The 144,179-nt window shown below is 44.8% G+C and overlaps 2 protein-coding genes and 1 long non-coding RNA gene across 4 annotated transcripts in view; 2 read left to right on the forward strand and 1 right to left on the reverse strand.

Moving 5' to 3' along the window:
- DNER (delta/notch like EGF repeat containing) overlaps nucleotides 1–5,682 on the forward strand; it is an 88,464-nt gene extending 82,782 nt beyond the window's left edge. The window contains exons 12-13 of the mRNA XM_054166800.1: nucleotides 300–546; nucleotides 4,585–5,682. Coding sequence (XP_054022775.1) covers nucleotides 300–546; nucleotides 4,585–4,696 — 359 coding nt within the window. The 3' untranslated portion in view covers nucleotides 4,697–5,682. The remainder of the gene's footprint in view (nucleotides 1–299; nucleotides 547–4,584) is intronic.
- Nucleotides 5,683–18,449: 12,767 nt separating this feature from the next.
- PID1 (phosphotyrosine interaction domain containing 1) lies at nucleotides 18,450–99,228 on the forward strand. Of its 2 annotated transcripts, XM_054166831.1 has the most exons (3): nucleotides 18,461–18,556; nucleotides 49,862–50,008; nucleotides 97,664–99,228. In XM_054166831.1, the coding sequence occupies exons 1-3, from the start codon at nucleotides 18,527–18,529 to the stop codon at nucleotides 98,138–98,140; spliced, it is 654 nt and encodes a 217-aa protein (XP_054022806.1). In that variant the 5' UTR covers nucleotides 18,461–18,526; the 3' UTR covers nucleotides 98,141–99,228. The 2 variants fall into 2 exon arrangements, with proteins under 2 accessions (XP_054022807.1, XP_054022806.1); XM_054166832.1 differs by lacking the exon at nucleotides 49,862–50,008 and having other exon boundaries at nucleotides 18,450–18,556.
- Nucleotides 99,229–109,907: 10,679 nt separating this feature from the next.
- LOC128897699 (uncharacterized) lies at nucleotides 109,908–111,765 on the reverse strand. The gene is made up of 3 exons (XR_008462529.1): nucleotides 111,649–111,765; nucleotides 111,334–111,526; nucleotides 109,908–109,951 (listed from the first exon to the last, which is right to left on the reverse strand). It is a non-coding gene; the product is annotated as an uncharacterized LOC128897699 (long non-coding RNA).
- Nucleotides 111,766–144,179: the final 32,414 nt, after the last annotated feature.

Genomic DNA, 144,179 nt, shown 5'->3' on the forward strand with positions numbered 1-144,179 from the left:
TCATGCCAGGGGAGATTTAGGTTGGATATTAGGCAAAACCTTTTTCCTGCAAGAGTGGCATTGAAACAGGCTGCCCAGGGAGGTGATGGTGTCACCATCCCTGGAGGTGTTCAAGAAATGTGTGGACATGGCACTTTGGGACATGGTTTAATGGTCACGGTGGTGTTGGGTTGAAGGTTGCACTTGATGATCTTGGAGGTCTTTTCCAACCAAAACAGTTCTATGATCTTAAAAGAATTCTGTTCAGCAGGAGGGATATAAATCACGAATTGACGATAACCTTTCCTATCGTATCACAGATCTGCAGTGGAAGTCTGGGCGTATGGCAGAGAGTCTGACAAATATGCCTCGTCACTCCCTCTACATCATCATTGGGGCTCTCTGCGTCGCCTTTGTCCTGATGCTGATCATCCTCATCGTGGGAATATGTCGCATCAGCCGGATTGAATATCAAGGCTCTTCCAGGCCAGCTTATGAGGAATTCTACAACTGCAGAAGCATTGACAGTGAATTCAGTAGTGCAATTGCTTCCATCCGACATGCCAGGTTTGTTCTGGGGATGGTAATTTAAGAGAAATCTGTTATGAAATGTAATTGCAGTCCGTGAGTACTGCATCTAACTGCTGCTGGCAGAGAATGGGCTGCTTCACTGGGGAAAGACAGAAGCACTGGCATTGCTCCTTGTTCTTTTTTCCTTTGATCCCTATTCTGTTCTTATCTGAGGCACAGTAATCCAGCACAGCTCCTTGAAAACAGAGGGAGTTTTTCTGAATGTATTTGGTGTAACAGATGTGGAGTTCTTAGCCTGTAAGATCTTCTCTTTGGGATGTAAATGCTCTTTAACTGATATACACAAGTAATTTGCTTAGATAGGAAAGGCATGTTGATTTTGTGACTTGTTTACCAGATGATTTGATGATGCTTTCTTGAAATCCTTCATTTATGTGCTCCTGTTTTCCTCAAAAGTAGAATCTTTCCTACTTGTTTTCCTAGAGATAGTAATTTTTTTAACTTTAAATTTAATGGAGCATTTTCAATTCAGAACATTTGGTATCAGAATAATACAAAAGTAGGACTGGAAGGGACTCAAGAGCTGGAAGGGAGCTCAAGGCTTACTGTAAAAGTGTAAGCCACTGCACTGATACAGCACCAGTTATGCCTAGCTCCCTGCTAACAATTGTTGAAAAACCTCCAAAAGAGTTGAACAGAGTTAGTAAGAGCTTTCTTTGCTTTGAATTAAGCTGTTCTTCAGGATGCCATGAAGAATAATTTATCATTGTTCCTTTTAATGATGTACATCAGGTGTTGTGGCCTCCCACATTGCCACCCCCCCATCCCCTGGCCTTTTTAGAAAATACTAAAACCAGACAAACCCTAGACTAAACTTCTTCATTCTTTCATTGTCATCTCCTGGATCATGTCAGCTTCTTTATTGAATCCCTGGGACAGGCTCCAAATAGTCTTTCTTTGGTTGTCAAAGGTGGTCCCTAAAGCTGTAATTAGTTCTCTGGCTGAAGCTTTAACCTGTAGCAAAAGAACTGAGTAATCACAGAATGAGTCCAGTTGGAAGGGACCCTCAAAGATCCTCTTGTCCAACCCCACCAACAGTCTGCAGGGACATACCCAACTAGATCAGGTTGCTCAGGGCCTCATCCAGTCTGACACTGAATGTCTTCAGAGATAGGGCCTTAACCACATTTCTGGCCAACCTGTTCCAGTATTTCACCACTCATTGTAAAGAACCTCCTCCTAATGTCCAGCCTAAGTCTGCTCTGCTCCAGTTTGAAACCACTGGTCCTTGTGCTGTCACTACAAGCTCTTCTAAACAGTCCCTCCTGAGCCTTCCTGTAGGTTTCCTTCAGATACCAAAATGCACTTACAAGGTCTTCTTGGAGCCTTCTCCTCTCCAGGCTGAACAGTACCAACTCTCTCAAACCTGTCCTTGTAGGAGAGGTATTTTAGCCCTCTGATCAATCTTTGTGGCCCTCCTCTGGACCCATTCCACCAGGTCCATCCCCATCTTGTGTTGGGAGCACAGAGCTGGACACGGCACACCAGGTGAGGTCTCACCAGAGAAGAACAAAGTGACAGAATCACCTCTCTTGACCTGCTGACCATACTTCTTTTGATGCAGCCCAGGATGTGATTTGCCATCCGAGTTGCAAGTGCACATTGCTGGCTCCTGTCCAGCTTCTCATCCACCAGTAACCCCAAGTCCTTTTTTGTAGGGCTGCTCTCAACCTCACGATCCCCAGCCTGTACTCATAGCACCTCTTGCGTCTTAATTCTGGCATTTCTGATCATACATCTCAAATTGAAGCCTTTTTGCTTTTTATTGATGTTGTTGTTAATTTTGCATTACATTAGTGTCTGAAGATCCTCTGTGCCATTTTGCTTCCTAGCCAGTATTGCTTCTTCTGTATCTGGCATCCCTCCTAATGAGGTGTATGCTACCCAGAGAGACCTGGACAGGCTGGAGAGGTGGGCTGAGGATAAGCTCATGAAGTTCAATAAGGCAAAGTGAAAGGTCCTGCACCTAGGTCAGGGAAATCCTTGATATTTGGCTTTGCTGACAGCTGAAGTACTTTGAAAAAAATGCAATTTCTACCACAGCTCAAGAAATACATGGACAGGGCACTTCAGGACATGGTGTTCTCATGCTGATGGTTGGATTCGATGATCTTGGAGGTTTTTAAAAACAAAACCAATTCTGTTATCCCATTATAATAGCTAAGTTATTTTAATTTTGTCAGCAATTCTAGATCATTGGAAATAGCCAAGAATTAAATAGGAACAGTCAGGAAGTAGCATAAAAATCTTTGGCCTAAATATTATCCTCAAAACCGGAATTTTCTAAATCTCACCTTTCAGTGTACACAAACTGATGTACACACACTCACATCAGGTTAGAGGGGACCCTCAAAGATCATCTTCTCCAACTGCCCTGTAGTGAGCAGGGACATTGCCAACTAGATCAGGTCGATGTAATACGGTATGTAAGAAGGGGATTGAAAAGACTCCTTAATGTGGGTCACTTTTCTGTGTTAATATTTTCTCTGCATCAGGTCCATAAAGAAAGCAGACCTGACCCTTTTTAGCCTCATTTTCCTGTGATCTTTTTTATTATTTAAAGCTCTTTAGTGATTTTCCCACTTTCAGGTTGCACTTTAAGCACCATTTTTGTGTCTTAATAAATTATAAGAAGGGTGGTAGACTGTCCATGCAGTCTAAAGATATCTAACAGAGTTCTGGATGTGCCAGTCCTGGGGCTGTGATGCCACAGCTGCAGTGGCTCTCTGTACAGGCAGACACAGCCTGCTTCAGATCAGCCATGACTGCCCAGGAGGAGCAGGCTGCTGATGTGATCCTATTGTTTGTGAACCTTTGCTGATGTGCTCCTGTGGCATTGCACTATCCTAACTGCAGTTACATTTTGCCAGTGTTTCAAACAGTGTGCAGCCTGTTGATAATTTAAACATGCTTCCCTAGTGAATGTCAAGTGAGCAGAGACTTCATCTTTTAAATACTTTTTCTTTAGCTTATCACAGAATCTTAGGGGTTGGAAGTGAACTCTGTAGCTCATCGATCGAGTCCAAACTCCTGCCAAAGCAGGATCACCTAGAGAAGGTCACATAGGAGCACATCCAGGAGGGTTTCGAATGTCTCCAGAGAAGGAGACTCTGGAGCCTGTTCCATTGTTCTTTCACCCTTAAATTAAAGAAGTTCCTCCTCATGTTTAGATGGAACTTCTTATGTTCAAGTTCGTGCCTGTTACCCTTTGTCCTGTTACAGGGCACCACTGAAGAAAGACTGGTTCCATCCTCCTGACACCCACCCTGGAAGTATTTATAAGCATTTAAGAGATGCCCCTCAGTCGTCTTTTATCCAGACTAAAAAGCCCCAATTCTCTCAGTCTTTCCTCCTAAGGCAGATGTTCCATTCCCCTCATCATCTTTGTAGCCATTTCTGGTACCCTCTCCAGCAAGTCCCTGTCCTTTTTAACTGGGGACCCCAGAACTGTACACAGTATTCCAGATGTGGCCTCACCATGACAGAGTAGAGAGGGCGGACAACCTCCCTAGACCTGGTTGCCACACTCTTCTTGATGCACCCCATGAGCCTTCTTGGCCACAAGGGCACACTGTTGACTCATGGTCATCCTTATAACTTAATTCAGTGCACAACTATTGCATTTCCAGATGCAAATATTACACAGATGTCTATTATTTACTCTTTGTAATTATATGTGACCTGACCTTAATATTGCTTGTTAGAGCATGCTCTGAAATGAAATTCTGGCCTGGCTGAAATGGTATCAGTTTCACTCTCACCTTCTGCAGTCTCCCTGTGTTCTGATCCTGCTGAATTCCAGTGAAATTTCTGTTGTCTTTGATGTGGGATCCGCTTCTCATTTGCAAGCTGTGATGTTTTTTCATTTGATACAGAGTTTTGTACTTCAGGCAGCCTGCAATACAATTTACCTAGACTCTCTGGGTTTGTTTCTACTGCATGCCATACCTCAGTGAGTTGTTGCGGTGAACTCTTTCATGCTGTTTGTCACCAAAAGCTTTCTTTTGTTTCCAGGTTTGGCAAGAAATCCCGGCCTGCAATGTATGATGCAACCCCCATTGCCTATGAAGATTACAGCCCAGATGACAAACCTCTGGTTACACTGATTAAGACAAAAGATTTGTAATCTAGTGTTATCTCTTTTTTTGGATTATTTTTCAAAAGGATGGGCTACTAACCTAATTTAAATATTTTTAAGAAGAAAGCATAAGTAATTTAAACCATTAGATGCTTTAGACTATTTAAGAACCAATTTTCTGCAGCTTTTAGTTTGGAAAAAATATTTTGAAACAGAATTTGTGAACTTCATTAACTACATTTTAATGTACCTTGAGCTCTAAAACCTATAAGCTTATGATAGTGTGTGCTTTTCTCTTGGTAGACACTATTATTAAACCCAGAAGAGTTTCTTGTGGTTGTTACAGAACAGAAAATGATACTTAATGAGGAGTTCTTTATGACATGTCAGTGCCAGCTTTCTCAGTAGAGGTAGGAAAAATGTGAAGTATAATATGATATATAATATATCCATTAATTACAAAAAAAGTCTAAAATGTCTGTGTTGTGAAAACGAAACTAGTAAAAATTATTACTCCTAATCTGAATGAATTAGCTTTTGCCTTATTCCATGCATGGATAGATAACCTGTTTCTCCATTATTTCCTGAAAGTTGCTGAAACATACTCCTGAGTTCATGTTTGGCATTTTTGTAAAGGTATTCAGACTAGGCCTTGTCAAATAATTGAAGTGCCTCTTGAGGCAAAGTAAGGCCACAATCCTTTCAACACTGAAACCAATGGAGGAACTTCCATTGGCTTCAGTGCTCACAGGATTATATCCCACAATTGGACTGAATCTCTATTTTTCTTTAAAGGTTAAAGTTTTTTATATTGTGAGTAAACTAAGCATATGGTTTGAGTTGTTTGTTTCCTGAAGGTTGTTGACGTACAGTATCGTTCCATGACCTATTGTGTATTTCTCATAGTGCTTCTTATTTAGGATCAGTATTGGGGGGTTTGTGGCTGTATTTGATTGCTCACAGGCTTCATCAAATTCTTGCTTATTTCAGAAAATATTGAATAAATGTTATCAAGTGAAGATTGCAGCTGTTTCTTTGCTTTTCTTACTTAGATTGAAAGTGCAGTGCTTTGTCTCGGGCAGTCCTTCCCTTTACTTGAAGCCACTGACATCTCCACACCTCAGATCAGCCACTGAAGACAAACCTAATTAGGAACTGTAAAAATTAAAAAGCTGCCACAGATTTTGCCATCTTGTTTAGGTGGGCAGAGTCCATCTGGCTGTTACTTCTAGGTTTGAATTTCATTATTATGATGGCTTCTAGTTACAGTCACAGCAATTGAATTGTTTGCCACATATTGCACAATTAGTGCTGACAAGAGTTAGACAAATTACTGTAAATGAGGCTGTTAGCGTTGATAAAATGTAATGTTTATTTGAGGTTACATTCTAGAGGAGCACCAAAACCCAATCAACTAACCAAACCAACCCAGCAGATACAGCAAAATCTGAAAAGCTGTAAGAAAAGCAAATGAAAATCTATTTCAGTGGAACCTTTAACTGTTAAAGGGAAGCACTGCTCAGATGATCCTCTAGTCCTTTGGAATGGCATGGGCTTGGATGGTCGGTATGCAGGTTAGTAACACCATGCTGTGCTGGAATGATGGAAATGCCAAATGCATCTGAGAAATCCAGACTACCTTTTCTGGCAACCCGTATCTGCTACCATGGGCTTTCAGTGATGTTGGCCCAAGACAATCATTACTAGTAAGAGACCTAAAGAAACTAGTTTCAAGCCCCTCTTTTATTCTTCAGGCACAAGTTTCTATGACAAAGGCTGGGCATTTGTATCTGGTGGCTGTCGACTTCTGGAATATGTCAAGAACTCCTTTGAAAGAAGGGTCAAGAACAGCTGTACCCTATGCCATTATTTGTAGCTTATGTGAAATGGGGAAATGCCTTGTTATCATTGATTTGTTAATTCTATTAGAAAGGAAATACTCATTCTTCAGCATTTTTGGCCTTTTCATAGAATCATAGAATGGTTTGGGTTGGAAGGAAACTTCAAAGTTAATCTAGCTACAACCCCTACCCCCATGCTGTGGGCAGGGACACCTTCCACTAGACCAGGTTGCTCAAGGCCCTGTCCAGCTTGGCCTTGAGCACCTCCAGGAAGCAGGCAACCACAACTTCCCTGAGCAAACTGTTGCACTCTCTCTCTCAGCACTGTAAAGAATTTCATCCTAATCTCCAGTCTAAATCTCCCCTCCTCCAGCTCAAAGCCATTGTCCCTCTTCCTGTCACTTACAAGCCCTTGTAAAAAGTCACTCCTCAGCTTTCTTGTTGGCTCCCTTCAGATACTGGAAGGCTGCTGTAAGGTTTCCCCAGAGCTTTCTCTTCTCCAGGCTAAAGTAGTTGTAAATAGTCATAAAATAACAGTTTATCTTTGAAGATGTCCAAGTCTAAACAAAGCAGGAAGACAAGCCACTCAGTTGTTCTAGGGAATATACATATTAATAGTCCATATTTTACAAGAGAGATGTTGCAATGAGCAGCAGCTCTTCTGCACACAAATCACATCTTGATAGTGACTCTTGACCATCCTGTATTTCTCTCAAGTGACTGACTTGAAAGATAAAGAATTTGTGATGAGCTATTTTCTTGTCAGCTTGCAGCCTCTAGGTTCTGTAAATCATCCTGTGCTTCCCATGAATTGTGCTGTGAAAATTACTTTTGCCCCTTCCAATTTATTTTATTGAACTCCACTGGCATGTTATGCATGCACTGTGCCTGAATCACTGCATTTCTGAGTTATTTGTGAGGCACAGCACTGCCTGCCAGATGGAGCAGCCCTCAGACCTGGAGGGGACAAACTCATCCTGAGTTTTCATCCCAGCTCTGAAACTGCTAGAACAAGTTGGTTACTGTTTGAGATTGGAACTAGGTGATCTTTACAGTCCCTTCCAGTCTAAACCATTCTGTGGTTCTTAATGTAGCGTGTCTCTCTGAGGATATACCTGACTGCAAAGGACACTGGTTATTCTATATCCTTTTCCCAAATTGGAGGAGGTTTGTTCTGTATAGGGAGCAAATCATAAAATGGTTTGGGTTGGAAGGAACCTTAAAGATCATGTCATTACAACCCCACCACCACCATGGGCAGGGACACCTCCCACTAGACCAGGCTGCTCAAGGTCCTTCCCCTCCTGGTCTTGCTCACCTTCAGAGAAGGGGTACCCACAATCTCCCTGGGCAACCTGTTCCAGTGTCTGACCACCTCCACTGTAAAGAACTGCTTTCTAATCTCCAGTCTAAATGTCCCCATTTCCAGCTCAAAGCCATTGCCCCTTGTCCTTCTCCAGCTTTCTTGTAGGCCCCCTTCAGGTACTGAAAGGCCACTATATAAGGTCTCCCCACAGCCTTCTTTTCTCCAGGGATGCACACCTCCAACTCTGTCTGCCTGTCCCATAGGGGAGGTGTTCCAGCCCTCTGAGGATCTTTGTGGCCTCCTCTGAACCTGCTCCAACAATTCCACATCCTTCTTGTGTTGGGGGCACGAGATGTATAGATATAGATGTGTAGCAAATACCACCTACTATTAATGTACCACATGTTGATTTTGCTGTAAATCATTCAGATACAGAAAAGGGTGATTGTATGTGCCCTTCCCTCTGGCAGCAGGCTGACATCCTTCAGCTCCTCCTGCAGATGGGGACAAGTCTCCAGACTTGTCATTAACCTCCTGTACTTGTGTGCTCCCAAGTTTACCTCCTTTTTTCTTTCCTCTTCCCTCTGAAAAGAGAGCATCCCTGAATGTATTTTTCCCCTGCAGCATGGATGTCTATTCTTCTTGTTGAAGTTTCCTTCAATCACAGTATTGATGTTTTTATCCTATCGTAGCTTAATTTCTGTAAACAGCTTGACTTTCCTCCAGCAGGGCTTTCTTGAGAAACATCTGAAGAGATGTGACATTCCTGAAGATACATAATTTCTCTTTTGATAATAATAGACACCTCATAAGGAATAAATTCAACACCTCTGAACGTTATTCTCTGTGTGGATGGCTGAGAGGAATTAAACTGCCTCTCCTCACTCATCTTGCCTACAGGCCACCTCATATGGGTAAATCCCTTTTTGTCCAAAATTTCTCTGAGTTTCCCTTCTCATTCTGCTAACAGCTGCTTAGTTTAGTTTAGTTTCTCAGGCATTCCCTGCTATGAATAGTTTATCAAGAGCTAATGAGTTCTGACACATTCCTAACTTAGAAATGGAAATGTCCAGGCAGCCCAGTGTGTGCCCAAACCCTCTCTTCAAAGCTGTTGGCTACCGAGAGAGATGTTCTGCATTATGGATTTCAAGCACCTTTTGTTTAGTAACAAAAAAGTCACTCTGAAGGATTGTTTGTTTAGAATACTTTTTATCCCTCAGAGTGTATTCCCCCTGTGAAATGCTCTGCTCAAGCAGATGAACTTAGCCAGTGCCAAATGAGAGGTATGGAGCTGATCTGCTTTATCTCCTCTTTGCCGTTTTGTCTTTTATTTTCTGAAGCGTTGGCTGAGCTTCTGCCTAACACTGTAGTTGTGGGGGGGTCAGGAGGGATGGCATAAGGCAAATTTGACTCTGAGCCACCTTTATGTCTGTCTTAAACATCTAATCAAGGAGATGGGACCAGCTCTGACATCACAGCAATTGGAACACTGCCACTGCCTGAAATAGCTGAAGATTGTTCCAAAGATGGGCAGAGTGCAGTGTGCTGCAAAGGACCCTCTGGGACCCAGCATCTGAATCCTTCATACCCTTCATTTTTTTGGAAGATCTCCAATTAGGTGGAGGTGACTCATGTAGATGGGCATGTGGTCAACCAGTGAAAACAATCAAAACTTCAAAGTGGTCAGGCCACATCCAACCTCATCTGGGCTCACTTGGCTTCATTTCTTCTATGGTGGAAAATGGATAACAAAAATGACCTCTGTGGAAAAGTCAGATTTCTCTCCTATTATGAATTCCTGTTCATAATCCTCCTTTCAAGACACTGATAAGACAATCCTTGTAGATAAGTTTTCTCTTTAGCAGAGAATAAATCATTGACTACTCTTTGTTTGGTGAGATCTTCAGCAAAGGAATGTAAATAAACAAACTTACCAAATAAAGTTCCCTAATTGATGTGCCAAGTATAAAAAGGCAGCAAAGTTAATAATTTAGGACAATAAGACAGTCTGCTTTGCTTCCTAAGGCTCTAAAGGAAACAATCTGCTCTAGTTCACTGACCCCAAACTTTTTGCTAGAGTCCCATAGACCAGGAGAGATCATGTTTATCCCTCTTGTTGTCTCCTCAAGGAGATACCCTTCAGTCTGGATTTTTATTTGTTTCTTTTCCTGTGCACAAGTCTACTTCTCTTCAGAGGCAGCTGTGATGTGCTGTCTGTAATGCCTTATTTGTGGTCTGTTATGACACCAGTACCTCTTATTAATTTAACTTGAGCATCTGTTTCAGTGGTATGGCTTGAGCTGCCTGTCAAAACAAACCTGGCAACGTCATGTAAATAAGAAAGGATCTGCTTTTCACAGGTGCCTGTTGAGCCATTCTGCTTTTATCATGCTATGAATTTGAAGCGGAGATGGTTCTACATATCAAAGATGATGACCAGTTACTCCCCAGTACTCAGCATGCGTTCCCTGTGCTCTGTGTTGGTCCCTCATGCAGTAAGGACAAAGCCTGCAGTAGATTTTTGGAGCACTGAATTAGGTGCAGAGCTTATCAGTTTTCATCCATCTTTCAGTCCAGAAGAAAATGTTTCACCAGGAGAACAGTTAGACATTGGAATCACCTCCCAAGGGAAGTAGTGGATTCCACTACATTGGACAGTTCTAAGACTCAGCTTGACAGGGTGCCAGGCCATCCTATTTCAACCAGACTGTAACCTAGAAAGGTTGGACCAGATGATCCTTGGGGTCCCTTCACAGAATTGTCAGGGTTGGAAGGGACCCCATGGATCATCTAGTCCCAAACCCTCTGCCATGGACCGGGACACCCTCTGCTAGATCAGGTGGCATTCAGTGATTTACCCATTTAATTTCAACAGAGAGGATATTTTATAGATTTATGGAGATCCCTTCTTTTCTGATAGCTTTAAAGGTTTATTTTAATACATTCAAGATGTAAAACAGGATAGTAAGCTAGCAGTATTGACATGTTTAAATCAAAATGTCTCACAGCTGTGATTTACTTAGTGATATATGTTGCTGAATTTGGACAGATTTAATTTGTAATAGATTATCAAATGGTGAATATGGTGATATTTTGATGGCATTATAATGTTTCTTGCAGTGCACTACAAAATTGCTGCAGAAAACCCCCAAAATCTCCCAACAAACCCACTGGCCTACCCTGGCAGTAGGGCTGGCACTGCCCATGTTTTTTCTATTGTTTTTTCAGAAGCCCTAATTTTGCATGGGCAATACAGTCATGTGCTCTTTTCCCATCTGCCAACACCTCTCAAGAAGGGCAAGAACTGCGGGCAGAGGGAAAATATCAGACTACAAATTAACAGTCAAATGTGCTCTTCATTCAAAAGTAACTCAGCCTTGAGATTTCTGAGAGCTCATTGTCTCCTTTATATGTTTGTGTCGCCTCTGATTTACATCCCTCTTCATCAAACTTCAGTGTCGAGGCGATTTATGGGAGCAATTTTCTTTGTAATATTCTGCAGCAATACTTGGCAAATCCACTCCCTCAGCATGGAGATGCATTCTTCTTTGTTCCACACTACAGAGGCACAGAACCCTTGCACTTCTTTTATATGGCAAAGCTGAATAATACAAATCTTATCTCATAATTGCATGTAGATACGGTGCTTAGACAAAACCTTCTTCTGGTGTTGTGATGGATCCATACAGAGCCCTTCTATCTGCCATGCGTTGGTCTGTTTAACCCATCTCTCTACAGCTGCCTGAAAGGAGGTTGTAGTGAGGCCAGTTCTTGACCTCTTCTCCCAGGTAACCGACAGGACAAAAGGTAATGGCCTCAAGCTGTGCCAGGGGTGGCTTAGGTTGGATATTAGGAAGAATTTTGTTCCTGTAGGAGAGGTCAGGCATTGGAACAGGCTGCCCTGGAAGGTGGTGGAGACACCATCCCTGGAGGTATAAAAAAATAAATCAATAGATGAGTACTGGGCATGGTCAATTCCCTGGTCCTGCTGGCCACACTATTCCTGATCCAGGCCAGGATGCTGTTGGCCTTCTTGGCCACCTGGGAAAATTGCTGTCCTATGTTCATTTAGCTGTCAACCAGCACCTCCAGGTCCTTTTCTGCTGGGCAACTTTCTAGCCACTCTGCCCCAAACCTCTAGCATTGCCCGAGGTTGTTGTGACCTTGTCCTACGCCACTTTGATTTTCTGCCCCTTACATGCTTTGACATGCTCTGACATCAGTGTTTTATCTGTACGAGGTGCTGATTGTGGAGGATGGTGAGCAGTTTAAACAAATGACAGTGAAACTGGAATACAGCCTCTGCTGTGAATGTCTCAGCAGTGTAATGTGACAGTGACCTGGGTTTAGTTGTGAAACAAGCAGCAGGAGGATTTGGGTGGTTATAACAGTGGCTCTTTACATCCTTGTGCTCAAGTGGGGTCAGTTTCTACATCTCCCAGCTTGCCACATAGCTGCCCAGTCCCTGTATGCCTATGAATAGCTAGTGGGTATGTGTCACTGACATAGGAAGTGTGGCTTCTACTAAACTTCCTGTTTTCAGGGATAAACTTGGGTTGTTGGAAATTGTGAAATCTACACCACAGATTGCCAAACCTTTTTCTTGCTATACTGATACTCTGCCAACCAAAATTTTGAGACTGTTAAAAGTCTCTTTTCTTGGTATTTTTTTTCTTCTTCTGTGGGAATATCCACTGCATAGAAAATTACCCAAGTATTTATTTATCACCTGTGATTCTTCATTCCTTTTTGTAATTCCATTGTCTTCACTGCTCTCTCTAAAAACATCCTGTCTTTACAGACATTATTCTCTTCTCACTTACAGAATTAAAACTCAGAAATAAATTAAGTTCACAGAATGTCAGAAGAGTCATGGACAGGAGCTGTGAAGATGCTCTGGATTTAGCTTGGTATAAAACTGATGCGGGTTGACTGCGACCTCTGTACAGATTTGTGGAGGTCCATATATCTGTTTATCACAAACAAATCAGTATTTTATAATCACCAGAGGTAATTCACAAATAAAGACAATACAGCCAAAGGTGCACACAAGTGACAGGGGTCTGTCTTTACGGAGCTCGTTTCAAGTTCTTCTAGATCTAGGAGAGAATGAAGATGTCAGTAGCTGGCATGTGTCAACCTGAAGATTTTTATGATGATTGTTTTCTGCTGCTTCAAAATTAATTGATGCAGTAAGAATCACAGAATTCTAGGCCTTGAAAGGAATCTCCAGAGATCAAGTCCAACCCCCCCTGCAAAGCAAGACCACTTAGGGCAGGACACACAAGAACGTGTCCAGGAAGGTTTTGAACCTCTCTGGAGGAGACTCACACACCGGGCAGCCTGTTCCAGAGCTCTGACACCCTCATAGTAAAAAACCTTGTTCTCATGTTGAGATGGAATTTCCTATAACTGAGTTTACATCCATTGCCCTCCATCCTATCACGGGATGTCACTGAAAAGAGACTGGCTCCATCCTCCTGACAGCCACCCTTCAGATACCTTCTCTTCTCCTGACTAAATAGCCCCAGTTCTCAGTCTTTCCTTCTAAGAGAGGTACTCCAGTTCATTAATCATCCTCAAGCTGCTCACTGAACTCTCTCCAGTAGTTCTCTGTCCCTCTTGAACTGGGGAGCCCAGAACTGTACACAATACTTCAGATGTACTCTAACTAGGTCTGAGTAGAAGGGGAGGAGAACCTCCCTCGACCTGCCAGACACACTCTTCTTAATGCACCCAATGGAGTTGAGCTTCTTTGGGTATGTTAACACAAGATTTACTGCTTGAGGTTGTCTGGGAAGTATCACTGTCCCTGCAAGGAGGTGTCTGCCCACCAGCTGTATCACTGCCACCTTGGTGGAAGCACTCCCTGCAGAGGGAAGGACTTTTCCTCCTGTCCTGTCTCTCTGGCCTTTCCTCTGCCGCTGCATGTCACCACCACATCCAAATGTCTCTGTCTTTGGCCTTTGTGGGGCTCTAACCCTTGAGTTTTTCCCCCTTCTCATCCTCCCTGCCCCTACGGTATCAGTACCACTTTCTCTGCAGAAATATCCTGCTCATCCAGCCCCTGTGCCCTAGGTAGCTCTGCCTTCCCCTGCATTGCAGCTGAAGCCTGGTGACAGTGACAGGCCTGCCCTGCGTCTCCCCATCCCTATCCCAGTGTGGCCCCCTGCCCGAAGGGGCTGGTGCCCAGCCTGCATCCCCTTAGCAACGTCCATCTGCACCTCCAACTTTCCATAGGCAGGCCCTGCTTTGTAGGAGTTGGCCTGGATTTCCCCCCCCAGAGCTCCCATAGGTGGTATGACAGTGTGCTGCCTTCGACTGGGAGCTGATGTGGCCACAGCCACAGGGCTGCTGCCAAGACCCACAGGCTCGGCCCTTTGCTGATGCTGCTAGGAAAAAGGGGCACGGTCAGCACTGTTCTCAGGGAGTTGGCACCCCAAAAGTGTGACTCTGTGTGCCCTGGGAGTCTGACGCTCCTGCTTTGCTCACTCACCACAGGCTTCCACCAGCCACCACGGAGGTGCTACATGGCAGAGGTGATAGGAACGAAAAGAATAAAACCACCTTTGCCCTTTATTATCATATATTTTTGTCCTGCAGAGAGCTAATGTGGCCTATTCAATCCATGCAGCAGCTTCCCTTCTGTGCTTGTTGACCTCCTATGGCTTTGGTGGCTTATTTTCACTGCTGCTGTGAGTAGTACAGTACGATGCAATGTGATGGAGAAGTGACAGCACACACCCGACTTTCTAAAGATGGGGCAAAATGGTGAAAAGGAAAAAGGGATACCACATAAATATGGCCAAGTGGGACACTATCTGTGCACTGCATGCATTTATTTAGTCCTGGGCATCTTCAGAATCATCCTCCAAGTTATTTTTGGTAGAGGTGTTGGATGATAGGTTGGACATGATGATCTCGAAGGTCTCTTCCAACCTGGTTTATTCTATTTGGAAATCTATTCTATTTGAAATATTTGGAAGAGAAGTAGCTGTCCTGGTATGTGGGGTAGGCAGTAGGGGAGCTGCAGCTGAAGAAGAAATCAGAAACACAATCTCTTTGGCACCAACAGAGGTCATTAAGGACACCTGGTTGCCATGGGAACCCCAGCAAGAACTTCTCAAACAAGTTGGAAATCAGGATGTTGTGGTGAATGTTAAAATACGATGGTTGTTAAAGAGAACAGTTTGAGTTTTGGGTTACTAAACATTTTCTCAGAAAGATGTCAGAAAACCCATACAATGCACCTGGTGGCCTTCCTCTGTGCAAGGATGCTGCATTTGCTTGGAGCAAGTTCACAATGTGTTTATGAGTAACAAGTGTATTTAGATTTTGGAATATTATGTTTGCTAATTAGGCAAACCCTGACTCTGCAAAGACAAAGCTAAGGTAAGCTGAATTCTTAAGGAATAAAAAGACATGCTTAATGAGCTGTGTCTGCTTTCACAATTGTGTCATCAAAAAGAGGATCTTGGAGACAGGATTTGTGAAATCTGCACGGCATTTGGGGAAGCAGCGTTTAAAGAACTCAATGACTCTTCCAGTCACGTTTCAGGGAGTGCTCCTAAAGCTAAATGGAACTTCTGAAGTAGAGTAATTCATTTGGAACAGCAATTAGAAAATTGTAGTTAATTAAAAAGGCAACATCTACAGTTAAAAAACAAAAAGCAACTATTTTTTTATTTGCAAGTGCAGAGAAGCTGTGTTGCAATAAACACCTTACATTAGGGTGTGATATGGTGCAAAAGGAAGGCGAATTAAATAACTAGGAGACATTAAGGGAGAAAAAATACCCTGGAGTCACTGGAAAGGCTTCAAATTTACTGTGTGAATAAAAGTGAAATTGGTCCTGTTGCATCAAATACTCACTTTCAAAATGCAAGAACTCCCTTGGCTCCAGTATTTTTGTCCTGTGAGCACAGTAGTGAGGAACACTGAGAGAAGTGGGACTAATCTGTGTGGTGTATTGCAGTCTTCAGAAATAATTGTCGTAATATTCACTCATTACAGGAGGAGAAATGCCACAATTTGGCACAGGAAAAGGAAAATGAACTAAAAAAGATATCTATCTTCTTACAGGCACATTCTGGCACGTGGTACATCCTGGAAAGATGAATTCCAAGTATTTTATCTAAGCAAAAGATCTCCAACTGTCTGCAAGCAGGACTTGCCTAATACAGAACAGCTTAGAGACCCAATAAAAAACGACGTTTGGATTAAAGTATTAGAAAGTCTAGGTAAAAATTACCTCATCTCAGTGAAACTGTGACATGAAGTCACCCAAGTTTAACTGATCATTTCCTTAGCTGCGCTCTGGCTGGTGCCTGGCCAGCCCAGCAGCACCAGGTCCAGCCAGGAAATCGACCTTCCTGCAGAGGTGTTTCAGGGATGAATTTCCTAGCAGGGCTGTAACCCATGTGGTGCTCCTGGAGACCAAAAAACCCGAGCAGGGTGACTCTGTGGCTGTGATGTCCCCCCAGTGCTGCTTGCTGTCTTGGTGAAGGGAAGGGCTTTGGGAGGGTACACACAGATTGCTTTTTCATCAGGTAGCTTGGTTTCCAAAATTTGCAGCTAAGGTGCTCCTGGCCACCAGTAAGCACGCTCCTACCGTCCTCTCATACAACTCAGCCTTTTTCTGCTTTTACATCCTTTTGGAAATGGAGTAAGTGACCTTTCTTGCTTGACTGTTCTAGGTGCATGTCACCCATCTCCCAGCACACACAGACTTTCTTCAAAGACTTTTAGTTTGTTTGATAGTTGTATAAAGAGAGACGCAGCCATCAGCCCTAAAGTTGGTCTCCTTCTAATAATTGCAGATCCTAATCATCCCTTGTGCACCGTGGCTGCTGACAGCCCAGTTGTGCCCGTGCCCAGCAGTGATGGTGGATGGATTTATCTGTGCGGGAAGGAGTGACACTGCTCCAGAGGTCACTTCAGGAAGAGCAAGACTCTTGCAAAATGCCTTCATGCAAGAGTGCAAGCATCAGGTGGAAGAAACAAGAGGGTGGAAGTTACACAGGACAACTGGAGAAAGCTCTGGTGGGTGCCTCTTAAAATAACAATATTGTTTAGGTACTTTGGGAGGTTTTGTCTTTAACTTCCTGGAGAGTAAAAGAGGGCTCAGGCCTGTTATTTTCCCTTTTACTGCTCCAAGGGATGTCTTGTGGTGGTGTAGGGTGCTGTTAGGCAACAGCTTGTTTGGGGCCAGGGACAACATTGCCCACCTACCAAGCAGGTGCTGTGGAGTGGGTCCATCTAAGGAGATAGAAGCATCAGATCAGGTAATTGTGAGGGTGATGTGAATGTTGCAATTCCTATCTTAGTTTCATAACAGTGGTATTTTTCCATACACATGTGTATGGCGGTGGGAACTGAGAGTGGTGCTGTAACTGTGGTGTGGCTCAGGAAGGCTGCGGTGTGGGTCTTATCTTGGCAGGTCCAGGGTGTGAGGTTTGTATGTGTGCGTGCTGTGGAGCCAGAGAAGATGAGCTTTTGCACCAGGATGTTTGAAAAGAACCTGGTCAGCTGCAAGTGCTGTGTCAGTCTACAGTTCCTTATGCTGCTGGGATTTGGGGCTGGAAATGGTAGTATTTTGGGCACTGCTGCAGCCCAGGCCTTGCACAGGGCAGGGAGATGAAGGAGCTCAAAGCTTTGGTGTGATGTGAAGATGAACACCATGACGCTTGCTGTAGCTTCAGCTGGGCTGGGGCAGATCCTTATAGCACTGTGACCCTGCTCCTTCATCTGCATTCCAACATAGCATGAGAAGTTAAGACTTCTTTTGGGGAAAGGTGGTTGAAAATTTGGTTCCCTCTACAGCTACCTGAAAGAAGGGTATAGGGAGGTGGGGGGTGGTCTCTTCTCCCTAGGTGATAGAACAAGAGGAAATGGCCTGAAATTATGCCAGTGGAGGTTTAGGTTGGGTATTAGGGAAAAAAATATTTCCTCCAAGAGTGGCCAAGCACTGGAACAGGCTGCCCAGGGAGGTGGTGGTGTCACCATTGCTGGAGTTGTTCAAGAACCATGCGGTCATGGCACTTCGGGACCTGGTTTAATGACAATGGTGGTGTTAGGTCAACTTGATGATCTTTGAGGTCTCTTCCAAGGGGTATGGAGGAAGAGGCAGATCCCAAAGTCTGTCCTTTCCCTGCCAGAGCTGCCAGCTGAGCATGGCCTTATCTCTAGTGATGTGAGGAACCTTCAGTCACCCCGGAGGTCCAAGAAGGCAGGAGGGACCCTGCCCCTGCCGGTGGCTCCCTGTGCACCGTGCCCTTTCAGTGCCATCAGCAGCCTGGGCAGCGACACGGCCTTAAGGAGTTAGTGCAGCGTCCTGCCGCCTTGGCAGCAGCCTGGCAGAACGGGGAGAAGTTTCAACTGCTGTGAGGGATGCGGCCTCTGGAGACGGTTCACTGGAGAAACTCTCTGTTCTCCGAGGGGCGAAGGATGTCGGCGACGGGCGGGCTGGGTCGGAAGCCAGGGATTTTATGCGCCCCTCCGCTTCCCTCACTCCCCGAGGCGCGGCTGCAGGTGGAAGCCACGGCGCGAAGCTGGCAACGCCGAGGCGGGGGGATGCCGCGCCAGGAGGTGCCGTGCCGAAGGGTGTCCCCATGCAGCCCCCGCCCCGCGGCGGCGGCCACGGGTGGGCGGGGCGCCGGCGGGGCGCGCGCCCGGCAGAGAGCAATTCGCGCACGGAGGCCGCTCGGCAGCGCCTCCCGCCGCTGCGGCACCATGTGGCAGCCGGCCACGGAGCGGCTGCAGGTAATGGGCGCGGGGCGGGGGCGGCGGACCCTGGCGAGCGGCCCGGGGAGGGCTGGGGAGAGGGGAGCTGTGGTGGCGAGAACGTGGTCGGTCAGGTACCGGGAGTTTGTTGCAACTTCTTCCCCGCCTTGCCTCCGCAGCTGGGTGTGTGGGACAGACACGGGACACACACACAGTACCGGGGGAAAGGGGACCCTGCCCTGGCGGCGTCCCGGCTGCCGCTGGCTGGTGGCTCTGTCGCTCCCAGCGGGGCTTGGGTTCCAGCCGGCGAGGGCGGCTGCGGCCACCTCGGCCCGGGGAGGCGTCGCGGCTCGGTCCAGCGGAGGACACCCTGTTCAGGGGCTCCTCGCCGCGCACCCCTCAGGTGAGGGGAGCCCCGCCGGTCCGGCCGCCGCCTGGGCCGCGTGCGGGAGGGTGCGCGCGGGATGTGTGGGGTCATAACATCCCTGCTGGAGCCCTTTCCCACCCCCAAATCCAAGGGTCCGGGTGATCGATGGGAGCTTGCCCCTCCCTCCCCCCTGCGCCGCCTCTCCGCACCCTGCGGGCGGTGAGTCGGGCTCCGTTAGCCCCGGCTCCATCCTTCTTTGGTGTGTGCTGCTTGGCGTGTTTCGTATTCCGGGAGAAACCGAGACAGGCGGAGAACACAGCGAAATCAAACTCGCTTTGTAGTTTGGCAAGAAAAGGTTATTCTTGTGTTTGCGAGTCAAATCGAGGATTTGCTTTGCTCTCATCAAGCAGAAAATGTGGTGCTTTGATCTGAGTTGATAGTAGAGCCAAGCTGAGCAGATCAGAGAATTAGAGTGGTAGGGGTTGGAAGTGACTTCCAGATCATCAACTCCAATCCCCCCTTGCCAAGGCAGAATCACCTAGGGCAGGCCAGGCCTGAATGCATCCAGATGGGTGTTGAAAGCCGTTGGAGAAGAAGGCACCACAACCTTTCTGGGCACCCTGTTTCAGGGCTCCGTCACCCTTTTAGTAAAGAAGTTTTTCTTCACGTTGAAGAAAACGTGTTCCAGTTTGTATCCATTGCCCCTTGTCCTATCAGCAGACACAGGTCCAAAAGCACGAGCCAGCAACAGGAGTAATTACTTCTCTTAACAAGGCCCGCTTTTTTTTCCTGCATTGAGAGACTGGATTCTGAGCGGATAGGAAGGATGTGCCACATCCATAGCTGGTGGATTCCAGGGTGACAACTGTGTGAGTATGTTGTTACTTGTTTCCCAGTGTTAGCTGGAAAACTCTTCAAACCACAAGTGCCAAGGACCAGCTGGTTTCCTTAGGGGATATTACTGCAGGGGAAGGATCTGAAGTGAGGCTGCACCCGATAATTAGGAGGAAAAGGAGGAGGTGAGAGAAGGCAAGGAGAAGGGAGAGAGCTGAGATTCACAGTGTTGTGCTGATCTGAATTGTAAGGGCCCCCTTGGTGTAATTTTGAGGTGTTAAAGTAACAAGATGCAGCTGTCACAAATACTTGATAATGCTTGCAAGAGCATGCAAGGCTGAAGAGAACCAAGCACTTGTGTTTTGCAGGATAAGCTTGGGAGTGTACCATTATTTAGGTGTCTCATGTACCACTTGCGTTGGTGGGGTCTGGACTGAGAAGGTTGTGTGCTGTAGGGAGCTTGAGATGCTTGGAGGAGGTATGCTCCTGGGTCCTCACCTTCTGTGGCAAAGCACAGCCACAGGATCCCCTGCTCTCTGTCCTGCTGGAGGGCAGCCACAAGCACCAAAGTTTTCAGCAGTGACCACTGACTTTATTCATCCTACTACTGGCTGCCTTTACCTGGAGGCTCCAGGCCTCCTCAGCCTTTCAAAATTCTGAGTGCCTGTAAATGCAATTGTTGCCATGTACTGTGGAAGCACATGAAGAACTGTAGGTGCTCTGAAAAAAAAATCACCAAAAAACCCCCCACCAACAAAAAACAAGCCAGAGGGATCCAAAATTGCTGAATGAAATTGCACCAGCTCCTAAAATGGGGAGAAGGGGAAAGCCTTGGGAAAGTCACAAGAAGCCTGTAATAATTCTGCACATAACAGCATAGTGAACAGTGGGCAAAACAAATGCAGTGAGTGGAAGGGTGCTGAGAAGTGTTCACATCACAAGGATGTGATCCCAGAATTGAAAGCTGGATCCTCCTCATCCATATATGTGAGCCAGAGTTGCATGGGCAGCAGGCTACTTAATATCCCCAACTGCTTTGTTTGGGGTTTTTTTATTTATTTATTTTTTTTTTTGGCAAAAACCCCTTTGAATCCTTGTCACTTCAAGAGCCATTTGTCTTCCCTTCTGTCTCCCAAGAGCCACATGTTGTGCATTGCCATCTGGGCCAGAGCTGCTGGTAGTGCTGCCCAACCTCCCCTGAGGAGAGCTTGGGCAGGCAACAAATGCATGTTTTTTTCCCATGTTTCTCCTCCTCAACATCTTAGTTCCATTTCAGGTGTCCCATGTTGCTATCTTTGTCCCACGCTCCCTCTCTCCTGGCACCCAGCTGCTGTGAAAGAAATCTTGGTGCCACTAGGGTGTTGAAGGGTGGCACTCTGCTTGTCTCTGGCACCACAAGTGTCACCATGGCTGGCAAGCATGTGTTGGGAGGGAGCTGAACATGGGATTTGGAATGTAGCAGGGTAGTATTTGGTCACTGGATAGAGTAGATGATGTCTTATGGCCTCTATTTGTGTATTCTGCGATTGCGGCCTATGCCAGGTGACTGGAGTCTCCATCTCCGGAGACATTCAGAGTTCCTGTGTGACCTTCTGGGTGAAGCTGCCTTGGCAGGGAGGTTGGGCTTGATGATCTCCAGGCGTCCCTTCCAACCCCTACCATTCTGTGATTCAGGGTTGTATAATGGCTGGTCTGGTCCTGTCTGCTGTAGGTTGGCCTTTGAGATGATGGGTGGGTGCAGAAGTTGTGGAGCTGGCACAACTGTCTTGGTGTTCTAACGTGCGAGCTGGATGTGGCATCATTTTTTCCTGATCATATCTTGCCCTGACTCCAGCTGTGGCAAAGTGCAGGTCTGTTGGTAGTCCATGCTATACCTCTGTGCTAAGGAAAATGGCAGAGAAAATATTTTAATCTTTCAGGTGTGGGCCTGACCTGGTTCAGCAAAGGAAAGTATAAGCTGACTTTTGGAAGTGGATGCCTGTTGGTAAGGGTCAGTCCTGCCCACATTGCTAAGGCAAGCTCTGCGTGTTTAACTCAAATGGCAGCAAGCATTGTGGTGTAAAGGCTCCTGTCATGTTCTGACCGAGTGTGCAGCAGTTGTCTATTGCTCACAGGTCTCCTTTCCTAGCCCCATTCAGTGTATGACCAGCCTGCACGTACCTGGTCTGTGGCCGCTGGTGTAAACCCCACTTTTGTTCCCAATGTGCTCAGTCCTGTCAGGTTTCACAGTTTGTGCTGAAATTTTTGGCGTTGACCAGGCAGTACAATTCCAGTGGTGAGGTCAGCAGCAGAGCTCATGCATACGCAACAGGAATCAGGTGTCAGCTGCTTGGTTATGAAACTGCAGTGAGCTGGGCCATAAGCTGACTTGTCCCTACTGCTGTTGAAGGGCAATGACTTTGAACTGGAGAAGGGGAGATCTAGGCTGGGGATTAGGAGGCAATTCTTTACAGTGAGGGTGGTGAGATGCTGCAACAGGTTGCCCAGGGAGGTTGTGGGTGCCCCTTCCCTGAAAGTGATCGAGGTCGGGTTGGACAGGGCCTTGAGCATCTTGGTCCAGTGGGAGGTGTCCCTGCCCATGGCAGAGGGTTGTAACTAGATGATCTCTAAAGTTCCTTCCATACTTAACAGTTCTATGATTCTGTAATCCGAGACTGTGTCTCATTTGAAGAGTTTTTCCTCTCTGGTTTCTGTGGCAGTGTTCCTGGCTCATGTTCAGTAAGATGTGGGTTCAGATACTGAACATGCATGTGCCTCTCTGTCTCCTCTGCTGGAGCATTGGCCTGGGGAGCTCCTGGGATTTCAGGGTGGTTCTCCCTGTGGCAGGGCTCACTTTACCTTATGGGTGTGGTTTGTGTTGCTGTGCTTGCAGCAGGATCTTCTTGATGGTTGTAAGCAGAGTGTTCAGACTTTTGGCTTGGCATCGGTGGCAGCAGCACTGATTGAAATGGTGCTGAAAATATTCTGAAGTCTTTCTTTAAAATTATTTCTAAATGTACCCCCTGTGCCTGGAAGTGCAGCTGGGACTTCAGAGCTGCCAGCCTTGGCAATGCTCGCGTGAGGACTTTGAGGTGTTTTTTGAAAACAGCTGGGTCTTCATGCAGTTCTGTGTGCCTGCCTGAGATGTGACTGCTATTTGCTTTGAAACCCAAGCTTTCCTGAAGCTTGATGATAGACATTGTTTCTAGATAATGAATCCCAGTGGGTGCATAGTTTGCAAAGTCATGCCATTTATAAGTTTTCCTGCCTTTCTTAACATGTGTGGCTAACAGGGATCACTGTCTCCAAATATGTTTCCCCCGGGAGTGGGACACAGAGTGGTGCTGCCAGGCCTTGTGCTGGTGCTGCCAGGCCTTGTGCTGCATTGCTGTGCATCCCAGACTGAGGCACGCCCATGAGCCCTCCTTCTGGAGAAGCTCACATTGTTCTTCTGCGGGTGGTACAGTTGGTGAGCTCCCAATGAGAAAGGAGCAGATGAGGGTGCTCTGTCGTGGAGCTGACTCTGTCCCTGTCTGTGGGCCTGGGCCAGACCATGCAGTTGCTTCAGATGCTTTTCTTGGGCACCCAGTTGTCTCTGGCTGAGCCTCTTTGGCTGGAATGTGTTTCTGTGCTCTGTAACTGCATCTTGACTCTGCTGATACTTTCAGACTTTGGGATGAGAGATACTGTTGCTAAACGGCATCCTGGCCTGGATCAGGAATAGTGTGGCCAGCAGGAGAAGGGAAGTGATTGTGCCCCTTGTACTTGGCACTGGTTAAGCCACACCTCAAGTACCGGGTTCAGTTTTGGACACTGAGGTGCTGGAGCAGGTTCAGAGAAGGACAACGATGCTGGTGAAGGGTCTGGAGAACAGGAACAGCAGAGAGAACAGGGGTTGTTTAGACTGGAGAAGAAGAAGCTGAGGGGAGACCTCATTGCCCTGAAAGGAAGTTGTAGGGAGGTGAAGATTGGACTCTTCTCCCTACAATCAGGAAATGACCTGAAACTGTGCCAGGGGAGGTTTAATTTGGATACTAGGAAGAATTTATTTGCTGCAAGAGTAGTCAGGCATTGGAACAGGCTGTCCAGGGATGCGGTGGTGTCCCCATCACTGGAGGTGTTCACAAAACGTGTGGAGATGGCACTGTGAGACATGGTTTAATGACCATGGTGTTAGGTTGAAGGCTGGACTTGATGATCTTCGAGGTCTTTTCCAACCAAAACAGTTCTCTGGTTCTGTGATATTATGTGCATCCACTACCACCTAGTACACACAACAAACGTGTTTTCTGTGACAGGAACAGCGAAAGTCTTCGCTGAAGAAAGCCAGGTCTGGGCCGATCTCCATGTGTGCTGGCTTTGAAGTAATTACGGGCGCAGTGTGTGTGCAGATGCAATGTGAATTTAGGTGCTATTGGTGCTTTCAAAATCAACAGCTTCTCTTTCTGTTATGCCCAGCGTTCAGATGCGTGTGTGTGTTTAAAAAATGCAGCATACAGCCAGTTAAAGGAATAGTTTTCTAGCTTTTAAAAGCATATGGAAAACCTCCTTTGTAAACCACACACAAGTGTTGTCAGCGTAAAGCGTACAAATGGCTGTCTAGGCAGAAACTGCTGCAAGATGTGCATAGCAGGACTGATACTCTGGTTTCATTAAATACTGTGTCAGAAGGGAAAAGTGAAAAGTATTTGAAATTTAAGCTTAAGTCATGTGGATGCAAATGTCCGGGAAGCCTTACAGCCCAGAGTTTTGGCACTGTGTAGCTTCAAGGATCTTTCAAGGCATTGAAGTTCTTGCCCAGGTTTGCTGCTATGACTTTACAGCAGTCAATGATCTTTAAAACAAAGCTCTGTGATTCCAGCAAGCTCATCTGGCACTACTTAGCTTGGGCAGTTCCTTTTTTTCTGTGTTATTTATTCTTTATACAAAGTGAATGGCTGAAAAAATGGTAACTTTGGGAAGCATTCTATGACCAAAAGAAAATCAAAATCAGTGACTGCCTTGTGGAAAGTCCCCTGGGAAATGATCCTAAGGGTTCATTTGTAGTGTACTATGGCAGCCTGTTTGACCAAGAAAAATAAAACAAAGAGAATAAAGCAATGATTTCCTTGAAGGAAAACAAACTGAAGTGTTGAGTCTGAGTAGTCCAGCATTTTAACTGCCTGTTTCTCATTCTTTCTCTGTCACTGGTGGCAGCCAGCAGGACAGTCAGCAGTGCTGTGCCCAGCGCTTTGCATTTCCTTCCCAGCACAACTGTGTTTACAGCAGAGACCTTCAGCACAGGGATGAGAGATGTGCTGTGCTGGACAGGCTTTGGGCCAGTATCCCCACAGGCCCAGACAGTGGCACGGTTGTGTCTTTCTTTGTGATTTGGCCTTTATGTAAGCAAGGTGAGAGTAAATGTTTAAATGTGTCACTGAAAAGTTCTTTTAAGCAGGTCTCTTCCCAGCGCCCCCACCCCCCATTATCTTTGTTTGTTTGTTTGTTTTGTTATTGTTGTTTTGTTTTGTGTTTCCATCCCACCCCCTCCCCACCCCAGTGCTTTCATGTGTAGTAATTGAACTTATTTGCACTTCAAATAATAGCTGGAAAAATTGCAGGTGACAGTGGGTGTTAGTCTTCTGGGCTGTTTCTGAATAAGTACATCAAAGCTCTTTGACTGAAGATTTTAAATGTGGATGGTTGTAAATGTGACCTGAGAAGACCAAATATGGCTTTTCATGGTTCAGTTTTCCTGCTGGAATCTTGAAAATGAAGTGATGAATGCAAATCTTTGATGCATAGAATCTTAAGGAAAAAAACAACACCAAACAAACCCCAAAACCCCACAACGGTTTGTGTTGCTAGAGTTTGCTCTTTTGGTGATGGCACTTGAACAAAATTCTACACAGCCTCAGAATGATTGTTGATGTTGCTGCACTGACCTTATCTCAGCAGTTCAGTGATGGCTTCTGAAGAACTTCCACACATGTTTTTGTTGGGAGCATTTAAACAGTAACAGCTTTTCTGAGAAAATGATTATGGCTGCTAGTAATCCCAGTGTTGGTTTAGACATGTAAAAATGTTGCCATTCCAGCTGTTTGCCTCTGTTCCCTCGCACTCTTTTCTTGCTGTGTTGTGCTGGGTGCTGTGAATGAGTGGGTGGGACTTCAGAGGCAGGTTGATGGCCTTTTTTGGACTCTTTCACTCTTCTCTCAGCTTAATGTCTGGTTGTACTTTGAGGCGATACTAACAGCTACATTTCTGACCTGAGTTACTGGGAGTGAACTTCACTGACTGAGCTGTTCCACGAGTGTGGTGCTGTGGGATCTGGGGTCTCTTGTGTCATATCCCTTCATGGTCTTGATTCTGTGCCATGCTGGATAATTTCTAAAAGTCTTTTCATGTGAAAACATTTTCTGCAGATATGTTTGATGAGAACTGCCAAGAACACTGAAAGCAAATAGAAAGTTTATTTAGTGTCCTGAAGTTTAGATTTGTGGCCACCTCTTGCTTCCTATACCAGGCTCCCTGAGGGTTATTCCATAGTCTTTTTGTGAAGCTTTCACAATGACCCTGGAGTAAATTTCCAAGTATTTTCAAACCCTCCATTTAAGGTATTAGGCTTTTCCAGAGGGTGTTTTGCCTGGTGGACTGATCTTTTCCAAAAACCTGCCCATTCATTCAGTGCCCAGAGAGGATAAATGATGTTTGGAGTGTGGTTCCACCAGTGGAATAGCTGCCCTGAAGATCTTGCTGTGGCATCTGGGCCCAGCTCCACTGGGGTCAGCACCAGCCTCGCGCCTTCCTGGATTGTAGAACAGGGCAGCAGTCCTGCCTCTTGAGATGTTAGAGAACATCTAGAAAGTTTGTATACTCTCACTTAAAACATTTCTCCATGGTACTGGGCTTCTTTCTGAGAGTGTCTGGTGGCTGCAAGCCAGGACCAAGGAGTTTGACACCAGGGCACCAAGGACCTAGGACCTCTATGGCGGTGCTGGTGGCAATGTCAAATTAATCATCTGAACCTGAACCAGAGAGCTCTAGCTCTCTATTTCCTCCCTGAGCCTGAATTTTGACAGAAAGAACGGTTGGACACAATATTCCCTCTCCAGAATGGCCGCAGGAGGGAACCTCTCCAGAATCTCAGCTGCTCTGCAGCTTTCCTGTATCTGAGGATGAGCCTTGTTGCTGTCAGAATTAATCTGTGGCAGTCCAAATTAACGTGCTGAACTGGTTTTCTAGTGGTAAGAAATGTTGCCCTTAGTTTGCTAGTATTTCCTTCTGCTGGGGTGAGGAACAGCACGAGAAGAGTTGTGTCGTGGTGTGCTGGTCTTCCGTCTCCAGCCTGGAGTTGGCAAGCATGAAGACAAACCACAAAATTCTTAGGAAAAAAAAAGTCCCCCAAAATTGTCAAAACAAAGGTTTTAGCCTTTCTTTGTCTGGTTGGAGACTATTTATTTAACAGAACCTTTTGTTCATTTTAATCTTTGCCTAATGTAATTTTTTTCCCTGTTTGTTTGTTTGTGGTTTTTTTTGACCATAAAAATGCTTTTTGGAACTTAGGCAAACAATAAACTGCAGCTTCTCAGGCCGCCTGGGTCTTGGGGCATCATGAATACCTCTGCTCCAGCTCACTGCACAGTACATCAGCAGATGGCAGTGAATTTCTCACCTTTTAGAAAATTGTCAGCTTGAGCATCATTTTGTTTTCCCCTGGTCCATGGGAATTTTGCATGCCTGACTATAAATTTGAATCGGAACGTGTAGAAGCTTCAATCTTGTCCCAGTGCTTCTAGGAAGAAGCATGGATCTGCACAGGTTTTAGTTTTCACAGCTGTGTTCTGTTGTTTGGATTAGAATCAGGAGGAAGGATATTTTGAAAATGTTGTGTAGTTCCTCTTCATGGTTTGAGCTTGGTGCTGCCTGTTTGAGATCATCCCAATAGAAGAGACAGTTCTGGTTCTCCTGCTAAAACGAGCTGCTGGAAGGATGTGCAGAGCTGTACAGTCACGAGCGGAAAATTTTTTGGTAGGCAACTAAGGGCAAACCCAGCTGTGATTCCTGAGACCCCCAAAGCCTGGTGATCCTCCAGCTGAGGATAAGGCTCTGAACTTTGACTTGTTGCCTGCCAGGCTGCCCCTGGGAACTGTGGATTTGTGGCTTGGCTCCTTCCAGGCTGTGCCACATGGCCACCAGGACAGCTGCCTGTTGGGAAATGTGGTGGGATAACTGCAGAAGCGGAGTCCTTTTTGTCGCCTTCTTGACAGAGCATCAGCAGCAGTGTCTGTAGAAAGGATGTGTTTTCTAGGATTTGGACAGTGTGCTTTGATAAATGTGTGTTAAATCACTCAGATTTAAGAATGCAGTCTTATCTCTGTGCCTTTGAACCCATTAACTTTTGTCTTGCCATTCATGATGGGAATGTAACTGCTCGGTGATTTATAAGGAATGTTCGGAAGTGTTTCTTCATGGCTGCTTTGTTTTGGTGTTTAGAGGCTTTCTTTTTCATCCAAGCACCTGAATCTTTGTGCTAGAATGTGTAATTCCTTTCAAAAGGCAATGTTTTAATCTTCTACCACTAAAATACGGAGTTGCTGTAGAATGAAGAGTTTGAAAGGCTGCAGGAGCTGAGGTGGGTCCTGCTGTTGCCTTTTCCTGCAGATCAATGGTGTCCGGTAGTGGGCACAAATTTGAACATCAGAAGTTCCACCGAAATGTGAGGAGGAGCTTGTGTAACTTAAGGGTGATGGAGTCTTGCAGCAGCCTGTCCAGAGAGGTGGTGGAGTCTCCCATCTCTTGAGTCATTCAAAACTCCTTTCTGTCCTTTTTAAAAATGGAGGTAACGTTTTCCTTTCTTCCAGTCACCAGGGTCTTCACCTGACTGCCAGGACTTTTCAAATATGATGGAGAGTGTCTTGGCAACTACCTCAGTTAATTTCCTCAGGGCTCTGGGATGCATCATATCGGGTCCCATGGAATTGTGTATCTTCAGATTCCTCCGATGGTCACGCACCTTGTCTTCACATATGGTGGGAGGGACTTTGTCTCCTTGGTCTCCATCTTGTGGGCCATCAACATGAGAGCCATGAGGAGAGGGGTCGCCGAGACAAAAAAGTTGTTGAGCCTCTCAGCCTTCTCATCTGTTGTGACCAGTTCACCACTGTTTCATCTGCAGGCTGCAGATGTGTTGCCAGTCCTCTGCCTTTCTTCATTTAAAAATCAGACTCTTTTGTTTCTGTTGACTGCTTACCAGAGGAAAGATGTTATTTAAACAATGTGTGGGGATTATCTGTGTACTGGACTACCACAGTAAACAAGCAATTAATTCTCTTCAAAATGTACACTGTGCTCTGTCTGTTGATTTTAAGGAGTTTTCTGGCAAACAAAGTATTTTTCTGTCTAAGAAACATTTCCTACCCAGTGACTAGTTGTAACAGAAGCGACAGTATTTCCTGTCTAAGGGAACGGATTGTATGTACATACTTTCAGTTTGCCACTGTGGTTAACATCACTATGTGTTTTTGTAGCACTATTTAATTTTTTTTTCTCAGTTTTATGTACTTAGTGTCAATAAACATAGGTACAGAAATAACAGTCTGTCTGAGCCAACCAGTTGGTGCTTTTCTTTCATTTTGCTAACACCAGTGCTGGGATTTTGCGGAGGATAATCTGAGGATTCAGCTTTGGCTTTCCTCCTGCTCAAAACAAAATCATAGAATAGTTTGGGTTGGAAGGGATCTTAAAGATCATCTCGTTCCAGCCTCACTGTCATGGGCTCAATGATCTTGGAGGTCTTTTCCAGACAAAGCAATTCTGTCATTCTGTGATGTGCAGCTGTTGGTTTCTGGAGCTTAGAAGATGTTTTTTATACTGTCAGAGGCCAGCAAAGGGTATCCCAGTTTGGCAATACTGGTGTTTCTAGAAAATGAGAAATCAAAGGTGGGCAAACACGTGTCCTCAGGATTTCTGCTGAGCCTCCCTGTCAGTACAGGGGTTTTTCTGTTGTCCCCTGTCTTTGCCAGTTGCAGTTCTCCATGGGTGAGTGTAGGGTCTTCTGACATTGCTACCCTGCAAGCCCCCCAGCTGCTTGTAACTCGGGAGGATGAAATTATTCTGGGTTGCAAGTGGGCTTTTTCTGTCTGACTTTCCCAGGGTTCCTTGGCTGTTTCCACTCCTGCCCTCTCCTGGCCAGGGCTTAGCAAAGCTGAGCAGAGCTGTGTGGGGTGTATTTCCTATCTCTGTGCTTCCTGGACGGCTCTGCAGCATGTCTGTGTCCTGATGCTGAGCTTTTGATGTCATTTTGTTGTCGTACTGTAAATGACTGCTAAACTCCTCGTCCAGCTTCCTTGCTGATTCCTCGCAGAGCTGTTCACTTTATTCTGAGCCATGTATCATTTTAGCCTGGTCTTCATAGTCTGGGTTTTCTGTAGTGGCTCATTTTTTATAGGTGTGTAATTATGTGCGATTAAACTGCTGTTCCTTTTTTAGTTAGCTTTTATCTGTCACTGTCACAGACAGCGTCTAAAACGATGATTTTGAGATGCTTATAAACATGGAAGCAAATAAGAAGATTCCTAAATTTATTCATCCCTTTAACTCCTTCAAGTTTCTGTCCTAACAGATGTGTTACAACATTGGGAGACTCAGGTGAAAGCAGGAACCATTAGGGGTGGTGACCTCTGTGATACCAAAAGCCAAGCTGGACAATCACAGTGGTTCTTTGATAGCTGCATTCTTTGGCAAAAAGAAGGTTTGAAACGTTTTTGAAGGCCACAAACAGAGTGAGATCCACAAACATGTCCTGTAAACTTGCTCTCCTGAGTTGCAAGACACGTCGAGCTGTTTGTGTTGTATGTAGTCATACGTTATCATACTGCAGTGAAATAGTCTCAAAACTGGAACTAAAGCAAGCTGTGAATGGAAAAACACTGCCAATCAAAACACTGAAAAGAGGGGACATGCCCCTAATAAAATCTATGAAGCCTTCATGTATTTACAATAACCAAATCGTCATCTCTGCAACACTTCAGCTGTATATGTCCTGCGAGCAGACCCCAGCACCCAGAAGCCTGTGCATGGCGTGGTGAGGGAGGCTGTGATTCCCTGCAAGACTGAGGCCTTGCTGAGTGCTCAGTGTTCCAATGCACATGGGTTTTCTCCGGAATTGAAAACATCTTTTATTCCCTGGGCTGAGTTGGCAGCCAGCACAGAAGGCAGTCTGCTTTCTGTTCATCGATCAAGGGACAAGTCTGGCTTTCCTGAGCCAAGCGCATCAGTAGAAAGTTGAGCTATTTTCCACTCTCTGGTTTTTAATTAAATATGGCCATTCATGGGGGTGGCTAATTCTTGAAATATGATGAGAAACGTGATAGTGAATTAAGGGTCGAGGCTTTCATCCCTCGATTTCCAAGGCTTTGCTGGCAGTTGCTGCAGTTGGTGGCTGCCTGTGTTGAATTGCAGAATCATAGAATTGTTTAGGTTGGAAGAGACCTTTAAGATAGAGTCCAACCTTCAACCTAAGACCACCATGGCCATTAAACCATCTCCCAAAGTGGCATATCCACGTGTTTCTTGAACACCTTCAGGAAAGGTGACTCTGCCCTCTGGGCAGCCTGCTCCAGTGCCTGACCACCACCACCACTCTTGTAGGAAAGAAATTTTTTCCCAATATCCAATCTAAACCTCCTCTGGCACAATTTCAGGCTATTTCCGCTTGTTCTACTACCACCATCCCTGGAGGCATTCAAGAAATGTGTAGACATGGCAATTTGGGACATGGTTTAATTGCCATGGTGGTCTTACATTGGCAGTTGGACTTGATGGTTTTGCAGGTCTTTTTCAGCCAAAACAATTCTTTGATTCTATGGTTCTGTTTGAGGCTTGGCTGAAACCCAGTGATACAGGGCTGTAAATAAACCCCTGGCAGTGAGCAAATGGCAGTGGGTCTTTCCAGATGATCCTTGTGCCCATGTTTGGAGGAACAGGAATATGTGAAAGGTTTCTCTTTTAGCTGAGGACATTTTACACGTTTGTAAGGACTTACTTTACTATCAGGGTTTCTTAATGATTAGAGTTCTAGCAGGAAAATTTCTCTCATAAATTGTGGCAGCCCATTTCACTCTCATCACAGCAGGTTTATCACTATATGAACTTTGATAATTAGTTTGTCATCCAGGCACAGGCATTTCATCCTGGCAGTTTTCTCAGTGAGAATAATTTGCCTTTTATTTGTTGAGGGTGGGGGTGTTTGTTTTTTTAAAACAGAACTTCCATTCATGATGGGCACAGCAAATGTAGTAAAACACTATCATAGCTGGGATTTGTTGTACGCTATGGATTTATGTCAAGAATGTTAATGATTTGTTTATGAATAAGTAGGCCTGTAGTATTGTGAAACAGGATCTGGCAGGGCTGCTGAATGGACATTTCGAAAGCAGAGGACTCTTGAACTGAATAAACTGTGGATATTTGTATGTCTCAAACTAGTCAGAAGCAGGGTTTTAAAGAGAAGCATTTATTTAATGTATTACCATCCTCACAGCACTCATCTGGCACATGCATGGGCCACTCGATAAGAAGCAAAGAGGTTGTTAAGGATTTTTTTAAGGGCAGTTAATCTCTTTCTGATGGGCTCTAGTTTAAAAATAAGGTGTTCTTTGAGAAAGCAGCACACAGCCTGAGGCAGAGCAGTGTGATGTTTGCGGAGTCGGTGTGGACCTGGAAGGTACTGTGAATCTGCAGTGTCTTGTCTCATCCCAAGTAAAGGATTCCTTGCTTTGCTTGTTACAATTAGCATGGTCAAGGTGTGGGGATCTAATCCCTGGGCTATCAAATCAATAGACCAACAACCAATGTCCAGCTGCACAAACTATGAGCTCTGTCACTGTTCCGGACTCAACTCCTCAATCCAGCTAATGTGTGACTTTTTGTACATCGTAAAGTTTCAAAGAAATCATTGCAATGTTTACCTTCTCTTCCACCGTCCTTCCTGTAATGAGCTTTTCAGCTGGTTAAATGGGTGATAATTCTTAACCTGAAGAAGAGGTTGTCACCCAAAAGGGATTCATACATTTTTAAACCCTTTAGAGGCTGCAGGTAGAAGATGATTCATTTATCACTCTGGCAGAAAGCCTTGCCGTGTAACTTCATGCACCACAGGCAGCAGAGCCCAAACCTGAGGGACTTCAGAGGTGGATTCAGGAAACGTCAGAAGCAGTTGTTGCTATGCATCCAGGCTGTCGTGTGGAGCGTGACCAAACTCTGCCTGATAAGTTACAGCATTTCTTGAAATAGTGCCTTGTACCTTTTAATGAGTTCCACATCAGTGGATGGTTAAAATGAAGTAAGAATTGCTTCAGCATTAAAACTGTGCCTGGAGGACTTCACTGAGAAATTGCTTGTGATTATTAGGTGAATTTAATACACTACCTTACTGCTTTGCTGTGCCTTTTTTTTTTGAATGCTGATTGCCCTTTTGAAAGTTGAAGCATGTGCAGATGGAAAGTAATGTTCAAATGGGAATGGTTTTGGAAGCCGTGCTGTGCTCTCTTCCTTTGAACATGGATAGGGAAGAGAGGTAAACACAATTTATTGAGATGCAACTTTTATAGCAGAATTGGATTTCCTCTAAACACGTTTTGATTGTGTGCCAAATGGGAAAGAGGCTGAAGCCAAAGTACTTCATGTGCCAAACTGGAGAAGAATCTTTTCCAAAGCGAATGAGCTGGGGGAAAGTGAGGCTTATATTGCTTGTTTCTTCTCTGGTGTATGCTCATGTGGAGTGAAACACTGAGAGATAGCCACCCTCTGTGACAGCTGATGATGTAGCAGCCATGGGGAGCAATCAGACTAATGACAGTCTAACCTACTATGGGCCAGCGACACCCTGGGAGTGTTTTGTGCAACTGAAGACAGGTGACATGGGTTGCTGTACGTATGTCTGTCCAGTTGCCTCTCAGATTTACCTCTGATCATGTGCTGTTTTTTCAGTGGTGTATTTGTTGCTTACCATGTTTTTGTAGAATCATAGATTTGTTTTGGTTGGAAAAGAACCTCTAGGGTCATCGAGTCCAATGGCCTAATGGCCGTTAAGCAATTTCCCAAGGTGTCATGTTTACATGTTTATTGAACACCTCCAGGGACAATGACTCCACCACCTCCACGGGCAACCTATGCCAGTGCCAGACAAGGCATTTTCTCCTGTTTCTTCCCCAGAATTGTTTCCTCTAAGGTGATGTTACAGCAATTTAACAGGCCACAAGCTGCAAGATACTGCCCTTCTCCAGTACAGCAGCACGTGTTTGGGGGGGAGACTGTACTGCAGCTGATGAAGCAATTTGTTCAGTAGATGGATGCTTGCATCCTTTCCCCACTCAGAAAGATACTGCACCACTGAACACTATTAAATATTGTTGACTTCATAGGGAGCTGTGTTTGTGATTTGTCGACTGTGTAAGCAGAACAGGCAATCCCAGATCTGCTTCAGGAATGGATTTACTTTGCCAGGTTGGCAATATCAGTGATGGCCACCAGTGTGGTAATTTCTGACTGTAATGGTGGTAAAACATGAAAGTGGAAGTGCTCATGTCATAAGGCAGGAGCTGGAACTAATCACTTTTCTACAGATGCTACATGCAAAACATTATAACCACAGCCTTGTTTCATGTGCTGGTTGAAGCTGGCTCCCTTTTAATCGTTATACTAATGATGGAGCACTGCATGGAATATCACTGTTTTCAAACAATTTCTAACTTTTCTTTCTGAAATTTGTTAAACATCAGTGTTTAAGCAGATTCCAAGTGCAGGTGTGTTTTCCATTGTGCCACAGTTAAAACTCACGGTCTTTCTTCGTGGATAAATACTGCACACACTTGCCTGGCTGAGCTACAGGAAATGTTGGGAGCTTGGGTTTCTGTATCTGTGGGGAGATGCTGTAGTACTTCAGCTTCTGATTTTTCTCTGTTGTGCTTGTGGTGTGGATGACACTGTGACATGCACATGATAGCAACTTGTGCTTCAAGACAAAACAAAGCAAAACTTGGAAAACTTTGCTTACGGTGGTTGCTGGATTGTACCCGGGAGGGAACAGTCTTTGTTGAACTGAATGATCAATTGTATGAGGTTTAGCAAGGCCAAGTGCTGAGGCCTGCACTTGGGTCGTAACAACCCCAGGCAATGCTACAGACTTGGGATGTAGTGTCTGGACAGTTGCCCAGCAGAAAAGGACCTGGGGGTGCTGGTTGACAGCCAGCTGAACATGAGCCAGCAGTGTGCTCAGGTGGCCAAGAAGGCCAACAGCATCCTGGACTGGGTCAGGAACAGTGCGGCCAGCAGGCCCAGGGAAGTAATTGTGCCCTTGTACTCAGCACTGGTGAGGCTGCACCTCAAATACCGAGTACAGTTTTGGATCCCTCACTACAGGTAAGACATTGAGGTGCTGAAACATGTCTAGAGAAGGGCAGCAAAGCTGGGAAGAGACTAGAGAGCAAGTCTTACAAGGAGTGGCTCAGGGAACTGAGATTGTTTAGGCTAGAGAACAGGAGGCTGAGGGGAGACTTCATTGCTCTCTGCAACTCCCTGAAAGGAGGTTGGAGTAAGGTGGGGGTCGTTGTCCTTTCCCTACTATCAGGTGATGGAATGAGAGGAAATGACCTGAAATTGCACCAGTGGAGGTTTAGGTTGGTTATTAGGAAAAATGTCTTTCCTCCAAGAGCAGTCAGGCATTGGAACAGGCTGCCCAGGGAGGTGGTGGAGTCGCTGTCCCTGAAGGCGTTCAAGAAATCTGTGGACATGATACTTCGAGACATGATCTAATGGCTGTGGTGGTGTTAGGTTGACAGTTGGACTTGATGATCTTCAAGGTCTCTTCCATCTGAAGCAATTATATGATTCTTTGTGCAAATAACTTACATAAGCATAGCTGAGAAGCCGTTGGGAGGGCTGCAGCATGATCAATTTCAAGTATTAGAAAAAAATAAGATTTATAACTTAGTGGTCAGAAAGCAAATAACAAAAGCTGCAGATCTGGGCAGGAAGACATGCAATAAAAAGTGTTATTGCAAGAGTAAGATGTAGAAGACACATGTTTGCATGGTAGTCTCCTGGATTTATTGTGACATTTATTTGTGGTGGTTGTGAAAGTGGAACTTTTAGCAGTCTTGGTATAATTAGAGAAGGCTGAATTTCTAAAGCTCCTCAAACTTTTCGCATCACAGTTGTGTGGGGCTTTTTCCAGACAAATACTTGCCTTTTTGATTAAAAGAAATCATAGAATCATTAAAGCTGGAAAAGACCTCCAAGATCATCAAGTCCAACCTTCATCCCAGCACCTCCATTACCACTAGGCCATGTCCCAACGTGCCACATCTACTTGTTTCTTGAACACCTCCAGGGATAGTGACTCCACCACGCCCCTGAGCAGCCTGTTCCAATGCCTGACCACTATTTCAGTAAAGAATTTCTTCCTGATGTCCAACCTTAACCTCACCTGGGATAATTTCAGGCCATTTCCTCTTGTCCTGTTGTTAGTTACTTGGAAGAAGAGGCCAACCCCAGCCTTAGTTTTTGTCTTGGAACTATTTCCCCGGAGCATTGATTAATTGATATTTGCAATATTCAGTGCTTTACTATTTTATCAGAGGCTTCTAAATTCTTTACCCCTTCCTTTTCAGGGTAAATAATTTAGATTTCAGATGCATCACATTTGATATAAGCCACCTTGTTAACATCTCCCATAGAAGTAAAGTTCTGTGTGCTTTGAGGGATGCTGGAATAACTACATCATGAATGCTTCTAAGTTAACTTGAACAGGTTGAAGAAAGAAGAGTTCCCAGTACAGAGGCATAACAATCGATGTAGTTTACACCAAAGAATATTCAATAATTAAAAACCAAGCAAACAAACAACAAAACCAAACAAAAAACCCCACCCCCCCAAAAAAAACCCCACCCAAACCCAAAAATATCTCATTTGCATTCCTTCCACAACTTTATTTCTCAAAGCTGAAATAGAACTTGCAGATTCAAACTTGACTGACTTTTATCAATGCAAGAATTACTGAAGTGGTTTAAGTGGCTGAGAAGGGATGGTGTTTAAGGTGGTCACCAATCAGTGGAGCTGAGAAGAAAACAGAGGCTGTACTGAGAATGAGGATGTTCTTATTTGCAGGATGTTCTTATTCTGCCTCTGTTTTCTGTGTGGAAAACTTGTAAATCATTGCTGTGAACAAAGTTTGGAGCACGCTGGAGAAAAGTGAAAGTATAATTACTGGAAGATGAGGCTTTCACAGTGCAAAGAGAATCCTTGCACAGACCTGATGTTTTGTTGGTCTTGCTGGAAGGAAACATATGGCTAGATTTTTAGCTCTTCTGGTATTTTCAGTTGAACAGTATTTCCATTGTTCAGTGCTCTTCATTTCATTGCCAATGTAGAATTACAAAACTGAACTAGCAATTTATTTAGTACACTAGAAAGTAGTACTAATTATTCATGTAGGTGTGTAGCAGGTCATGTAAAGCAGCAGTAAAGATGTGGGTAGTTTTGTCCAGTGCAGCTTCAGATTATTTTGTGGAAGCAGGGAGGGTTTTTTTCATGGTGTATGACATTCCTAAAGATTGGTTTTCAATGAGCAGGTGTCTCCAGAATGGAATTGCTTGAGTTTGTTTATCAATTTTGGATTCCTCAAGAGTGATGCTGCAGTGCTTGTGTGAGGAGGTAATGTTTTTAATTGGTCCCATATGTACTGGCAGACAACATATGAACCATGCCTTGGGGGGATGTGGGCATCTGGTTGACTCTTCTAATACATTTTATTTCTTCTCTGGAGGGATTTGCTTTTTTCATTGTTTCCCCTGCCTTTGTTCTAACAGCAGTAGATATGTCTAGTCACCAGCATTTTAAAACTCAATACTCAGCCAAGGGATTAGTTCAGCTTCTGCAAAATTATCTGAACTTTGACAAAAAGAAGAAACTGAAGTCTTACAGAGAATCTGGAGTTTCTGAGAATCTTTGGATTTGAGCAGTTAAATTGCAAGGATCTGAAACTTCATCTTCTGTCTCGAAAAGCACCAATAGATTGTCCTTTGAAAGTCAGGTTAAAAAACAAAAAAGAATCATCAGGAAAGACTAATCACTTTTGAAAGCCTTGAAAACACCATGCAGATTTAGCCTTCATATCTGGAGGACATGGATACAAGAGGGTTGTTCTGTCCTTGGGTGATGTAGGCTAGTCCCAGGAAAGGGAAGTGCCATGCTCAGCCACTTCATTTGACTCCTGCACTGAAAGAGCAGAGTCATTTTGCATCTGGCTGTTTTGGCTCAGCTTAATCTGTGAAGTAGCTGCAGGAGAAACAAGAAGATAAATGAGTTGGTTTAATTTTCTTTTGTAAAGATTTGGTGCAAATCCTGTCAATTATTAACTCTATAGCTTTGCTGAATTAATGAGACACTTTGTAGAAAGGTATTTTTTAGCACTTTCTGTGGACTCCCTTATTCCTGACGTGGGCTCTTGGTGTACTACACATATTTGTGGTTTTAAGAAATGGGAAGACCTACTGTGGGAAATCCCTGTGGAGACAGGGGTTATTGACTTGCACTACAGCACAAGCCACATGTTGTCTGTATTCTGCATCATCTGCTCTAAGGTTTGTATAGTCAAAAATCCTGGCAGAGTTCCCCCATGGTGAAGTTGGAGGCAAGAAAGGAGGCAAAATGCCTGTGAGTGTAGTTTGGGCCTGGGAAGTCTCCTTGGGAACATGCATTTGATGGGACAGTAGTGCTGGCCAGACTTGGTTCCTCTGGGAATGCTCTGGGGTGTGTACTGATGGTGCTTATGGGGAGAAGGAGAGAAGGAAGGCTAAAGGCATCAGGCTTCTTTCTTTTGCCTTCTGCAAGTCTGATGCACCCTGATGAAAGCTTTCCAAAAAGGCTGGCTCGCTGCAGAAGCCTATCTGCTCACTTGGAAATGGATTGTGTCCATGGGACAATGCCCCCTCTCAGACTCAGGAGTGCCAGGTTCATATCCTGGTCTTGTTTCAGACCTGGAGAAGTCAGTGCCAAAAACCATTATCAAAGGAGTCAGTGATAAAATGCATGGTTTTAGAGTTAAAAAATGGATTCTCATTATCTTGTAGCTGTAAATACAAGAATTCATTAGACCAGAACTTTATTTGGTTTGTATTTAAGCAATGCATAAACTTTTTTGGCAAGAATGTATACCCTTTGTTCTTGCACAGTATTAAGCACAATGTTACCTCTGGCAAACAATCTGGTCACATTCCCTGCTTGTAACAGGTGCCTGTGTCATCTAGATCATATCCCTGTCTTGGACAACAAGCCTTAGAAAGGGAGGAAAGAGTTCACCAAGCTGCATAGCTGCTTAACAAGTTATTGATTTGTTGCAAAAAAAATGAAGATTGAGGAAGTGAACTGCTGGGTTGGAGTGGGTTGTGCTGGGGAACACACTGCTTGTCTGGCAGGTATTGTATGAGATGGGCTTGCTCTGCCAGGCACAGAGTGAGGAAAAACCCCCACTTTTTAAAGCATCCTCTGACACAGAAATTGCTGGAAACACTCCAAGAGCAAATTGAAAAAGCAATGTCTGCCTTCATGCTGCAGGATTCCATTGTTTTAATACTGGGCCAACCACACCAAATAATACATCTACTGGAAACTCATGTTAGGGACAAAACATGCTGGAGAGCAGCTAAGGGATCAGCTCAAAATCAGTGAATGAACTTGACATATCTATGCTGCTGCAATGAGCTCAGCATATCTGCGTTGCTGCATGTCCTGTTTTGTTCTTTCTCTTCTTGTCAGCTCCTCTTTTATTTATTTCCAGTCTTCCTTTATTTTTTGTCTTTTTTTCCCCCCTCCCCTTCCCTATTTGTTTGGGTTTGGGGTTTGGTGGGTTTTGGGTTTAGGGTGTTTTTTTTTGTTTGGTTGGTTTACTTCTGTTTTGTGGTTGGTTGGTGGTTGTTGCTGTTAAACTTTTGTGGTTCTGTTTGGGTTGGGTTTTTTTTGGTGGTGTTTTTTTGTCTGCCATTTGTCTGGAAAAAATACTGAGACTAATAAATACCTCTGCTTGCACAGAGGAATTCTAGCATACTGGTATTTTTGAAACTGTAATTGGTTTAAAATTCCAGACTTGCACACAGAGATGGTGCTTTTGGGGAGGTACAGTGGCTCTGTTGATGAGCAGATGAACAGCAGATAAGATGGGTGACTTTTATTTTCCTTCAGTGCTGTGTAATAGAGCAGTGCTTCCTGGGTGGTTCGGTTCTCTGGACTTCTAAACATAGTTTGAAGACCAGCATCAGGGATAGGATGGAAGAAGAAGACAGTTGTTACTGCAAGTGTAAATGTTATTTACAATGACTGCTTTTTAATAAATACCCAACACAGCAGTCTGTTAATTTGGTTTTGGTGGCATGAGAGCCAGTTCATTTGTGAGGGAGTTTGAGAGTTAACTTTTGGCCCCAGAAATCACTGTTTGGGAAGCAGTTATTTGAAAGCAGCTCAGCTGATATGTTAGTGAAAGTCACTATGTTTTATTTCCATCGATGTTAAAAATATGTTGCTCTTGTGTTAAAATATATGCCATGACCACCAGGCATTGGAAACTACAACTCGGTTCAAAATGTGTTTAACTGTCATCAGTACATAATGGACTGGAAAAAATGAAATACAAGCAGACATATTTAGATGTTCATCTTTCATCCCTGTGCCTAATTTCCACTGAAAGAATGAACTGGGAATTAAGGTGCTGTAATCATAGAACTGTTTTGGTTGGAAGAGATCTCCAAGATCGTAGAGTCCACCATCATCCTATGACCACCATGGCCCTTAAACCATATCCCGAAGTGCCATGACCACATGTTTCTTCAACACCTCCAGGGACAAATACAGAGACTGATGAAAGAATTTTTTTACTCTAGTGCTGTGGCTTCTTTTACCTACTTCACTGAAATTTTAGGGAAGTATTTTCACGAGTGTCCTGAAGTAGTGACTCCTTCCTTCTCTGCTATGGAACTCCACAGTGGACCTAAAGTTTTGAACAATTATGGTTGAACTGGGAACATAGTCTCTGAATATCCTGTATCTTTAGATTTGCTTAGGTCTAGTGGTTTAGTTTGGCTGAGTGTGGAGAGATGTTAGAGGATCAGTCATGAAATTCTCATCTGGCTCTGAAGTTCCCTGTAGTTTGGAGGGTGTTTGTATCTGGGATTGTGTTTTGTTTGGGCAGCAATCCTGCTGATTGGAATAGCATAAGCTTGGCAATGGAATAGAGGCATCTGGCCAGAGCAAACTCCAAGTACACAGGGTCTGAGAACAAAACGTTTCACATGAATTAGATTATGAGGAAACAGCAATTCTTTAAACTTGTAAGAAAACAAGGCAGTGTGAGTATCACACAGGCTGTCTGTGACCAGGGCTGTCGATGGGGAGCGCAAATTTCAGGTATGAAATTTTGGCAGTTGTGTGTTTATAAGAGACATGTCTTGCCACCCCAGCAAGAAGGATATTCCCTAAGAAACTGGTGTGAGAGTGAGATGGAATAACTGTTGGTGCTCACATGCAAAGATCTAGTAGGATCTTTCTGAAAGGCTTTTTGACACTTGATTGGTTTTGGTTTCCTCTGGAGCATACACTGCAGCTGGGCTTGCCATCCTAAAAAGGCTCCCTGCGTCCTCGTCCTGCTTTTGTATCTGCAGTCCTGAGTCCCCTCTTTCCTGTCCTCTCTCCATTTTTTCTGTGTATTAGAGGTTTATCTGTCTTCCCATGTTATGCTCAGGAGTGGCAGGAGGAGTCCAGGAGGGCCCTTGTGCCTGGCAGCACTGCTTGCAGCTTGCTGGGTCCAGGCACTTCCCTTTCTCCATTCTCAGGCCTTGCTTGCTTTGATGCCACCTACTTGGCATCTGGTGACACAGAATAGAGTTTATCCTGGCAAATGCAGGTTACATTTTTTATGTGCCAAATCGGTCCCTGCTACCCCTGCCTCTCCTCTGTGTTACCTGATGGGAAGTGGTAGAAACAACGGGACCTGAGGAGGGGAGTCATAGAATCCTGGAATGGTTTTGGTTGGAAGGGACCTTGAAGATCTAGTTCCACCCAGCCCTGCCATGGGCAGAGACACCTTCCACTAGACCAGGTTGCTCAAGCCCCCACCCAGCCTGGCTCCCCCTCCAGGGAGGGGGCATCCACAACCTGGATGGCTGTGGTTGGTTCTGTGGCACTGGTTCAGTTTTTAATGTTCAGCCATGCAGGGTGGTGTTGAGCACGTGGAGGGGTGACAGAAGTTTGGGGATTTAGTTGTTTGGGTTCATGTGGGGTGTGGGGTTTTTTTGGTTTGGTTTGTTGTCTTGGTACACTTCCAAGATACTTTGCCCCCAGATCCTTGGGAGTGCCATGTCCCCAGTACACTGAGTCACACCAGGTTGTGCCGTAGGCCTGCCCAAGCTCCTCCGCTCTCAGAATGAGTCACAGAGTGCCCACAGGCAAGTCAGTCTCACCCAGGTACCTGCTGCTATTCCTTTGTGAATGAGAGGTGTAAATTCAGACATAATTATCTGCTTTCTCATCTAAATAGCATCTGTTACCTGAAATGGATTGAATTAACTTGGTTTGATAGGCTGGCAAAATAGAGCTCTTGCCATGCTAGATGAGATAGGCTTTTAATAACAGGTTTCAAAAAGATTGCTTGGGCCGGATCTGCTGGAGTATAAAGAGTCATGACATGATCTTGGATTCTTGCGTGCCAGTCAGTTCTGTGTTACAGAGCAGGCTGCTTATGGGATGAATCTGACTTTGATAAATGCTTCTATCCCCTCTGTACAAGGCTTTATTTTAGTGTCTAGTACAATGTTTATATGAACTGCTAGTGAAGGATAAATAAATATGACACAGTAAACTTTTATATGGGAGGAGGGAAGGTATTTAAACTGTGTTAGCAATATTTGTTAAATAAGAAATGCATCAGATGTGACATTTATCTGTACTGGACAGTATTTGCTTTGAACAAAAGCCTTGAAATGGGTCAGCTTTCACATGTATCGATTCTTTGCTTGCCGAAAAGCTAGAGGCTTGGAGTGGAGTAGTCCTTGGGTCACAGTTCTGCTCATGTCACTGGTGACTGCTAAAGCACCACTGTGTTGTCCTCTCATTTGACTGTGAGTAAGAGAATCACAGTATCACAGTATCACAGTAACTAAGGTTGGAAGAGACCCCAAGGATCATCAAGTCCAACCTGTTCCAACAGAATGTAGTCTTGTATCTACAGATTGGATATGTTGGTAGTCAGATTTCACTGTCAATAGATGAAAAGGGACATGTAAGCTTTCTAAAACTCTCTCACAGTTCGTAGCGCTTGGTTGTGCCTTTCTCCTCCTAGGCTGCTGTGCCTGTTGAAAAAAATGAATTTCATTCCAGAACTCAATGGACCTCAAAGGGAGTGGAAGTACTTGCACTGAAGAAAGAAGTTACAAAGATTATTTTTAATTTCTCAGGGACTAATCCTTTGCTGATCATCTGGGAATTCCATTTACGGGCTGTAGAAAGACTGGAGGGTTGCTTCTCATTCTGGACATCTCCTCTTTTAGAGCCTTCAAGCTTTTAGAATAACTCTTTCACAAGTTAACATCTTGCCATTTGGGGGTTTGCACTCAATGCATGTCTCTGGCAAAATCTGACCACATACAGGTTACCTGGAAACATGGTGCTGGTTGGTGCAGTCGTGTGTTGGTTGCAATGCTGATATTAAGAGATAATTTGGGCTGAAGGCTTCATTACGCTCACCACGTCTCAAAACAATTAGCCTGCAGACTGTGTTCATTTTGCTCATCCCTGGCTGCAGGATTACAGATTGCAACAAGTTACAGTCCCTTCTTCCTTGATGTATTTTTATAATCACATCCAATGTACCACCCTTTCTTAGATTTATTGCTTCATAAGTTTTTGTTTTATTTATGATAGCATGAAAATGAAGAGATTCACTAACCCAAGGTTGCCTGCTGAGTAGTCAGCATTAAGAGCAATGTCTGCTTTGTTAAAACCTGATGATGAAGAGCTGTGCAGAAGTGTTAAGCATTATTATTGTAAATTGCCAGTAAGTACTTTCCACAGAATCACAGAATGCCAGGTTGGAAGGGACCCCAAGGGTTACCTGGTCAAACCTTAAACTTTTCTCCTCCAAGGCCTGTTTGATTGTATAGAGTCACAGAGGTTTTCTCCAAAACATTTAGCCTGAGTTCTGAAATTGGCTGTATCTGTGCTGACTAACTGAAAACCAAACCCCAAATGCTGTTAATTTTTGGTTTTAAAAAGCATCAGGAATTGTGCTTGGACTAAATACAGAGCACCAAAATCTGCAGATTGAGTCTTGTGAAATAGTGAATCTAGAGATACTATGAGATTATTGAGCTGATAACAAAACATGTGTTGGAACCCATTAGGAAGTTCTTGATTCTTGTATTCAATTAACCTGTAGCTAAGAGGGTTAGTGATGACAGAGTTCCTACGTTGACATGGGTAGCACTTTGAAGATCACCAAGGAGGCAAGTATATATTGTACCTTTGTAGTGACAATCTTCACAGTATCACAGTAACTAAGGTTGGAAGAGACCCCAAGGATCATCAAGTCCAACCTGCTCCAACAGACCTCACAACTAGACCATGGCACCAAGTGCCACATCCAATCTCCCCTTGAACACCTCCAGGGACAGCGACTCCACCACCTCCCTGGGCAGCCCATTCCAATGACGAACAACTCGCTCAGTGAAGAACTTTTTCCTCACCTCGAGTCTAAACCTCCCCTGGCACAGCTTGAGACTGTGTCCCCTTGTTCTGGTGCTGGTTGCCTGGGAGAAGAGACCAACCCCCTCCTGTCTACAACCACCTTTCAGGTAGTTGTAGAGGGCAATGAGGTCACCCCTGAGCCTTCTCTTCTCCAGGCTAAACAATCCCAGCTCCCTCAGCCTCTCCTCATAGGGCTTGTACTCAAGGCCTCTCACCAGCCTTGTTGCCCTTCTCTGGACACCTTCAAGTGTCTCAATGTCCTTCCTAAACTGAGGGGCCCAGAACTGGACACAGGACTCAAGGTGTGGCCTAACCAAAGCAGAGTACAGGGGCACAATGACCTCCCTGCTCCTGCTGGCCACACTATTCCTAATACAGGCCAGGATGCCATTGGCCCTCCTGGCCACCTGGGATCTTGAGGATCTTGGGATCTGGGATCTGGGATCTTGGCCTGCTGTGGGTTTGGGCTACCTTCAATTTTCTTCTCTAGGGATGCCAGTAAGACTGGTAAATTAAGCAAAAGAAATTCATGGAACTTGAATCCTTGAATAAGCAAAGTTATGGTTTTGTGTTAGGATAATTTTCCAGTGTTATTAAAGGTTTTACTTAAACTATACTCTGAATTATTTAATTTTCAGTGACAAAGAAAATACAATGCTAATTATAGCTCTGTTCCTGTCTTTGGCAATTGATGTATTTTGTTTGCTCTAGGAATTTTAAGTTTCTTACTGGTGTGTTGCTACTTGCTTTTCTTTCAGGCATAAAGTCTGTATCAGCAGCACCATCAAAACTGATGAAGGATGAATGATGTGCCCTTTTGAGCAGTGGTTACAGTCATGCCAGTGAAGAATACATTCCTGGGAAAATTTTCAGTTATAGAGCTTCCAGATGAACCTAGTGGTTCTGGCACATGGAATGTGAAGGGTATAATGTTCCCTGAACCTTTAGTCACTGCATTGCCAAAGTTATGCTTTTCAAGAACTTTGTGAATTTAAAGCACTTTAAAGAAATATTCTGGATTCATAGAAGTGGAGAACTAATCCCTCTTCTCAAAAAAATGTTGGCTACTGTTACAGGTCAGCATTTGCCGACAGTTTCTGCAGGAGATGCCAGCTTGGAGTGCAAACTAAGAAATGGGTTCAGTGAAGCACGTTATCCCATTCTTGGCTTGAGGCACATGAATAATCCCATTGACTACCCACGTGTGCTTTACTGGGACTGCTCACATAGTGAAAGTTAAGCATGTGTTTAAATAACTTGCTTATTTGGGGGCTTGCTGCATGATGTCTCCTGGCAGAGACTTGGTTTTCTTATGGCAGCCATCATAGGAGCCGTGTGTGTGTGCAGGAAGCACAGCGGTGTCTGCGTGGGCTGTGCAGTCCAGAGCAAAAGGCTATTTCTGTGTCCACCCCTAAGCTGTCTTGCACTTCTCTGGCAACTAATTACCTGTTTGCTGCCAGCTCTGCTCTGGTGTTTTTGGCACCTAACCACTCCATCTTGCTGCTCATGCAAGTGTTGAATTGCCTTTGTAAGGCAGAGAGTAGTCTTTTCTGTGTTTAAGACTCTGTATGTGGTTGTTACAACATGAAAAGAAAGGAAATCGTTGTCATAGTTTTCCTCATTTTGGTCAAATTGTGCTCTCTGTCAGCAGTCCCACTGATATCAATAGAGATGCTAGCAGAGAAGCACCATTTCAGAGGTACCAGCACAGTACTCAGAGGGGCTAAATGGAGTTTTTCATCTATTGAGTATCTAGAGGAACCACAGTTATGTGAGACCCTCTGTAAATGACTCATCTGTGGAAATGGAGCTCTTTCAGCACACCAGAAGGGAGAAGTTAAATGCTAGGATAAGATCTTCTCCAACCTGGTATTTCACAACCATTATCTCTGGTTGGATCTAAAATTGACCCACCAGCAAAATAGGGCAACTTCAGGTTGAAAAATCATTTGGGTAAAATTTCCTCTCTTCCCTGCACACACAAGGCAGCAGATGAAATTGGAGACCATGTTTCCCTGTGCTTGAAAAGGAATCAGTCACAGGTGGGGAATTGCCATGACTTGCTCATGGCAGGTATCCATCACCCTCTCCCTTCTTCATGTAGTAAGTCAGCAGACCTAAGCTCTATATAAAAACAAGTCAAGCTAATAGAATGAGAGTTGTGGTGGACAGTAGGTAATTAATGGGACCAGCAAGCCCAGCTCTGCAGTTGGTAGTCAGTGCTCCTTCAAACCCGGTATCTCCAGCTTTGAGTTGCTGGTTTTTGGTTGTTTAGACTTCAGAAGAGATGTCTAGGAAACCCCAATCAAAAGCTGTTAATAGCAACTTAAGGGTAAAATAAAATAGTTTTTCTCAATAAGTTTAATAATTATCATAGAATCACAGAATCAATAAGGTTGGAAAAGACCTCAGAGATCATCAAGTCCAACCCAACGCCTCATGACTGACTAAACCATGGCTTCAAGTGCCACATCCAATCCCTTTTAGAACACCACCAGGGACGGTGACCACCACCTCCCTGGGCAGCACATTCCAATGAGCAATTACTCTTTCTGTGAAGAACTTTCTCCTCACCTTGAGCCTAAACTTCCCCTGATGCAGCTTGAGACTGTGTCCTCTTGTTCTGGTGCTGGTTGCCTGGGAGAAGAGACCAGCCCCCACCTGGCTACAACCTCCTTTCAGGTACTTGTAGAGAGCAGTAAGGTCTCCTCTGAGCCTCCTCTTCTCCAGGCTAAGCAACCGCAGCTCCCTCATCCTCTCCTCATGGGGTTTGTGCTTGAGGCCTCTCCCCAGCCTTGTTGCCCTTCTCTGGACATGTTCAAGTGTCTCAATATCCTTCTTAAACTGAGGGCCCAGAACTGGACACAGGACTCAAGGTGTGGCCTAACCAGTGCAGAGTCCAGGGGCACAATGACTTCCCTGCTCCTGCTGGCCACACTATTTCTTATACAGGCCTGGATGCCATTGGCCTTCTTGGCCACCTGGGCACACTGCTGGCTCATGTTCAGCCAGCTGTCAACCAGTACCCCCAGGGTCCCTTTCTGCCTGGCTGCTCTCCAGCCACTCTGACCCCAGCCTGTAGCACTGCATGGGGTTGTTGTGACCAAAGTGCAGCACCCGGCACTTGGGCTTGTTAAATGACATCGTGTTGGACTCTGCCCATCTGTCCAGCTTGTTAAGGTCCCTCTGCAGAGCCCTTCTACCCTCTAACAGATGAACATCTGCTCCCAGCTTGGTGTTGTCTGCAAACTTACTAATGGCGGACTCAATCCCCTTGTCCCGATCATCAGTAAAGATATTGAACAGTATTGGGCCCAACACTGGTCCCTGGAGGACATCACTAGTGACTAGCTGCCAGCTGGATGTGGCACCATTCATCACCAGTCTGTGGGCTCAGCCCTCCAGCCAGGTCCTAACCCAGCACAGAGTGCTGCTGTCCAAGCCACGAGCTGACAGCTTGGCCAGGAGTTTGCTGTGGGGGATGGTGTCAAAGGCCTTGCTGAAGTCCAGGTAGACTACATCCACAGCCTTCCTCACAACTACCAGGTGGGTCACCTGATCATGGAAGGAGATCAGGTTGGTCAGGCAGGACCTGCCCTTCCTGAAACCATGCTGGCTGGGCCTGATCCCTTGGCCATCCTGTAAGTGCTGTGTGATTGCCCCAAAGACGACGTGTTCCATAATCTTGCCTGGCACTGAGGTCAGGCTGACAGGCCTGTAGTTTGCAGGTTCCTCCATCCAGCCCTGCTTTTGGATGGCCATCACATTGGCCAGTTTCCAGTCACCTGGGACCTCTCCAGTGAGCCAGGACTGGTGCTAAATGATGGAGAGAGGCTTGACAAGCTCATCTGACAGCTCTCTCAGCACCCTAGCTTGTGAGGTGCTGTACGTCAAGTATCATCATGATGATTAGACTTAAATGCTGATAAGCTAAGATTTAAGCTGGTTTAGAAGTGTATTGACAGGCTTTCAGTTAGCTAATGGTGAGGTATTTATGAATTAAGTAGGAAGTTTACTTTTATTCTCATGCATTTTCAATAGAACACTGGAATCAACAAAAACCTGTATGAAGATAGCATAGTAGTTGGTTCATCCCCTGTGTCTAAATACAATGATTAACCAGCTCTTTCCTCAGCTGAGGCACAGGACTGAAAAGCAAGGACCCGAGTTGATTTTCTAGGTCTGACGGGACAGACTCTTTAACCATCCCTCTGCCTGCAGGCTTCACCCCAGAGTGTTTGTCTGCCTCAAAGAGGTGAGGGAAGGTTGAGGGGAAAGGGTGACTGCGAAACAACTGAAGAATCTCCTATCACAATTCAGAACAAATAGTTTGGTTTTGATGAAAGTAATCTGGAATCATTGCACATGCATCTAATAAGTGCTGATTTATGAGTTAGCTATGAAGCTTTAATAAACTCACATTTCTTTAGACAGTGCTGCAGTACATTACTAGCTGGAAGTACTACACTTACTTGCTTCATGTCTGCATATTTCCACCCTTAGATATGCAGTAGCAAATGAAAATGTCCCAATTTCTCAGATGAAGGTCAGTTCAAAGAAGCATCTAAATATTGAAAAATGTCTATAACTCCACTGATTCCATAAAATTGATTTGGAAGTCTTTCAAGTGTTGGTTTTCTTCACTCCAAGTAACTGCTGAGAAACTTCCTCCAACGATGTTACTGTCCAGTTGGATAGTTCTTCACCCAAGCGTGGGGAGTTATTTCCTGTCTGTTACAGCAAGTGACAAGTTTTGAATTGTGTCTATTTGTTAGTACAGGAGTGGCATTTACACTGGAGTCTGGAGGAGCTGTTGCTTAGACAAGGAGACAATTTAGCTTTCGCACGCTAAAAGCAAACCAATGAGGCGTTCAGCTCAGTGGGAACAGTAACATCTGCAAAGGCTGAAGGGATAAGAATTAAATACAGAAGAAAGTAAACAAGAATGGATGAATCTGTAGTTCTTTGGGCTCCGATTCCTTGTTCTGTTGATGATCTCAAAGGTCTTTTCCAACCTGGCCCATTCCATTCCATTCCATTTTTAGTGGAGAAATGGTGTCTAGGACCAGTTTTATAATATGCCTGGGAGTGATCAGAGGTTGAAGTTTGACCCTCCTTGGGACACATGGGTTGTAATGAATCCTCTCATTTTCTGTGTGTTTGTCTGTGGTTGTTTTGTTTTGTTTTGTTAGTTTGTTTTAATTAAAAGCAGCCTCCACATTGCTAATAGTAATAATGAGTGTTTGCTATCTTACATTCTAAAACCAGTTAACTCTCCCCATGGAAACTTCCAAGGCAGTGGACAGCATGTGAAACATGCAGGCACGTCCAGCTGTTACCTCTCATTTTTCTGCACTGCAACTGGAGATAATTGCTTTTCTCTCTCTGTGTAGCACTTTCAGACCATGTTAAAGACGAAGTTGAATGTCCTAACTCTGCGGAAAGAGCCTCTCCCGACAGTGATCTTCCACGAGCCTGAAGCTATTGAGCTGTGCACCACAACGCCGCACTTGAAGACCCGGACTCACACTGGATGCAAGGTACTTGGGAGTATGACTATAAGAAATGAGACTACTGAGGAGGTGTCTTGTGTGTGTATGAGGTGGGGGTTGGTCTCCCAGGCAACCACCAACAGAACAAGAGGACACAGTCTCAAGCTGCGCTAGGGAAGGTTTAGGCTGGATGTTAGGAAGAAGTTCTTCACAGAAAGAGTGATTGACCATTGGGATGGGCTGCCCAGGGAGGTGGTGCAGTTACCATCACTGGTGTTTAAGAAGAGGCTGGATGAGGCACTTGGTGCCATGGTTTAGTTGATTAGATGGTGTTGAATGATAGGTTGGACTTGATGATCTCAAAGGTCTTTTCCAACCTGGTTAATTCTGTTCTATTCTGTGACTCTAAAGAGCCCAAAGTAACCAACAAGGATATTGTTGTCCTTGAAAATCCCAGTAACCGCTATGATTACTATACATTTTCTTAATAAAATAAATAATAACACAAAAGGGTGTTTCTGACCAGAAATTTTGAACTTGAGGAGGGAAAAAAAAATTGGGTAATATACAATGCAAATTGTGGAGGATTTCTAACAGCTTACAGTGAAGATGGCTGGTTGGAAACACTGCTGTTGAGGGCTAGTGCTGAGATGGGAGGTGAAGGGCACTTGTGCATTTGCATTTATCAGTCTGTACTACCAGAATAGAATAGAATAAACCAGGTTGGAAGAGACCTTCGAGATCATTGCATCCAATTCATCATCCAACCCACCTAATCAACTAAACCATGGCACCAAACACCCCATCAAGTCTCCTTCTAAACACCTCCAGTGATGGCGTCTCCACCACCTCCCCGGGCAGCCCATTCCAATGGCCAATCACTCTCTCTGTGAAGTACATAGCTATTGAAATAGGGCTGCAGTGTAAAACCTGAAGTTAGGGGGGTTTGGTTATCCTTTGTTTTGTTGGGGTTTTTGTATGTTTTTCTTTAAAGAGACAAAAAAATCCCACAAAACCAAGCACACAGGAAGGAGACTTAGACCTTGATTTGGTTAAGCAACAAGATGAATTTGCCTGGTTGCATCAAAGCACAGCTTCTGAGAAAGCTCTTTTTCTTTAAAGTTTAATGGCTTAAGAGCTTTGAGTGTGTTCTTCTGTGAAACCCATATAAAACAGCAAACAAATCTGTTTGGTTTGCATCTTCTGCTGCAGCACTTTTTCTTGGTCGCAGAGCCACAGGCAGCCTTGCAGACTGAGCTGGGTACTGGTTTGGCCTATGCTGCCAATGGGGGCTTTGCAGCCAAGTCTCCTTCACCCAGCCCAACAGGCAGTTTTGGGGGGAATATCCACCCACCCTCGAGGGTCTTGGTGACAATGCAAAGCACTAGACTTTAGCCTCCACTGCTCTGTAAAGTGTGTGTTCTAGAAGAGACATTGCCTGATGCTACATGTTCTGGATAAGGTCCAAAGTGCAATTACATGTATTAACTGCCTTCTGGGCCAGGAGTGTGTGCACACACATGTGCGTGGATGCTCTTGCTTCCTGGAGGATCTGATGTGAGACACATGAGGTAGGAAGAAAGTGCTTCCTAGTGTGTTCTTCAGCTTCTCTTGGCATACTGTGTGTGGACTGCATGGGCTTTGGGCATGCTGTGAAGGGCTTTACTGGGACACCTCCAGACCTGGCAGTTCTTCAGCAAAGTGTCTTATTGGGCAGTGTAATTTTTGTTTGACTTTTGACTGTCAAAATAGCCAAGAAACAAGAGAGCTACTGGGTGCTGAAGCAGTGCTGCCCTGTGCTGATGCAGAAGACTGCAGGGCAAGTGACCCCAATAAGCTTTGTATTGGTAGGTTGTAGTATCTGCTTTTCCACAGTGATGCCTTTTGTTCTTTATGGTGATATCTCATTGTTTCTTGAGAATATTAGCTATCATGAAAATGGTTCACAAAGTGTCTTTCACCCCAGCAAGAAAAAGTTTAGACATAATGCTTTTTGAAATCAGTTTTTTTTTCTGAATCTGTGATAAATTTAAATGACCCTTTTTACTTAACTTACAATCCTCCAACTGGAGAAATGCTGAACCCCTCAGTGAGGACAATCTTGTTCTATATGTAGACATCACTATATGTAGCCATCACTGTGTTCTTTTGTGTGTGTGCAATGAAACATAGTAGTGGTGACTTGGGAACGTCTGCCACAATGCTCCCCTTTGGCTGCTGGCGCTGTATCTCCTTCCCTGTTTCCCCTTGTATCTAGTTCATCCCTGCCAGTGCTGAAATCTTACAGTCATTGTTTTGGGGTGGTGGCCAAGCCTCTCTTCAGGTGACACAGCAGTTGTAATTTCACAGAATCACAGAGTGTATTGGGTTGGAAGGGATCCTCAAAGGTCCTCTTGGCTATCCTCCCTGCAGTCAGCAGGGACATATCCAACTAGATCAAGTTGCTCAGGGCCACATCAAGCCTGACCTTGAATGTCTTCAGGGATGGAGCCTCCACCACATCGCAGGGCAACTTGTTCCAGTATGTCACCACTCTCACTGTAAAGAGCCTCCTCCTAATGCCCAGCCTAGATCTATCCTGTTCCAATTTAAAACCATTGCCCCTTGTCCTGTCAGTACAAGCTCTTCTAAATAGTTCCTCCCCAGCCTTCCTGTAGGTCCCCTTCAGATATTGAAATGCAGCTGTTATTTCCACTACCCTCCTTGGGAAGATTCTACACATACATTGTTCCAGCCATTAACTGAAATGCTCTGATTTTACCCAGTCTCTCCAGTCACAGTCACTTCCCCCCACCCCCTCTCTTTTTTTATGACTAAATGCATTCTTTTATGGAGCTGGTATCCTCCTTCTGTTCATAAGTAATTAGCCTTCCTCTTCTTTTTCACCTCTGTTTATTAGTTTCTTGATGAGTGACACCATGATAGTGTTGGCATAACAAAGCCAGTATTTGATAACAGAGGTTTTCATTCTGTGGGGTCAAATCCATCACTGTTGTTCCAGTTGTAAGGGGAAGATGCTGTGGTGTGGCTGGTACCACTGAACCTCTCCAGTTCTGGTACCACTGAGCCTCTCCAGGTGTGGGCTTTTCTAGCAGGAGCACGCTATCCAGTTTTGACTCTGTTTCATGGGTCACACGCTTTTGATCCTTAATTTTTTTTCCTCTTGACTGAAATCCCTCCAGTTTTTCACTGTAATCCCATTAATGAGATGGCATCGTTCTGCTGACATTTTATTGTGCAGTTTTAACTTATGCCTTGACTGGCACCATCTTGGTAGGGCAAATTGGCACGTGGAATCGCTTAGCTTATGTTTTGTTACACAGTTGCTCTTTTAGCCTTGTCCTTTGATTGCAAGACAGACCTTTCTCTTTCACATGGCGCTGGCTGCTGAATCCTGAAGGAATGAAACTTTTCTGCTGGGATGCAGTCTCATTTGGTAATTGAATGGGATGGTTTTAAGAGCAACAGAGAAATGCCTTATTTGAAGTAAAGTAGGGGGAACCCTTCCAAAATTGGGAAGTTAAATAATTGAACCAATTCAGAGAGCTGCCTAATCCTAGATCTGATGCAGCTTTGTTTCCATTGTATTTCCTAAAATACTTTTTTTCACTTGCAGCAGAAGGCTTAAGACTCATTCCTTCTGCTACTGCACGTCCGCACTTGCCTGCTTGGGCTGGCTGTGCTGTCGCCTGCTTCCACCCTTCACAGCTGTGGACGTGATTTCCCCAAACAGGAGAAACAGAGCATTTGCATTGATTTGCAGTGCAGAGCTTTGGGCACACATGGTGCAGAGTTTGTGGTGCTGGCTTCTCAGTGAGACGGGTTGACTCGGAGGTTCTTATTACCACAGGGCACCTTCTTGCCGCTTTTCCCTTCCTTTCCCCACCATTCCTCTTTGCAAATGGGTAGCGACAGCCCTGTGCCCTGGAGTCGGGCTGTTGCAGACCCACTCAACACACAGCCTAGAACACAGCAGCATTTCTAGGTGAAATAAAGCACTCAGACTCTGGAGCCTACCTGGGGAGTTGTTTGCTTTTGTTTGGGCCATGGTGGATGTTAGGTGAGAAGCAGTTGCTTGGCCCCAGAGTAAACACGACTTCTTGTCTTCCTGCAGCTGAGACTACCAGGGCAGAGTAGCAGGATGCAGCATCTAGGGAGTTCCCATATCTGGCAGCTGCAATTGAGCACCCATGTACATGCTGCCTCCTTCCTGCTAGCAATGTGACTTTTGTGAATGCTGGAGAACCAAGTGTTAAGGCCAGTAGGTGCACCAAATAATGAATAAACCCAGCTGGCTTATCGTACACTTGTAAATGGCAAGTCTCAGCTGAAGCTAAACCACCTGTTGCTGAGGAAGAATGAAAAAGTATGAGATTAAGTATTTTTTTATTTCCAGCTGGACCACACTTTGACGAGTTGCTAATTTGCTCTTATGTCAGTAGAATCATAGAACCACAAAATGTTTTGTGTTGGAAGGAACCTTAAAGATCATCTCGTTCCAGCCCCCTGCCATGGGCAGGGACACCTTCTGCTAGACCACAGCTTGTGGCTCAAGACCCTGTCCAACCTGGCCTTGAACACCTCCAGGGAAGGGGCATCCAGAGCCTCCCTGGGCATCCTGTTCCAGTGTCTCACCACCCTCCCTTCTCCAGCTTAAATCCATTCCCTCTCATCCTATCACTACAAGCTCTTGTAAAACAAGTCCATCCCTGGCCTGCTTGTAGGCCCCATTACTAGTGTGCTATAGAGCAAGCTTCTCTGTGCAGCCATGAACCTGATTTAAGTGCATCCATATGAAATTCTGCCCTTCCCTCCTCAGATTCAAAGGGGTTTGATGAGACTGTTACTGTCCTGCATATCAGTCTTCTGTGCTAATTGTATTTCAGCTGGAAACTCCCCTTATTTTGGCACTAAGGACCACCAGATGAAAACTGAAAATCTGGGGAAATTGTCTCCAGACAATAAGCTGTTCTCTCCTTAGAAATGCATGCTTTCTCAGGGCCTTTTAACAGTTTTTGTTTAAATTCTGCATGTTTTATTCTTCCTTCATGTCCTAATCAGCTTGCACTGATTCTAATGTTTCTTGATTTCTGTCCCTTTGAGTTATGGTGGTGGCATGAAGGGAACTGCCTAAGTGACTCTCTTTGTGGCTGCTGCTTTTCCAGACGCTACTGCAGTAATGCACAAAGGTTAAAAAATCCTCTTGTGATTCCTGAAGTGGTGTTGTAGGTTTGACTTTTTTTTCCCTTTCTATTACAAAGTGAAGTCAGTGCTGAATTGCAGAATTGTAGGAATGCTAGGTTGGAAGGGACCCCAAGGATCATCTGGTCCAACCTTTCTAGGTCACAGTCTAGTTAAAATGAGATGGCCCAGCACACTGTCAAGCTGAGTCTTAAAACTGACCAGTGTAGGGGAATCCACTACTTCCCTTGGGAGATGATTCCAGTGTCTAACAATTCTCACAGTGAAACATTGTCTTCAGATGGATTCTCCCCAGCAGTAACTGGTAACTGTCACCCCTTGGCTTTTCCTTGGGCCTCCTTGTAAAAAGGGAGTCTCCGTCCTCCTGGTAGCCACGCTTTAAATTAAATCTCTCCTTAGCCTTTTTCTCAAAGCTGAACAAACTTCAGTGATGAAAAACCAGTAGCTGTTTGTTATGCACCTGAAGTAGGTGGTCTTATTCCTGCTGTCCCCAGCAGTGGAAAAGCTTTCTCATCAGCTGGGGAGGCTTATGAGAAGAGTATTAAACCACGCAAATAATTGCATTCTGCAGAGTATTCTTTTACTAAATGGGAAAATACATACTAATGCCATGGCATTTGTGGGTGTGCTTGTTGCTTGCCTGCCTTTTTGGACAGAGTTGGTGAGATGATTAATTCAGGCTCTGTGGAAGGCCTGATGGTGTATCTTAATTGAAGATTGATGAAAGTCTTGTTTAGTGACACGTACAAATGGCATTAGAGTGATATTGGCATTTTAAAATCAAGTCTTGCACGTATTGATAGAGATCTTAAAAGTAGCCAAGAAGGAATTTTAAATAAATGGAACTTGGTCTTTCAGAATAGCTTAATTGCCTCACTCAGAAGGCAAAGAGAAGATGATTCTTGTACTCAAGTTGCTGAAGGGTGACAATTACTGTGGGGCTTCTTTAACAGGAAGGGGCTGTGGCCACATCTGGACTTCCTTGGCACAGTGTAGTGTAAGCTGTTTAGCGCTGGGCTGGACTACTGCAACTCTAGGACACACCTGGATTTGTTACACTTGAGTGAGCCTAATAACTGTGAGGTGTGTTCTGGGAGAGCTGGGCAGTGCTCTACTGTGCAAAGCCAGGGGGTGGGGATGCCTCTCAACTAGACTCAGCTGCTCAAAGCCTCATCAAACCTGCCCTTGAACACCCTGAGGGAAGAGGCATCCACAACCATTCCAGAGTCTCACCACCCTCATACTGAAGAACTTCTTCTTAAGATTCAGTTTAGACCTACTCTCCCTCAGCTTAAAACCATTCCCCCTTGTCATGTCCCTAGACACCCTTAGGATCTCTTCAGGTATTGGAAGGCAGCCATAAGGTTTTGCCTGAGTCTTCTCTTCTCTAGGCTGAACAACTCTGCCTCCCTCTAGTCTACCCTCATAGCAGAAGTGTTCCAACCCATGGATCATCTTTGTGACCCTCCTCTGGACTCCCTTCAACAGCTCTGTGCCCTTCTTATGGTGGGGACACCAGAACTGGATGCAGTATTCCAGGTGGGATCTCACAAGAGCAGTGTAAATGGGATGAATCGTCTCTCTTGACCTGTTCGCCACACTCCTCAATGCAGCGCAGCACATGGCTGCCTTCTGGGCTGCCTGAGTGCACTGCCCTGCTCATGGTGAGCTTCTCAGCAATCAATACATCCGAATCTCTTTCTTCAGGGCTACTCTCAACCCACTCTGCACCAGGCCTGGATTTACGTCTGGGGTTGGCCTGACCTGATGCAGGATCTTGCACTTTGACTTGTTGAACCTCATGCAGTTACTGGCCCCACTTCTCAAGCCTGTCAAGATCTTTCTGGATGCTATCCCTTCCCTCAAGTGAGTTCACTGCACTACACAGCTTGGTGTCATCAGCAAACTTGCTGAGGGTCCACTCAATGCCACTGTCCCTGTGGCTGACAAAAATGTTAAACAGCACTGGGTCCAGAACAGACTCCTGGGGAGCTCCACTTGTCTCTGGTCTCCACCTGGACAGGTACTCAGAGGCTTTAATGATGTGCTTTCAGAAGTGTAGTGCATTGACTAAGCTGATGCCCCAACAAGTGTGCTATGTGAAGATGAGCACTACTTTTCATGTAGTGCTACAGACATGAAAAAATAAAATGAGATGTTTAATCCTGAAATTAGGGAAGAGTAAGCTGCTTGCCAGAAGTCTTACACATGACTGTATTCCAGACTGCTTTAGAGAAGCTAAGTTTTGTTCTCATATTGGAAACAGGGAATTGCATATGCTCATTTCTTCTTCAAAATGTGACTGTGGGGTGGGGTCCTGCCCTGCCCCTGTGAAGTTAATGAGGGCTTTGCCACGGGCTCCATGGTGGGCATGGTGGGATGTCACCATGAAAGACAGTAGCCACCTTCAGGAAGCACACACTGCATGGCGTTTGGCGCTGGCTGCTCTCAGCTTTCAGCTGCATAGAGGATCTCTCTTGCATATAATTTCTTTCTTTTTTATGCCATGCATGGAAAGCCCACTGATGTCAGTGTGTGTTTATACTTTAAATGAGTGCAGAGCAGCTAACAGAAATACAAAGGGGAGATGTAAGTGGAGAATGTTGTTAAAGTGTATTGGTACTTCATTTCCTGAAGTCCAGGGGTCTTAGGTGGAGAATATAAATTGTCCAAAGCAATTGCATTAATTGTAAACTGAGGCTGCTTTAAATAGCATCTTCTTCAGTGCTCAGTTTTGCTGTGCTGGACGTATTTTGGCACAATTTTGTTTGCTTACTGTGAAAATGGCATCATAAGACTAATGTATTCTGAGAGTGGTGGAAGTTATGTCCTGTCAGATACGTTGGTGTGGCTTGGGGGTTTTTTTTGTAGCATTTGTACCCGTGACATTTTTCAAGCCATGGTTCAAGTAAAGGGCATCTTGTTATTCAGGAAGCTCTTGCATCCCATCTGAAAATGGTCATGTATTGCAGTCAGCTTCATGTTTCTGCTGTAACAGCCTTTGGAGGGGAAGGTATATGGCTGTTTTCTGCATTGTGGAGTAACTGCCCTGTGAATATTTCCTGTGAACATTAATTATGGGAAAATAGCCTTGATAAAAAGACAAGATGCCAATATGAAGTAGGGTGGCAACTGTAAGGTCCTAGATAGCTACAGATGTGTGAAGATACTTGGTTTTCACGCTGTATAAAATATTGTGCTTATCACAATTGCTCAGGCAGAGCCTTCTGGTCGTAGGAGCTAATTGCTTCCATAATAATTAAAGTTCAGCTATCTAACAAATAATAGCTTTTGATGTATAAAAATTAAAACGAGATTGAAATTTATTATGGTGGTTACACTGAGCAGATGCTGCAGTCACTGTCAATTGTTTTGTTCTGGTGTGTCCTTGAGAAACATTTCTATCATGGTGGGGCTGTTTCAGCATAAGGATGGAGCTGTATTGCTGGAGGGTACAGGGAAGTTGGTGCCTCTCCATGGCCCTTAGGACACACGGGCCCTGCTGTGAGCTGGCTCTTAGGAGGAGGAGGCACCCTTCGTTCCTGGCATGTGAAATTACTCTTGAACAAAATCAAGGAGCTTCTGGTTCTGCAGTTGTTGCTGCAGTGGGCATCTCCCTGTTCAGCAGCATAAACAGTGCTGGGAGAGGTGTTGGCAGTTCCTTATAGACTGATTTTTCGCAGCAAAGACAGTGAGCACGTTCTGTGAAGGTATTCTGTGTGGCACTTCCCCTGAAGCCATGGGTATTGTTTCTTTGATTTCCATTAGAATACTGCAAAATTTGCATTTGGCACAGGGTACCTACTGCTCACTCTAGTTTGAGCCAGCATGAGCCTTGTCAGGAATTAGTAATCTCTGTTTACAGCTATGCTATGCCAAAACCATCAGTTTTTATATTGTGGGTGATCCTGTGGAGCTGAAAGCTTCCCACAGGAGCAAATGGCACTGGCAAGAAAAGGAGGCTGAAGATGGATTATGGATCCATTCTTCTGTGGATGAGGTTGGTCATGTTCGTAGATGCACAGCCTGCTGGAATGTAGATTAATGTTGCAAGAAAAAACACCTCACTATATCATCATAGAAAAGAATGTCCTGTGTGTGCCAGCCACTTCTGTTTTGGTTGGTCCCAGGAATAAATCTGCTCTCCCTGTGCTGTTCCAATGAAGTCCTGCCCTTGTGGCCAAGAGGACAAATGGTGTCCTGGGGTGCATCAAGAAAAGTCTGTCCAGCAGGTCTAGGGAGGTTCTTCTCCCCCACTGCTCTGCCCTGGTGAGACCACTTTGGGCTCCCCAATTCTAGAGGGACAGAGATCTGCTGGAGAGAGTCCAATGGAGAGCCATGAGGATGATTAGGGGACTCAGCAGCTGTAACTGTGTCAACTTTTTGAGTTCTGTGTGTGGTGATGTTATAGGCAAGTAAGCCTGGCTTTAAATAAGCAAATAAACAGGAAGCAACCAGACCCCAGATTTGGGGTTTCTCTATGTGGCCACAGGGTGCTCGCCTCAGCCATCTGTCCCTGCCCAGCACAGCCTGACATCCACATACCTGGGTCCTTTGCAGGGGTCTGCCTCAGGGCCATGGTGGGGCAATGTGCTTATTGGTGGCTGCTGGCCATGTCATGTGGAGTGGGGGTGGTTTCCTGTGTGCTCCATGTTCAGGTGTCCACATCTTTCAGGGCCAGGCAGTCCCTCCTGCCATCTAGGGACGGAGGAGGAGGGTGAGGCTGCATGTGGCCTCATCCCAGGCCTCAAAGACCCAACACACTGGCCTCTGTACTCTGCTGTATGTGTTTCCAGATCCTAGCAATGTCCCACAGCAGGGCCAGTATAAGACAAATCCTGATGCTCCCATGTGTGCTCTGAAATGTCTTGCCACCTTCCAAAGGGGCAGCTGCTTGTGCCTGAGGGCTGTGGTGTGAGCACCTGCAGCATTCTGCAGCCTCTGTCATGTTGGTAAGTCAGAAGCAGTAAACCCTTCCTATCCTCCAGAAGAAACACTGGCAAGCCCTCGGGGTGTCTTTGGGTGGAGGGAGGACCAGAGCAGCCTTGCTTTTCCTTAGGTCCCCTTCTTGGCAATCTCAAAGAGGTCTGTGTGTTGCCATAGGCATGAAACCTGACATTGGTAACTTGTGCCCATTTGAAAGACTCTCGTCAAGAGTTTAAGCAGTGGGAATTGTATTTCTGTCATTTCAGATAATAGAAGTTCCATTCTGGATCCTCTGTTGTGACAGCAGAGGACTCTCTGAAAGTCTGTTGTGAAACCAGAGAAGTTTAGGTAATTTAGCCCCTGGACTTGATAGCATGGCCCTTGAACAGTCATGAGGCTCTCTCACTGTCTCTTCAAATTTGTTAGCATGCCCTCATCTTGCAGTCCAGTCATCATCTTCTGCTGTTATGGCTGAGTATGGCAGAGCTATGGGTGTGTGCTGGGGATGGGTGAACAGCAGCAAGGGAGGGGCTGGCTGGTGATGGGCAGAAGCCCTGCTTGACATTTCTGCTGCATGGCAAATGGCCAGGGGAGCTGCACCTTTCCATTAAAAAACTACTTTGCAACACATTTCATAAGATTGCTTTTATTCCAGTTAGCTCCTCAGTAAGTGGCAAACTTTATTTTGAAGGGAGACTTAGAGATTGCCTTTATGGAGATTCTTCTGTAATCCTGTCCCCCCCTGCCCCCCTCCTTGAATTAGGTTGCCTGTTTATTCTCTGTTAGCAATGACTTTTATGTCAGTATGAGTGCAGGAGGTTATAGAAGTGCATGATGTTTCTCACATTGTAGCAGCTTTCTGCATACCAGCCCCTTTGCCCTTTTTACTACATGGAAAACTATAAATGTGTCACACAGGACCATTTAAATGAGTACTGTTAAGGTCCTGTTCCACAGCTGTAATTTCTTAAGAGCTATCAGAGCTGTGTCTTATGTGCAGCCCTCACAGTCACGCTGCATTGAAATCCTATTAATTACTTTGGAGACATTTTTGTATGATGTGTCTTGAGAAAAAGCGTTTGAGAATCTGTGAAACAGATGAGATGGAAATTCCTCTGGCGTCTGTCAGCAAACATAAACAGGTGGAGCACATCCAAGTTTCTGCAGCTGAGGGAGGGGCTCCAGAAAACGTGGTGGTTTGCAGCACAGAGGGAAAATGGAAATCAAAATAATTAGTTGTGTATCTTCATTTGAGGGTGCTGTGTCACGTAAGGCCAGTCCAGCCACAGAAGCTTGCTGCTTCTTTTCAAGGGCTATTGTAACTCAATTGCCAGGTTTTTACAGGAAATGAGCAGGATTCTGCAGCCCATCTAAGTAAGATGAAAACTGAGCATGTACACTGTAAACAGGACTTACTTCTCACTTTGAAGGGTGTTACAGTATTTGTGCTTCTTGCTGGTGCAGGATTAATCAAGGTACTCACTGAAATGCTTAGCTGCATCAATACCCAAAATACAGCATTCCTAAACATTATTTGTATGTTTTAGGGCAAACTCCAGGAGTTTAGGGAAAACAAAAGCAAAGCAAACAAACAAAATGCTGCTGGTGTGCATCAAAGGAAATGTGTGTGGGAAGAAGCTGATTTTGCTGCCCAGGGTGAAAGGCCAGCTGGCCTCAGTAAGCTGACATCAGTTAGCACTTTATGCATATGTACTTTAATAGAAATAATTTTTACTGAGCAGGTCTCAAAGCCTGTTAGTGTTCATAGAATCATGGAATGGTTTAAGTTGGAAAGGACCTTAAAGATCATCCAGTTCCAACACCCACCCAGCCACCCCCCGCCATAAGCAGGGACATCTTCCACTAGACCAGGTTGCTCAAGGCCCTGTTGCACCTGGCCTTGAACACCTCCAGGGAGGGGGCATCCACAACCTCCCTGGGCAACCCGTTCCAGTTAAACAATGTCCCTCCCCGGCTTACTTGTAGACCCCCATTGACTACTGGAAGGCTGCTCTAAGGTGTCAGAGGAGCCTTCTCTTTTCCAGCCTGAATGGCCCCACCTCTCACAGCCTCTGCCCTTAGGGAGGTGCTCCAGCCCTCTGATCATCTTTGTTGGCTCCTCTGGATTCACTCCAACAGTTCAATAACAGTGTTCCTAAATGTGTTGCTTATTTAAACCTCATAACAGTCTTGTGCACAACTGCACCTTTATACATAACAGGCAGAGTGGAAATCTGGAAGGATTAGTGACTAATCTGTGGCTGCAGAATGAATCTGCTCTATCCCCTTTGCCTTTGCAAGGCAGCACTACCTTTGCTCAGAAAGGTAAACCAAAATACAAACACAAAAATGGTGGCAGTGGTTGTGTGGTGTGTTTCAGAGCATCCATCACAAAGCAATGTCTTTAAACAATGGATGGAATGGAATTAAGATTTGTTTGTTACATGAAGGACAGCTATAAAGCATGAAGTAATACTTGGATAATCAACACAGACAAAGAGCAACATTTCCCGGTACATGAAAGCAAGCTTTGCTGCCTTCTCAAGAACAAAAAAGAGAGACTGGAATTTCATTTTATTTTAAAATGCTTTTTTCTTCTAAGGGCATGACTATGCAAAAATGCAGGCATTCCAAATTCAACCCTGTGTGTGAAATTAGCAAATGTCCTTCACTAGTTTCTCTGAAGTTTGCAGCCACTTGAAACGCTCTGCAGCCTGTTCTCCATAGCAGTCTTTAAGGGCAAAGACGTCGCAATTAAAATACTCAAATAGGCAGCTGACTCAGTAGTACCTCAGTGGCAGGATATGGCCCTTGGATGAGAGCTTGGCACCTTGCTGTAGGACTTTATGGTACTTAGGTTGTCTGTCCCCATAAAATCATTTATGTTTAGAAAAGATCTTTAAGATGATTGAGTCCAACCATAACCCTACTACCATGACCACTGACCTATGTCCTGAAGCATCACATCTATGGCTTCTTGAACACCTCCAGGCGTGATGACTCCACCACCTCCCTGGGCAGCTTGTTCCAATGCCTGACCACTTTCAGGAAATAAATTTCTCCTGATATCCTATCTAAACCTCCCCTGGCACATCTCTTCTTGTCCTACCACTAGTTACCTGGGAGAAGAAACCAACACAAGCCTCACTACAACCTCCTTTCAAGTAGTTGTACAGAGCACTAAGATCTCCCCTTGGACTTCTCTTCTCCAGAGTAATCAACCCCAGCTTCCTCAGCTACTCCTTATATGCCATACCCTTCAGACCCCTCACCAGTCTTGTTGCTCTTCTCTGGATACACTCCAAGACCTCTGTTATTCTTACACTGTGATGTCCAGAACTGAACACGGTACTCAAGTTATGGCCTCCGCAGGGCTGAGTACGAGGGCACTGCTGGCTGCATCAGAGATGTCATCCCTAAAGTACAGGGCTTTACTCTAAAACATTTCAGGGTGATAAGGAGGAGTTTGACTGGTTGCCTAGTATCTTGTACTCCTGTTGAAATGGGGTAGGACATAGATAAATTATCTTGTAGTCGTGCCAGATTGTGGCCTCAAGATAGTAGCAGTGTTTATTTGTAGCTGATGGAAGGTGTGACTGATGGTCCAAATGAGGATCATCACCCTGAATGAACTGGAGACACCTGTGCTTGAAGTCTAGGGTTTGGTTCAGCTGATGTGTTTGGTTCACATTTCAGGGTTATCTTTCCAATTAATTCTCCCAAAGCTGATGAGCTAAATAACATGAAATGTATTGGGGGGATGGTGAAAGTGCTGCCTGATTGCATGGATATGGAAAGATGTTTTTAATGGAGCACTGTATATTCATAAGCCAACTCCCAATTCCTTTTATAGCAGTGTAACTCCACAGCAACTGCACTAAACTTTAGACTTGCTGTAATATTCCCCCTGCAATATAAAGCACTGGTGTAAGTTCCTCTTGAGATGAAAAGAGGGTTATGGAAAAAACCCCTACATATTGTGTAATGTAGGAGGCACATCATTCATGTTCTACCAAGTGAAATCTGTTTTGTATTTCTTTTGCTGAGTGTCCAGATCATATAAATGATTGTGGCCATTGCTGCAGAGCACAACACAGGACAAGGCCTTTTTGTGCCTGGAATGGTTTAACATAATCAACATGTATCTAAGATACTCGAGATGCTTATTCAGCATCTAAAGCTTTGCCTTGGGCTGCTCTTCCCAACTGCAAAATTCAAGGATCGTTAGTAGAAAATGAAACTTCCCTTGAAAATCCATGCATTCCTCACAGATAATATATATTAACTTAATCCAGTGTTTTATTCTCCCTCTTCTAAACATAAAGGAAGGGTTATGTAGTAGATACACAGACTGACTATTAGGAAGAAATTCTTTACAGTGAGGGCGGTAAGACACTGGAACAGGTTGCCCAGGGAGGCTGTGGATGCCCCTTCCCTGGAGGTGTTCAAGGCCAGGTTGGACAGGGCCATGAGCAACATGGTCCAGTGGGAAGTGTCTCTGCCCATGGTGGGGGTGTTGGAAGTGGATGACCTTTAAGGTACCATCCAACCCAAGCCACTCTATGATCGAGCATTCTTGTCCTGATCCCTGACTCATCCCTGTGTCCCGTTACCTTGCACACCCAGTGAATGGATTGAAGCAGGAGATGCATTTGAGGCAATTTCAGGTTTCAAGAACAACTCCTGTTTACCACACGGTATTTTTAGCGCTCTTCAAGACAAGTAAAACAGACAACTGCCTCAAAGCAGATGAAGGCAAGTTTGCAGCACTGTGAGCAGTATGGGTTTGTCTTGGGAAAGCAGTGTTGGCTGAAAATGTTGCATTCACATTTATGAGCACCCCTTGAACAAATTCTCCAAAAATTTGTCTCAATTTCCCAAGGTATCTTGTTTGTTTCAAACCAAAGAAAATGCATTGCAAATCTAGAAGGATTATTTTCCTCTTTTCCTTCTTTTATGCTTTTTATTTTGAAGCCCACCGAAATAACGCTGTCTTGGGGCCCCTTTGTTCCTCTGCACAGTGCCATGAAGAAAACTGGTTATTGCTGGGGTTTTTTTTTCCTCTGTCATTTTCTTTAGCTTGAATGGAGATTCATTGCTCCTCTGGGATGAGGAAAAACCAGGCTGTCTCATTCTGTGATGCTCTGCGCTAGCATCACTGGAGAGTTGGAAGCGAGCAGTTTAGTGATGATTGTGATTATATCACTGAATGTAGATTTAATTAACTCATTTTACTTACATTATTTCCTGTTCATACACTCAGTTCTTTCTTTCTTTTTTAGTTACAGTTTTAGGTACAATTTTTAGTCCTGTTTGAAGTTCATGATCAAGCTTCCTTTGGTGTTGGTAGTGCTTAGATTAGGCTGAACGATACCATTGGACTCCTGCTTGTGTTTTCCTTTTCTGCTTGGTAAGTAGCATACCTTTGACAGGCAGAGGCTGGCTGGCTGTAGATACGTGGACGCTAGAAGAAACAAGATAAATTGCTTATTAAAGCTATTAACAGGAGAAGCTGCTGAGCAGAGGATCAGACACTTCTTGTGGTACTTGTGTATTTTTTGGTGTTTGCATAGGCAGAGAGCCCCAACAGGCACAGCAGTGGTGGTGTACTGGTGGAAATGCTCTCTTGCAGCCATGCTGGGATAACTCTGCATGTGCAGGCAGAGACCACTGATGTATGTCCTGAGTTGCCTCTAGAAGGGAAGATAAAAGAATGACTTCTTAGCAGTTTGTTTTCGACAGCTCTTCTCACTACAAGGAGATGGTTTTGCTCAAGCTTTTGTTATGTACTTCTATACTTATTTGCTTCCTGGCATTTAATTCCTCGTAAAATCAACAGCTGTGTTTAGAAGCAATTTTTAAAGGCAAGCCATCATAAAGTGTACGTGGATGTGATGCTATTGATTCAAAATTATATGTTGTACAAACCCCACAGAGGGCAACGCTTTTGAGAAACATACAACACAGCATATGTGTACCTACAGAATGTTACTGTCTCTTTGGATATTACCAGTGGGAGAGGCAGCAAAAGCAAAGGATCATTCACGCTTGGAGGGACGATTCTAGTTTCATGTAAACCTGTGGTATGTGTCTGATACATGGAGATGGAGAAGTACAAGTGTTCTTCATAGTCCAGGCTTGCCTCCCCGCTATCTCTGTGTGCTGAGATATTTGTGTCTCATCCGCACCTTGCTTATCTGGGGTGAAACAAATGGGTCTGGATTGTCATCTTGTTCTGTGTTTGACCTCCAGCAGGGGATGTCTTGAACAAGAAACGGAAAAGTGAAGGAGATGACAGTGCCTGCACCTGGCCAGAATTTAAAAGAGGGTGTGGGGTGATGCAGCTTATGCCTGATCTCAGCTGGTGATCATTTTATGGGACATACTTACCCTTCAAGCATGAGATTTGATTAGCTTAGGTCTTTGCTTACATAGCTGTAAAAAGAACACCTGCTGTGTTACCTAACTTTGTAAAACTGCCCAGTTTTATAACCCTATAACTGAGGAAGTACACTTGGTTAGAAGAGGGAGCCTCACCTGATAACACCAGGCCAGACAAAGTGACGTTTTTCCAGCAGTGACTACATTTCTCTGCACCCCTTCTCAGGAGCAGGTATCTTCCTGCTCTGCCCCTGCTGTCCCCAGCATAAGGTACAATGCATAGATGGTAATACAAACATACTCAAAATTCAACAGAACAAAATAACAAGGCCTGCTAGTGGGCTTATAAATGGTTCAGTCATGCAGTCTGGCAGGTGAGCCTGGATGGGGAGGTGCCTTCAGATCAGGGCTGGGGTAGTGCAAATGTCACTGAATGCTCCTCATGAAGGAGAACATTTAGAAAGATATTGTCAGCCATGAGAAATACCTTCAGGTTCCTACCAAGTGCTTAGATCACCCAGCTACAAAACAAACATCAGCTCCTGTGCGCTTAAAACCTCATTCTCTGTATTTTTCCCTGGGTGTAGTATCTACAGAAAGTGTCATCTGAGGTGCAAGAGCAATTCACAAGTTCTGCTCACAGAAGGGAATATTGTCAATTACTGATGATTGACTGGGCCACGGGCAGTCCAGTGGCAATCCTGGAATGCACCAGCACAGTTCACTTCTATTCTGCAGTACACTTATGCAAATCAATTGCCATTTGTACTGATAGCTGTTTTCAGTCTGGGCTGGGTGAAATGGCTCTGATGTCTCATCCTGTTTTTTCCTCCCCTTTTCTCTCCACCCTGATTTCTGGGCATGCACTCTCATTGTTTTTTTTTTCCCCTGCAGTCCATCTCTGCCTTCCAGATGAGGAACCTGGTTTTAATTTTCATGTGTCATGTCTGTTTCATAAAGCACACGCATACGGGGTCATATGATTGTTGTGCAATGTTAAGAGCACTGCTGAAACGAGTCTCACATAGAAGGATTTGTAAAGTCATCTTGAAATAAAATGTACCTAGTTCCAAATTTGAAAAGGGATCATTCCATACAGGTGACAGAAGTAAAGAGACACAGGCCATGAATAACAGGTGCACTTTAAAATGGTCCTTGTGGCTCCAGCCCTTGCTGCTTGCACAGCAGCTGCCCCATTGGCCCTGCCAAGCATGGGCAGGTGGGGGGAGGCATTGTCTCAGCCCCTTGGGTGGGACTGTTCTCATATGCTGCGTCAGCTGTGTGCAGCACAGTGGTGGCCCTTGTGCTGTGCATGGAAGAAATCAACCGTCCACCATGAAACCAAAGCATCATCTCTGCATCACAGTAAGTCTCCAGTTATGAAACAGCTACAAATACCTTGGTTATGTTGTTCTGCCCTGTCCTAAGGCTCTTGGTGACTAACAGTTTAATAAGGTTTTACTTTGCACATGCAGGCATAGCTCTTTACCCAGTGTAGGAGTTCAGTAGGAGTTTCAGGAAGTCTGTGGGAATTGGGCAAGGGAAGAATGTCCATATGGATGTGGGATCTGGACTTCTTCTCTGTAAGACTTGTGAACCAGGGACACCACTGTGTGTTCATTCTGTTTTGCAGTCAGTGCTGCATGACTTTTGAATGGGTTGTAGCAGGAATAATTAGAGGTGGAAACACCTTTTTGTTCCTGGTCGTTCAGACAACACCGACACAGAATCATAGAATTGCTTTGGTTGGAAAAGACCTTTAAGATTGAGTCCAGCTGTCAACCTACCACCACCATGTGCACCCTAAACCTCCCCTGGCACAGCTTGACACCATTACCTCTTGTCCTGTCATTAATTACTTGATTAATTATGTGATGCAGAGATACAGAACAGGAGAAGAGAAGCTTTTGAGCACCCATGTGGAGGGGAAGGACTGTGCAGCTATGTGACAGCTGAGAGGCTGTGATCATTTTGGGATGACTGTTCACTTCAGGATAATTTTGTATTCATGTCTTACAGAAATATGAATAGGGGCAGGAAGGAGTTCATGGAGATGTCTGTTAAGCAGGAGAACTTAGGCACAGTCTCATCCTGTTACTGCTGCTGTTACACACATCTGTTGTCTCTGAGAAAATGTCCTTGGCTTTTCTCCTGTGCTGTTTTCTGCTTTGCTGTCATCTGGGTGTGCTGAATTACGGATAGCTTTCATCAACAGAGTAACAAGGGATGGTCAGCAAGGACACACACACTGTCATGCTGCTTCACGTGTTTTCCTGAGCAAGCCTGAAAACCTGGGCTTCTAATACCATTTTTGGTAGCTCTTGCAGGGCAATCTCCTAGAGGAAAACCATGCTTAGTGAAAAATGCTGAAACTCCTGATTAAATTCTAGCTTGCTTACAGAGCTGCTTTACTAAGCAAGAGACAGTCCTCCATTGTAGAATCATAGAATTGTTTTGGTTGGAAGAGACCTCTTAAGATGGTTGAGTCCAGCCTTCAACATGCTACAGACTGGAAGCAATCATTTGGGTTTTTTTCAGTCAGGCTGTAGTTGGTACACTGCTCCCTGACAAGCCAAAAGCAGTGTGAAGGTTCATGGTTCTGTCTTCTCCTTCCTCTCCAGGTTGAGGGGAGGAGGAAGGCATGCAGCATGCAGGTTTCCAACCGACCGACCAGAACAGGGTATGGTGGCAGCTGCCAGCACTTTGCTGTTGGGTGGAGAGGTAATTTCAGCATTTCTGTGTGCTGATGTTCAGCAGACTGCAGGCCTTTCAGAGGCACTTTTTCCACATGTGCATACTTGGACAAAAGCAAAATATTTTTCCTTGGGATTCTGGATTCCCCTCTGTGCTTTTCTCATCATACAGAAATTCTTGGAGTTCTTTGGGCTTTTGGTAGAGCTTCTTCGTGCTGACTCAGAGGAAGTTTCACATATGTGGTGGCAATTTGTAGTCTGACAGGCTGGTGTAAACCTGGAGCTCTTCCAGGGCAGTAACTGAATCAAAATCTGGCCCAGAATTACGCTGCTGTTACTAGCTCCTGAGCTTTCCATGATTTTGTTCTAATTTGCCTCATCTTGAAGTGCATTATGCTTTAAGAATGCTCAGAATAAAAGATTGTTCTTTATAGTGAGCAGTCAGTATTTTTAGAAGAAAAATGATGACTTCAATTCACTGCTTTTATATCTGGGTCTCTGTTGGGTAACGTGCTCACTCCCTCCGTGTTCCTCCTGTGCCTATCCAGGGACAGGAGCGTGCGCCGTGGCCATAGTAAGAGCTTCCCGTTCTTGGGCCTCTGCTGCTATTTTCTCCTGCTGACAGTTTTTGCTTTGTAGGGTAAATGGCTGCTGCAAAGCCAGGAGAGGTGATGTTTGCAGGTTGCATGAGTGTATGGTGATGCAACCTGCCAAGTGTCTTCTTTCAGGGTGCCCTGTATTATTTCTATTTCAACATGTTTGGCTGCTGGGAAATGCAGGCCACAAGCATGAGCTTTCAGACCTCATTGTCCTCCAGCAGGTAGTTTTGGATGATGGTAACCAATTGCAACCACATTTGGCAGTCTTTTTCTTTTTTCATTTGTTTGGGTTCTGTCATTCCCTTCCCTCCCCCCCCCCCAGCATTATTTCTTTTTCTTTTCTTCTTGTTTAATTTCTGGGTTTGCTCATCCTTGAGAGGAGAAGGCTCAGGGGGAATCTTACTACCATGTACAGGTACATAAAGGGTGGGACCAGAAGGGTGGAGACTCCTTTTTCAGAAGGGGTTGAAGGGAAAAGACAAGGGGTGATGGGGACAAGTTATGCTGAGGAGATTCCTGTTGGACTCCAGCAAAACAAGAGAACAGTCAGACATTGCAATCATCTCCTGGGGGAAGCAGTGGATTCCCCTACATTGGTCAGTTTTAAGACTCAGCTTGACAGGGTGCTGGACCATCTCCTTTCAACTAGACTACTACCTAGAAAGGTTGGAGCAGGTGATCCTTGGGGCCCCTCCCAGGCTGGCATGCTGTGATTTCCCCAGATTGTGGTTAAAGCGTGGCTGTGGATTGCAGTGGTGGAACTGGTTCATCCTAGCACTGGAGTGATGCTGCCATCCAAATGAATCAACCGTGGTCGATTTGACTGTAATTTTGCCTTACTTGAGGAGCAGATCCTAAACAAAATATTGAAAGTGATTCATATTTCATTTCTGACATTCTCTTATTCTCAGGAATTATCAAACCCTGTCCACAGGTTCAAAACTGCCATAACTAGAATGCTACAGATCTCTTCACTCTCGGAGCAGCCTGACAGGAGCACTTCTGAGATTTTTGCAATGATGGGGCTTCCAGGTCCCTTTGAGTTGTAAGACAACTGTGCTGTCCCCCCGCTGCTGCCAGCACTGCTGGAGGAGGGCTGTTGGTCTGAGGTGTCCTGTGTGGGCACAGCAAGGACATGGCAATTCATTTTATTAATCCTGCATTTCAGACTGAAGGGGAACGTGGTGTCTGATACCAGAGGAGGTGCTGCTGATGCTAGGGAGAAGGGCCCAACACCTACCTCACTACAACCTCCTGTCAGGGAGTTGTAGAGAGGAATGAAGTCTTCTGTCAGCCTCCCCTGCTCCAGACTGAAAAACCCCAGTTCCCTCATCGTGTTCTCAAAAGCCCTGCTCTCCAGACCCTTCACCAGCTGGACCTGCTCTGGCACCTCAGTGTCTTTCTTGTAGTGAGGGGCCCAAAACTGAACTCGGTACTTGCAGTGCAGCCTCACCAGAGCCTAGTACAGGGGCACAGTCGCTTCCCTTTCTGGTTATCAGGGTTGAGAAAATTCATTTTGATGCTTGGTTTTGACAACTTTTAAATCTGTGTATATTTGTGTGTCTGTGTGTATTTATGTAAAGGCATTTCAATGGTCAGAACACTTTGTTATAAACCTTCCCATTTTGTGTTACCAAGTTTATTCTGTGTTTATTTGGTCTCCCTTCTCCTTTCCCCCCAGGTTAATTCGGTGTCAATTTTTTTTGGTGACAATGTCCTTCTACTTTATAACCAGCACATCAAGTAATGGAGTGGTTTAGATTCAAGGGTGGCCCTTGTTAGAGTTGTGCTTTCATTAAGTGGTTCTCTGTACAAAAGCCTCCTGCTGAAGACAATAGAAATTCTGTGCACAGACCCACAAGGGGCCTGGGCTGCAGAGGCCTCGAGGGAAAATCCCAGATTCTTTCATGATTGCATCTTTTGACTCTAATGTTTCACTGTTGTCTCTGTAATTTGGCCCTTCTTACAGCAGGTTAACATAGAATCGGTCCAACCACAGACCTAAGACCACCATGGCCATTAAACCATGTGGAAAAGTGCCATGTCTACACATTTCTTGAACATCTCCAGGGACAGTGACTCTGCTATAATGCTTTCTGCAAAGCCCGTTGAATTTGCTTTCCTGTATTGTGTCCCATGTGGGGTTTTTAGTTTAGCCCCAAGCTCAGCTTACACTTCTTCATTTAAATGCATTTCACATCAAAGTCATGGCAAACACAAATGTTTTCTTTGGGCTTTAGTGACATGGCAAAACTGGCAAAATGTTGTTTAATCCTGGGCCTGGCTTCCCCACCTCAGGAGTGTTGCTGTCAAAGTTAGCTGGATTTGCAAAACTTGGTGGGTATAATAATGCTGTTTATGGAGATAGAAATAAGCAAATGATGAAGATTTGGGAGAAGAAATTTCATCAGGGAAAAGTTTCAAAGCATTCCTGAGTGAACTCCTGGTTTTCTGATCCCTTCTACCAATAGAGGTCCTTCTGCTTCACACTAAATGACACTTATTAATTGAAATGGAAATGTATTATTTATGTTAGGGACTGATGGTTATCACATAGATCCCTGATGAAAGACTACACTTCACGGAGCTCATCTTCAGCAGCTTAGCAGTGAAGTATTTCTTTTGTCCCTGGAGCCAGAGAGCACAGAGGCTGTCCCTCAGGGCACTTCATCTCTGCTGTGCTAAGGGAGTCCCTGAATTTTCCACCTTTGCCAGAGTGGAACCAATTACTTTTGCTGTCTGTGTAAATCCAGGGCTGTTTGAAGGGCACTTGGAAGATTTGTGAAGCATTCTGATAACTGCAAGGATAAATTGCTCTCCTGTTTATCCAGGGAATCCTTTAATTATGCTCTCGGGGGCTTTGCGTGGCAGGAGCAGAGCATCAAAGGCGAGCAGAGCTTCAGCTGCTTGCTTGGGATGGGAAACATCGGCTGGTGCTTGGAGGAGGAAGGGACACACTGTCTTCTCTATCCACATCTACCTCTCTGCAGTCAATGTTCTGGATAGGGAGTCAGAGCAGGCAGTGGGGAAGGATGTAAGTATGGCCGAACCGAGCTACGTTTTGAAATGTTGGGTAGGAGGGTGCAGGAAAAAATCTTAATCCTGGCAGATTTCTATGTCCAACCCACCTTCAGTATTGCATAGGGGATGGGGATGGTGCATCAGAAATGCTGTGCTTGTGATCTGGCTCTGGTCTTCGCATGCTGGCTTGTCCTAGCACCCTATTTCTGCACACCCCCCTGGAGAAGGGGGGAAGGCCTGGGGCTCACCGTGGCGGTGCATTTCCTACAGCAGTTCACTAAGCCTGCAACCAAAGTCTGGCAATCTGCTGCTTCAGCCTCGTCCTTAGCTTTCTTTTCCCATGCAGTTCTTTCTAAAGGCATTGTCTTCAGAGCACAGCTGCTTCTCTCAGGGGGAGACAGGATTTTGGTGCCACTTCTTTAGTCTAATCAGGAAGACAGAAAACATGAGAAGTATTTTCTACTTCTTTCTGCAGAGTTTCTTTCAGCACGCAGCTTCTGCCATGCAGCTCTCCAACCAGTCTTCCTGCAGGTTGCCAGCTGGGAAGTGTACCACTGCCTGTGGCAGGGGGAGAAGATAGGTGTGACAATGCTGTCATCCACCAGTGAGCACCCTGCAAACAGGTCTGTGGACATCCATCCAGAGCCAGCCTACCGTGCTGCAGAGCACGTGTCCAAAGGCAGTGCAGGGAGGTGCCCAGGCACAGGGCTGTGAGGTGGGTGGTGGTGGGCAGGAGGGGAGGGTATGACCTGCTCAGAGCTATTGTCTTGGCTGGGTGTCAGAAGCTGTGCAGAGTTGGGCAAAGAGCATGAGCCAGGCCTATTTCACCAACAAGCCTGTTCTTTAGCTACAGTGTGCATTTCACTGAGTTATAGGAATGCTGTGGTCTAAATTAAGTCATCTCCCTGCTTGGAAAATGTCCTAGCATTGCTTTTACAATATCTGCAGTTTTTAAATTCTTAGCCATAACTCTCCAGGGAAATCCTGAGGAATCTGTGCAAGCCTAGTTGTGAAATCATGTGGGGTTTGTTGAGCTCTGCAGGATGGAGCTGTGATTTCTCGTTGTGTGCACTGGGTAAGACATCTTCCCCTAGCTGTGCTGTCAGGGATGTTGGCCAGCAGTGAGACAGATACACGTCCGTGGAAACAGAGATTTATTGCTGACCGTTTTGAGAGCAGGAGGCAACTGTTGCGTTGCTGTGATATAAACCAGGCCATACCAAAATGTTTGGGACTGCTGTGGAATGGATGGAAGAGAAGAGCTGGGTTTAATGGCAGCTGTCTTCAGTAACTGGTATGGTTCATCTTCAGCCAAGGTGGCTCACATAACCTGGAACGATACAGTAGGGATCGGACCGTTTGTGACAGTTACAGCTTTAGTTTGACAGATTATCAGGCATGAAATTAGTAAAGGCAGTAGAACGTCTCCTTGTGCTTTTTCTGCCCACAGCTCTGGGCTTTATCTCAAAATAAGCTGCACCTTCCCTCTGACAATCAGTTGAATTTTCCAGCTACCAAGTCACAAAGTGAGCTCATTTCAGACCTTAGATTTCCAGCTGCGAATGCAGAGTAATTCAGCTGGTTTCACAGACTTTATCTCATTTATGTCTACAGATAGATTTGATGGGAAAATTCATCCTATCAACCCATGTAAAGGAATCTGTCCATCTCCCTATCTGTGGTACTGCATGAGCTAATCTGGGCAATGAAACTTTTATCTCTTTCAAGGCAAACTTAGGGAATGATGACTCTTGTGGGGTTTTTTTGTTAGTTATCTATCTCTTTGACTTTCCCTCAGGCATCTAAATACTATCTCTAGGGAGACTTCAGCAGCAGAGATTAGGAACGGGGAAAAAGTTGCATGATATGGGTCATTAAATGCAATAAAGAAAAGGGTGATAAACTGGAGCTGTCTCAGAACAGAAACCACCTATTATGAATTTTCAGGATATTTGTTTGCTTTTGGTAAATGCTTCTGTCTCTAAAGGGAAAGCTAAAAATGGGCTGGTGAATGGGCATTGTGCCCCCTCACAACCACTGAAAGCTTCAGTCACGTCACAGGAGTGACTCAAATGTCCTTTTTTCATTCTTTCACCATTTTCACTACTCTTAGGGTTTTTGCTTATTAAGATAGTAATTGCATTAGTGAGGGGAGGAGGGACTGTATTAGCAGCTTTTGGCAGCCAGTGTCAGTCCTGTAAGAAAAAATCAAAACCAAAACCCCCCTTAAGATCTGTCTGTGGCAGTGAATTATTTCTGTTGCTTTGGGAAGGCAGCAGTGTGGAGGATTTGAGATCACAGAATCACAAATGCATTGGGTTGGGACCCTCAAATGTCATTGTGTCCAACCTTCCAGCAGTGAGCAGGGACATCTCCAGCTAGATGACATTGCTCAGGGCCCCATCAAGTTTGACCTTGAATGTCTCCAAGGATGGAGTTTCAACCACATCCCTGGGCAACCTGTTCCAGTATTTCATCACTCTCACTGTAAAGAACTTCCTGCTGATGTCCAACCTACCCTGCTACATTTTTCAAACCATCGCCCTTCATGCTGTCATCACAAGCCCTTCTAACCAGTCCCTCCCCAGCCTTCCTGTAGATCCCCTTCAGATATTGAAATGCAGCTATAAGGTCTCCCTGAAACCTTCTCTTCTCCAGGCTGAACAACCTAAACTCTTTCAGTCTGTCCTTGTAGGAGAGGTGCTCCAGCCCCCTGATGATCTTTGTGGCCCTTCTCTGGACCTGCTCCATCAGGTCCATGTTTTTCTTGTGTTGTGCTGGGATGCACAGCCCTGGGATGGGCTGGACATAGTACTCCAAATGAATAGAATAGAATAGAATAGAATAGAATAGAATAGAATAGAATAGACTGGGATGGAAGAGACCTTCAAGATCATCATGTCCAACCCATCAACCAATCCAACCCACCTAATCAACTAACCCATGGCACCAAGCACCCCATCAAGTCTCCTCCTGAACACCTCCAATGACAGCGACTCCACCACCTCCCCAGGCAGCCCATTCCAATGGGCAATCACTCTCTCTGTATAGAACTTCTTCCTCACATCCAACCTAAACCTCCCCTGAAGTCTAACCAGAGAAGAGTAGAGTGGCTGAACTATGTCTAGGGAGGGAAAAACAAAGGTGGCTGATTTGCAAATGAACTGGAGAAACAGTTGAGACAGAAGCTGGCTCATGACAGCCTGTTTCACGGAGCCAGATGCAGAGCAGCTGTGTGCTGTATGTGTGCTCTCCATCCAGCACGGCCCCAGCAGCCTTGGCAACAAACACTCCTTGTGGCACATTCAGCCCCTAGAATGTCAATATTTAAGGGATCCTGTTGGAGAGTAAGGTCTTTCAAGAGTCTTCTGCTTATAATCAACCTGTAGTTAAGAGCCTTCCTAGAAGATTTTCAGTTATGCTGTCTGTTCCACTATGTTGTACTGTCCTTGAGGAAAAGGAGCAGTGCAGCCAGCTCGGGTGATTGTGTGCAAGTTTCCAAAGTTTTGTAGTGCTCCTTGAAATGTTTCTTGCTCTCTGAAGGATCAAAGACGTGGGTCATGCATAAACTAGTTCTTTCTATCTTTACCATTTGCCTGCTGCATGAAGTCTATTGAAGGTGGGTGGTGGTGATGCTGCTGGCTGCTGCTTCTCTGCAGATGCAAGTAGGAGCAGGAAAGTCCCTGGATGCATCTCGATGTCTGGGAGGCAGCTGAGCAAGAGGAAACAGAAGTTTTCTGTTGGTATAGGCATTGTTTTGCCCCCAAGACTGGCCAGATCAGTGATGCAAGTTCAGCTCTAGCTTGGATTTATGAGGTACTGCAAGTAGAGAAAGGTAATTTATTCTCCTGTGATGGCAGTGTACAAGTGGTACCACAATGAGATGCTCCTAGCTGTATAGGTTTACATGAAGTAACCAATTGGTTAGGTTAAAATAAATCAATCAAGACAAGCTCCCCAGTGCTACAAGATCCAGTTACTCACTGGAGAGGGTGCATTCCAGGTCCCTTTCTGCACTCAGTGCACAGAGGCGATGTTTGTTACAGGCTGGCTCCAGAACTGCTTTTTCCCCACTAGAGGTAGGAGGCCAGCCTTTAGAGTTGGAGCTTCTCCAAGTCACCAAAGGTGTGCTGACTGTATGAGAGCCCCATGGCCAGAGACTATATGAGGAATAAAAATGTTTCCTACTGTTAGGCTGTCACATAAGCAACTTCAGAATGCTGGTTTCCAAATCCAAGTAGGATTGCTTTGGTTGAAAGAGCCCTCTAAGATCATGGAGTGCAGCCATCAACCTAAGACCACTATGGCCATTAAACCATCTCCCCAGGGGCCACGTCCACACGTTTCCTGAACACCTCCAGGGATGGTGACTCCACCAACTCTCTGGGCAGCCTGTTCCAATGCCTGACCACTCTCAGTGGTGTCAGCTACTACAGGAGCATTTGTATTTGGCCACCGAGTGGCACTCCAGACACAGCAATCCAAGAGGGGAAGGGTCTGTTTCTGCCATCAGGCTGTTAGGATCTAAACCACAATTATTTGCAAGCATGTAGACCCCACTGAGTCAAATTGAATTGCTGAAGGTTAAATTGCTATCTTCAGAAATGCTTTTATAATATCCAACTTGACATTTTATTACCCCAGTACAATATAAATATCGAATTTGATTAGCTGTCAGGCAGCCACAAAAAGAAACCAATATTCTTCCATGATTTTTGCTCCAGAAGAATAGGAGGAGGAATCATAAAAAATAACTGGTTGCCAAAGGTGAATTGAAGTCTAAAAGTATCCATTGAAAATGTGATTTTGTTGGGTTGCTGGAATATTTATTTCCCAGAATGTGTCATTATGAAGAGCGTCAGCATTGGAGGCAGATATTCAAGCTGCTGGATGTGACCTACTGTGGTTTGGGCAGTGCTGGTTTATTTGCATCCCCTTCTAGTATTGCTTCCAAGATTAATTTTCGACACTTTGAGATTGCTTTGTCCTTGTAGGACCAAAAACTTCCAGTAGCTTGCCTAAGGCTTCTTTTAATTAAGCAAAATTAGAAGGAAACATCACATTCAGTGATCTTTTTGGCAAAGCCATTTGTGGGTCTGCATCCATATTTTGTAAACTAAGGTGGTATGGGCCAAGCAAAGCGCTGGTGTGAATCAAATTCAAGTTAGCCTAGGTTTGAATGGGGTCCTGTGTGCTGGGATTTAGGTAGTGCAATATTTAAACTATTATTCAGTGTCATAACAAATCATCCATCATACTCTCTGAATCTAGACTTGTTTGTACCCATTTTTATTACCCTGAGCAGTTTCTAGCTCATATTAGATTTACTATTCAAGCTATCAGACTAATTCTCTTTTGTAAGATTAATGGGTAACCCCAGCCTACTGTTTTGCATATGTATCTGTGAAGGCAGCTGTCAGAAGAGCAACCTTAGCAATATTTCTGAATTAATGCCCTTGATAGTGCTCAGTCCCTAATGAAGGTGGGTGAGCTCTGCAGCGAAGTAAGAATTGTCATTCCCTCTGGAGCGTGTCTGTCAGAGCATGGTTAGGTGTAATGGCTATGGTGGAAAAAGAGGGAAAAGTTGGTCCCATCCACTGCAGATCGTTTCACACCCCACCTGTGCGGTGGTCACACAGCCCTGGGTGGGATAAGGGGTTGCAGCTTCACTGGCATGTGTGGGTGCAAATGTGTGTCAGGCACAGACATCATTCAGCCTTCTCTAAAAAGGCTTTGAAATCTCAGCTTCCATGATGGGAGACCATATCAGACCAGGACAGAAATTCCATGGGTTCAGAGTTCCTCCTTGTAGTTCTGTGGGACTGCAAGTGCCAATTGTGCTTCCCATTGATTTGATACTTTCAGGAATCTTTGGTTCTTTTCAGTCCGGTGGGCATCCAGTCACAAGTGTTGGTCCCCAGGGCTCAGTGCTGGGACCAGTCCTGTTTGACATCTTTGTCAAGATTTAGATGAGGGGATTGAGTGCACCCTCAGCAGGTTTGCAGATGACATGAAATCAAGTGAGAGTGTTGATCTGCTTGAGGGTAGGAAAGCTCTGCAGAGGGATCTGGACTAGCTGCGCCAATGGGCTGAGGTCAGTTGTATGAGGTTTAACAAAGCCAACCGCTGGCTCATATATTTCAGTAGCAACAACCCCACGAACGTTCCTCATTTGGGGCAGAGTGACTGGAAAGCTACCTGCAGAAAAGGACCTGGTTGTGTTGGTTGAGAGATGGCTGAACATGAGCCAGCAATGTGCTGAGTCAGCCCAGAAGGCAAACAACATCCTGGCCTGGATCAGAAATGGCTTGGCAAGTAGGGAAGTCTGATTGTGGCACTAAGTACTCTAGGGAATAGTATGCAAAAACATTAGGAATAAAATCTTTATGTGCTTTCTGGTTTGCATGCAAGCTGCAAAGCCAGCCATTGCTTTCTAGGCTATGGCTTAATTGAGATAAACTTAAATTTTAGCAGCTGAAGTTATTTCATAAGGGATTTGTGCTGCCTTGTGAGCTGCATCTTTAATGACTGATAATTGTAATTGTTTTGAAAGTGTAATGTTCCTTTTGCATGGTAGTAGAACTACATACCAGGTCTAAGAGCAGTGCATTAGAAAGAGTTTATCCTGTAAAGGCTCTAGATGGGAAGCCATTCTTCATTTTTATCTTAACAAATGAAGCAAATGCTTTGCATTTTCCCTCTCATGGACTGTCATGGGAAAAGGTATGACTAATTTCTCATGAATTTCTGTTCTTCAACCCGATCCCCAGTGATGATTTAGGGGTTGAAAGTGGCAGTCAAAAGGTTAAGAGAAACATCTGGGAACCTTTAGTTCCTCCATGTAACCTGGTGGACTCTTGGCTTCCTTATCTTGAGTATTTGGTGGTAGTGTCTGATAGTTGCACATCAAAACAGGCACTGACATTTTAGCATTTAGCATACTTAGGTTACAGAGTGCTGGGCTGTTACATCAGCACCCTGGATTTGGGGTTTTGTTGATTGGTTGGTTGTTTTTAAACAAATACAGGGTCTGACTCCCTGGCCCTAATTTGGAATAGCTGCTCAGATCTCAGAAGCACCTCTGAAGGAGCACATGCTGCTCCAGCCTGTGTCCTGGTGACTGAGGAGGAGCTCTGCCGGCCAGCTGTTGCAGGGAGATGGGACAGCTGTGTTTGAACTCCATCTTTGCTGACTGGGTGAGCAAGCTGCCCACCATCCAGGGGACAATGTGGTTATGAGGCCACTCTTACTCATCTAGTTTGGGTGAAGATGGCAGCAGTGCTAGGGAGGGTGTGGGTGGTTGGGGTTGGGCTCCTCACTGCATTTCTGCCTGGGGTAGTGCTCCCACCATCCTCCTCAACAAGCCTGCTCATGGTGCTTAGAAATGTTTTGTAGTGTGTGACTGGACATTGGGAGGGAGTTCACACTCACGTTAGAGCTGTCCTGATGTTTTGGTGATGGTAAGCACTTTATCTGACTTCTTAGGATATCCACATGTTGTTGGTTGCTCTGTTTTAGTATACAGTGTCCTTTGCCCTTCCTTCTCCTCCTCTGTCAGCCTAGAGAGGTCACACATGACTTGCACAGTAGTTCACTAATCTAGCCTGTCCAAGCAAGTGGGTCTCTATGACCCTGAGCTTTTCTTCCTAGTAGTGATCATGCTGGAAGAGTTTACAAGCCAGCAGAATGGATTTTGATCCCTTTCTGGTTTGGTTTTGTTGTAACACAGCTGTTACAACAGTGCCTCAACTCCATCAGGGACCAGCACAAGTATTTATCTTGGCTTCTGGTTCTTACTCAACATATGGCAACACAACTTCACGTTTATCTGTCATGGGAGATGCTGTGGTAGTCCCCTGTTTCCCTGTGCGACATTCCTGTACTATAATGCTGTGCATAAAAGTGGTGTATGAGGTATCTAGCTGTGTCTACTAAACGTAGGTTTCTACACCGAAAACTCAGTTTGTGAAGCCTTTTCTAGTTTGGGGGTTCTGTTTGCCTTTTTCATTGTGGGGGAAGGGTGGGATTGTGGGGTTTGGTAATGGTTGAAAGCAAACCCAGCAGGTTAACCTGCTTGCTCCCCCAACATGGCAGTGAGGGAAAAGTAACACACGAAACCTCAAGGTTGCAATAAAGAGGTAAGAGTGTACTGAATACATGTGATAACATAAATGCACAATTACCTTAGCTGATCAGCTAATAATCCAGTGCATGATCACCTTGGCCTAGCCTGCTTGCAGGAAAAGCACAATGAAATGCAGGAGAAAACAGCATGAAAGAAAAGCAGTGGCTGCCCCACTCCCACTCGTCTTGCCGCCATCCCTGTGGGAAAAAGGAAGCCAACACCCAACCCCCCCAGAACCAGCACCTGGAATAGGAAGCCTCTCATGTTGCAATCTGAACTTCAGTCCCCATAATACTGTGCTCCAGCCAGCACTTTCATTTTGCAGCTGGCATGAGACAGGATGGTTTGGATAACAGCAGCAAATATGGTTTGTTAGTTTGGGTTTGGGGTTTTTTTGTGGGGTTTTGGGTGGGGTTTTTTCGGGTCTCTGTGAGCTTTCCAGATTAGCATTACAGTCCAAGTCCTTCAATGTGAGTGGCCATGGACTGCAGCTGAAGAAGCTGAAGGAGTAAATATCAAAAAGGCTTCATCATTAAAAACCAGGAATTGCTTCAAATTACAGAGATCAGTGTGCAAGAAACTGTGCTCACTGCCACATTTCTGCTTTTTATGCTCTGAGACAGAGGCTGGAATTGTATTTGTTTTTTCTACTTCAAATGCTGGTGACTGAGTGCAGAGTGGATCAAAGCCCAGATCCCTTCCTCTTAGGCAATGGCTAGAAATAACTTTAGGGTAGTATGAACAACTTCAGATAGATGTTCATATGACAGCTTGGTATTCAAGCCATCAATCAGAGCCAGAGCTTTGCAGTTGCTTCAAGTTGTTTTACTGGCTATCTTATCTTGGTTGTGATAGATCAAGCAAAATCCTACCACAGTACCCATAGCTTTTGGAGAAGTATTATGACTGCTGTTGCTGAGGAGAGGGCTGATTGTTTGCCCTTTGTAGTGTCTGCTAGCAGGAGTTACCTCGAGTGTTGCCAGGAACCTCAGCTCTCCCCTTGGTTTTCTCCCTGTCTTGGGTATCCTGATCAGCTTTTGCATCTTTTTGTTTGTTTGTTTGTTCAAGCATGTGAAAAATCCCATTTTCCTCTCAGCTGTTGCTCTTCTGCATGAAGTCATTGTGAAGGGAGCAGGGAAGAGCACTGCTGAGCTCTGCTGCTAGAACGCCTCTTAAATTCATACGGGCTGACACCAAGCCCCAGAGAGTCTAAGGTCATTTTTGCTCGGTGACCTTGGTGAGTTCCTGCTGCCTGTTGCTTTGCTATCAGAGTTGGACACCAGTCTGTCTTCTTCTATTATTAAAGAAAAATAAATATACTCATTTCTTAGTAACTTGGAGCTAATAATTTGTTGGCAGTAATAGCTCCTTTTAAGCAGGGATTGACTGGGTCCTCAGAACAGGAGATTTTTGTGTTTCTGTCAGTGCTGTGCATGTGGTAATGTCCTTGAGGTGGGATTAGGGCTTTTTACATGTGAGTATCATCTGCTGAGAAGTGCATATGAAGCAGAAAAAAATGGAGTTCACAGAACTGTTTCACTTGAAAAAGACCTCTAAGATCGAGTCTAACCTTCAGCCTTCATGGCCATTAAACCATGTCCTGTGCCATGTCCACACGTTTCCTGAAGTTACAAGAGTTTGCATTGCCTGCCCGGTTACAAGTGACTGTACACCTGCCTAAGTCAAGGTCTTTAAGTGTTATGAAACCTGCTGGCTGTGGCTTGAGCCATCTACATGGAAGGATTTGTGTTGGTATTGATTCTTGCAGAATTTTTCCAGGCCTCAGATGGTGTTTCTGCCATCTGGCAAGGCCAAGAGCTTTATCTCCTTTTCCACACTGGCAGGACACCCTTGGATACAAATTTGTTTTCTGTTCTTTACTCCATTTTCATTTCGTGTAAAAGTAGGTGCCTGAAGGAACTGGAGACAACACCTACCAAGATGAAACCCATTCTTGCTATTGCATCCTTGATTTAATTAGTTCAAATGCAAGATCTTGGTCATACAAGACATTGTGTTGTGGAAGATTTAAGTGTTAGTTAGAAAGTATGATGGACACTGTCTCCTTTGCCTAGGCCATTCTCCTTTTAAAAATAAACTCCAGAGCAGTTTGTGCTTTATCTATATCTATCAAAGAGTGATTTGCCATTGGAATGGGCTGGCCAGGGAGGTGGTGGAGTCACCATCACTGGAGGTGTTTAGGAAGAGACTGGATGGGGTGCTTGGTGCCATGGTTTAGCTGATTAGATGGTGTTGGGTGATAGGTTGAACTTGATCTTGAAGGCCTTTTCCAACCTGGTTAATTCTAATTCTGTTGCTTCCAGATAGTTCATAGAGTCATAGAATGGTAGGGGTTGGGAGGTCATTGAGTCCAACCTCTGCCAAATCAGGATCACTTAGGGCAGGTCATACAGAGACACATCCAAACAGGTCTTGAAAGTCTCCAGGTAAGAAGACTCCACAACCTCACTGGGCAGCGTGCTCCAGGGCTCTGTCACCTTTACAGTACAGAATTTTTTCCTCATGTTGAACTTCCTGTGTTCCATTTTGTATCCATTACTACTTGTCCTATGACAGAACACTGCTAGAAAGAGACTGGCACCTTCTTCTTGACACCCACCCTTCAAATATTTATAGACATTAAGAAGATCTCTGCTTAGTCTTCTCTTCTCCAGACTAAACAGCCCCAGGGCTCTCAGCCTTTCCTCATCAGACAGATGTTCCAGTCCCTTTATCATCTTTGTAGCCTCTGTTGGACACTCTCTAGTATATCTCTTTCCCTCTTGAACTGGGGAACCCAGAGCTGGACACAATACTCCAGATGTGGTCTCACCAGAGTAGAGGGGAAGAAGAACCATCATGGACCTGCTGGCCGCACTCTTCTTCATGCACCCCAGGACACCATTGGCCTTCTTGGCCACAAGGACACATTGCTGTCACCAGGACTCCCAAGGTGGTGGAGGTGTTCAAAAGACATGGGGATGTGGTGCTTTGGGCCGTGGTTTAGTGGTGGTGGTGGTATTATGAGCTCAAGGTGAGCAGCTAGATGTGATGATTTCAACGGTCCCTTCTACCTCAACAGTTCTATGATTCTGTTCATCACCTCCTCTTCTCAGCTCTGGCTCTGTTTATGTTTTAATGACAGCTTGCTAAATGCTTCTTTGAGAAGAAAGGTGTTACTCGTTGGGATTGTTCAGTAATGCATCCATATGCCTATCACCCCTTGTTAGAACAGCAGAGTGTCACTTTGTGCATGCAGGCAGGAAGCAGTCCTTGTGCAGTGATGAACAATCTGGCATCAAACTGGGATCAAAAAGGCTGTCACGGGTACTACAGTGTGCTGCACTAATGCTGTTTCTGAGAGTTAGCAAGTTCATCTCCAGCAGGGCTGTGCTCTCACCAGAGCATGTTGTCTGATCCTGGAAGGACTGCCCTGCCCTGGCTGTGGCTGCTGGTTGCCCAGAGAAGTTGTGGACACCTCATCCCTGGAATTATTTAAGACCAAGCTGGATGAGGCTTTGAGCAACCTCATCTAGTGGGAGGTGTCCCTGCCCATGGCAAGGGGGTTGGAGCTACATGATCTTTAAGGTCCCTTCCAACTCAGGCCATTTCTGTCATTTCTATAACCTGTCCTTGGTGCTTTTGTGAGGTGGGAGATGCAGTTGGTTTGTCTCTGCACTTACCTTGCTAATGACAAAACATGAAGACATCATCTGTGTTGTCTGCTGTAGGGCTTGGGTTTTTGGCCAGGCACTTAACTCTAATTCAGATTTTTTTTCCTTGCCAAAGAAAAGGTGAACAGGATCATAGAATCAATAGAGCTGTTTTGGTTGGAGAAGACCTCCAAGATCATTGAGTCCAACCTTCAGTGTCAGACCACTGTGGCTATTAAACCATGTCCTGAAGTGCCAAAGAAACGCTGTGGAGTAAGAAACACAGGGAAGGCTGTGGGGGGTTTAATTTTTTCTCCTGGTGTTTTTTTTGATGAGTTTCTTGTGGAAGCAGGATATTTTTCTCCTACATGAAATTTCCTCCCAGGAACAGCTAGCCTGACCAGTTCAGATTTGAAATTTAATGCTGTTTGTGGGTTTGCACTGGTTGTGGCTCAACAGGAGACACCAGTTTATTTTGAAGAGAAGGCAGGAGAGGGAAAGAGTAGAAGGCTAAAGATGGATGCCAGGGGACAACATAGTGTGTGCTTTTACCGTAAAGGTCTACATTTTTAGCATAGAGTAAATCTAAAGGGAAGTCTGTGTTACCCAAAAGCCTGTTTTCTCTCCCTTGTGCTGTCATATCAAGCTCATGCATAATTAAACCTAAAATGTATGCTATTTTCTGCCTTAAAGTATGTAACCAAAATAATAACAGCTTTGGTAGGAAACAAGACTGTTAGGAGAGACTTAGCAAGGGCTCCGACTTTGTGAGTGGAAGTACAACTCAGGCTCCTACCAGGCTCCCCAGGAGCAGGAGCATTTCAATTTCACTTGCTGCAGCCTCGATACAGAATTTTAAGCGGAGCAATGTCCTGGTTTGTTAGTGCACACACCCACCTCTCTTGCCAAATTCCTCTCTGTGTTTCTAGAAACTGAAAGAGCAGTCAGGTTTTCTTGAAATGCTCCACACGTGTTGCTGTCTCTGCTCTTTTGAAAATCTCTCTGTCAATATCTGAAAGCAGAGGGAGTGCTCTAAACCCATGGGCTTTCAGAAGTAGTTTTGGGGTGTTTTTTTCCCCCCTTTGATCCATAACATTCACACCAGTTTGTCCATCTCCACACGGATAACAGCAGGGTTGTTCACCATAGATTCTGTCTTTCCCAAGTCAACTTCAGAGCCAGTAGAAATGATGAAAATTAATTTTCTGCCCTTCAGAAAAAGCCAATAGCAGAGAGATGAACTATGGCTGTGAAGGGAGCTCCTAGAAATCTGTTGTACCACCGGTGAAGAGTGATTGGGTCTGACGTGCAGCACTCTGAGTCGTATGGGGGCAAGCTGCCGTAATCAATGATCCAAATTGCGGCAGTGGCGAGTAGAACTGTGCCCAGAGAAAAGGACTATTGCCCCCCTCTTCTTCTATCCTCTGGAGAGTCCCCCACTTTGGAGTACTGCCTTCCAGGCTCTCCAAACCAAGGCTGGGTGTTTCCTTTTGTTTTGGTTGAAATTAGCACCATAGGCTTCTCCAAGTCTTGCTATTAGCAGCCAGATGGCACAGTCCTCAACCACCTGGTGCAATGTAGACTCACCACCTCAGAGCTGACATACATGCCAAGAGAACAGATTGGAGGCAGTGCTGGGTTTTTTGAGAGGCATGGAGGTGATGGCCATGGTTAAATTGACCAGAAAAGAGGGAGGCTTTCTCTGCAGAAGACCTCTCACTGCCTGGGGAAACTCCCAGGAGACAAACCTCTCTGGAAGCCTGCCTGAGTACCCAGGTCACCAGATGCTTAGAGGGGCTAAGGATCACTTTCACATGTTTCTGCACTGGTTCTGCACCAGATCGAAGCCCTAAATCTATTGTGAAAATAGGGCCTCGGGGGCACTGTGAAACATAGCTTTGGAAATGAATGAAAAACTGTACGACACCATAGTCTTCCATCAGCATACTCTGTGGGACACATGTGTTGCTTTAAAATCTTTTGTTTAGTCTGCTATTATTTGGGTATGGAGTTGAGTGGGAAATTTCTGGTTAGAATATAATAGAGCATCATAAACTCTAGAGGCAGTGATGCTGTATCCTTTGTGCAGAGCTTGTGCTGCTATAGCCCCAATCCAGGATTTGGTAATGCAAACAAACAAACCCAAGGGCTCATTTAGCAGTAAAAATAAATGTTTAACTGTATTTTCTTTCTAATAATGTATTTAATGCTTTTTTTTTTCACAGTGTGGCCAGCAGGAGCAGGGAGGTCATTCTGCCCCTGTACACTGCACTGGTTAGGCTGCACCTTGAGTACTGTGTCCTGGTCTGGGCCCCTCAGTTTAGGAAGGATGCTGACTTGCTGGAGCGTGTCCAGAGAAGGGCAACAAGGTTGGTGAGGGGCTTGGAGCACAAGCCCTATGAGGAGAGATTGAGGGAGCTGGGGTTGCTTAGCCTGGAGAAGAGGAGACTCAGGGGTGACCTTATTGCTCTCTACAACTACCTGAAGGGGGGTTGTAGTGAGGCGGAGGTTGGTCTCTTCTCCCAGGCAACCAGTATCAGAACAAGAGGACACAGTCTCAGGCTGCGTCAGGGGAGGTTTAGGCTGGAGGTTAGGAGGAAGTTTTACACACAGAGAGTGATTGCCCACTGGAATGGGCTGCCTGGGGAGGTGGTGGGGTCGCCATCGCTGGGGGTGTTCAGGGCGAGGCTTGACAGGATGCTTGGTTGTATGGTTTAGTTGATTGGGTAGTGTTGGATGATAGGTTGGACACGATGATCTTGAAGGTCTCTTCCAACCTGGTTAATTCTATTCTATTCTATTCTATTCTATTCTATTCTATTAAGGTCTTATTTTCATTGGTACAATGTAAGGGCTCCATCCCCCTGTAGGCACCACATTTCTTCTTCTCCAGCCTTCAAATGAGACTTCTCATAGAACCACAGAATTGTAGAGTGGTTTGGCTTGGAAAGGACCTTAAAGATCCTCCAGTTCCAACACCCCTGGCAGGGACACCTTCCACTAGACCAGGTTGCTCAAGGCCCTGTCCAGCTGGCCTTGAACACCTCCAGGGAGGGGGCATCCATGACCTTCCTGGGCAGCTTGTTCCAGTGACTCACCACTCTCGCTGTAAAGAATTGCTTCCTAATCTCCAGTCTAAATCTCACCTCTTCCAGCCTCAATCCATTCTCTCTCATCCTGTCACTGCAAGCCCTTGTAAAGAGTCATTTTCCAGCTTTCTTGTAGGCCCCCTTCAGGTACTGGAAGGCCTCAATAAGGTCTTTCTGGAGCCTTCTGTTCTCCAGGCTGCAAATCTCTCAGCCTGTCCCCACAGGGCAGGTGGTCCAGCACTCTGATCATCTTCATGGCCTCCTCTGGACCCACTCCAACAATTTGATGTCCTCCTTGTGTTGGGAGCACCAGAATATGAAAAACTCAACTCAATGGGCTCATGTTTAGTTTTTCATCGACTGACACCCCCAAGTCCTTCTCCTCAAGACTGCTCTCAATCCACTCCTCACACAGCCTGTATTTGTGCTCATGATTGCCCCAACCCTGGTGCAGGACCTTGCACTTGGCCTTGTTGAATTTCATGAGGATGGCTTGGGCTTACCTTTCTAGCCTCCTCCAAGTCCCTCTGGATGGCATCTCTTCCCTTCAGCATGTCAACCAGACTGCACTGCTTGGTGTCCTCTGCAACTTTGCTGAAGGTGCATTCAGTCCTGGGGTCCACATTGCTGGCAAAGATGTTAAACAGCCCTGGTTCCGGTATCAGCTCCTGAGAGATGCCACTCATCACTGGTCTCCATTTTGGCATTGGGCCACTGGCAGAACTCTTTCAGTGCAACCACCCAGCCAATTCCTTACCCAGCGAGTGGTTCACCCCTCAAATCCATGGTTTGCCAGTTTGGTGACCAGGATGTGATGTAGGACAGTGGAGATGCTAAAAGTTGTGAGAGCTGGAGAAATCTCCCAGGATTTTGCCGAGTCCTGGAACTCATTTCACTTAGAGATACACTAAGGAGACTCATGACCAAGTACCTCAATAGGAAACTTTGCAGCTGTGGCTGGAGTTACATTTTTATGAGGGCTGAGTTCCACTGATTGCAGTGCCGTCGGTGGTGGTGGAGGCCAGCAGGGCTAATTGCTGCTCTTCCTGGGAGTCTCTCATGCCTGTGGTTTGTTTCCTAATTTTTGTTTGGTTGGTTGATTGGTTGTGTTTTGAATGTCCCTGGGTTTACAGCACTCATGGGCAGGAAGAACTGAAATGGTTTAGTTGTCATTATTTTTCTTCTGTTCTTCCTGCACTGTAGGCCTGCCACTTCTTTTCAAATACACACTCAATTTGTAGTCATCTTCAGTGGTCCATGAAGGTGGCTCCCTTCCCTTCTGCTCTTGATTTCAGGTGTTGGGAAGTCATGCCAGGAGGTAAGCCTGGTGGAGATGTTTGGTCTCCAGAAGGGAATGTCTTAGCAACACAGGCTTTCTGTGAAAAGGAAGAAGTAGAGGAGAAACAGAAAGATTTCATGGGGGGTGCTCAAAGAAGGGAACCATGAAGACAGATCACTTAGCCATAAAAGATCCTGAAAAGCATGTCCTCTGCATAGCTTTCTGGGAGTAGTTCTGTGCCCAAAGTCTTGGAGAACATGCAGAATGCACGTGCCTCAGTGGAAGCGCTGGCCCGAGGCACGCAGCCACTCCTGTACTCAGTTTTGCATGCTCTGTTAAATACAATTGGAGAAGTTTTTGTAGGACTGGTGCCAAAGTGAGCTTTCTGTGGGTTGGAAAGGAAGGGGAACCAAGTAAAAGCAAACTGCCTGCTCCCTCCTCTGCTGTGAGACAACAGCTGTGAGGAATACAGAACCAAAAAACTCTCTGAAACATGATGAGTTGTTTAATCAGATTTCCATGCTCGGTCTCAACCTCACGTAAATAATGAATGTGTAGGGGGAAAAGTCCCTTGTGTGTAACTTGAGCATAAATGTTAGGGTAGATGTCTGTATCAGGGAGAGCATCATTACACAAACAGGCCACTTTCTCAAAGTGGAAGTTTTGAGGTGGCAGAGCAGCAGTTTTGTAAGGACTCTGTGTGAAGGAAACTTCAAGTAATTGCAGCTAGTGCCTGCTTTCTTCATTTCCACATCTCTCCTCGCCCCAGGAAGGCTCCTGAAGGACAATGGGAAATGAACTGGCTTAGCCAAGAATTAATTTCAATCCAGTGGTAAATGGGCACGGAGAAAGGAAGTTATATGAGGCAATGAAAGGAGACAAAGTAGGGAAGTCATCTAAATAGCACTATAAAGAAAATATTTCAGAATGAAAGTAATCATCATCTTGTTACAGGAGTGTGACAAGTAGCCCTGCCAAGGATACAATCAATGTGTTTCTTCCTTCAGTTATGGCTCACACTACAACACTTTACAGTTGCTGTTAGAATTAAATTAATGTCTTGAGTTTTAAATAGTGCAGCATAAATCTTCCAGCCACTCCAGGACCCAAGTATCTGCAACTGCAAACTAGCTGCAGTTCACCAGTTCCACTTGATTTCATTTCAGACTCATCCCTGCAAGCCAAACCACAAAACAAGCTTCTTGCCCAGTGGAAAATGAAGTGCAGGAGGCTGTCCTTGTGCTGCTAACAGGAGGCTGCAGGGAGCAGAGCTGGCTCCTGCTGAGGTTCTCTTTGGGCTCAGCTAGGCAGAGGATCCTGGTGCCTGGGTACAAGTTAGATGATTGTAGGTCTAACTGAGGATGGTAGTTTTATACCCTGGCTAGTTTATAAAGAGCCCTATTGAGCAGCAACCTGATGTAAGGAAAGATGAGGAGAGCTCCACTTCTGTGGGCACTCTGAAGAGGTTTTTGTCATCTGCTCCCCTATCCAAGCACCTTAACAGGAGGCCTAGCGGAGCTCTGCTCTCAAAGGACTAGGGTTTTGGCTGGGAAGAGGAGCTCTGGGATGTCTGTGTGCTCTTGGATGTCTCACTCAAAGCTGGATCGGTATCTCAGAGATGTGCCCTGTGCTTGACATCCATTGTCTGCAGTCCCTGGGGTGTTTGTCCTGCTCAGTGTCTGAGGAATGAGAGGGCCTTTATGGACGAGCTCTTCCCTGCATCAGAAGAGCCCCGTGCCTGAGATGCTGCCCCTGGCAGATGTGGATCTGGACATCGGGACACGAACCCTGGACGGTGGTAACACATCTGCTCTGCCTGCCCCCATGTTAAAGGGCTCTCCTAGGCTATCTCAGAAGCAGCAGTGACATTGGCAGTATGTTTTTCTTTCTACTGGGGATGAGCATTTCTCAAGGAAGAACATTTCCACAGTGGCCCAGCTCTTTTTCTTTTGCTGTCACCCACTAGAGCCTCCTGGAAGCACAAATGCTGTAAAACCTGGAAGAGTAATGATGAGTTAAAAATAACCAGAGCTCTAGTGTTCTTGAAAGAGATTTAGCTGGAGGATTGGCTTATGTCCAAAGTCACTGTCCCACTCTATCACTTTACACCTCACTTGTATGGTGAACCCTTCCCAGGGTGGAGCCAAGGCAGGAGCTGTTGCAGGGTCACAGCTGAGGAACACATGAGAAAACAGAGGCACCTGTGAAGGGCTGCTGTGAGTGTGCCTGTGGGGACAGAAGGATGGATGGGCAGAGGGAAGGAAGAGCTGCTGCTCAGTGGTTATTTTTCCAAAGGCGTTCAGAAGCTGCAGAGAGCTGAATGCATTTCATGCTGGCCTTGTTCATTGCTTTTGTTTTCAAGGGGGAATTTTAGCACTGTTTTAAGACTTAGGTTCTGCTTTGTTCCCACTGAAGAAATCAGATACTGGCTGTGGACTTAACTGCTGAAGAGGTGCTGATGTCTCCAACTTTTTCTGGAGCTGCTCTTTGATTCTTTCCTACTGATATATTGTTTTTCTTCCTACTAAACCAGAGGGCAGCCATCAGGTTCAGAGGCTATTTTCCATAAAGTGATTGCCCAGCTCAGTCTGTTCTGCCTCTGAAGTTTGTCTCCCCAATAAAACAGTTCTTCACATATTTCTGTAAGCTATGTTGCTGCCTTCACTGGGCATCTGTGTGTGCTGAGGAGCCCTCTGGGTCCCACAAAGCCCCTTGTATTTGTGCTGTGAAGACTTGGGCTGGACAGTGGGCAGTGCGGGTGAGGAAAGAGTGACAACCAGAGGGAAACTGCAGCCTTTTTCCTTAGCTGAGTTAGTTTGTTGAGTCTTACTTAAGCAAACATTGCTTGAATGCAGTTGACAGTATTTGCTCAGTGATCCAGTGGAATGTCTGGGATATTTTTGTTTTTCCTCCAGAGCCAAAAGCAGGTTTTGGCTCTAAATCCCAAAGCCGCCAGCCTGAGGCAGAGTCTCTGCAGTAGGGGGTGAGGAGAAATGAGCTGCTCTGGCTGGCATGGCGCTTCCTCTGTCCCAGAAGCTAGGCCTGGTAATTGTTGCAAATGACTCTATAGCTCAGTTTGCTTTCACTGAAATGAAACATGAAACTAACTGAGCTGCAAGGCAGCCTGCTGCAGCCCTGACCTCCCCAGCCACCCAGTGCTGGAAGCACTGCAGGCATAGTGCATGAGGTCATGGCCATCAAGCTCCCCACCAGCCACCCTCTTTCCTGGCAAGCTCTCCAAGCGCTGCACTGTGTCTCCCAGCACTGAGGGACCAGCAGAAATCCTGCCAGGCTGCCCAGGGCTCCTCTCAGAGAGTGTTTCCGCAGCTTTGTGAGCAGGGACGGGAGGGTATGATGCTGTGTGCAGGGTAAGTGTTCCAGGCAGCAGTGGCCACAGGGAAACATGCCCTTTTGGTCTTAGTTTTTCTGATATTTATTTGTTTGCTTATTTCTGTCTCTGAACTGAAAAAGGTAATGTCTAGTATACACTACCACCACATCTCATCCAATCTTCTGCTGCCTTTTGGAGGCACTGGAGGATATGGGGTTCGTATCCTGACAGATACGGACTTCACCAAGCCTGGTGTCTGGTGCTGTGTCCAGTAGCTGCAGCTGCTGGAGCACAGCAAAGTCCAAGCATAGGTTCTCTGAGTAGCAGCTTCTTGCAGTGTTTTCCAGACCTGGTAATGATGTGAAGATGAAGCTTGCTTTGTTCTGGCCTTAACAGAGTGTGCATGCAGGCTGGCTGAAGCTTGGGCTTTCTCATGCTGCATGTTTATTTGCATTGGTAACCCAGAGACCATCTGCATGTTTATCTGTGTGCCAGTGGCAATTCATAAGAAGACAGGCATGTGTCCTCTCAAACCTACCTTTGGCTGCTTCTTTCTTCAAGTCTCCTCTGTACTCCTCTTAAATATTTTGGCAAGTTACTGATTCCTTAGACTGGTGCTGCTTGTTTGAGTTACTTGCTTACTGGAGGGTCAGGACATCTGCAGCCTGACACAGACCCTTCTAATCAGGTTTTTGTTAGCACTGCCCCTGAAGCTGCCACAGGAAAAAGGCTCCTGATTTTAGGAAGAAAATGGCTTATTACCTCAACTTGCCTCAGCTTCAAGTGAGGAATAGGTCTTAGATGAAACATAACCAGTTGCTGCAGACTAGATTTGAGACTAAAAGAGTGTTTCTCTTCAAACACAGATGGACAGAAGAGACAGTCATCTATTACTGAGATTGCATAAGAGTCAAGATCCTCTCCAGCACTCTGGTGACTGCAGCTATGCTGAGTAAATACCTGCTGGCTCAAGTTCAGTGCTCTGTTTGTTTTAATCTTTTCAACTTTCATTGTTTGTTTTGTTGACAGAGACCTTCATTACCTGGTGTGGGAGAAATACTTGTACTAGAATAATCATTTTCTGTATGGTCCTTTCTTCGTGGTCTTGCACAGTGAGAGAGCCCAGAGTCCTCTGTGCATACAGGTTCCTGTGCCAGACTCCCATGCCAAGAGAGCATCTGCCCCTTGTAATGTCATAATTAAGGATCTTTGCAACTTGGATCTGCTTTCTTGGAGCACTGGTAGTCTATGAATCAGAGGGAGAAAAAGAAGTTGAGCCTCCTAACTTTGGGCGCCCAGCTGAGGCCTGTGAGTTAGGATCAGTATGGACTTAGGGTCCATGGGGGAGTAAGATCTGAAGTCAGATCAATGCAGGCATGATCTAAGCTGTTTATCTCCTATGAGCTGCAAGTAAACTCTTGACCCCTGGACTTGACGGGTGGACCACTCGCTGGATAAGGAATTGGCTGGATGGCCTCATTCAGAGCTGTGGTCAACAACTCAGTGGAGACCAGTGACAAGTGGTGTTCCTCAGGAGTCAGTACTGGGACCAGTGCTGTTTAACATCTTTGTCAGCCACATGCACCTTCAGCGAGTTTGCTGATGACACCAAGCTGCGTAGTCTGGTTGACACACTGGAGGGAAGGATCCCATCCAGAGGGACTTGGACAGGCTGGAGAGGTGGGCTTGAAGTTCATAAAGGCCAAGTGCAAGGTCCTGCACCTGTGGAGACAGGTTGGACTCGATGATCCTCGAGGTCTCTACCAACCTTAGTTATACTGTGATACTACTGTGATACAAATATAGGCTGTGTGAGGAGTGGATTGAGAGCAGTCTTGAGAAGAAGGACTTGGGGGTGTCAGTCAATGAAAAACTCAACATGAGCCAGCAGTGGTTACTGGCAGAAGGCCAACCACATCTGCAGCAAAAGTGTGAGCAGCAGGACGAGGGAGGTGAGTCTCCCCCCCCCTACTCTGCTCTCATGAGACCCCCACCTGGAGTACTGCATCCAGTTCTGGTATGCCCTGCATGAAAAAGGAGCAGGAGTGGAGTGGAACAGGTCGAGAGGAGGGCCATGAAGATGATCAGAGGGTGGAACACCTCCTCTATGGGGACAGGCTGTGGCAGATAGGGCTGTTCAGCCTGGAGAAGAGAAGGCTCTGGGGAAACCTTCCAGTACCTGAGCAGGGGGAGGAACTTTTTACAAGCCCCCTCCCTGCAGGGGTTCAAGGCCAGACTGGTTGAAGCCTTGAGCAGCCTGGTCTGGTGGAAGGTATCCCTGGCAGTGCCAGGGGAGCAGGAACTAGATGCTCTTTAAGGTGCTTTCCAACCCAAACCATTCTATGAATCTATGAATCAATGTGAGCTCAGTGATAAAGAAAGGAGTATGGAAAGTGAAAACTCCCTTACTGCTGCTGACAAGTTGTTCTGTGCTAGAAGTGAGGATGTCTGTGGCAGCTGTTCAGCTGCTGCATTGGTCTTTTCAAAGCTGGTACAGTTTTGAGCCTAGCTGTTAGAAGCTATTTTCACTTTATGTCCAGTGACTGAAGGGGTAGAAAAGAGGATTGTCAAAACACTCAGGTATTCCATGTGTCCAGGACAGTGCATGACAGATGACATTGATTAGTCTTCATGTCCCTGGACAAGAGACATCTCAACACGTCAGTTGGCTGCAGCTGTGTTATGAAGGGGCAAAACTGCAGCACTTGTACGTTGAGGGCAGTTTTGTCAGATGCTGACACTGGTGGTGGCAAGTCTCTGGAGTGAAATAAGGAGGTTTCCAGAGCACCCTGGCTTTTGCTATAAAGGTTCAAACGTTGGCAAGCCTCAAGTGTATTTTATGTCATGTTGAGTGACAGTGGCTTGCCAGGGGGCAAAGGATGAGAAGGAAAATGCCAGTTTGCTATGGAAAGGCTGGGAAGGGTGTGGGTAATTTGTAACATGCACAAAAAAGTCACTGCAAGTTTTATCTTACAGAATCGTAACATTGTAGAGAGGTAGAGGTTGGAAGGGACCTCTGGAGCTCATGGAGTCCAACCCCCCTGCCAAAGCAGGGTCACCTAGGGCACTTTCCAAACCATTTGTGTGCGTGGCAATCTTTTGCCCTTTTCGGGGGCAATAGAGGATCTGTCTGGCTTAAACCAGGACACTGCCTCAGCTGCTCCTCACTGGACCTGTTCTCCAGACCCTTCACCAGCTTTGTTGCTCTTCTCTGGACACTCTCCAGCAACTCAATGCCTTTCTTGTAGTGAGAGGCCATCAAATGGTGCCAAGAAAATGTGCACATTGATCTCAATCTTTTCAGAGCAATATGACTTTGGATCTATGTTGAAATACACCCCAGTATGTTCTACTTTGGTCTAGTGTGTGCTGTCTGTGTGCGTTGAGTAGGCACCGTGAGCTCCGAGGTTTTCCTTTAAGTTATTCTGCGGGACGTAAAGAGACTCAGCTCCCATCACTAACGAAATAAAGCAGAACGCTGGTAGGGCTTGCCTTGTTAACTGTTCCAGTGCTGGTATTTTCCACTGCTAAAAACAATATGTAGCTTTAAGATTTAACATATTCCCAGTGCAAAGCACAAATATTTATAGCCAAAGAATAAAACTGGCTTCCCATTCTGAAACGGCACTGCTACGAAATTGCTCTTTCGGCAGGCCTAATTAAGCCACATGGACTTCCAGGGAGGTTCTGTAAGCTTTTTCCTTAATTATGGCTTAATTTAGATCTCTTGAGTTTAACAAAACCTATGAAGCTTGGAGCAAAATATTTTTCTTGGGGAAAATGTTGTTTGCACGGACTGCAGATCCTGTGTTCCTTGTGGGCATGACTTTTAATGTGTTTAAATGTGGAAATCCTGGTGGTTGTTTTTTTTCTTTGCATTTCTTAATGTAGCTGATACTCTGTGTTTAATACAGCTCCTTGAAAGAAACTAGTCTGAAAAGTGAGTTTCTGCTTCAAATGCCTGGAGTAAAATGCACATGAGGTTGTAAGACACCAAGCAAGGGCCACAAGATTCTGCCTCAAGCAGTTACTGCTGCAAGAGACAAATTAGAAGTAATTTTGCTTCTGTGTCATCGTTCTTCAGTGCACCATTTTGATAGCAGCAATAAGCAGCATAATCTGCGCCACTGTGTTGATGTGGTGCTGACCCTGTCTTTGCTAGGGAAAAGCCTTTCTCCTAGAGAAACTGATCTTCTCTTGGCAAGTGGAAGAAAGCCTTTTTAGCAGCTGCACAGACTTAGGGGAATGTTCCTGCAGAGGCTTAATAGTGAATTTTGGTATGGACCTCTCAGTGAACCTGATTCTTGGTGAACAGGATACTGTCAGGCCACTAAAGCCACTTTGCTTTAGTGTGCAGACTGCATGACAAGCGATTTACTCAGATGAACTAGACAGAAAAACACAGAGATGATGTGATTAAACTGAAGTAGATATATTACTAGTTGTTTTTAAATGTGTGTTTTCTTAAATTGATGTAATACAAGTCTCAGCCATGCTCAGAAGGAACAGCTTTGAGCCATTCCTTGCTTAATACTTAAGCAGAAACAGCAGAAGTGGTGGAAAACCAGGGTCATTTGGGAAAAAAACAACATTCCAACAGTTTAAAATCCTCAGCTGTGATCACACTTTTCTGACCCCCTGCAGCTCTGCATTATCAAACCAAGAACATCTCAGTCTCCCTCATATTAGTGTTTGAAGTGTGATACAAATAAGTCATCTGATTTCAACCAGAAAGGAAAAACAAAAAAGGTGGTTATCAGCAGGGCTACCTGGGGCTGCTCCACTGGCACTGGGGAGCGTGAGCTTGGAGGGATGGCCTGGGCTTTCCAAGCTGGGCTTTCCAGGGGAACTGGAGAGAGCCAGATCCCTTCAGACTCGGAGACTGAACAATTTCCACATAGAGTTTGCATGGTGAAGTCAGCAGCTGGAAAAGCAGGTATCTGGAAAGTGATCTGAAAACTGGTCTTCTGAATATGATGGGGAAATGGGAGTTTTGCAGGAGCAGGATGCTTTTGTCTTCCAGATAAAGGAAAGTTCCCTGGGATGGCAGAAAGACAGTAGGTCACAGCGAGGCCAGTCTCCACTCCCAAGTAACTAGCAAGAGGACAAGAGAAAATGGGCTTAAGTTGTACCAGAGGAGGTTTAGGTTGGCTATTAGGAAAAATGTCATTCCTGCAAGACTAGTCAGGCATTGGAACAGGCTGCCCAGGGAGGTGGTGGAGCCACTGTCCCTGGAGATGTTTAAGAGCTGTGTCGATGTGCGCTTCAGCATACAGTGTAGTGGTCGTGGTAGCTGGGTTGCGGTTGGACTCAATGATCTTTAAGGTCTTTTCCAACCTTAGTGAGTCTGTGATTCTAAGCCCTGTCTGCTGGCTGTATTTCACCTGTCTGCTTTTTATTGCAGGTTACGTATTTGGGTAAGATTTCCACAACAGGGATGCAGTTTCTGTCAGGCTGCACAGAGAAGCCAGTCATTGAGTTGTGGAAGAAGCACACATTGGCCAGGGAGGATATTTACCCAGCTAATGCCCTGCTGGAAATTCGCCCTTTCCAAGTCTGGCTGCATCACCTGGACCTCAAAGGCGAGGCAACGGTGCACATGGATACCTTCCAGGTGGCACGGATAGCCTACTGCACTGCTGATCACAACGTCAGCCCAAACATCTTTGCTTGGGTCTACCGGGAGATCAACGATGACTTGTCCTACCAGATGGACTGCCATGCTGTAGAGTGTGAGAGCAAGCTGGAGGCCAAGAAGCTGGCCCATGCCATGATGGAGGCCTTTAAGAAGACTTTTCACAGCATGAAAAGCGATGGCCGGATCCGCAGGAACAGCTCCTCAGAGGAAGTATCTCATGAATTTGAGTCTGACGATGGTTGACTGAACTCATCCATGGTTCAGCAAGGGCAAAAGTAGCCTGGGGAATGCAAGCTGATAGATGAATAAGCAACAACTGAAACTGGGGAATCAAGGGACTGCCAAACACTTGTCTGACCAGCTTTTTAAATCTAAAGAGGAATTCAGTACCTACAGATATGCATCATTAAAGTCATTATATTACATTGAAATCAGCTGCTGTTACAAAAGTCAGAATAAAGCTCCCTCCCTCATCTCTCTCACCCATCCATTATGGTCTCTTTCTTGTTGCTGTAGTACCATCAAGTAGAGCCATTCCTGTTTGTCTTAGAAGCCTGGTCAGGTTTCTAAGTTGCTCCTTTGGCATTCCTGGCTAGGGGCTGATGCACAAGAGTGAGTAGATCTGGAAAGCCCTAACGGTCCCCAAAGGATCTTTCTCCATGAAGCATCACAAAAATCCTTTGACCATACATAGGCTGAGAGAGCCATTCATAGCCTTTTAGACTAATGGCCTGGCATTCTGCAGTTAATTTACATTTCACAGATAGAAAACAAAAGAAGTTGCTTGTATGTACACATTATATAATATGCTAGCCTTTATTTTATTCATTGTACCCATTTTCTTAGTGTATCATCTGCTGCCATGTCTTTCACCCAACGCCGGTAGTTGCCGTTTCAGACTATCTACTGCAGGATACCAAAAAGGAGTAGGCAAAAGTACTCCTCAAGTATGGGCTAGGGGCAGAGGAAGCCAGTCTGTGCATTTTCCAGCCCTGCAGGAGTGGACCCACTGGTGAGAGTGGAGGGGCACTTGGGTCTGTCAGTGTTTGAACTGTGACTTCACATCAACCTCAGGTCTACAGTGACAGGAGCATAGTCGCCCCCCACTCCGTGTGATCAGTCCCTGCGCTGCTGGTCAGGTGGCCCTGATGGGATGGAGCTGGTGGTGGCCAGTGGCACGGCCAGGGCTGCGTGCCCACAGAGATCAAAGGAACCAGGTCCTTAGGAGGCAGGTGGTGGAGAAGTTCACGCCAAGATGTCTGTCTCTTTCCTTGCTCGCAGGTACACAGAGTCATGCCTTTCTTAAATGCAGATGTTTAATAAAACTCAAATAAAAGGAACCACTCGTTGCACTTGCTGTTTTTTAAGGCTGAGAGCAGATCAGTAGTTTGCAAGTAAGGCTGTTTCTGGAGCTGACTTTGTTGGTGATGATGGCAGCGTGAGGGGCACTAGGGCACCTTACAGACTCCTTCAGAGCAAGCTGGCCAGAAGCAGATAGCTCTGTGTAGATCTGGGTCTTTGTGTGTGAGAGTGTCTGGCTGGGTCCAGCATGGGCATGGAGACATACTGAGGGGGGCCCCACACCTCTTGAAAAAATGCCTGTTGCTTCACAATGTATAGAAACTGTTCTGCAGCAGAAATGCAGTTGTCCTTCAATTAAAAAAACCCACACAGCCAATGTTTTGAGTCAAAGCTTGGGAGTTTTAAGTTGTCTTTCCAGTGCAGACTCTGTGGTTTTATGTGTGTGGGTTCTGTGTTCAGTTCGTTTACTGGAAGGGAAATGTTAATTTATTTCCATGGAGCATGGCATCAGTCTCCATGGGAATTACCTTTAATGGTTTTAAATGCTTCTCTTTTAAATATTTAGGCAAATCATCTCTGTGAGGTGGTTTGGTTGGTTTGTTTGTTTTAACTTTGCTCTGTGTGGACCTGACTTACACTTTCTGCTCTGCAGGAGGTGGCAGAGATACCTCAGACCTGGCCAGCTCTGCTGCAGGGGAGCAGTCTGTATCCTGCTTACAGGGAGCACAGAATGGCTTTGGTGCAGCCTGAGGTGGTGGGATAGAGGTTGGCATCAAAAACCAGGAGGAGTGGCTGAGACCCTGTCAGGCTGTACTGCCATCCAGCATGACCTGGGCAGGCTGGAGAGCTGGACAGGGAGAAATCCAATGAAGCCCAACAAGGGCAAGTGTAGAGTTCTGCATCTAGGGAGGAACAGCCCCATGGATCAGTACAGGGAGGGGCTGACCTGCTGGAGAGCAGCTCTGGGAAAAAGGACCTGGGAGTCCTGGTGCACAACAGGATGACTATGAGCTGGCAACCTACCCTTGTGGCCAAGGAGGCCAATGGCATCCTGTGGTGCATCAAGAAGCCAGCAGGTCTAGGGAGGCTCACTGACCCCTCTATTCTTCCCTGATACAGCCACACCTGGAATACTGTGTCCAGCTCTGGGATCCCCAGTTCCAAGAAAGACAGGGACTTGCTGGAGAGGGTACAGCAAAGGGCTACAAAGCTGATGAGGGGACTGGAGCATCTCTCTTACAAGGAAGGACTGAAAGAATTGGAGCTTTTCAGAATACAGAATTAACCAGGCTGGAAAAGACCTTTGAGATCACCGAGTCCAACCTATCACCCAACACCACCTAATCAACTAAGCCAAGGCACTAAGTGCCTCATCCAGTCTCTTTTTAAATACTTCAGTGATGGTGACTCCACAACCTCCCTGGGCAGCCATTTCAGTGACAAATCACTCTTTCTGTGAAGAATTTCTTCTTAACCTCCAGCCTAAACCTCCCCTGGCACAGCTTGAGACTGTGTCCTCTTGTTCTGGTGCTGGTTGCCTGGGAGAAAAGACCAACCCGCACCTGGCTACAACCTCCCTTCAGGTAGTTGTAGGGAGCAATAAGGTCTCCCCTGAGCCTCCTCTTCTCCAGTCTAGGCAACCTCTGCTCCCTCAGCCTCTCCTCACAGGGCTGTGCTCCAGAGCTCTCCCCAGCTTTGTTGCCCTTCTCTGGACACATTCCAGCAAATCAACATCTTTCCTAAACTGAGGGCCCAGAACTGGAGACAGGACTCAAGGTGCGGCCTAACCAGTGCTGAGTACAGGGGCAGAATGACCTCCCTGCTCCTGCTGGCCACACTGTTCCTGATACAGGCCAGGATGCCATTGGCCCTCTTGGCCACCTGGGCACACTGCTGGCTCATGTTCAGCCTACTATCAACCAGTACCCCCAGGTCCCTTTCTGTCTGGCCACTGTCCAGCCACTCTGACCCCAGCCTGTAGCTCTGCATGGGGTTGCTGTGGCCAATGTGTAGAATCCGGCACTTGGATGTGTTCAGTCTCATGCCCTTGGACTCTGCCCATCTGCCCAGCCTCTCAAGATCCCTCTGCAGAGCTCTCCTACCCTCTAACAGATCAAACCTGCCCCCAGCTTGGTGTCATCTGCAAACTTACTGATGATGGACTCAACCCCGTCATCCAGATTATCAATAAAGACATTGAACAGGATGGAGCCCAGCACTGATCCTTGGGGCACACCACTGGTGCCTGGCTGCCAGCTGGATGTGGCACCATTCACCACCACTCTCTGGGCTCAGCCTCCAGCCAGTTCCTAACCCAGCACAGAGTGCTGCTGTCCAAGCCACAGGCTGACAGCTTGGCCAGGAGTTTGCTGTGGGGGATGGTGTCAAAGGCCTTGCTGAAGGCCAGATAGACTACATCCACAGCCTGCCCCACATCACTGGACCCCAGACAGCCTCCAACCACCACATCTCCCACCAGCCCTTCTCTATTGGTAAACAGAAGGTCAAGCAAAGCCTTACCCTGGTAGGCTCACGCAGCAGCTGGGATAAGAAGCTGTCCTCCATACACTCCAAGAACCTTCTAGTCTGCCTCCTCTGTGCTGTGTTACGTTCCCAGCAGATACCTGGCAGGTTAAAATCACCCATAAGAACAAGGTCTGGTGATCTTGAGACAGCCTCTAGCTGCCTATAGAATAATTCATCAACCTCTTCATCCTGGTTGGGTGGTCTATAACAGGCTCCAACCAGGATGTCAGCCTTATTGGCCTTCCCTCTAATTCTCACCCACAGGCACTCAATTTGATCATCCTTGATCTCTAGTTCCATGGCATCTAGAACCTCCCTGATGTACAGGGCCACCCCTCCACCCCTTCTCCCTCACCTGTCTCTCCAGAAGAGCCTGTAGCCATCCATTGCAGTGCTGCAGTCATGTGAGTCATCCCACCACGTTTCTGTGATGGCAATTACATCATAACTTTCCTGCTGTAACAAGGCTTCCAGCTCCTCTTGTTTGTTACCCATGCTGCATGCATTAGTGTACATGCACTTCAGCTGGGCTGCTGCTTTCACCCCTGACTCTAGCTTACCACCCTCAGACTCCTGTCTGGGGGGAATGGTTTCAACCCCTTCCCCCTTCAAATCTAGTTTAAAGCCCTGTTTAAAGCCTAGTCTGGAAAATCAAAGTCTGAGAGGGAATCTCATAAATGCTTAAAGGGTGAGTGTTGGGAGGATGGGGCCAGTGGTGCCCAGTGACAGGACATGGTGTAATGGGCACAAAATGAACACAAGAAGTTCCACCTAAACATGAGGGGAAACTTCTTTAATTTAAGGGTGCTGGACCACTGACTCAGGCTGCCCAGAGAGGCAGTGGAGTCTCACATCTCTGGAGACATTCCAAACCTGCCTGGACGTGTTCCTGTGTGACCTTCTCTAGGTGAACCTGCCCTGGCAGTGGGGTTGGACTCAATGAGCTCCAGAGGTGCCTTCCAACCATTTGTTGATTCTGTGCTTTTGGCAGCTTTCAGAACTGTTTCTCTCTGAATCTTGGGATGATCCAATGTCTCCACATGTGTCTCTGCAAAGGATGAATTTTTTTTCTTCCCTTCATGCCCATTTGGAAGTGAAGGGTCACATGTGGAACAAAGAAAATTAAACCTGTTCTGCCATGTATGTCTCTGCCTTTGGGAGCAAAGGGGGAAAATAGGCAAAGCTTTCTTCAACTTTTGATAAGTTATTTTGCTCAGAGCTGTAAACATGTGTTGGTTCCTGTACTTGTTTGGGTGCTCTGCCACCAAAGCTGCTGTGAGTCAGCTGCCAAGGATGCTCAAGGATAACAACAAAAGCAGGTTTAATAATATGCCTTTGCTGCTTGTCCAAACTAAAACTTGAAATAGCTATACAGCTTTTTCTCAAGGTAATTCTGAGATTTCCCAAAGACAGCTAAAATAAGCCTCTTCTACTCAACTATTACACCCTGAAAACACACTCAATACCTTGAGTTTCACCAGAAATGCAGAAGAAAAATGCTGTGACTATCAGCAGAGAGCTCATGGCTAACCTGAGGAGACTGTCAGGGTGATATCCCAGAGACCAGGTCTCCTGCTGAAGCACCATCACCTCTAATGCAAAGAGGTTTCTGCAGGGCAAAAGCAGGTGCAGAACCTGTCCTCCATTGTTCCTCAAAGCAGCTCACACAGTTTCCACAGAATATGTAGTTTAAGGATTACCAGAGACCATTACAAGTTGCTGCTTCTGGTTTTCCTGTCCAGCCCAGAGCAGGGCACCAAAAGAAGTGTGCCCAGCAGAATGAGAGAGGCTACTCTACTGGCAAGAGTGAGTTCTGGTGAGACCTCATTTGGAGTGTCCACCTACAGGGCCCCCAACACAAGAAGGACATGGACCTGCTGGAGCAGGTCCAGAGGAGGGCCACAAAGATGATAAGGCTGGAGCACCTCTCATACATGGACAGGCTGAGAGAGCTGGGGTTGTTCAACCTGGAGAAGAGAAAGCTCTGGGGATACCTTATAGCAGCATTTCAGTAGCTGAAGGGGACCTACAAAAAAGCTGGGGAGGGACTGTTCAGAAGGGCTTGTGGTGATAGAATGAGAGGCAATGGTTTGAAACAGGGTAGATTTAGGTTGGACATCAGCAGGAAGTTCTTTACAACGAGAGTGGTGAAATACTGGAACAGGTTGCCCAGGGATGTAGTTGAGGCTCCATCCTTGGAGACATTCAAGGTCAAACTTGATGGAACACTGAGCAACTTGATCTAGTTGGACATGTCCCTGCTGACTGCAGGGGGACTGGACACAATGACCTTTGAGTGTCCTTTCCAAACCAATGCATTCTATGATTCCAATTCCCTGTTTTACCTAAGTAACTCCACTGGAGTGATCACACTTAACGTCTCTGTGCAGCCACACTGCACACAGCTGCTGGCCTAACACACAGCAGTTACCTCACAGCCCAGTTATGCTGCTGACACGGAGTCATGGAAAACGTGCCAGCAAAACAGAATCCCCATCACTCCAGCAGACAACAACAGACCTCATTTTTCGTTATAGCTTGGCAATTAGGTCGGAAGAAATTCCTTTGGAGAGGAGCTGTTCTCTAGGATTTCCAGCAGAACAGACTGCTGCTGCTGGATTAGCCGAGCCCCGCCGCGGCACGCAGGCAAAGCGTGAGGCCTGCTTTGTTCCTCACCCTTTGAAAGGCGTACAGCAGGTTCCCAGGAAGTTATGCAGGGGGAATGCAGCCACCTGCTGCACAAGGCCATGCTGCCTTAGGAGAGCTCAACACAACGCAGCATTGCTTCACAGAATCGTGCCCCCAAGATCACAGAGTCCAGTCCTCAACCTATCACCACCACGGCCATTAAACCATGGCCCAAAGCACCACATCCACATCTTTCTTGAACACCTCCAGGGATGGTGAGTTTGACCCCTCCCTGGGCAACCTCTTCCTCTTGTAAACAAATGGAGCGCTCTCAGCCTGCCAGGGACCCTGGCTGTGGCTTGGCTGGGCTGTGAGAGCTCTCTACGGCCAGCAGCACTGGGACTGTCCTGGCCCCATGTGCCCACCAGTGGCTTCCGTGCCAGAGACATGTGCACCAGCTGGGACCCTGACTCCCCTCCCATGCCACCATCCTGACATCAAGACTTCTATGACCTGAGGTCGTGCAGGTATCGTTCCCCTGCTGCATGCACACCCACAGAGGCCTGTAATGAGTCAATTAGGAAGCAGTGGGCAATTAATGCTGGTCATCCTTCTGCACACTGCAGGAAGGAGACCGTGGCCTTTCATCCGCTGCTCAGCACAGACTAGCAGATTGCCATACAAACACTTCCACAACACTGGTAAGAATGGGTGCATTTTTCTGACAGGTCACACAAATCTAATCAGAGCAAGCTACCTGCAGAACACAGTGTGACAGCCCAGGGAGCAGAGCAGGGCTCACTGTAAGTGACAATGACCTCCCTGGGGTGTCAAGGACAGGTGGAGCATGACAGCAGAGGAGTGGTGCAGGGATTGCACAGCTCCTCTCACGGCAGACCCGGCTCCAGCTCTTGCAGGGTCTTTCCTTTGCTACTGAACAGCAAGAGGAGAGCCAGAGGGAAGGGAGATATGAGAGCCTTTTCTTTGTGTGGCCAGACCTGACTCGAAAAATACAAAAGAAATCCACCTGGAAATCCTAGAGAAAAATCACATCTCAAATCATTTAGAGGAGCCTAGGTAGATGCAAAGCACAGTCTGTGAGTCAAGCACAGTTTCAGATTTCACCTGTTTCTGCACTGGGATAGGTCTGGCATCTTTTAAGTACATAAAAATATCCCACAGTTGACTGTATCATCATTTATGCTTTTTTTTTTTCCCTTTCTAGAGAACTTTCCTTTGAACTTCCTCTGCATATCTCATTACCTTCTTGGGATCTGGGAAAGCTGTTGTTACTTGAAACCACCAGGTCTGGAAACCATTAAAGATGAGATTGAGCCAAGGAGCACTGGCATGGTACTAAGCACTCAGCCCTCAACAGTTTAACTCAACTGTGCAATAAAACCTTGATTGACTATATCCTCAATAATTATGTCTGCAACTATTTCTACTGCCTCCAAATGAAAGGCAGCTAATTGGAGATAGCAATACCTTACTTTTTCACATGCACATGAGCCATATAAATTTTAGAAAATCATTTGCTTTCTGAGAATGAAATTCACTTCAGTTCTGTCATTCCCAGAACATCTCTGCTGCCCACAGACCAGCCACATTATGCATCATTCACAGGACTCTCATGTTTCTGCTCTTTCCAAGAACAATTGCAGCAATTACAATTGACAGGAAAATAGCAGAGAATGTAATGCACAATGGGAATCATAGAATTGTTTTGGTTGGAAGACACCTCTAAGGTTATCAAGTCCAACCTTCAAACTAAGACTCCTGTGGCCATTAAACTATGTCCCAAAGTGCCATGTCCACAAGTTTCTTGAACGCCTCTGGGACAGTGACTCCACCACCTCCCTGGGCAGCCTGTTCCAATGCCTGACAAAGACATCTGCAGCAAAGACATTTTTCCTGGTGTCCAACCTAAGCCTCCCCAGCACAATTTCAGGCCATCTTCTCTTCTTCTGTCACCTGATTCTAGGGAGAAGAGACCATCTCCCACCTTACAGCAACCTCTTTTCAGGGAAGTGTAGAGAACAACGAGGTCTCCTCTCAGCCTCCTCCAGACTAAACAACTCCAGTTCCCTCAGATGCTCCTCATCAGCAATACTACAGCTTAAAGAGCTCTATCAGTTCACCTGCAACATGAAATAACTGACTAAATGCATTCAGAAATTCCTTTTAAAATCTGAATTTATAGGGACATCCAGAGATCACTGAGTCTAACCCCCCTGCCACAGCAGGATCACACAGCAATGCATCTAGATGGGTCTTGGAAGTCTCCAGAGAAGCAAGACTCCACCACCTCTCTGAGCAGCCTGTCCCAGAGCTTGGTCACCCTCACAGTAAAGTCTTGGTCACGCTGAGGTGGAATTTCTTGTGTGGAATTCATTAGCCCTTTGTCTTATCACAGGACAGCACTGAAAAGAGACTGGCAGCTTCTGCTTGACACCCATCCTCCACATATTTGTAAACATTAATAAGATCTCCTCTCAGTCTTCTCTTCTCCAGACTCAACAGCACCAGGACGTTAAAATCCCGATTGCCAGCTTTTAAAGGGATTAGGGTAAATGGCTTTTATTCTGCAGTCACAATGCCATGGCTTTCAAACACATCTTGCATTTCCCCTTCAGAAGGGAAAAAGGAAGAATTTAAGTAATTCACAGCAAAGCTACAGCGTCTGCTCCTGCTCTGATAAATGTTTCCCTTTAGGAGAGGCAGTTCTCTCAGAACATCTGGCTTTCATCTTCAACAAATACGACGACTCAAAAGCAGGAGAAAAAGAGTAGAGAGACGTGACGTTCCCAGCATACTGAGCAGCCAAAAGGTCTAATTAACAGAAGTAATTAATACCTGGTACGCAATGCTGCTCCAGAGCCTGCCATACAGAAAACTGGATCACAGAATGGCAGGTTGAAAGGGACCCCAAGGATCATCTGGTCCATTCTGTGATTCTGGTCTTAACCTTGATGAGTCTTAAAAATGTCTGTTTCCCCTGGGACATGATTCCAACCTCTGACTGTTCTCATGGGGAAACATTTTCTTCTGGAGTTCAATGGAGTAGCAATTTGTCCTCCATCAGCCCTTGTCTTTTCCATGGGACTCCTTGTGAAAAGGGAGTCTCCATCTTCCTGGTAGCCACCTTTTGTGTACTGGTCCATGGTAATAAGGTCTTGTTTCAGCCTCATCTTCTCAAGGCTGCACAAACCCAGCTCTCTCAGCTTTTCTTCACATGGCAGCTCTTCTAGTCCTCTGATCATTCTTGTGGCTCTTCTCTGGACACTTTCCATCTTGTCAGATGTGTCAGGCAGGGACTGCTGATCTGCTGGAAGAGCAGCACTGTGGGGATGATGCCACTGGAGTTTTCTCAGGTGTGGGAGGTTCCTGAGCAGAACTTGTTGCAGCTTAGGAAATCATTGTATTCACTGCAGCTGTGAGATGCAGCCTGAGGCCAGCTTGTGAGCATACAGACAGAATTATAGAATCATCACTGAATCACAGAATCAAGAACCCTGAGTCCAACTGTCAGCCTAACACCACCATGGCCATTAAACCAAGGTGGCAGAAGGGCAGCTGGCTGTCAATGCTTTTTTTGTTTCTCTTCTGTCTAAGCTACTGTGCAGCATTTTCATTGGGAAGCTCTCATAATTTAGAGGTTTAAAATTTAATTGTATGGCTTTGTGTGGTAGCTCAAGCGACCCTCCTCTGGACATGCTGGAGCAGGTCCATTTCCTTCTTCTGGTGAGGGCTCCAGAGTTGGACACTGTACTCCAGGGGAGGTCTCACCAGAGCAGATCAGAGTGGCAGAATCACCTCTGTCCATCTCCTGGCCATGCTTCTTTTGATGTGATTAACCTTCTGGGCTGCAAGTGCACATTGCTGGCTCCTGTCCAGCTGACCCCACCAGTACCCCCAAGACCTTTTCTCCTGGGCTGTTGTACCCCCAAGTACTTTTCTGCTCTACTTTCTAATAAACAGTCACCCCTTCCAGACTCCTTATCAGCTCTATGCTTCACACAGAGTACTCCTCAAATTCCTTTCTTGAAGTCTTTTTCCATGAGCAGAAAGATGAACAATAATGCTTTGCTAAATTTAGCTCAGCTTCTCTCCTGGAGCTGGCCATCTCCTGCAATATGCGCCTGCTATATGTGCTGCCTTGCAGACAGCTGTATTGGTCTGCCTTAAATCTGTGAGGGCTCAGTGGACAAGAGGAAAACACTTAATATTCCTTGATATCAGCACATGTCATTTATTTTCACCTAAACCCTGTTTCCTACATTCTCTGATACAGCACAGAAAAATGGCATTTAATGTACAGGATTTTATCTGAAGGCCTCTTCAAAATGACACCGTTATGTGTTATCCATCAAGGCATGTTCAAAGGCAGAGCCAAAGTAAGCAGATTTCTAGGACTTGGCTTCTTTCTGTCCTGAAGTGATCCAGGCTGGAGGAGATGCCAGACAACATGATAAGACTTAGTTTTCTTAAAATGTACTCTTTTTATGTACACAAACAGATATATGGCCTCAAATTGCACCAGAGGATATTGGGGGAAAATTCTTTCCTAGAAGAGTGGTCATGCATTGAAAGAGACTGCCTAGGGAGGTGGTGGAGTCACCATCCCTGGAGGTGTTCCAGAAATTTGTGGACATGACAATCTGGGACATGGTATAATGGCCATGGTAGAGTTGACAATTGAACTTGATGATCTTAGAGGTCTTTTCCAACCAAAACAGTTCTCTGATACTATTCTATGGAAAGAATGGGGTGGTTTGTCTGACCTGTCTTGGCTTCCATACCAGAGAATTTGGCTCATCTCTTCCTCCCCAGGCCAATTACAACTATAAGTCAATCATATTGATATCAGTACTGGCTATCTCCAGGGAGCTCTGGAAAGAATGAACATGAGTGCCAGTGGGATAGTAACCAGCATTGCCTCTGGTGTCCAACTGGGACTGCAAGCTGCAGCTTCCAAGCCAGCTGGTGAGACCATGAGGCTTGGTAAGAAAAGAGGCCTGAAGGAACCTTTAATTATGTAGGAATGCTGAATAACAAAGCTTTTCATCCACTAATAACCCCAAGTCCTTTCATCTAATCCACCAGTACCCCCAACAAGTCCTTTTCTGCACTTTGCTTTACTGAACCTCATCAGATTCTCCTTAGCCCATTTTGCCAGCCTGTCTTGGTCCCTCTGATCTCACGTTACCCCTTCTCAGGTTATGAATATTCTTCATGACCTATCAGTACTCACCGATGATGTGAGCGTCCACCTTCAGCATTTGCACCTTCTGGTGTTGGCTGTTTGACAAATGGATCCTCTTGTCAAAAGGACTTGAGAAATGAGCAAAATGCTGGTGCTCCACCTCTGGGTACAAGGTTGAGTAACTGAGAGTCGTTACTAGAATTGTTAAGAGAGAAAACAGCCATGTGGGAATCTATGGTCTGAGGGCGCAGAGTGCTCTGAGTGTCTTCGGAAAACAAACAAGTCAAAGCCAAGCCAGCCCAGCTCACAGAACTGCAGATGCACAGTTGATCCAGCAGAGAGTACTTCCTGAAAGCAGCAGACCCAGTGAGCCTTGAGTTGTAGTTTATCTGCTGTTGAACAGAGAATCAAAAGTTGATGAAATTTAGTAAGAGGTTACTCATTCACAGTGATGGTTCTATCAACTCCAAACCACAAATGACTTTCCCTGGTGTGCACCAATAAAGAACAATTAATTTCAGAATATTGCTCGGATAGAGACAGCACATCTGACAGCAATGGTTGCTTTCCAGCAAGTGTAACTTACTCTCAGGAGATGAAGGCAGTACTTTGAACGTGCACATGCATAGTTTGCCCTGCCAGATCTGCTTTGGCGTCCTTGTTCCCTTCGGAGCAGCTGAGGGGCAGATCACTTGCATTCTCCCATATGCTTTTCCACAAACACAATTGTCTACTGGAGCCCTACTGCACTGGCTAATCAAAACTGTAAGGTCACTTTACCTCTCTTTAGGTAAAACAGAGTTATATCCCCTGGAGATGCTGAAAATTTCTTTTTGGCATCCTCAGAGTAAAATAGGGAGGAGAGCTGAGCTGGGGGAGGAGGCAGGCACTATGTGCTAGAATCTTTATTACCTCATCATTGCCAGAAAAACTAAAGCGTGATCTTTCTGGACCCCATTAGTGGTTGAGGTGAACTAAATTTATGACTCTTAGTCACTTGCTTAATTTGGAAGGGTGTCTGAAATCATCTGGATTGGAACAGTCCAGGACACCACTTGTGACATTTAAATCCTCAAATGAATTACAAGCTATGGCTAAGGTTCAATATCTTAACACTGCATTATCAGCTTTGACTCATGGTCAATGATACCAGGCCTGGCGTTCTGAGTAATCATTTTTGTTGTGGTCATCAGGTCAAGATGTCATGCATGCAGGTCACAGCACCCCCTTAGGCAGGAAACCAGCCTGTGTCAAAGGAAGGGCTGTGTGTCACAGGCACTTGCAAAGAGCTGCTCTCCCTGACTTCTAGCAGACAATCCAAACAGGATCAAGAATCTCAAAATGAGGCTCCCTCAAAATGTTGTGCTCATGCTACATTGGATTTAGAGATTGCAGAAAACAGTAAAAATGCTTTTAATCTATCAGCCTCCTCTCCAGTGCATGTGGTGGCAGAGAGGCAGCACCATTTACAGCTCTCTCACCCTTCGCAGCATCACCTTGCCCTATATCCCTCCTTGGTTGGCTGGCTTATATCTCTGCATGTTTCAGTGTGGGGTGACTGGCAGGAACTGCATGACTGCTGCACAGCTATCAATGACTGCACCTCCTGCAAGGTACTGACTTCTTAAGGCCTTTTTTATTAAATCATGAAGAAGAAATAAATCCAAGAAAAATGGCATCAATAAGCAACGAGTTTAACCTCAAGTTCCGAGGAAGAAAGTAAGCAAACTCTTTATAATATAACCCAATTTAAGAAAAATTAATGTGGAGTTACCTGAAGAGTCCTCTTGCCAAGTGGAGAGGTATTCTGCTATACCCAGTGGTATCAAAGGCTGTGCTGAGATTCAAGTGAGGACCTGGGTCCCGATCCAGCAAAGCACAAGCACACCTTCTAGATGGTAGTTATCTTACAGAACTAACCAGAAGAAGGATTCCCAGGACACTTTAAGGACTACTCCACACTGAAACTAGAAATAACAGAAAATGTGTGTGAAAGGGTATGAAAAGAAACACAAAGGAGAAGAACAAGAATAGCAACAGTTTTATTCCCACAGACTTTGCAGGTTTTCTAATGATTGTCCCCACCTACCCTCAGGGAGCTCCAGGGAACACAATACATCTCTTACTGTTGCTCTTTTGACCTCCAGCACTGATCTGTTGCCCAACAAAATATCTCTCAAAGGGCAGTGTGCTGTCACAGCTGGTTTAGGACCTGAAAAAAATAATCAGCTCTTTGCATAAACATGTCCCTTTGTCCTTTTAAGAAGTATACTCAGTGCTATATGTAGTGGTTTTTATGGTATTATCTGCTCAACAGTGCCCTCCACATAGTGGAGAGAGATCAATACAGAGATCAACACAAATGAAGGATGTCATGTAACAACCTTTTACCTGTGTAGCATCCTGTAGCCCATTATATGTACTTTTGTACTTGACAGAGTAGATTAGGCAAAGTTCAATAATCTATAAAGAAAGACTGTAATAAAAAGCAACAAACTTTCTTTGGGTGCTTCTCTGTTCACCTCTGTCATGGATCTGCTCCCTCCTCCTGCACTGGAAAAGATGTATTAAAATTAATATGGTAACCTGCAATTTTCAAAGCAAACCATGGCTGTGAAGTGCCCAAAAGACTCCTGCATTCAATGGGAGCTATTCTTTACCCCTTTGAAAATTCTTAGCCAAACTCATTAATTCACACTTCAGAGAGATCACAGTTCTAGGAGTCATTTTCCTAACAGACTTTCATTCCCATTTACAATCAGCCCTTCTTCCCTAGATCCTAACCCCCTGCTGGTGCACAAACCCAAACTGCTTCCATGTCCTTTGTAATTCAAACCACAGCTGTAGCTCTGACTCCTTTTGGATATTTGTTTTTATTATTCAATACAACACAAAAATCTGTGTCTGAAAAAGACAAGCTGGGCCTCTTCAATACTTTTTTCCCCCCACATTTATCTTGTCTCACTAGTAATTGCACCACTCAGAAATGAGCACAGGCACCAGGCCATCCAGATATTTTGGCTTCTTACTGTGGAAAGTTAAATCTCATGTTGTGTCTGTTGCCCATGGTCACTTCTCATGCCTTGAAAAACAATAAACTTGCCTCCAGCAGTGTACCATCTCATGTCTAAAACACAGTGCCAGACAATATTTGTAGCCTGTGGCATGTGGCTTGCCACATGTATTTTTTTACCTTCAGCCATTTATAGCAATTCCTAATCACCACTCACCCCTCCAAAAACATTGCATGAAAAGACTTCATTGATGAACTAAATCAAGTACCAAGGATGTGACGAGAGCTGAATTTTTGGAATTAGCTATTCAAATAACCCAGAGAAGACAGACTGTAATGGTATTAGGAAGCAAGTGATGCTGTAGCAGTAAGACCTCACTGAGCATCTGCTACACTCTGTTGACACCTTGTGGCTGGTTAAGATCAAGGCAGAGAAGAGGGATTATCATGTAACGCCTGTAGGGACAATATTTTCATGGTAATCACAAAGCCTGACAAAGTGTGTCTAGTTAGAACTCAGTTTTACCTTTTAGTCCTGTCTTAATCCAAATTCAAGCATATGTGTCCTTCAGTGCCAAACACAGAGCCAATATCTAAACAGTTCCCACTTGAACTACAGATCTCTGTGGGTTCCAGCCTTGAGGTGCAGGCTGCAGAATTTCCAGCCAAGCCGTCGTACTTCTTCCTCCACACTGAAGGCAGCGAAGTAAAGAAGAAACACAACACCTCCTGCTAAAATAGAACACCATCCAAATTATATGTGCAGAAGAGAATACAAACATTGCAGCATCCATGTGGAATGACACTCTGAAAAGGTCAAATGGAATAAAGATGCTATACGTGAGCAGTCTTTGTGTGCTGCCTGCCGAGTGAGGAGCAAGTGTCACAGTGCAGGAAGCCTGCTGAAAGCAGCAGATGGGCTGTGACGTACACCCAGACGTACATCTGCTTGATGCCATCACTGTGTGTGAAACCACAGTCATCACAAGCAACACGTCACTGCCACAGACTGACAAAGGAAAGGGACAGTGGAAATGTTAAGAGAGGGAGAATCTGAAAAGGATTTGGATAAATCACTCACAAAGTGCACTGGGCAGCTGCCAGTGAATCACTGAGCAACGTGCAATGGCTTCCCAGGAAGACTGCCTCCAATGTTCGATGCCAGAAGACAAATAATCAAAGAACACTGCTAACCTCACAAATAAATTACCCTTCTCTAAAGACCACTGTGTGTCCTAGCAAGCTGGAGACTCCCTGTGTCATGGAATCCCAGAATCATAGAACAGTAGGGGTTGGAAGGCACCTCTGGAGACCACCATATCCATCCCCCCTGCCAAGTAGGATCACCTAGGGCAAATAGCTATAGGGGACAGAGCTGTTCAGTGAAACCTTCTACTACCCCACAGACTCTTTCCTGCTAGGAATTTCCCTTTGAATTGCTCCCTAATGTGTTATTTCTTTGCCTAATTGACCTCACAAATGTATCTCAAACTCTCCACAAAGTGCCCACCATGCTGATCTTCATTCCAGTACTGACCACTCCTTTTGCCACCATCACACCACAGAGAAAGAGCAGTATACCCCAAGCCATCCTCACTCTAGGTGGTCACTGGAGCTAAGAAGGGGTCTGTGAACACAGCCTGTCTTGGCACTTTTTCATTCCAGCTATGACCTTAGTCAATTAAATCAATTTTAGACTAAATCTGTGTGGATATCTGAAAATGTCTGCATTGATACTAATAAAAGTGAGACAGAGCACTGCTGTGTTTGGCATGATGTTATCCTCTGGCCTGTGCCTGAGGATGGGAGATTGGGAATTAAAATTCTTATTTCTAACATAGCATCTGCTCAATAGGTTAAACTGAGCTAAGGTTGTAGGCAAGCAGGAAAGGGCAGAATCTTATGGTATCCTTTCTATCCACTGATGAGAAAACTCAATCAAAAATCTGTACCTGTTGGACCTGTTGTTAGGAAATTTATGCATGTGGGCACTACCTATGGGAAAGAGAGCAAAGACCCTTTCCTGGCTCATCTCTAGTTAGGGGAGGGAAAAAAAAAAGTTCAAGTAGGCATCTAGTGAAAACAAAGGGAAGACAGACAACAACAGGTCCATTTCTCACACTGTGAAATGCCACTGTGTGAGTAATTGCCTCAAGATGCCACTCAATCCACTCTTCATTTGAAAAGTACATGCTTAGTTAGGTGAGAACTGCTGGAAGAGCAGTCAGTGACAGAAACCTGTGGCCCCAGACACCACAAGTAAGCAAAACAAGGACCAAGGTAAAAGGCATCAGTACTGACCTCATCTTAAACAAGTAACTCAAGCAGGTGCCACAAACCCTTTGGCATTTGCTCTGGCAGGGGGTTGGACTCAAAGATCTCCAGAGGTCCCTTCCAACCCCTAACATCCTGCAATCCTGTGAATTCCCTTGGAATTCCACAGGATAGCTTACACAAGGCATACATTGCCAGTCAGGAGCTGGAAAAAGAGAGAATAAAACCAGATGAAAAGATAGGGGACACAGTACTCCAGGTAAGGTCTCACAGAGCAGAGTGGCAGTTCCCTCTCTTGATCTGCTGCCCACACTTCTTTTGATGCAGCCCAGGAACAATTTGCCTTCTGAGCTGCAAGTGCATGTTGCTGGCTCATGTCCAGTTTCATGTACACCACTACCCCCAGTCCTTTTCCACACAGATCATCTCTCTGATATTATCCCCCAGCCTGTATTAATAACCAGGACTGCCCTAACCTGCAAGCAAGAGCATATAATGGTAGCAAAAGATCACTCTGGGAAGACTCTCACCTATTCTGGAGCACACGCAGGTGCTTGGAAAAGCTTTAGAGTCCATTTTAAGTGCTGCCTGCACACCAATGTGCTGCCAGTGCTACAGTCTAACTCCTTTTATTTGTTTCTCCTGCCGATGACAACAGGAAAAGATCCAACAGGCACCGTTTCTGACTGAGCTGCATTTCTGGAGGTGGCCATGAAGTGGCAGAAGGAGATCAGAGAGTAGGGAAGAACTGTTTAGTGCCTTGGAAGATGCCGTGGCAGGACTTGGCTCTGGGGCAGGGTTGAGAGGCTGGCAAATGGATTACACAGAATCAACCAAACGACAGGGGCTTGGCAGACATGTCTGAAGATCACCTAGTCCAACCCCCCTGCCATGAACACTCATGCCCACAGCAGCCTAGTTCCAGCAGTCTCCTGCCCAAGTGCGTCAGGCAGAGGGATGCACTACTATCAGAGCCACTGCCCTTCTTCCTACAAAGAGCTGACCAGCATAGTGGATGAGGGAAAAGCTGTGGATGTTGTTTATCCAGATTTCAGTAAAGCATTTGACACTGCCTCCCACAGCATCCTGCTGAAGAAACTGGGGCCAGTTCTGTTTAACATCTTTATCAATGGCATGGATGAGGGCACTGAGCTACATTATCAGCGAGTTTGCAGATGACAATAAATTGGGTGGGTGTCTTAATATGATTGAGGATAGGAAGGCTTTGCAGAGGGCTGTTGACAAGCACATCAAGACATGGTTTAATGAATGTGGTGGTCTTAGGTTGATGGTTGGACTTGATGACCTTAGAGGTCTTTTCCAACTGACAGTTACCTGATTCTATGAGACCTTAAGGACACCCCACATATCCTTCCGTGTAGAACCCAGACTGAGGCCTACAAGCAGGTAAAGAATACACCCACCTACAGATGGTGAGAAATCCCTGCTTTTCAAATTGTTTTTTTTCCAATGTATGTATATCCACTTGTATACATATTGAAATTGTTCTGATTCACTGTTCCTGTGGCACTGGTTAGTCTCTGAGCGGCCAACACAACGTGAGACACTTTTCTTGCAATATGGTGTTTACTCTGATGAATTCCTGAATTATACAGGTGACAGACTATCTTCAAATATTAAGTATTAAAAATGGAATTTCAGCTTGCATATGAAATGCAAAATGGTTGAAAAAAATCCAAAATAGAAAAAAAATATTAAATGAGTTCATCTACAATTCCACATGGAGCAGCTGAGGGAACAAGAGTGATTCTGCCTGGAGAAGAGGAGGCTGAGGGGACACCTCTCTACAAGTCCCTGAAATGAGGTGGGAGTGAGGTGGGAGTCAGTCTCTTCTCACTAGTATCAGGTGATACAAAGAGAGGAAATGTTCTGAAATTGTGCCAAGGAAGGTTTAGGTTGGACATTAAGAAATATTTCTTTCCTGAAAGAAATGGCTCATCCTGTTGCCCACCAGCATTCCTGGGCCCTTTACCCAGAGCTACTCCCCAGCAGATCATCCCCCAACCTGTACCTATCCATGGTGGTGCTCTTCCTCAGGTGCAGGACATTACACTTGCCCTTTTTGAATTTTGTAAGATTTTTCAGGCCAAGCTCCCCAGCCTGTGCAGGTCACAGCCTTCAGGTGTGTCATTACCAAACTTGCTCTATCCCTTCATCCAGATAAGTGATGAATATTTTGAATTTGGCTGGACCCAGAAACAACACCTGAGGGACAGAGAGTTGGCCACAGGCCTCCAAGTAGACTCTGAACCACTGGCCACAACCCTCTGAGCCCTGTCCTTCAACCAGTTCTCAAGACATCTCTCCACTCTGCCTTAATTAAGCCAGAGTCCTGAAGGTTCATGCACCCAAGATGATGGATTAAAATCCTGCTACAGGATTTGCCTGTATCTACTCTCAGTCATAATATCTTACTGACTTCTCTGCAATCCAGATTACTGAGTGTATTTCTATTGACTAACAGGAGTTGCAGCTGGTAACTTGAAATCAGGAAATTTAAAAGAAAAGGAGCAGGCAGAGGCATATACCTCACAAAGGCATGCTGGGATGTTCAGCTCAGAGACTCAGGACTGCAGGAAATGTAGTGATCAAGCTTTCTTCACATTGTCTGTAAGAGTTGAATCTGTCAGATGGTGTCCAAATTAGAGCAGAAAGGAAAAATAAATATTCCCATTATTTTGGTTCACAGATTCAGAGATTGCATTGGGTTGGAAGGGACTCTCAAAGGTCATCTTGTCCAACCACTCTGCAGTGAGCAGGGACACCTCCAAGAGGATCAGGATACATCCCTGGACAACCTGTTCCATTCTCAGTGCAAAGAGCTTCCCCCTGATCTAAATCAGACCAAAATCTACACTGCTCCAGTTTAAAACCATTACCCTTTGTTCAGTCATCAGAGGACCTTCTAAACAGTCCTTCATCATGAACTGTTCCAAACAAATCTATCTTTAGAAGTCTGAATCCTGTGTCAACCCTGAGGCTACATGTTATTGCTTTTATTGGTATTTCTAACAATATTATTGAAGAAATAAATGATGTAAAATGATATTAATGAGAAATTATAGCAGAGACTGTGGGTTCAGAGGGGCCTGCTGTCATACAGGATATATTCTGCATATTTAAAAAGCAGCAGAGGCTTTTCTAACAGCATTCACTTGATTATTTCATTTTGCTCATAATACCATATGTTTTTTTTGGGTTTTGTGACTTGGTTTCCTCTTGTTAATTCTCCTCCTCTTCCTGTCCTCAGGTCTGGTTTACTGACAGCCTGTGTACTAATCTCATCTGACTAATCTGCTCTGCGTCCAAGCACACTTCTGATTCCCTTACATGTCCTGACCTTTGAAGCTAAGTACTTTTGTGTGCCCAATGCAACCCCACTGCTGTGCTTTCTTTGCCCATTACTGCCAGAGTGTTCTTCCCATTTGGAACATTTCTCCACCTGAGTGGATTTAGTGACAGGCTGCTCCTCAACAGGCAGTTGGGGGTGTTCACAATTAAAGCTTGCTACCATGCCCTTGTTCTTTTTCATAGTGTCTAAGCAGAACAGAGATGGAGCATCATGTATTTGTCAAAAGTCATTCCTGATAAAGATATATCCAAGGAAACTTCATTATCACAGAATCATAGAATGGTTTGGGTTGGAAGCGACCTTAAAGATCATCTACTTCCAACCTCCCTACCATGGACGCAGACAGCTTCTGCTAGACCCGGTTGCTCAAGGCCCCATCCAACCTGGCCTTGAACACCTCTAGGGAAGGAGTACCCATGACCTCCCTGGGCAATCTCAGTGTCTCATGACCCTTACTGTAAAGAATTTGTCTCTAATAACCAGTCTAAATCACATATCCAGTCTAAATTATGTTTCATTTATAAGTGGAAGTGCCATTGTCCTGACCTTGTGATCTCTGATCTCTTGCAGAAATGACTCCACCGTTGTGAGTGGCTTTCAGTAGCAGCAAACTGTCATTCTGCTCTTAGCGGCACTCAGATTATAAGAGAGCTGCTGCTGGAAAGCTGGAAATCACATCAAATTACTGACCAGACTTTGAAAATCCTTCTGAATTGTGTACATGTTGAGTTTGATGCAATGATCTGGGCATCAGTCTGCAACACCAGTTCCTCTACAGGTGGTTTTGCAGGTTGCCTTCTTTAATCAAAATGTTAATAGTTACAGAATTTGAATGTCTGTCATTGTAACAACTCTTCTGGAAATATTTGTAATGACTCTTCTGGCAATATGAAGAAGCAACAATGCAGCTTCCATGTTTAGGTATCCAGATCTTAACAACCTTTTTTTCAAGACAATCTTTCACAGTGAGAGGTGACCATATTCCATCATGAAAACCCAGCTCAGGAAGGATTACAAAGGTGGGTCAACCAATTCCTGTCTGGTGCTAAACAACAACAAGCACTTGCAGGAGCTCTTCTTTAAAAGTTACAGTCAACTAGAAGTGAACTCATCAGTTCATATTCTAAATACACATACAGTACCAAAAAGCTTGTGTCAAAATCCTTCTCCCTGACTCTCACTGCCATCTGCTATCTGCTGCACCTGCCAGTGGTGGCACTGTGCAGAGAGGGCACAATATTTCACCCTTTGTTGACAACAAAGAGAATTATCAAAATAAGGCTTGAAACATTTTCTGGGTCACTGTTGCATTCTTTCCCTCACACAGCACCTTCTGAGTGATGACAAAGAGCGATGCTACAAACCCAGTATATTCCCATTGCCTTTACCACTGTGTTGTTAGCAGACTGACTGTAGAGCCCCAGCTCTTATGGCCTCATAGCTCCGCAGTGGCTTCAGCAACGTCAGAAGGCTCTTGGCCTGCTGCAAACCTAGCTTTGTAACACCATGGCTTGCAAATCATACAACAAAGTCTTATTTTAATTTACTATGTAAATCCACCCTTTTAAAATTGAGAACTCATCACCCAAGAGCACAACAAGGATTGAGAAGGAAATGCATAGCTTGTTTAGAAAAAGAAAACAAGCAAACAGAAGTTTAGAGCAGAATTGCCATAAGGACACTTACCACTCAGTGGCAGGAGGAATTGCTTCTCTCCATAGAAGGTGCTCTAAAAAGCCCTCTGTTATGGTCATGGCATTTCCACTTCCCCTCAGTATCATAGAATCACTGTCACAGAATCACAGCATTGTTCCAGTTAGAAAATACCTCTATGGTCATCTCATCCAACTGTCAACCTAAGACCACCACAACCATTAATCCATGCCCCAAAGTGTCATATCCATACTTTCTTGAACACCTCCAGGTACAGTGACTCCACTGCCTTCCTGGATAGCTTCCAGTGTCTGACCACTTTTTCAGCAAAGAAATTCTTCCAAACATCCAATCTAAATCTCCTGTAGCACTATTTCAGGCCATTCCCTCCCATCCTTTCACCTGGCACTAGGGAGAAGGGACCCACTACCACCTCACTCTAACCTCCTTTCAGGGAGTTGTAGATTGCAATGTGATTTCCCCTTAGCCTCCTCTTCTCCAGACTCAACAACAGCAGTTCCCTCAGCTGCTCAGTACAAGACTTTCTCTAGACCCTTCTCCAGCTTCATTACCCTGAATATTTCACAGAATCATAGAATTGTAGGGTTGGAAGGGACCTCAATCTAGTTCCACGCCCCCCTGCCGTAGGCAGGGACACCTCACACTAGAGCAGGTTGCTCAGAGCCACATCCAGCCTGGCCTTAAAAACCTCCAGGGATGAGGCTTCAACCACCTCCCTGGGCAACCTGTTCCAGTGTCTAACCACCCTCATGGTGAAGAATTTCTTCCTAACATCCAATCTGAATCTACCCATTTCTATTTTTGTACCATTCCTCCTAGTCCTATCATTACCTGACACCCTATAAAGTCCCTCACCAGCTTTCTTGTAGGTCCCCTTCAGATACCGGAAGGCCACAATATGGTCGGGAGCACCATGACATATATGCATCTTACAAAATGTCTGTTGCTATGGAGACTTCATATATTTAACTGGAGAAGAAACAGCTGATTAAACCTTCATTTACAAGCCTCCAAGCCCACAGAAGATACTTTGACAGCCTGAACTCCAGAAATGTGTTCTTCTCCTTTGCTGCCCTTATACTTCCTATGTTAGTTTTGTTTTATATATTGACAAAATGAATGCTTTCACTTGTTTCTCTACCCATCTCTCTCTGTGCTTGAACAGAAGAGGTTTTTTGGAAATCTGGAATGAGGACTTTCACTGGAGGTAAGAATGGTGATGGCCTTCATACCTAGCTTGTTACAACAGCTCTTGTAGATGAAAGGGCTTCGGTGCTCTGAGCACACACAGAAATACTATGACCACAAAACCGGTCTGTAGTTCTCAGCTGGGACAAAGTATGTTCCCTGGTAAGTGTCCTCAGTGCCCAGAACTTTTAATTAAGGCCAAAAAGGTTCAAAAGGTTTCTTCCTTTCAGAAGAGTGTCAAATACATTCCCTAAGTAATCTCCACCAAAAAAAATTATGTTTCTTTCATGAGCTTCAGAAGAAATTCTGTTTCCTGAAAACCTCTGTGCTTCAGGCTAAGTACATCTCTGCTTCTTCCCTAACTACCAGTTTTTCCTGCTGTAGCAGTTGACAATGGCATCACATCTAGGGCTAGAGTGCAAGCTCTCCAGCAGTGAGCAAAGCAAGTTACTCCAGCCCTGACTTAGCCTCTGGGTAGATAGCTAATAGGGTAAAGTCAGGACTCAGCCATATGGTGAAACCTGATGACCATATGTTTTAACATATGCTTTAGTACTGCTTGTGAATTGCCTTAATAAATTATTGTAAAATTAAAGGGATATCTTGCTAAACACAGATTTAATCAGTGGTTTGGCTGATTTGCCTCACTGCTATTTTCAGCCTCTGGAATTATTTGCTCCATACCATCAGTAATAATGAAGAATGAAATGACAGTAGTGGTACAAACCAGACAGAATTTGAGAATAGTGAAGCTCGACTAGACAAACACATACATAATTAATGTAACTAAACTGTGAACTGGATAAAAAGAATACATCAGCTATCCTGCACAGACTTCATGAGCAGTTTCACTTGTCTTTCATGATGGGTTGCTGGGGTCCTCCATATCTAAGAGAGTTTGAACAGCACCGTGTAGGCACTGGAGATTCAAACTGTGGCTCTCCACTGATTTCCCAAACTCCAAAAGTGATGGAAAAAAAACCAACCCAAAACTTAAAAATACATCCAAATTCTCAGCTGTGTTTCAGGAAGATTTACAGGGCAGGGAGAGCTCTTTCAAATTCATTTTTCAGATTAAAATCAAGACATTAAATGCACCAAGTCTGGTTTACTATTAGGGTATATCTTTCAACAAACATACCATTTTCAAACAACAATTAACCTTTTAGATTTGATAACTTGCCCATTCCAGGGCCTCTGAAGGACAAAATTCAGTAATATTTGTATTGTTTACCCTCTGAAAATAACCTGCAGTTTTGTAGGGAAACAAACAAACAAAACAAAACAAAACCCCAAACCAAACAAATAAAACCCAGAGACCACATGTTCTGCTGCTCAGACTCCATGCCGTGGCTGTAGACCTTTGCTTTGCCCTTTCCCTTGGGCTCTGAGCAGTTGGCACTGCAAGACAGGTGCTGAGCTGGCATTTCCTCTGCTGAAAATTTGCATTGGATTTCCGTTTTAAAACATGAACAGCAAAGAGACTGTACCAACTACTAAAAACCCACTGCAAAACATACAGAAATTCTCAGCTTCAAGGAATAATGTTAATATTCCTAATAAGGCACATTTTAATGGCAGAGCAGACAGGTTTAGAGGAGTTCAGTTACAGGTCTAGTTTCAAAATTCTATTGAAAGTCTTGGTTTCAGATGTTCACAGAATCATAGTAGGGGTTGGAAGCGATCACTGAGTCCACCACCATGCCCATCCCTCCACCCTCCCCATACACCCTACCCCCATCAAAACAGATCACCTAGGGCAGGTCACACAGGAATGCATCCAGATGAGTCTTGAAAGTCTCCAGAGAAGCAGACTCCACAACCTCTCCAGACAGCCTGCTCCAGGGCTCCAGCATCCTCACAGTCAGATGGAACTTCCTGTGCTCCAGTTTGCATCCATTGCTCCTTGTCCTAATGCAGGACACCATTGAAAAGAGACTGACACCACTTTCTTGACACAAAACCTTCAGATATTTATAAACATTAGTAAGATCTCATCACTGTCTTCTCCAGACTAAACAGCCCCAGGTCTCTCAGCCTTTCCTCATAAGAGATGTTCCAATCCCTTAGTCATCCTCATAACCTTTGTTGTACACACTGTTAAGTGCATTGCTTTATTCTAACTTTGATAGTCCTCCTGGCTTCAGAGGAGACTTCTCTCACAACTACATCCATGGATGAATGAGGTCCTTCATTTCAGAGTATTACACAAACTCCATTATGCAAAAGGAAACTCTCAGAACTTGTATTATTATCTCTTGGGGCAATATTTGAGGTATGTCAATGTCAGTGCAACCCCAGAGCTTAATCCATGTGTAAGACACAGAGCGTTATGATTCATACAGTGCAGTACAAAAATGTGTTTCTGTAGTAACCAAAATTCATGTAAGCAGCAGATGTGGCAATATCCTGGAAAAGGAGATCTGAAAGATCATTTATCAATAGCAGTATGATGTATAGTTTATCTGACCTTCCTGTAAATTTTCCACCAACATCTGCATCGATAGTCTCACAGCATTTTATGTCACCAGACAAAATTTACTTTCAGTGAACTGTCACTAAGAATACTTTAATTAATATTTTAAGTTACCTTCTTGAGTTGAAAATGATCAGAGGGCTGAAGTACCTTCTCTGTGGGGACAGGCTGTGAGTGTTGCAGCTGCTCAGGCTGGACAAAACAAGGCTCAGGGGAGATTCAAAAGTGGTCTTCCAGTATCTGAAGAGGGCCTACAAGAAAGCTGGAGAGTGACTTCTGACAAGGGCTTGTAGTGATAGGAGGAGGGGCAATGGCTTAGAGCTGAAAGAGGAGAGATTTAGACTGGAGATTAGGAAGAAATTCTATACAGTGAGGGTGGTGAGACACTGGGCAACTCCCAGGTTGCCCAGGGAGTTGTGGATTCCTCCTCCCTGGAGGCACTGAAGCTGTCCCTGCCCACAGCATGGGAGTTGTAACTAGATGATCTTTAAGGTCCTTTCCAACCCAAACCATTCAACGATTCTATGAACTTCAACTAAAAGAGTTTATTGTTCTTTGTTGGAAGAGTAAAGGGCAAGTGAACAGTATTTACACAGGAATATTTCCTTCACAGTCTTAAGATACATATAGTCTCTTGATAAAGCCTTGGTTACAGCATCTAAATGGTTGAAGGCTTGGGCATCTGTCTAAGGTCTGAGGACAGGGGGTAGATTTTCTTCCAGTGCTTGGTCCTGGCATGGGGCAATTTCATAATACTTCTTTTCACTACAGAGTTAATGGAAATTGGATGATACTCTGGTTCTCTCTCTTCATTAGGTTAACAGCAGTAAAAGGCCATACAGCCAGGTGACATAAATGTCAGTGTTTGTGCAGTAATTACTTACAGCTCTTGTGACAGTTTGAGTGCCACATCTCTCTTTAGTAAAATTGCTATGATATACCTTTTCCCCTCTAAGTGCTACAGAAATGACCAGTGCTTTGTGGCAATGGTAAACTGAAGGAACTGAAGGAGACAGTGGAGGAATAAAGATGTTCAACCAGTGTCTGTCATTAGCTAGTCATAGAATGAGCTGATTCAAGGTCCAGGCTTCCCTCTAGCAGCCAATTCAAATGAAAAAGTGTCTCTTTAGTGTTCGGGTTAATGGCTTTTGAATGCAACAAGACCTCAAGTTAGGAAACACCCCTCAGTCTAACAGTAAAGAGACATCACCAAACAAAACTACTGCACAGTCACGTCTCCAATACTTGCAATACTATTAATTGGTTCAGTTCTTTATGTATCTACTGCATAGTTCTTATTGTCTTATGAAAAATGTTTCATTTGAGGGAGATGGATTTTTCTCAGAACTCAGGGAAGACGGACCTACAGCAGTGCATTGAATCTTGCTATCTTCAACATGGTGAAAAACAACAAACTGACAAAACTGATGGAGTCCCTTCCATCTCCATTCCATACAGCTCTGTAAGGTACCAAACATCAGCAGTTGTTGATGAGTAAAGTCTAAGTAAGACTAGGAGGAGTTAAATTATTTCCCTTTAGGGCAATAAATTCTACTCACAGTTTGGCAGCCATGTCTCTAATGAAGAAAGCCTTTGAAGTAAAAAAACAACTGCACTCTTTTAGATCCAGTAAAATTTGCCTGGAGCTGTTAGTTTCAGGAGGAGAGGAGAACCTTGAAGTTGAAAGGATAAATAGGCATGTAAGGATGTCCTGTGAATGCAAGCTGGTTCAGAGCCAGTCAGCCCTGTGCAAGGAGTTTACAGAACAGTGTGTTAGCATCCATGTGCCAAGTGAATACACATTGACGAGAAAGATGATGATGCCAGCAAGCCCTTTCTTCCCTTCATTACTCTTATTTCAGTTGAAATACAGAATAACAAGGTGCTCATCCTTGACCTGAGCTCTCCACAGCTGAGATTAGATTTAGTACAGCTCTTGTGGCAATAATCAGTTCAGCCTTTGGCTGTGAGCTTAACAACAATGAGAAGCTGTTTATACTCTTCAAATTGCTACGTAGCCAGTTTTCAGTATGCCTTGTGCCTCTTGAATAGTCAGGTGGAATAACTTCCATAGAAAGAACTCTTTTGACATAAGAAAACATTAAATACGTGCTTCTAGAAGGTCAAGGGATGTTCTTTGCCCCTCCATTCATAGCCATATTCCCATGTTGCTTTGCACTAGTCTGGCTATTACTTGAAGGTCTGGCCCAGTCAAAATACCTTAGCAATAACATGTGGTGTTAACTTGATCTTCTTACAAATTGCTGGGAAGTCTCTATAAATGTGCTCCATCTGTGTCACAGAAAATTATTACTAAGAGTTTTCAGGCTCTGTGTTGTTACTTTTATGGGCTGATGTGGATGCACAGCTATTTTCGCCCAAGGACGCTGAGTGGAGAGCTCACGTGCAACTAGGTAAATTTCTGTCCCTCGCTTTCCTTGGGCGAAGCAAGCATAGGCTAATTAGATACAAACATGCTTTGGGGTGAGGAGGACTGTTTGTACTTGCAGCTTGCAATATTTTTAACACATTTTAAATATGGAAACACTGATCTACTTTTGGTTCAACAAGCAAGATGGCTTGAAAATGAGCTAAGGCTGTCACCGTTAGCCTTGTCTCCTTCGTATCTTTCTCTTCTTTGAATAGAAGTGGCAGCTCTGGTAGAGCTGAGGGGCTTAGCGTGCATCCCTTCAAAATGTTAAATAAACACTTGGTGTGTCCTCTCCATAGCAGAAAATGAGAATTTAAAACTAAAACCAACAAGCAGAAACCAATTAGTCTACCTTTAACACTCAGAAATGAAACTAATTTTCTTCCCCTTGCTATATAATGTAGAAATTTCTGGATGTTTTTGTATTACATCCTTTCATGTAAACCACTACCATTTAGAGTTTATTTTCTTGCCTTTTCTAAGAAATGCAAGCATTGCAGATTAAAACAGAAACATTTTCCATACAATGTGTATTCAACACACATACTTCTTCCTGCTGTCAGCCAGAATTAAATTGACTGCCACAGGAAAGCACAGAGAGGAAAATGTGCTCTGTGTGGCCTTCTAAATTTGGAAAAATCTGCATCTCCCCTTCAATACAGATGCTCTGAGTTTTAACAATTCAGAGGGGAATGCATCATGACAACTCCTGAAAAAGCCTGTGCTCTCATCCTGTTCACCCACACAAGGGAGATGCTAATCTAGCACTTACCTGAGGTACACTCTTGTTTGCCTCATTCTATCTTCTCTGGACTGTCAAGAACATATTAGTCATTCTACAGATGAGGAGCAGTGATCTTTATTTGAGAGTGGGTTGCTAACAGTACTCCAGTAGTTCCCTCTCCCTCTTGAATTGAGGAGCCCAGAACTCAACACAATACCCCAGCTGTGATCTCACCAGGGCAGAATAGAGGGGAAGGAGAACCCCAGTCATCTTCAGCCTGCCTTTTGAGGACTCATCTAGGTACCCAAGGACAGTTGCAGGCCACTTCTTGTTGGGAGGTTTGTGCTCCAAACATCTGTGAAAAAGCCATATAGCAGATATAAATTGGATTTCTCATTTCACTGCTCTTTCAGATGAATCAGAAATCAATTTGTCTCCCCAAGCCATATCCTATTGTTTTGAATTAAGAACTTGTATTTACCTCACAAGGAAGGCTATGTGCTAAAGACTGTAAAATTTAGCCTTATTTATTATTTTTCTCTCTATCATCTCCAGGACTGTGAATCCTAAAGATTTTATTAGTGTTGACCTGTTGAGGAATTGCTACTTTAATTCATAATATAGAAATTAGGACCAGTTTTGATGGAGGAAATTTGAAAGTCTCTTATATATAGCACTGGAGTTAAAGTTACACCACTTTGTTACTTGTTGTAACAGCAATAAGTGTAAAAGCAAGCCAGAAATCTCCTCTGAGAGATGCCAGCCTTTGGGAAACACTTCTGGATAAGAGGTCAAAGACATGCTTCTCCTGTAAGGATGTCTGAATAGTAGCATTTAATAAGGACATTTGACTGGGCTGTAAGTATTTGATTATTGCCTCTGCTTTTATCTACTTAGATTAGTTAGATTACTTAAAAGAAAGTACTGCTTATTTACAATTTTTCCCATTTGCTACCAGGAGAATTCAGTGGATTGATGTTTACAACAGCCCTGCAAAACTACCATGTGGAATGTAACAGTGCTGCCTTTCTGGGAGAGAAACATGAGCAGAAAAGACAGGAACTAGCACTGAGTGTTATCAGGGAGCCCTACCTCACTCCATGTTGCTTCCCAGCAGGAGGGACCCTCATGCACCACCTGGTGCTGCTGTTCCTCAAGTATACAGATTTGTGACCTATTTCTCATTGCTGCATGGATAGGAGGCATTAACAGCAGAGGTGAAGGACCAAAGAGTCTCATCAGACCATATTGACACAACTGGAAAGACTGCCCTGGACTCCACCTCACCCCCTCTAAACTGAGCCAGAAGCACATTGGAAGTCATCTGTGCCTTCTTAAAAACCACTTGTTTCACTCTTCAGCAATTTCTTTAGCATTTTGGGGGATTTACCAAGTAGCTTCTCAAGTATTTGAGGGTGCAGAATCATAGCTACATCAGCCTGTCTGGTTTGTTGTGTGGTTTTTTTCTCTGCTGAATTCATAGCAAAACAAAACAAAGAATCACTACTTAACTGCTGAGACTTGGCATATCCGTACTTCTTGCAGGGCTGGGGTACTCAGGATCTCTCCCTACAGTGTATATTGCCCAACCCCAAATCAGCAGAGGTTTTATAACCCCAAAACATGCTCAGTCATAATTTCTACGTAAACTAACATAACTCCTCCTAATCTGGAATGCTCTAATTTCAAGGATTATGTGGTTTTCTTATTACTACTCTACAGTCTCTATTGACATCTCCTGTCTGTTCTTTATGATGACTGCCACTCTGAGGGTCTTGGTGGGCAGCCCCCCTAGTTCTTGATGACTCAATAGCTCAATCTTGCTTGTACCTGTTCAGTAGCAGCTCGTTCTCCTTGTCCTTCGCTGGGCAAGATTTAACATCAAAACTTCCCCTTGTCCAGTGCCAGTCCAACAATGCTCCCACAGCCTTATCTCGTTCTTTGTCTAGTGAAGCACCTGCAGCCTTATCTTGTTCCTGTGTCACAGAATCACAGAATGTTAGATGTTGGAAGGGTCTTCCAGAGATCATTGAGTCGAGCCTCCCCACCAAAAGCAGGATCACTTAGGGTAGTCCGCACAGCAATGCATCCGGGAGGGTTTTGAAAGCCTCTAGAGAAGGAGACTCCAGAACCCTCCTGGGCATCCTGTTCCAGTGCTCTGGTGACTCCAGTGTCAGGAGTCATTCTGTCTCTGAAGGCTTACAAATTAGTATCACGTATCTAACTTGTTAGTTCAATACATTTATATAGCCTAAACCTTGCTATCATCCCAACAGAACTTTGTCTGCTACTTATGTTACAAAGTTTTTGCATTTAGTAGCTGCAATCACATTCCGGTATTGACTCAGCATCTCAAATACTTGTTTCAGAAAGGAGAAATGTATCCTTAATGTAGACTTCAGATTACAGGTAAATATTTATGTCCCTTGATGGAGCACAGATGGAATTTGTTGGAAAATCTATCATAGGAGGCTGCAGTCTAGACAAGAAGATGGGATGGGTGCAGTAATGTGGCACCAAGGAACCCAGCAATGCAATCAGTAGCATTTGGAAATGACAAGGCACCTAGTAAATGTTTCAATGTCAACAAAGTGTCCCTTTTTTACTGGAAAACCAGAATGTAATAGGTAATTGGTATTTTCTGTTGGTGCTAATGCATGTGATGTCAAAACATTTATTATTACCAGAATTCATCACACAAATTTCTTCTATTTGCCATAATGAGCAGGACCAAGGTGCATAAATACACACATCTCATTTTCTGCAGAGTGGAGCAGTGATTAAAGACAGAATGCTTATAACAAATACTAAACTTGATAAAAAAAAAGACAAGCAGATTTCAAATGCTTCTAGCCCACCTTTCATCTAGCCCTAGATCTTGTATATATAGTAACAACATTATTCTGTTTCCCTTACTTTTCTGCTTTTAGTGTAAGATTTCATTCCATGCTGTGCTTCAGTCTTGATGACAGCAAAAAAAAATAAATTAATAATATCAAGTTTGATAAGGATATTAAATTACATGCCTCAGCCTTAAGCTCATCTCTAATAATTAAAGACAAATGAGCTAGTGGGGAAAAATTATCTTTGACCTACAGAAAACAAGTTTTCTTCTGAAAGTCACCAGCAATTTCTTTTTCCTGGGAGTGACCACACAGGACTAAAGGGTCTCTGCTTCTATCAGTTGTAGCCATGCATTCCTGTGAAGCCTCTCACCAACTGGCAGATGGTGGAACTTTGCAAGAGACAGACAGAAAGGCAGGTGAAGACAGGCAAGTTTTATGCCAATTTGATAAGATTATTTTTAAATTATTTTTACATTATTTTTGCTTGTGCCATAAAAAGGCAGGAAGTAATTCAGTAACTAAAACTAACTGATTCCAAACAGCACTGCTGTTTTGCTAAATTGTGGATGCTGTTCTCCTTTCTGTGCTAATAAAATGAGAAAGCAAATGGGAATGAAAACGGAAGTGAAAGGAGAGCTTTGGAAGATTTAAAGATACTTAGTAGATGAGTAAAAGTGCCCCCCAAGTGATCACCCAGGAGTGTAATTATTCTAGAAATACCATTAAAAGATACAGCTGTCAGCATCACCTGCACAACAGCCAGACACTCCTGGCTTGTTACCGTTGATGGTGAATCAAGCGGTCCCAGTTATCCACCTCCTCAGTTCCCATACATGAACAGCCAGTTACCTAGAGGTGTAATTTATAATGCAGCCAGCAGTGAAAAAGTGAATAAAACATTAAAGGTCACTGACAAATGTACCTACTGACACAAATGAGATGGACCCTGCAGACACCTGCTGAGGAGGCACTTACTGTCATGCTCAACAGCTGATGGAGTGGAAAAGCCATCTGTCTCTGAGCTCCACATGATTGCTGCCCATCCTGCTGCAGCAGGTTAAAATCCAGTAGAAACCACTAAACTAGACACATTTAAGACTTTTATTTTAAATGCTAGTAAAACAACAGACAGAAGTATTTTATGGCATTACAACGGGAGCAGAGAGCTGGAGTGTTGGGCTGCCATCCCCACCAGTGTGGGTGCTCCTGTCTGGGAGAAGCAGCTGTGGTTCTGCCCACAGCTCTCTGGACCAATCTCACAAGTTGTGTTGCATCCGTCTTAACGGGCAACAGACACAGAATCTCTCACATCCATGAATATGAAAGGGAAATGAGCTCAGGAAAGATGCAGGCTCATACCAAAAGATTATGCAGATAAGCTGCGTTTCTTGTCCCTTTGTACTTCACAGTTCAGACAGAAACAAGAACTGTTACTGAACAGGGCTCTTGTCAAGGCATTCTTCTTAGCTCTGTTTGCATCTTCTGTATCTATTTCCAGTGTGCACCAAAATAACTTGAGCTCATTTGCAGCAGCAGTTCTGATCTCTAACTACTGTTGCTTTCATATCTAAAAATAATTCCATTTTATTTACGGCATTGTTTTGACTACCAAACTGCTGATGTCCACCAACATCAGCGAGCAGGCTTAGATTATTTTCAGCCAAGAAGGTTTCAGACAAGGTTTGACAAGACATGATAAATCAGGATGACTCTGCAACAAAGCCTCTGGAACATGCTGGAATTTCGATTTTATTAAGAAATAATAAACAAGCCTCCAGCAATAATACATTTCCACAAGACAGCTATGCTCTAGTAAATGTGTATATGCCAAAGATGAGTTATTTACACACCAACCTGTTTTGACTAGCAAGCAGTTCAGACCTTGCACTTTCACAGCTGCAGTGGCATGGGCGTGGATAGCTACGTGGCCATTCCAGAGCAGAAAAAGACCAGGTTTGTCTTCACCTTTTCTGCAGCCATAAAAACCTGTGAGAATTTAAATTGGCTTTAGGATACAAAATTGCCTCAAGAATTCAGTGGCTACATTTGGAAACTGCTTCTGGAAATCAGAAGAAGTATCACTTTCTGTCAAAAGTGCTTTTAAACCCATTGTTATTTTCATTTTTAATATCTCAGTTTTAATGTGGAACTTTCTGTGTGCTAGCTGGAACTGCAGAGTATTTTTCCAATTAAATCAGTGAATTGTGGCTGATTCATCCCTGACTCATTTTGCTCAAGTTCTTAAACATATCCAGAAGATCAGACCTCACAAGCAATTTGTTTTCCTTTTTTCACATAGGTAGAAATCCCTTTATTGCTGGCATTGTACAAATCAGTCTGAAAATAAAACTGCAAAATTCAGCAGCTCATGTAGTTTTGAGAGGAAAGCCAAATGTTGGAGTTATCCAAGTGTGTAAGAATAAAGCTAAGGTGTTTGTGCTGGAGGCCCTACAACAGGGACTTCAACTTGTGCAGCACCTTTATCATCCATTACACTTTCCTAAGCTTCTAAATTGTCTCTAAAGTGAGGGGGAAAAAAATTAAACATCAGAAAATCTCAGAAGTTATCCTTAGAACAGATTTTCTTTGAGAGTTCAGTTTTGAGCTAGGCTGCAAATGTTCATTTTTCAGTGAGAAATGCTGAAGGCACAATTTGAGTCAGAGTCAGGATATCTCCACAGAAGACAGCAAAACATCATGCAAACATACTGACAGCTGTAGAACTGCTGTTAAGTTCCCCAGTGACAGCCTCTCGGAACAGCCTGACTGGAAGCGCAAGGAAGCTCCTGCCTAGCCCACGTTGACAATTTGTATTTAAGATTGTGCCATACAAACTTAATGCAAAAGTTCTGCAAAGCAGAGCCTGCTTCTACTAGGAGATTATTAAACATTAATGGAAAACTTTTCCTTCAAAAGAACGCCCAAATCTCTCCCAGCAAACCCAAAAATTCCCATATGAGATGTCTGCTGAGGATGGTGTTTGCACAAGGACCCACAAAAGGACACTGAATACCCATTTAAATGTTGGGATTTTTTTTCCCCCCTTGTTTTTAACAATTTGCCTTGGGTTTTTAGGGAGTGAAACAGATGCCCTTTACCCCTCCCAAAAGGGGTAAAAGAAAATGCTCCACACAGGATTGAAAAGAATGGAAGTTTAAGTGGAAGCACTATGCACAACTATATAAAACAATATCAAAACATACAAGAATACCCAAGAATTCAAATTCAGCCCAGCTCTCCAGTCTGGGCTTACCACAGAACCTCATTAAGACAAAGCTTTCCACAAACTTTCCCCCAAAGCAGGCCTCAATACCCCAGGCTTCAAACGTCTCACCGGCCCCCGCTGCCCCATTCTCCCTACCCAGGCCCAAAACACACAGTAAAAAAAATCAGCTTGCCAGGCCCCCCTGCCCTGCAACACGAGAGCAGTCCCTGTTGGGAAGGGAGCAGGGAGAGGAGAAGGAGAAAAGGCTCCAAACTGACTATGCAGCCAGTTTATATAGGGGAGCTAAAGATGCAACATTATGGAATAACATAATTTCCTGTGTCCACCCATTGGGGCTGGACTGTTCAGCTCCTTATACCCTCTGGCACTCTGGAGGATCCATCTCTATGGTTAGAACATAGTCCGCAACCTAAAACACAACTTCCCATTTCTTCATAGCTATGCATCGATGGCTGATCCTTTGCTACTACAATAACCTTAAATACCTGTATATCAGTAAGCTAAAGAAGAGTAAATGCATGTTGAGGGCAAGGTGACAGAACAGTTCAACTTGAGACACGATAAATGCTCGCATCAGTGCAAAACCTATTAATAACACTGAACAAGCTTAATCCTTAAGCAGGCATGAACAGGCATGGTAACACTGAGCTGCAATTTGAAATGGATTTGCTAACTTCAACCCAAAGCTCTCAAGCAGCGTTGAGTAACAGAAAAGGGATTCACAGATTTGTTATTCATCGTCTTTTTATAACCTGCATCTTTTATGACTAAAATCTGCTAGCGACGCATTTTTCAGCTCACCAGTTCTGAGGGAGTTGGGGTTATTTATATGAAAGCTCTTATTTTTAACATGCTTTTTTATGAAATGTCTATCAAGGTCAAGCAAAGCAGTTTGAAGAGTGAAATGCATTATTTCATTACAAGACATTTGATTTGGTGCTGTTCAGAAGCAGCAGTTTAAAAATTCTCCCACAAATGTGCATTAATTGCACTGAATGTTCAATTACTTTGTTTTCTCTTTTCTTGTTAAGACATAAATAACCTTTGGAAATTCCCTGAGTAGAAAGCATTTTTGAGTCAGTTTTTATATCACAGTCAGCTACCTGTTCCCTTTCTTCTTTTTCCCATGGTTTATAGTAGCTAGCAGCAGGTCTAGGAACAGACTTTTGTTTGGTTGGTTTATGCAGTGCATTGTGCTAAATTCACACATTTTACCCCATGAATGACATTATCATTGAGGATCTGCCACCAGCAGCTGCCTGCAGGTTCTGGTTTCTGCAGTCTCCTCTTGGCTCCAGCTTCCATGCAAATACATGGAGTCCAGGAGGGATCAGGAGCTGGTTAGGCTGGTCCCTAGGTCCTGTGGCAGGGTTTTCCTGCCTTTCCCCAGGCTGCTGCCTAGAGAAGGATAATCCACAACCTCTTGGAGCAGCCTGTTTCAGGGCACCAACAAAGAAGTTTTTCCTGATGTTGAGCTAGAAGTTGCTGTGTTCAAGTTTGTATCCACTGCCTCTTGTCCTATCATAGGACACAACTGAAAAGAGACTGGTCCCTTCTTCTTGACACACACCCTTTATTTATAAACATTAATAAGATCTCCTCTCAGCCTCTTCCAGAATAAACAGCCCCCAATCTCTCAGCTTTTCCTCATCAGACAGATATCCCAGTCCCCTAATCATCCTTGTAGACTCCATTGGACTCTCTCTAGTATATCTCTGTCCCTTTTGAGCTGGGCATCCAAGAACTGGACACAATACTCCAGATGTGGTCTCATCCAGGCAGAGCAGAGGGGGAGGAGAACCTCACTTGACCAGCTGGCCACACTTCGCGCACCCCAGGATACCATTGGCCTTCCCAGCCACAAGGGCACATCGCTGCCCCATGGATAGCTTATTGTCCACCAGGATTTCAAGGTCCTTCTGCATGGAGGTGCTTTCCAGCAGATCAACCCCTAATTTGCACTGGTTCCTGTGCAGGGCACAAGACACATTCTTGTTGAACCTCATTATTTCATGTCATTGACTGAAGAAATAGTTTCCATAGTTTCCATTTCATAATCTAACATATCATAGGAGAAGATTAATGGAACTGCTTGCCCATTTATCATTTCATGTTAGATTTAATGGCAAACTGCTACAGAGAAATAATACAACAAATTGTACATGTAAATACAATAATCTATAATTAAATTGGACTGGCTACTTTGAACAGAAAGGGGTAGGAAGGTAGGAGGGAGAATTGTAAGGAAACAATAATTTCTTTTGACAAAAAGCCATAACTGTTTTTTCATATTTTGGCCATTTAGATTCATGGCACAGAACAATCTCAGGTTTTTTGATTCCCCATACACTTCCTTTTCATACATTATGGCTTCAGATGGTCACTTCTCTTGCCTCACTACTGAAAACATATAAGGAAATAAATTTGGAGCCGTAAAACTGCTACCTTCTAGCTGAGTTCACATAGAGGAGAATAAAGAACCAATGACACCCCATCACTAGTAAACCAGCGATGGGAAAACTCTCCCTTTCACATGAGAACTATTTCCAATTTCTTTGTGCAGTGGCCTGAGTTACAGTGCAGAGCAGTTACAGCTCAGAGTTTAGAGATAATCCTCCAAAACACCAAATTACAAATATTGTGTTCACAACAGCAAGCACTGAATTGTGCCTTGATATGCCTGAAAAGCTGCTTAAAAGCCTAGACACTCCCTGACAATCTCTCCAGGATCCTGCAGACATGGATCATATGTGAATATTTTGTGTTATATGGATTTATTGGATATCCCAGCACAAGATGCCTGTGATGAGGAAGATACTTGGATTAAAAAATAATCTTTAGCCTGAGCCTATTACATATAGTTTATCCTAAATATTAATTTAATAAACTCTCCTAAGGCTTCCCAAAATGCTGAGGTTCTCCTCATCAAAACAGAAAATCATTAATCGCCTCAAAGAAAATTTATCTCACCTAGTTCTGTGTATTGGGTTTGGCTGAGCTGGAGTTAATTCTCCCCAGAGCATCTTTCCTAGTGCTGTGTTTCGCAGCGCTGTAGCTGAGTGTTGATGACACACCAGCGTTTTGGCTACTGCTGAACGGAGCACCAAGGCTGTGCTTTGCCAGCATTTCCACACCAGCTGAAGGCTGAGGCATGGGCAAGATCGTGGGACGGGACAGAGGCAGACCAGCTGACCCAAACTGACCAAAGGGGTATTCCACAGCATATGACAGCAGCTCAGATATAAAAGCTAAGTGAAAGAAGGAAGTGTGGGGGGCATTTGTTAATGGCATCTGTCCTCTGGAGCAGCTATTACATGAATTGGAGCCCTGCTTCCCAGGGAGCAGCTGGACTGCTGATGGGAAGTAGAGAATAATACATTTGTTTGCTCTTGCTTCAATGAGTGGCCTTTGCTTTTGCTTTGCATCCTATTAAATTGCTTCCATCTTGGCTTATGGGTCCTCTTATATTTTTCCTCTCCCTAGTCATCTAGGAAGGGAAGCGATAGGTGAGCATCTGGATGACACCCAGGGCCAAACCAGTACAACAAGTGTGTTGGAATCATACAATTGTTTCAGTTAGAAGAGAGCTTTGGATCATTGAGTGCAACCTTCAGCCTAGCACCACCATAGCCATTAAACCATGTGCCAAAGTGCCATGTACACACCTCCAGGGCAGCCTGTTCCAATGTCTGACCTCTCTAGCAGCAAAGAAATTTTTCCTAATCTCCAACCTAAACCTCACTTGGCACAATTTCAGGACATTTCCTCTCATTCTATCACCTGGCACTAAGGAGAAGAGACCAACCCCCACCTCACTCCAATCTCCTTTCAGGGAGTTGTAGAATGTGGTCTCCCCTCAGCCTCCTCTTCTTCATACTAAACAATCCCAGTTACCTCAGCTGCTCCTCTTAAGACTTGTACCTCTAAAACCTTCACCAGCTTTGCTGTCCTTCTCTGGACACACCCCAGCACCTCAATGTCTTTCTTGTAGTGAAGGGCCCAAAAGTAAACCTAGTATTTGATGTGTAACTTTACCAGTGCTGAGTACAGGCACATAATGAGATTGTTCTCTGCAGACAGTGACACCTTCCTGTGTGAAGATCAGAGATAAATATCCTGCTGCAGTTCATCTAACTTGTGTTGTGCCAATGTCTCCACTGCTGTCTGTGACTCCCAGGCTACAGGAGCCAGACTGCTTCTACAGCTGACTCAGTGGCCACTGGAGTAAGGAATTCTTTCTATTGGCCCTTGGATGTTACAATAGTAATCATTATTAATAATCTTGTATCAATTAGTGGTCCATCCTTTTCCCTGTTGTCTCAAGCTGTAGCCTGGCATGAGATAAGTCATTGCCCACAACCATTCTGTCCTGCTCACAGATGAGAGGTCACCAGCTTCTCACCAGCTTCCCACAGATGAGCAGCTGCATTCTCCCCTGCTAATGCTTTCCAGGCAAAGCAGCCAGAAGCAATTACTGTAATAGTATAAATTAGGATAACAATATAAACAATTTAATCAGCCCACTTGAATTAGACCCACAGTTTGTTCTTGATCTTTTTTTTTTTAATGGATTACTAGACAGAATGTTGCTGTTGGAACCTGTGCCTCTAGCAGCAGGGCACCAAGGGGGGACCAACATTTTCACCCAGTCAGGGCCTAACTGAACAAACTTCTGACCACAGCTTCTTGCTTTTCTTTTCTCATGTTTTCCTCCTGCTTCAATTTCTCAACATCCTAATACTAAGGCCCAAGAACAGGACTGAACATTTTTGTAGAGACTTCTCCACATAACCACTTTGGCTCCTGTGCTCCACCTGTGCCCATGGTAACAATCTCCATTTTCCCCCTCTGTGAGGAATAAACTTAAGTTGTTTTCAGTTCATATTTTTCACTGCTATCAAGTCCATTAGCATTTTCTTTACAACTGAGTTTTAAATGAACAAAACAAAACCAACCCCCCCCCCCCCCCCCAACCTTCCTTGTTCATGGGAAAAGATAACTTAAAAGACTGCCATGTCTTGAAAGCAAATGAATTACTGTTCAGATCTCTTGAACAGCACCAAAAACGCAGTCATCAAACCAGACCACAAAGTTCAAATGTAAGTCCTGGAACATTCACACCCTAACAAACCTGGCAGCACTCCTCATCACTGGAGCAAGCTTTTAAAAAGATAATAGTGTTAAATACTGACAATTGTCAGATGTGACTGAAGGACTTGGAGGTTTTCCTAAACACTGTGTGACCAATGCAGTATTCCTCTTAGAGACAGTTTTCACCACAGTTTAGCAATGCATTTTTCCCCTCTCACTGGCTAGATTGAAACCAGATAGCAATTACACTTCTCTAAGCAGAAACTTGGTATTGAAGAGCTGTGTGTAAGAACAGAGGATAATTCTCACTTATAAAAGGGAAGCTTCTTAACTGTCAGAGGAAGAAATGAAAGGAGCAGAAACTGAAAGTATTCCTACCGAACCACTGCCGTAATTCGTAAGGCCATCCCTAACAGGCAATATATCAGCCTCCCGCAGGCTCCCACGGGCCAGAGTCAGAGTAGGTCCATGGTCCAGGTCCATGCATGGAGACAGAATAAGATCCAGCCTGAAAAAGCATGCAGTCCATCCAGTTGCAGAGACCTCAAAGATCATCCAGTTCAACCCTCGGCCAAGCCCTAAACATTCAACACTAAACCATGTCCTTAAGTGCCAGGTCCACATGCTGCATGAGCATCCCCAGGGATGCTGACTCCTCCGCTGCCCTGGGCAGACCATTCCAATGTTTGGTAACCCTTTCAGCAGGAAAGTATTTCCTAATATCCAGCCTAAACATCCCCTAGTGAAGCTTGAAACCATTTCCTCTAGTCCTGTTGTTTGACACCAAGAAGAGGCTGTCCCCTCCTTGCTCCCCTCAGGTAGCTGTAGAGAGTAACGAGGTCTCTCCTCAGCTTCCTCTTCTCTAGACTAAACAACTCCAGCTCCCTCCTCATTGGCCACATTCTCCAGGCCCTTCCTGAGCCTCATTGTCCTTCTCTGGACATGCTCCAGCCTCTCAATATCCTTCCTGTAGTCAGGGGCCCAGTACTCACCACAGTACGACCTCACCAGTGCTGAGCACAGGAGGATGATCATCTCCCTGTGTCTGCTGGCCATGGTGTTTCTAATACAATCCAGGATGCCATTGGCTTTCTTGGCCACCTGGGCACACTGCTGACTCATGTTCACTAGACTGTCAACCAATGCTCTCAGGTCCCTCTCCAAGTCACAGCTTTCCAGCCACATATCCTCAACTCTGCAGTTTGTGATGGGGTTATTGTAGCCCAGGTGGAGGACCTGGCACTTGGCCTTGTTGAACTTCATAGAATTAGCCTTGGCCCATTGGCCTAACCTGTCCAGATCCCCTTGTAAATCTTCTCTACCCTCTAGCAACACCTTGCAGGAAAACTGAGAGCACATAGATAGCACCAGCCTCTTGTCTAGGACATGCTCCCCTTCATCAGGCTTTGTACTCTGGATTTCTGTTTCTAGGGCAGGTTCAGCATTGTCAGTTTGAAACAGCTCCAGCACCAACAAGCAGTGTGACAATGAAAAAGCTCATCAGCAAACTGACCTGAGCAGTGCATGCCACTCCAGGCACACCTTACAGCACACCAGCCTCCTCATCATGTACACATCCACCAAAGACCTTGGCATGCTTCTGCCCCCTCCTCTGCTTTCTGCTGGCTGCTCTGTATGCTTTCCTAAGCTCCTGAGCAAGGATTTCATTATATTTATATGTTGTTCTCAGCTGGCTAACTTGTAAAATACTTCACTTTGAAGGCTAATGTTCTTTCCCACCTTTAGTGGGTCTCAGTGCAATGCTCTTTTCACTTTGTTTCCTTGCACACAGCTGTGTTTTACAGCAACTTCAGCATTAATATTTTCCTGTCTCTGATGCACAGGCTGCATCAAAAAGCTCTGATTTTTAGCCTGAAGAAGTGGAGGCTGAGAGGAGACCTTACTGCTCTGCAGCTACCTGAAAGGAGGTTGCAGTGAGGCTGGTATTGGCCTCTTCTCCCAAGTAATTAATGGCAAGACAAGAGGTAATGGCCTCAAACTGTGCCAGGGGAGGTTTAGGTTGGATATTAGGAAGAATATCTTTACCAACAGAGTGGTCAGGCATTGGAACAGCTGCCCAGAGAGGTGGTGGAGTCACTGTCCCTGGAGGTGTTAAAAAAATGAATAGATGTGGGTCTTCAGGACATGGTCTAGTGTGGTTATGGAGGTGTTAGGTAGAAGGTTGGACTTGATGACCTTATAGGTCTTTTCCAAGCAAAACGATTTGACGATTCTCTGCTCTCCAAGATTTTATGCTAGTGATCCTACAAGACCTATAAGGCTATTTAGCTGTTACCTAGCAGTGTTCTATAAGTAAAATGTTTTTTTTCCACTGTTTGTATTGATTTTTCTGCTAGCTCGTTTGACTGAGTTAAGATTTAACAGCATGTGTTTGAAACTATGCTTTAGAAAATATTCCACAGTTACTTAGTTCTCTAGATATCACGACACAAACACATTCCTTTTCTGAGTTCAGAAGTGGAACTCACCAGAGAAAACAAAATTATTTGCTGTGCAACCTGTCAACAGAGACAGGCTCCCACCGTCCAAACTGAAATAAACAGAGAAAAATGAACCATAAAAAGCACTTTAGATCTTTGATTGCCTTTGGTCTAAAAGGACCTTTTGATTTGAAAGGAAATGGTTATTGTACTACTGCTCAATTAAAAACAACTAAGCTTTAGCACGTTGTGCTGAATATCACTATCATAAACCACTGAAAATCCCAATTACTCGCTGCGGTATTCCGGGTGAGTTAATAAAGGATAAATGGTGCACAGTCTATGCGTGACTCATCCCTAAGAGGCTCATCCAGGAAAACCTCCTGGGAAAGGCAGCATTTTGTCATACTAATAGATCCCTTCCAACTGCAGGAAATCAGAGACTATCACTGCCTGGCAGACACACAGCTCGTGTAACAGCACTGATCACCCCTGCTCCTCTGTTCTAGCGTTCCGACTATACTCCAACCTAAAATTAGTTTAATCAGAATGCAAAATGTTTTGAACAGGCAAATGAAGGCTGATAAACATTACCAAAGAGGAACCTGTCAGTAGAACAGTGATAAAATGCATTGAGCTAAGGCTGAAACAATTAATGGAAGCTTTGTGGCTCAAGTACTTCACTATATCCTTGTTTGTCTTGCTGTTTGTTACATTACCAGATGCCTAAACAGTTCCATTTATTCTTATTACAATAGTTAAACACATTAGCAATTTTTCCTGCCCATTTTCAGATAGTTTAATACAAATATCAGGGAAATGGCACTAATTACATTAATTGATTTCTAGGCCTATGAGATATCACCTGAGCCAACAGGCTGAGGCAGATGAAGGCTTCTAAAAGTATCAAGAAAGTCCTTTCCAAGCCAGATCTCCTGCCTCTAACAATGATTTACATTGAGAAACTGAAAGCAGAGCAGAGACCTCACCACCCTAACAACAGATGACATTCTTTGTTCTGAGATGCTAAAGCAGAAAAGGATAAAGTGTGATGAGGAGCTCATGAAATGTCCCCAGCACAGCAGTACAAGAACTCTGCTTTTGTTAGTATTTGTGTGGGCTTCATCTCTGTTCAGTCAGGAAACATCGGTCTCATCCAGGGTGCTGAGTCTTAAGCACAACCATAGCACCACAGAATGTCATATCCCTGGAAATGTCACGTTCAGTGGACACAGCAACTGCCCTGCTTCCTCAGCCACCTGCTTGCTCTGCCAGCACCGCTCACCCGGTCCCCACTAGACATGAACCTTTCTTGCCATCCCCTGGCTACAGAGTGCTTGATTTTGACCTCTTGTGTCACCAGCCAACCTACATCTTGCCCAGGATTACATGTTATATATTTGGAACTCCTTCCCCCAATATATTGTTAGCATTTAAAATTCTCTGGAGAAAACCTTTACGGGGGTTACTTACTGAAGAACTTTGCCATCAGAAAAGAGGCAAATGCATTAGAAATAGGGAGGTTATTGCGTGGAAGACATTTCACTCACAGTTTTGGTACTAAGCAAAGATTCACTGTGCCAAAAAGCTTCTCTCTCTCCCTCCCCCCAACAGTCTATAATACAGGATACTCTCTCTCAACAAACCTCTGTTTTGTTTATACCTTAGAGAACTACACAATGACATCACTATTTCTGAGAAGGGTGATAGCTTTTCCTGGAAGGAAGGTCTGGGATTACTTTGGAGAGGTAAAAACTGCACTCTGGAAAGGATGCTGCTAAACATAGCAATTTGCACTCCTCCTTAAGCTCAGGGTGCAATATGTTCTGAAAGAATAAATCTGCATTTTCAAGGCTCTCACACTATACAGCACTGAACCTGAAATTACACAACCGCAGCGCAAAATTGGTCAGAAGTCTCCTGGCCTGACCCACTGCTTGAAGAGGGACCAAGATGGAGCAGGTTACAGCAACTTACAGTGCCTTTGAACACCTGCTAATTCTGTTAATAGGCCAAGGGGAAAAGGGAACAATGAGTCTGACAGCTGCCTATATTTTAGTAAATAATTGTAGCTGACAACAGAAGACAATTTTTAGGTGGACATCATTTTGAGAGACTACCACACCAAGACAATTTTAAAAAAGGAATACATTAATAGCTACTACAAATGAAATGACTGCTTTAGGCAAAACAATAAGCACCATTATTAGCTCTCAGGTGGAACTGGTGACACTGTGATATTAGCCCCTTTCACATGAACCAAATATTGTCCTGTACTTTACTTGAAGAAGGTAAAGTCAGGCGGATGCACACAAAATATACATAGGAAAGATAAAACCATTTCTAAGCACAGCCACGTTTCTACCACTCTCACAGGGGCTCCCAAGAGCCTCATTCAGAAATGTGAAGACAGAATTCAACCACCAACTTTTTTAACCAGTTTTCATTAACTTGTTTTTATGTAACTTCAGTCTGGGAGGAGTTTAATCTTGTTCAATACTCTTTACCAAAACCGCAGGGAAATCTATCTCCTAGAAATGATTCTCAGTTAAAGGAATAGAACAAAACTGCATCAATAAAGTGAAAGAAAACAAAAACTGTCAATGTTTCCAGAAGGAATTAGATTTTTCTATGCCAACATCCATTTGTCTGATGGTTTTATTCTTAGCTCCGTGTCCCTGGCACACAGCTTTCAGGAACACTGCAAAACTCCTCACCGCCTTGGGCTGCTCCCAGGGTGGTTCAGTTACTGGCTGGCTGGCACTGACATAGGTGGAGGATGGAGAAAACTTCTGAGCCCATGGGAACTTACAGATACTAACAATAACAGCAATTGCCTCAAAAAGCTCAGAGGTTTAGCTTCAGTAAGAACCCAACATGGAAGTAATGATGCAAAACATGCCCAGCTACCATCACTATTACGTTTTGGAATCTTATTTTTGCCATTCTTCATTTAAATGTCTAATGCAGTATTCAAAACCTCCTTCTTCCCCTCCATAAACTATAAATCATCCTAGAAAGGGACGTATTTTGTTAATTGTCTGCACAGTGATGTTCAGGTCAAATAAATCATTGTTATTGCAAGATGCTGTTAAAAGAGCACTGTTACAAATACTCCAATTTCACAGGGACATTAGGGCAGGAAGCAAAATTCCCTTCTGCAAAAGCAAATGTGTTCACTATTGCTTCTTTCAAATTAATGCACAAATTTAGTTTCTGCCCTGGGGTACAGCAATTTGTCACACTGATGGTTACTGGTTCAAATGCAGTTATGAAGGGGGGAAAATTATCTCTGATTATTAACTATATTAGAGATTTTTGCAAGCTCATCTGTGGCACAAGCAAGGCTGAGCAAAATTTGGTCCAAAGTCGGCTCAAGAATTTCACCAGCATTTTTTTCTTGAATTAAGAAATTAACCTTATTTTCAGCAGCACCTTATAAACTCTGTGTTTGCTGATATGCAGGCAAAAATATATAAACAGCCTGGAATGTGGGACACTGCTTCTCTTTCTCAGGCTCTCCTGTCATCAGCTGTCACTGAAGCTGTGCCGCTGGATCTGCTGTGACTGCAACAGGAACTCTTCTGGCTTTCAGCACATCCTCACAGCTCTGTTACCTGTCACCTAAATATTGTTATTTGCTTACAGCACACATCAAAAGCCTCAATCTGTTAAAACTCTAAAACCCATCAAACCAAAACCCAAATTCAGGAATTAAAGTGGGGGGGTTTTTTTGGCAATGCACACACATACACACACGCAGCCACGTGTACACACACACACGTGCGCACACGCAGACACCCTGCCTCTGATTCATCCTCAGAAATTAACACAGCCCCCAAGAGAGATTCCTTCCAATCTGT

The sequence above is a fragment of the Dryobates pubescens genome, chromosome 13 (assembly GCF_014839835.1).
Source record: "Dryobates pubescens isolate bDryPub1 chromosome 13, bDryPub1.pri, whole genome shotgun sequence".
NCBI classification, from domain to species: domain Eukaryota; kingdom Metazoa; phylum Chordata; class Aves; order Piciformes; family Picidae; genus Dryobates; species Dryobates pubescens.

What these genes read in the sequence shown, in the direction of transcription:
- PID1 (XM_054166831.1), top strand. Translation starts at nt 18,527, where the DNA reads ATGTGGCAGCCGGCCACGGAGCGGCTGCAG. An exon ending in CGGCCACGGAGCGGCTGCAG is followed by an intron (nt 18,557 to 49,861) that starts GTAATGGGCGCG and finishes CTCTCTGTGTAG; the next exon opens with CACTTTCAGACCATGTTAAA. An exon ending in GGACTCACACTGGATGCAAG is followed by an intron (nt 50,009 to 97,663) that starts GTACTTGGGAGT and finishes TTTTTATTGCAG; the next exon opens with GTTACGTATTTGGGTAAGAT.